Raw genomic sequence first — 144,179 nt, 5'->3', positions numbered from 1 at the left:
TTAGAAGGAGACAAAACCCCCTTCGAGAATTTTACAAGGGACAAAAACCCCCTTCACATTTTTAACAAAGGACAAAAACCCCCTTGCTTTTTATAAGGATTAAAAGGGAAAACATCAAATACACTTTAAGATTTTCATTTTTTTTATAGAAAAAGATGCTTGAAGAAAATTTTATAATAGATAAGGATGTACAAAAATCTATTATATAAATTTAATACAGTTTTTTCCCATAAGATTTTTGAGATTAATCAACTATACATAAATATAAAATTAAAAAATTTTAAAAAAAGTGTGAAATATCTTTTAAATTATTACATTTTTAAATTTGTTAATTGTATTTTTTTTCTCACTGAACTGTTTTTAAAGTAAATTTGTTTAATAACCTCAAAATTTTGATTAATTAAATATTTTTAAAATTAATTGCCCTTTACATTCGGGTTAAGGGGGTTTTTGCCTCCCGTAAAAACCGCAAAGGGGGGTTTGTCCCCCTTTAAAAAAGGGCCCGGGGGGGTTTTTGTCCTCCTTGAAAAAACATAAGGGTTTTTGTCCGCCTATCAAAAATGGCAAAGGGGTTTTGTCCGCAAGGGGGGATTTTTCCTACACCATCGGAAACATAAAACCAGAAAAAATATAAATATAAAAACAAAAAATATAAAAGTCTGCATGATTTGAGAAAACAAGATTAAAGAACAAGAAACCTGTTTGGATATTTAAACACACCGTGGCTTTTGAATAGTTATGTTATAAATCTTCATTAGCTTCTTCCAAGATTTCCAGATTTATATTACATTACAGCATCATAAGGGGGAAGATTTCCCTAATGACAGAGCACAGCAGCATTGTAAAATTATGATTAATTGCTATATATTCTCATTAAGGATTTTTTTGGTATCATTAATTAATCATTTATCTCTCTTAAATAATAATTTACCCAGAAAAACTGCACAGAAAGCCAGATTAGATATATGACATGATATGGGTAAAACAGTTATTAAAATATTTGTCTCCCTCTTACAACCAATAAAGTAAGGTAATCTTCCGTAGCAAATTATTTTTCCAGATTATTGTTTATTTGTTGTAGAATGAGCAAAACCAGCAGTTATTGTCATGTCAGATTTCTGTAAAATGGTGCATAATTAATGGTATATCAGCTGTATGCTGTGGACTTCTTTTTGGGAGGGCATTTGGATTGCCCTTGTCCACTGGTCCAAATTTGTTTTGTACATAATTATCTAAAAAGGTATTTATAAAAATTGGCATGCATTAATTGTAATGCAACATTTGTTTTTCCATATACTGCTCAAAACAAGACAAATAATTTTATAAATTTTTCTTTGTAAAGTTTGAACTTGTTTCTGATAAAGAAAATTGGATATAAACAGAATTCATATTGGTCCTTTTTGAAGTAGGGAAGAAAGTCATTTGCCTCCTGAAAGGCAAGAATGATAATTATGAAGGCATTCCTATTTTGTTAGAATGTTCTTGCCCATGAAACAGTAAATGGTGCTAGTAAAACCTCTAGAATAAATGGTTGCTTCTTGAACTGACAATTTGGCATAGTAAATGGCCACTGATTTTAGTTTATAAGCAAATTAAATTACTGCTAGATAACTAGCTATTCCCTCTGTAGTGTGATAAATTTATATTAACCAGTACACCCTCATGTAATCATTAATACCTAGGATTATTTTTTTTAGAAATTTGTCCAAGTCCAAATATGTTTTTCTCTATAATTGAATTAGTGTTAATTCTTCAAGTTTATTGTTAGTTCCTTGGACTACCAGTATTTTTTTCTGACAGCCTAATCATTTTGGCTTCATTGACAATATTTGTTTAGTACACTCGAAACCCGTTATAACGCTACTCGATATACCGCGGTCCTCGGTATAACGCTGTATGGCCTTGGCGCCCAAATTTTACAGGGTAAAAGAAAAAAAAAAAAAATCCGCGGATGTTACTTAATTTGATCATAACTAGCATTAAAACTACAAGTACCTGTATACTTTAACACCTTCCCATGACAACTGTCACAAAAATCAATAATCGTCTGCTAGCTACTTGTTTGCATATTGCCTTTGTTAAAGTTTCAATACATGTAGACATGTGACAATTAGGCAATCAGTACCTTGTCAAAATTAGATTGTTTGCATAACAAGCGTGAAACATTGGTCAGTCAACTATCAAACCGTTTAAGTTTGCACCAATTTAGCAGATGACATGATCACTTGAGTGAATAAAAAATCGAATTTTGTAATAAACTGCAGCCGTTTTTCGTAATCATCACACTCAATTCATTGGAAATAACGAAGATTCGACGCACTGAAAGCCTTACTGAGAATGTGCTCCCTTTTAATATCGTATATTAACGACGGTGATTTAAAAAATTTCTATCTTATTTATCGATTTCCTTCGAAATTAATTTTTTTAAGACTGTCCGCGTTTTTTCTCTTTTAGTTACATAAACCCCAGTGCAATGCATTGCATATTGTAATTCTCACGACCGCGCACTCCTCACACAGCGTTATATATGTTTACTTCCGGGATACACAAATCCAATTTTCTTTTATAATCACGACAAAATGAGAAGATGACACAGCGTTATAATTCTTTTAATGTATTTTTCAGTAGCATTTAAGGTAAATAAATGTCCCGTTTATACGATTCTTATTTTTTATTAACATAAAACAGCGTCTAAAATGCGTTACCGGTGGGTGGGGTATTGCGTATACCGCTGATACGATCAACCCGCGTTATAAATTTAACCCCGCTAGATCCGCAGGTCTCGAACTTTGGACCCCGACGACAGCGTTATAGCGGGGTCCCAGTGTACATATATCCCCTGCAAAATGAAACGTTACTGTTCATGAAAAGTTCATGAACAGTGCATGCATATTTCATGAACGGAGTTCATGAACACTTCATGAATTGTTCATGAAGATAAAATGGCACAAATTCATGAAACATTCTTAAATACCATGTTCATGAACAGTGCATGAAAAGTGAAAGATGACTTCAAGAACTAATGTACATGAATAGTTCATGAACTATTCACTTCATGAATAGTTCTTGATATTTTGTTGAACATGAATAGTTCATGAACTTCTTGCTATATGTTTTTAATGTGCCATTTTATCTTCACGAACTAGCAGTGAACCGTTCATGAACATGATTCTTCATTAGTTCATGAACTACCTGTCATGAGTAGTACACGAAAGATTCAAGAAAATAACATCATGATTGTTCCTTTAACCTTTTATCATGGACAATTCAAGAACTCTGTGTGATTCTTTAGTAGTACATGAACTGTTCATGAACACTTTTTAAGGACAGTTCATGTCCAAAAATTCATGAACACAAATCAAGAACTGTTAAAGGTTAGTTCATGAACAGTTCTTTAATGGTTTGAAGTGTTCATGATTTCAAGAACTGCATTTCGCAGGGGATATTACAGTTGGATGGAGGTGTAAATTAATATAAAAGGTTTCTTTATTTTAGCAAGCTAGATTTCCTCATTTTCTCTCCTGGGATTTTTTTACTGTAGGTTAAAAGATAAAACTAGTAAAGTTAAGGATTTTTATACGCCCGTTTGAAAAACGGGACGTATTATGGGAACGCCCCTGGCGGGCGGTTGGGCGGTTGGGCGGGCGGGCGGCGTCCACAGACCTTGTCCGGAGCATATCTTCTACATGCATGGAGGGATTTTGAAGAAACTTGGCACAGTTGTTCACCATCATGAGACGGAGTGTCATGCGCAAGAACCAGGTCCCTAGGTCTAATGTCAAGGTCACACTTAGAGGTCAAAGGTCAAATTCAAGAATGACTTTGTCCGGAGCATATCTTCTTCATGCATGGAGGGATTTTGATGAAAGTTGGCACAATTGTTCATCATCATGAGACGGAGTGTCATGCGCAAAAACCAGGTCCCTAGGTCTAAGGTCAAGGTCACACTTAGAGGTCAAAGGATACAAGAATGAAAAATTCAAGAATGACTTTGTCCGGAGCATATCTTCTTCATGCATGGAATGATTTTGATGTAGCTTGGCACAGTTGTTCACCATAATGAGAGGGAGTGTCATGTGCAAGAACCAGGTCCCTAGGTCTAAGGTCAAGGTCACACTTAGAGGTCAAAGGATACAATAATGAAAACTTTGTCCGGAGCATATCTTCTTCATGCATGAATGGACTTTGATGTAGCTTAGCACAATTGTTCACCATCATGAGACGGAGTGTCATGTGCAAGAACCAGGTCCCTAGGGGTAAGGTCAAGGTCACACTTAGAGGTCAAAGATACAAGAATGAAAACTTTGTCCGGAGCATTTCTTCTTCATGCATTGAGGGATTTTGATACAACTTGGCACAGTTGTTCACCATCATGAAATGGAGTGTCATGCGCAGGAACCAGGTCCCTAGGTCTAAGGTCAAGGTCACACTTACAGGCCAAAGGTCAGATACAAGAATGACTTGTCCGGTGCATTTCTACTTCATGCATGGAGGGATTTTGATGTAACTTGGCACAATTGTACACCATCTTGAGACGGAGTGTCATGCACTGGTCCCTTCTTTTGAATTACTTCCCTTTGCTGTTACTATAAATAGCTTATATTCTAACTTTTTCATTACAAGTCGTAGGGAAAAATCAAGACCACTTTTCTGTAGTACAACATGCATGTTACATCCAATTCTGAGGTGTATTTTGAGCTATCTCTACCTGGTAAGGGTTTTTGTGTGGACTTAGAATTTTTTTTGGGGGGGGGGGATTTTTTTTTTTTTTTTTTTTCTCTTTAAAGATTAACTTCCCTTAGTTGTTACTATAAATAACTTACATTGTAATTTTTTTATAATTGACCGTAGGGAAAAACCAAGACCACTTTTCTGTGGTACAACATTGATGTTACTTTCAAATTTTGGGTGTATTTTAAGGTATCTTGACCTGGTAATGATTTTTTTTTTGTGGACTTAGAAAAATAAAAGAATTACAATAATTTCTAAAAAAAAACAACGTTGTAAACAACTAGAAAATTAAAATTCCATTTGCAAATACAGGTGCTAATGTAAAGAAATTTGCTGTGACGGGCGTATATTGTGACATTCTGGCACTCTTGTTTCTCCTTTAGTTATTGAAGTGTAACATTATCTCAAAGAAAACATGTGAGCCAAGTTTTATATACAAATTCCTAAAACTAAGTTTCCAAGTCTTCACAAGAAATATCCTGCTATCATAACCGCCAATAGCGGATCACATAATAACTGTAAGGCATATCATTTTAGCGAAAATTAAGAAGCAGTCGAAAAATGAAGCTTACTGTCATGCAGGGCAACATTTTATTTATTCACAGTTAAACTAGTATGATGTTATTTTCCCCCCTGCAGCATGTTCTCTTAATCATTGAAAGACTTTTTCAAGCATTTCTGATGATCTCAATTTCAGACCTCATTAGAAAATGAAAGTAAATATTTGTCAAAAATCTCCAGCTTTCACAGAGGTTTAAGAATATAAATTTGGTATCATTTTGTAGAGTTATATAATTATCTGCTTTTATATTTCCATAACATTGTGAAAATTTGAATAGGGATAACAAGACAATGCAAAGACCATGTGAGGTGGTCGTTCAACTATAAACGGGTCACATGGTGCAGACATAAGGACAATGTCAAGCTTAACATTAAGAAACATCAAGGAGCCTCTACTTTGTTTGTCTGTGTTTAGACCCCATGTTTTGTTCACAGATAACTCCTTAGGCTATTCAAATTTTGTGTAATTATGTCCCTTTTCTTCTCAAAACATTAGGTCTGTGAAAAAGTGGTTTCAGCATCTCCTGAATCCTGGAGATCGACCTTTCATCTTGTAGAACTATTACAACTGATAATGATCTTGTTTTGTTGAAGATAATTATATATCCAAGCAAGATCTATCAGAATACATAACAGCCAGTAATGATTGAAAAAAAGAAAGATAAAAAGATTATCTAGTAGGTGAACTACTACCTTGTATTAGCTTCTGGTCTGAAGGCATCATCAAAGGTAATGAAAATGGAAAGGGTTCAATAATTGCAACAAACTTTCATAACCCTTACCCTGCTATATTTCTATAATGGACTGGTCCATCTTTCAATTTGGACAGTACCACTTATTATTCAAAGGGGTTTTCACTGAAAATTTACTGACTGAATAGCGAACAGTACAGACCATGATCAGACTGCACGGATGTGCAGGCTGATCTTGGTCTGCACTGGTCGCAAAAGCAGAATCACTCGCCGCCAGCAGGCTAAGGGATAATGATACCATTTACAATGTCTACTTCTCCTAGCTGAAACATTCACCTCATGGTAAGGGTGAATTACATACATCATTAGTTGTAAGAAAAATAAAAATATTTTAATAACTGTTTCACACATGTTATTTATCTGTTGTGGTGTTTGGCTTAGCTTTCTGGGTAAATTAGTATTTAAGAGAGATAAATGATTAATTAATGATACAAAAACATGCTTAATGAGAATAGTAGCAATTAATCATAATTTTACAAGGCTACAAGAAGGCACACTCTGTCATTAGGGAAAAGGAAATATGGTCTAAGTCATTAAGACATAATGAAGAATTCAGATTTATATCAGTTTAGCTATGTAAGATACACACTGTCATTATGACTGGGGTACATTCAAGATGTAGGAAACATGCTTTGGATCAAAGGTTTTAAAGATTGAAATAAATTTAGTTTTATTATTAAAAACCTGTCCAACCTCTAAAAACATTCCATGTGATCAAGAAATTTCTGAGAATCCTATATCAAGTAACTTTAATGTTATTTAATTGCAAAATGTTATTTCTTGGTGAAGAAATTTATCGAAAAAGGGATGGTTAATCCTGGTAAAGAAGAATAATGAATAAATGGTTCTTAAGATGGCTGTCAATAAAAAGTTTTATTGTCTAAAAATTATGATGATGCAATAGTGCCAAAATCAGCTTATAATCTTCATTCATACTGCAATGTGCATGTCAAATGACAAATTGTTTTCAATGAGGAGGGATTCAGGCCTTAGTTCTGACAGCCAAAATAAGTCCAATGCATGATCATTTAGAAATTGTAAAACTAATATGACTTTGAAGTTTTACACCATCAAAACAAACAATAATTGATGATGATATAGATGTGTTTTTCCAATGAATATGTATTAACTTTAATCAGACCAAAACGGGTTCAATACAGATCAAAATTCATGTATTAAATTTGTTAAAATATAATGAAATCTACCATTGTCAAAACAGTGCCATTTCAAGAAATGTGATTTGCCCATGGTATGGATGTATTATTTTACTTTGAAAATGTTTTGACATTGATCAGACCATGTCAGTGCCATAGTCACCAACATGGACATGGTTTAAGCATGGTCATAGTATGGATATATCATGGTCACAAATTTTTTAGGTGGCCATTTTGTTTACATTTTATTGCCGGCAATTTTCAAAACATGGTCATCATTGATAATGGCTGTGGTTGTAAACGCAGGGAATAGCGCTTTTGAATTTGATTAAAAATAATTATTTTTTACTTTGACAACTAAGAGTGCAATTGCCACTGTTTTACTAGCATGACTTATATGAATGCCAGGTTTGGAAAACACATGAACATTGCTATAAAATGTTATTTTTCACTTTTCTTTTTAAATGAAATCTATATTTGCTGTGGATGGATAATTGGTCACATGTTTTTGTGACCCCCCAAATGATGATATCTAGGTCAAGTTCGAAACTGGGTCACGTGCCTTCAAAAACTAGGTCAGTAGGTCTAAAAATAGAAAAACCTTGTGACCTCTCTAGAGGCCATATATTTCACAAGATCTTCATGAAAATTAGTCAGAACGTTCGCCTTGATGATATCTAGGTCAAGTTCGAAACTGGGTCACGTGCCTTCAAAAACTAGGTCAGTAGGTCAAATAATAAAAAAAACATTGTGACCTCTCTAAAGGCCATATTTTTCATGGGATCTGTATGATATTTGGTCTGAATGTTAATCTTGATGATATCTAGGTCAAGTTCTAAACTGGGTCTCGTGCAGTCAAAAACTAGGTCATTAGGTCAAAAAAAAGAAAAACCTTGTGACCTCTCTAGAGGCCATATATTTCATGAGATCTTCATGAAAATTGGTTAGAGTGTTCACCTTTATGATATCTAGGTCAAGTTCAGAAGTGGGTCATGTGCCATCAAAAACTAGGTCAATAGGTCAAATAATAGAAAAACCTTGTGACCTCTCTAGAGGCCATATTTTTCATGGGATCTGTATGAAAATTGGTCTGAATGTTCATCTTGATGATATCTAGGTCAAGTTCGAAAGTGGGTCACGTCCCGTCAAAAACTAGGTCAGTAGGTCAAATAATAGAAAAACCTTATGACCTCTCTAAAGGCCATATTTTTCATGGGATATGTATGAAAGTTGGTCTGAATGTTCATCTTGATGATATCTAGGTCAAGTTCGAAACAGGGTCATGTGTGATCAAAAACTAGGTCAATACTTCTAAAAATAGAAAAACCTTGTGACCTCTCTAGAGGCCATACTTGTGAATGGATCTCCATAAAAATTGGTCAGAATGTTCATCTTGATGATATCTAGGTCAGGTTTGAAAGTGGGTCACGTGCCTTCAAAAAGTAGGTCAGTAGGTCAAATAATGAAAAAACATTGTGACCTCTCTAGAGGTCATATTTTTCATGTGATCAGTATGAAAGTCGGTCTGAATGTTGATCTTGATGATATATAGGTCAGGTTTGAAACTGGGTCAACTGCGATTAAAAACTAGGTCAGTAGGTCTTGAAATAGAAAAACCTTGTATCCTCTCTAGAGGCCATCTTCAAGAAAATTGGTCAGAATGTTCACCGTGATGATATCTAGGTCAAGTTTGAAATGGGTCACGTGCCTTAAAAAACTAGGTCAGTAGGTCAAATAATAAAAAAACCTTGTGACCTCTCTAGAGGCCATACTTTTCATGGGATCTGTATGAAAGTTGGTCTGAATGTTCATCTTGATGATATCTAGGTCAAGTTTGAAATTGGGTCAACTGCGGTCAAAAACTAGGTCAGTAGGTCTAAAATTAGAAAAATCTTTTGACCTGTCTTAGAGGCCATATTTTTCAATGGATCTTCATAAAAATTGATCTGAGTGTTCACCTTGATGATATCTAGGTCACTTTAGAAACTGGGTCACATGCAGTCAAAAACTAGGCCAGTAGGTATAAAAATAGAAAAACCATGTGACCTCTCTAGAGGCCATATTTTTCATGAGATCTTCATGAAAATTAGTGAGAATGTTCACCTTGATGATATCTAGGCAAAATTCAAAACAGGGTCACGTACCTTTGAAAACTAGGTCAATAGGTCAAATAATAGAAAAACCTTGTGACCTCTCTAGAGACCATATTTTTCAATCGATCTTCATGAAAATTGGTCAGCATTTTTATCTTGATAATATCTAGGTCATGTTCAGAACTGGGTCACATGATCTCAAAAACTAGGTCACTGTGTCAAATAATAGAAAAAACGACGTCATACTCAAAACTGGGTCATGTGGGAAGAGGTGAGCGATTCAGGACCATCATGGTCCTCTTGTCTGTGGTACAACATGGATGCTACATCCAATTTTTAGATGTATTTTGACATAACTTTACCTGGTAAGAATTTTTTTATGGACTTAGAATTTTTTTTTTTTGAAATTTCTTCTTTTTTGTTGTTCCTGTCCTTTGGGCTTCAACAGTCAAGTTCTTTAAATTTTACTCCCATCCTCTGATGTAACTCTTCGGGCATATATTGCCCCGCTTGGCGGCGCTCTTGTTTTTATAATAGAATAGACAAGGAAATCTGTCTATTGTAAAAATGTAAATAATCAGTGAGATTTCACAAGATTATAAAACCTTGGCAATAATGGTCCCCTCCAGTGCATGCTAAAAGCGGTGGCATTTACAAAATCTTAATAAATGAATTCTTTGTAACGGAGATGAGTTTTTTTTATGATTTTGAACTAGTTAATTCCATTTCATTTTTCACGTTTTTCATCGAAGCACTTTGAATTTAATGTACTGATGTTTTAGCTCACCAGAGCCAAAGGCTCAAAGTGAGCTATTCTGATCATTCACCGTCCGGGCGTCCGGCATCTGTCCGTAAACTTTTACTTTAAACGATATCTCCTCATAAACCGCTAGGCCAATTTAATCCAAACTTCACAGGAATGTTCCTTGGGTGAAGCTCTACAAAAAATATTCAAAGAATTGAATTCCATGCAGAACTCTGGTTGCCATGGCAACCGAAAGGAAAAACTTTAAAAATCTTCTCAAAACCAGAAGCCCTAGAGCTTAGATATTTGGTGTGAAGCATTGCCTAGTGGACCTCTACCAAATTTGTTAAAATCATGACCCCGGGGTTAAAATTGACCCCCGCCCCAGGGGTCACTTGATTTTACATAGGAAAATCTTAAAAAATCTTCTTCTCAAAAACCAGAAGCCCTAGAGCTAAGATATTTGACATGTAGCATTGCCTAGTGGACCTCAACAAAAGTTATTCAAATCATTACCCCGGGGTCAAAATTGACCCCTCCCCAGGGGTCACTTGATTTTACATAGATTTCTATAGGAAAATCTTCAAAAAAATTTAAAAAACAAACCAGAAGGCCTAGAGCTTACATTTTTGACATGTAGTATTGCCTAGTGAACCTCTACCAAATGTGTTCAAATCATGACCCCCGGGGCAAAATTGACCCCGCCCCAGGGGTCACTTGATTTTATATAGGAAAATGTTCAAAATTTTTCTAAAAATAAACCAGAAGGCCTAGAGCTTAGATATTTCACATGTAGCATTGCCTAGTGGACGTCTACAAAATTTGTTCAAATCATGACCCCCGGGGTCAAAATTGACCCCGCCCCTGGAGTCACTTCATTTTACATAGGAAAATCTTCAAAAATTTTCAAAGAATAAACCAGAAGGCCTAGATCTTAGATATTTGACTTGTAGCATTGCCTAGTAGACTTCTACAAAATTTATTCAAATTTTGACCCCCGGGGTCAAATTGACCCCGCCCCATGGGGTTACTTTATCGAGATAGAAAAATCTTCAAAATTTTCTAAAAATAAACCAGAAGGCCTAGAGCTTAGATATTTGACACGTAGCATTGCCTAGAAGACCTCTACAAACTTTGTTCAAATCTTGACCCCCCAGGGTCAAATTGACCCAGCCCCAGGGGTTACTTGGTTGTACACAGGGAAATCTTCATAAATTTGCTAAAAATAAACCGGAAGGCCTAGATCTTAGATATTTGATATGTAACATTGCTTAGTAGACTTCTACAAAATTTATTCAAATTTTGACCCCCGGGGTCAAATTGACCCCGCCCCGTGGGGTTACTTTATCGACATAGAAAAATCTTCAAAATTTTCTAAAAATAAACCAGAAGGCCTAGAGCTTAGATATTTGACACGTAGCATTGCCTAGAGGACCTCTACAAACTTTGTTCAAATCTTGACCCCCCCAGGGTCAAATTGACCCAGCCCCAGGGGTTACTTGGTTGTACACAGGGAAATCTTCATAAATTTGCTAAAAATAAACCGGAAGGCCTAGATCTTAGATATTTGATATGTAACATTGCTTAGTAGACTTCTACAAAATTTGTTCAAATCGTGACCCCTGGGTTAAAATTGGCCCCGCCCCAGGGGTTAGTTGATTGTACATCGGAAAATCTTCCAAAAAATTTCTAAAAATCATCAGTTTGACATTTGAAACATGTAGCTCATATTACTCAGGTGAGCGATCCAGGGTCATCATGACCCTCTTGTTGTAAATGGCTTTCATGTGTCCAGAATTTGGGCTTTAAAAATTTTTGTTTTCAGTTATGTCTAGTACATTGTATATATTTGTTTGATTATATCTAGAAAACTGGGCATGCATACAGCTTTTTTGGTAGTATTGTCTAGTAAATTGGATATAATGTCTGGTAAATTGGATATATTATAAGCATTTTCTTTTCAATAATATCTAGTTAATTGGATTTAAAGATTTTTCTATTCGGTAATATCAAGTAGTTTGGATTTTTGTTCCTTTCTGAAAATTACATTATATACAAAGGGATAGAGTATAGATATTATTTGAAGTCATGGTAATCAAAAGTTCAAGGTTAGGCTTATTTCATTGACTGATACCATGGACAATCCTGTGCCGCCTTTATGGTAATATATCACTAACCAGCATAAAATAATTTATCTTCCAACTGACAGTTATTATCCACCTAGAAAAGGAGTGTAACTTTTTAATGATGTTTTTTACAGAACTGGCAACAATACCCCATTTCATTAATATATCTATTGACCAAAGTATTTCTTTTATACCCTTTGATTTTATTGTTTTCCAGAAAAGTATAAACATGATAACAACTGACAAAGGGAAATGAGTGTTTTTTATGGGAACAGTTTTGTCACATAGTACTAAATAAAGCATGATTTCCCAAATGGACTCCTAACTTAAATTGCATTCTTTTATCCTGATTCTATCTGAAAAAATATCATGGTTTCTCCAATAAATGAGCTGATACCCTGATTTTTTCTGATACCAAAGATATCCTGGTAATACTTTGTTGTGTATCCTTCAGGGTGGCAAAGTTTTTCGCAATTTTATGATGGAACTAAAGATTTGATGAAATGTACTGTCTGTATACCTGTAAAATGAAATTGGCCTTTAACTCACTTTCTGCTTTCTGCATAGTAACATAATATAAAATACTGGCACTTTATGAGCATCAGGGGCCTCCATGGCCGTGTGGTTAAGGTCGCTGACTTAAAATCTCTTGCCCCTCTTCGATGTGGGTTTGAGTCTCACTTGGGGCGCTGAATTCTTCATGTGAGGAAGCCATTCAGCTGGCTTACGGAAGGTCGGTGGTTCTACCCAGGTCCCCGCTTGTGATGAAATAATGCACGGCGGTGCACCTTGGGTCTTCCTCCACCATCAAAGCTGGAAAGTCGCCATATGACCTAAATTGTGTTGGTGCAACGTTAAACCCAACAAAATAAATAATTATGTGCATCATGATATTGTAACCAGATGATATATTGATCAAGTGAAATGATCGTAACTGAAATCACTCTGAAATGAATAATTTAGGCCAGTAGTCAATTTTTCAAAGCTGGCAGTTCTCTAGTTATTTTAACTGTATTGTTTCAACATGATTTACCAGCATATCCTCTTATAATTATACCCTCAGTTACATAAAGTTTCAAACTGTCTTGGAATATTTTTCAGAATGCTTTTAAAGCCCAAATGACAGCCACTCTTACTTTTAAAGAGGATAATAATTGTTGAGACATGAGTTTGAAGATGAGAAGGAAAATTGAGAGGACTTTTTAATTACTCGCTTTCCATTGTCAGTGATAGAAATGTTCTGATTGTTTCCTACCTTTACTAGTTGAAACCTGAAGTTTCTGGCACACTGGGAAGGCTATAAGCCAATGCTCTGTGTTCTGAATTCTGTTATTAGAACTTTTACCAAGAAGATTTTATGGGGAAATTAAAAACCCAATAAATCATGATTTATGTCATTATTTTCATTAGCCTGTATGTTCCATTAGATAAACATGATAAATTCTCCAGTAAATGACAATGAACTGTAATTTCTTTCAATGTTTCCCTCTGACTATTAATTTTCTGACACTCTATTACTATACTAGTGTTGAAAAACGTAAGTTCGGGTGAGGGGGTTTACACTTCATTGATAAAATACGCTTTAATTCCAATTTTCAATGTTAGTTTATTATGAGATTTTGTCTAGTGATGGAAATAAGTCATCAAAATTATAATTTCTCTCATTCCTCTGGTCTAAAGTCACTTATAATTATAACTGTAAATATTTCATTTCTTGTTTCTATGATCTGTCATTTTCAAAGTCCGAGCCAAAAGTAAAGTATATCCCTCCCAAGTTCTGACCTAGGCTTATATACAAAAGCAGGTACCCTCCCATATTTGGAGTGTATCATAGTGATGAAAGACAAAGATTACCCCTAATATTTATGAGGATAACCGTTGACTGATGGTACCATCCCAAATATGGAGCCACCTCTAACTCTAACAAACCAGACATGTTTACGATGGTACATGATGACAACATACCCAGATAAAATGATACAAAATGATACACAGTCCAGACCCAAGCAATTTATGAGGGTAACTGGTGAATGACATCTCTAGTAGCAGAGGCCAAAGTTTCTCATCAGTAGAATCAATTAATAAATCAGATTTAATAAGACTGCTAAATTTACAACACTAGTTGAAAACATAAATTATAAGAAAATTGTAAAAATTAGATTCAAGAGCTAAAGACATTCGAGAGTTACATGAACCTTTACAATAAAGCTTGCTGCTGGTCATATTTCCAGAAAAGATTATTTTTTAACACCTTATTATTGATTAACTGTTAGAAGGAGACTGTCAGATGTACCTTTAATCACAGAAAGCAAGTATGCTACTGCAGAGATTCTAACCTATGTTTGCAACTAAAGAGCTATTACCGAAAAGGTTGGTTGTAGTGGAGTTCTGTATAGATAATGTTGTTCTGGTAGGGATAGTGTTATCTAAGCATAATAAGGGTAGCATATCTAAAAATATAGGGGTGGTATATCTAAAAGATCTAAGTGTTTAGGGCTGGCAGTTGTCGAATTGTTTAGGGATGGCATGTCAAAGTGTAGGCATGGTGTATCTAAGTCTTTGGGGATGGCATGTCTAACTGTATGTGTGGCATATCTAAGTAAATAGGTATGGCATATCCAAGTGTATAGGGATGACATATCTAAGTGTAGGCACAGTTTATCTAAGTGTATAGGAATGGCATATCAGAGTGTATATGGATGGCATATCAAAGTGTACATGGATGATATATTTAAGTGTAGCTTGGCATATCTAAGTGCATAGGGACAGCATATCTTGAGAGTATTTAGGTAGCATATCTAATGTCTAGGGGTGCCACTTTGGATATCTAAGTGTTTTCATGACATATCTAAGGGTATAGTGATGGCATATCTAAGTGTAAGCATGGCATATATAAGTGTAGACATGGCATATCTAAGTGTATAGGTGTGGAAAATATAAGTGTAGACTGTATAGGGACGGCATAATGTAAATATTGATATGGCATATGTAAGTGTATGGGGGTGGCATATGTAAGTGTGACATGGCACATTTAAGTGTAGGTATGGCACATCTAAGTGTATATAGGTGATATAATTATGTAAGTGTTCATGGTGTCAGATCTGAATGTAGACATAGCATATATATCTCAGTGTCAAACATATATCTCGGTGTCAAGATGTTGACTGTGCCTACTTGAGAAATGTGACACAACATCATTTACCTCTGACTTAACAGGCTCTAAGTTTATCAAGTAAAGGAATTTAATACTTCAATGTAACTTTAAACCATTCCATGACTTTTTCTTTGAATTCCAGTGCCTATATACATACATTAGAATGCATCAAAAGGAATTCAGTGGAGTGGAACTTTGAAGTTGGCATATTGTCAACACTTTTTGACTATGAAAGGTTAAGAAACATTGTTGATAAATTCTGACAATTGTTTCTTTTCCCTAGTATGTTAACTTTTCTCTGATTCAGTGCAGTGTATTATGGGAGTAAGTTTTTCAGTCTTTATTAAATTTTCAGTATGTTAACAATTACTCAACTTTCCTCCAAGGAGATATCTCAAATAAGGTTCCAGAAGAAAGGCTGATTTTGCGATTTTGTGGTAATCATGTTTTGCTGGAAAAGTTGGTCAGTTGAGATCAATATGTTGGTGATTTATTAATGGAAAGACAGATAAGCATAAACAAGAAATAGAAAAAAAGCTGATGCTTTATCTCTTTCTTACTGACACTTCATTTTGTTCCGGTCATTCCTTCATATGGAGCATTTGGCAGATTACCAAAGAATTAGTTTTTGTAAACCCAACTCAAAAGGAACAAACAAAACACAAAAAGTACAAGAAGCACCTGATATTTTTTTTACAACAACAACATTGCTTTTATTCACCCAAGTATTCAAAATACAATATGGGGATATAAGAACAATGTAAACATATAATACAATCATTCGTCGGTGAATATTTACATTCGCCCTATTCTTTTCCATTGCAAATTATGACCTTCACTTTGTATGAACAACAAAAGGAAAGGTACCAACGAGGCGTCAGTGATGCCTAGTGATAACAGGCCGCTGTTTTGACGATGTCCGCGTATAGTCAGGGAGAACGTTCCTTAGATGATGTAACAGTTGGCCCGTCTTGTGAACAGAATGGCCGGGAAGCTGAATTTGATATTAAATCAAACAAAATGTGTACAATTTATATTATAATCTTGTTTACAGATGGAAAGGAAACATAATGTAAACATAAGAAATTAAAAAAAAAATTCGGAGTTCATGTGAAATGAATGCTAGAATAGGATCGGCAAATTAAACATGAATCGCTAGCGCTAATCATGGATTTGCCGATCCTGTTCTGTCATTCATTTTGTATGAACACCGAAAAAAAAATTTCATTTCTTAATCATATGTAGACAATTAATGGGTGTTCTAACAATGTAACTGCAGCAGCTTATTCCCCAGTTTCAATACAGACTGATATTGACCTATAATGAATGTGTCTATAACAGTTGGAAAGGTTACTGCAAATCCTGCTGTACACTTTCCAATGAAGTCAACATTCTTCATGTATTTCTACCAATTCTTCATACTATGAAATCTTTTTGGGCCTCTGTGGCCATGTGGTTACGGTCACTGACTTCGAATCACTTGCCCCTCATCAATATGGCTTCGAGCCACATTCGGGGCGTTGAATTCTACATGTGAGGAAGCCATCCAGCTGGCTTGCGGAAGGTCGGTGGTTCTACCCAGGTGCCCGCTCGTGATGAAATAATGCAAGGAGGGGCACCTGGGGTCTTCCTCTACCATCAAAGCTGGAAAGTCGACAATGACATATAACCGTGTTGGTGTGACATTAAACCCAGCAAAAAAAAAAGAAATCTTTTATGATTCAAGTCAAAAAGGGTTACTTTGTAGGGATATGAATCCTTGAATTGCAACTTTTGAACATAAAATAAATAGAAATTTTACTTAAGAAATAATAAATATGTGCCTATATTTTATCAGTTAATAAAATATGGGCAGGAGTTTGGATGCGTAATAATTAAATCACGAGTGCGTAGCACGAGTGATTTAATATTCGCATCCGAACGACTGCCCATATTTTATTAACTGATAAAATTATTGGAACATATTTATTATTTCGATTCTAACCACGTAAATTCTTCGCATTTTACAGCACTACATTTTAGCGTGATTGTCATTCGGCTGGCCATATGCTATTATAAAAACCTCCCCACGAATGGAAAGCGTTGCATCAAACGGAATTTTCCGATATTCAGTAAATTTTAATTAAAGTATTAAGTAGTTATTGCCGCGAAAATGTTATTTTCAATAACATCAAAGGTCGGATATAGAAATCAGAGGTAAATACTTAATTCAAGGTTTATATATGCAGTTTCTAAAAATAGTACACGTCACCTACATGATGGCACTGAAACATACACGCCAGAACACTGCGGCAGCATATAAACACGTAAAAACTTGAGTCTGGAAGATTGGAAAATTAATTATAATTTATTTACTGTCAAAGTAGAATCTAGTTGACATTTGTGGTGCCTACAACGCAGAAATTGTAAACTACACACACGACCAGACATAGATGCGCTGGTGTTGAAGTTGAAACTTACCAGGCTGAAACATATTCTTACGGTAAATTATAAACAAATAAATTCATCAGTTAGATATTGTTTGTTTCAGAAAATTTGATGTACTTTTTATTACTACTACATAACACTGAAAAAGTCGAGTATTTAGTCGGTATATAACGGAAGCAGAGTAGAATCTCAGTCGTGTTACAATCGTAGGGCGGAATGGAAGAGCTATATTTTATCGTAGATTCATGTATAGGCGATTTCGCTATATGTTTATATAGCAACTGCTGCGGATCGTGTTAGAATTGTCGATACATGGGATTTAATTTCATAGATAATTACACAGCAATGAAATCCATATAAAGTCCCTCAGAACAGTACTGATTAATGTCTGACCTGAATGGGGGCCAGTGATACATGGCTTCATGAGTATCAGTGCTATATATCAGGCACTTTAAAGAACAAGACTGTCTATTCAAAAAAGACAGCTAGGATAAGTTAAATGGACAGGCCTGTGTCTTATGGATATCTCTCACTTTCTAAAGCTTTGTCCCTCTGGTCAAATCGCTCTTTGTCTGTAAAATTAGAGTATGAATTTGGTGCCCTGAATGGCTGCCTTTGTATGAAAAGTGCATTGAATGTGTTTGTCATGACAAGGATGCTATATGAATATTTTAAATTGTAATTTCACAGTATCATACTATTTCTCAGTTAAAAGTGTTTTTTTTCTTCTCTTAGCCTTGCTAAATTTCTAAAATAGACTAGTCTGTCATTCAATTTGGGCAGTACTATTTATTATTGGAAGGGGTTTTCACAGAAAATTTGTCGGCTGAATAGTAAACAGTGCAGACCATACGCAGGCTGATCTTGGTCTGCACTTGTCGCAAAACACTTGCTGCCAGCAGGCTAAAGGTTAAATAAAGCTATACGTAGATTTTATTTGAATTTATTCAGAATTTTCACCAAAATTGTCTGTTGTGAAGATTATGAAATGTTGCTTTACACAGAATGCTTGGTTCAAGTTTCTAGAAATTGTGTGTTAGCATTGATTTTGCAGTAGACAATTGCCACCTTAAGCGGTTTTACAGACAATAAATTGTACTGATATATTCAACAGAAAGTGTTGTCTAAAGGCAATATAAAACTGCATGCAAACAACAGCTTTATTGCTTCTTCAGATTTTTTTTACCTAGGTTGTTTTGAATATAAGTATTTGAGACATTTTAAAACATATTACAGTTGTTGGTACTGAGGCATACATAAAGGTGAATTGTAAACAGCATACAATTGGAAAGAAGATCTCCATAAAAGACTGTCATATTAGGCTTGTTGTTAGTAAGAAGCATCCTTATATTGTTCAAGCATTCATTGAAAGGAAGCCATATAAAAGCACAATGTTTTTAAGGAAGTTTCCTGTAGATAACTGTTGGTTATTGAACCTGTCTGTAGAACAGACTCATATAAAGATCATAGTTCTAGGAAAGTCACTGACATACAGTTCGTTGCTGGTAAGAAACTTTCCAGGAAAGACACAAATATACAGCTCATTGTTTATAAGAAACTCTCCATGAAAGGCATTGATACTTAGCACATTGTTTATAAGAAACTCTCCATGAAAGGCATTGATAACTTAGCTCATTGTTTATAAGAAACTCTCCATGAAAGGCATTGATAACTTAGCTCATTGTTTATAAGAAACTCTCCATGAAAGGCATTGATACAAAGCACATTGTTTGTAAGAAACTCTCCATGAAAGGCATTGATAACTTAGCTCATTGTTTATAAGAAACTCTCCATGAAAGGCATTGATACAAAGCTCATTGTTTATAAGAAACTCTCCATGAAAGGCATTGATACAAAGCTCATTGTTTGTAAGAAACTCTCCATGAAAGGCATTGATACAAAGCTCATTGTTTGTAAGAAACTCTCCATGAAAGGCATTGATACAAAGCTCATTGTTTGTAAGAAACTCTCCATGAAAGACATTGATACTTAGCACATTGTTTATAAGAAACTCTCCATGAAAGGCATTGATACTTAGCTCATTGTTTATAAGAAACTCTCCATGAAAGGCATTGATACAAAGCTCATTGTTTATAAGAAACTCTCCATGAAAGGCATTGATACTTAGCTCATTGTTTATAAGAAACTCTCCATGAAAGGCATTGATAACTTAGCACATTGTTTATAAGAAACTCTCCATGAAAGGCATTGATAACTTAGCTCATTGTTTATAAGAAACTCTCCATGAAAGGCATTGATAACTTAGCTCATTGTTTATAAGAAACTCTCCATGAAAGGCATTGATAACTTAGCTCATTGTTTGTAAGAAACTCTCCATGAAAGGCATTGATAACTTAGCTCATTGTTTGTAAGAAACTCTCCATGAAAGGCATTGATAACTTAGCTCATTGTTTATAAGAAACTCTCCTTGAAAGGCATTGATACTTAGCTCATTGTTTGTAAGAAACTCTCCTTGAAAGGCATTGATACAAAGCTCATTGTTTGTAAGAAACTCTCCATGAAAGGCATTGATACTTAGCTCATTGTTTATAAGAAACTCTCCATGAAAGGCATTGATACTTAGCTCATTGTTTATAAGAAACTCTCCATGAAAGGCATTGATACTTAGATCATTGTTTATAAGAAACTCTCCATGAAAGGCATTGATAACTTAGCACATTGTTTATAAGAAACTCTCCATGAAAGGCATTGATAACTTAGCTCATTGTGTATAAGAAACTCTCCATGAAAGGCATTGATAACTTAGCTCATTGTGTATAAGAAACTCTCCCTGGAAGGCATTGATAACTTAGCTCATTGTTTATAAGAAACTCTCAATGAAAGGCATTGATAACTTAGCTCATTGTTTATAAGAAACTCTCAATGAAAGGCATTGATACTTAGCTCATTGTTTATAAGAAACTCTCCATGAAAGGCATTGATACAAAGCTCATTGTTTATAGGAAACTCTCCATGAAAGGCATTGATACAAAGCTCATTGTTTATAGGAAACTCTCCTTGAAAGGCATTGATACAAAGCTCATTGTTTGTAAGAAACTCTCCATGAAAGGCATTGATACTTAGCACATTGTTTATAAGAAACTCTCCATGAAAGGCATTGATACTTAGCTCATTGTTTATAAGAAACTCTCCATGAAAGGCATTGATACTTAGCACATTGTTTATAAGATACTCTCCATGAAAGGCATTGATACAAAGCTCATTGTTTATAAGAAACTCTCCATGAAAGGCATTGATACAAAGCTCATTGTTTATAAGAAACTCTCCATGAAAGGCATTGATACTTAGCTCATTGTTTATAAGAAACTCTCCATGAAAGGCATTGATACTTAGCTCATTGTTTATAAGAAACTCTCCATGAAAGGCATTGATACTTAGCTCATTGTTCATAAGAAACTCTCCATGAAAGGCATTGATACAAAGCTCATTGTTTATAAGAAACTCTCCATGAAAGGCATTGATACAAAGCTCATTGTTTGTAAGAAACTCTCCATGAAAGGCATTGATACTTAGCTCATTGTTTGTGAGAAACTCTCCATGAATGGCATTGATACAAAGCTCATTGTTTGTAAGAAACTCTCCATGAAAGGCATTGATAACTTAGCTAATTGTTTATAAGAAACTCTCCATCAAAGGCATTGATACAAAGCTCATTGTTTATAAGAAACTCTCCATGAAAGGCATTGATACTTAGCTCATTGTTTATAAGAAACTCTCCATGAAAGGCATTGATACAAAGCTCATTGTTTATAAGAAACTCTCCATGAAAGGCATTGATACAAAGCTCATTGTTTATAAGAAACTCTCCGTAAAAGGCATTGATACTTAGCTCATTGTTTGTAAGAAACTCTTTGTGAAGGCACATAATAATAATAATAATCATATAATTATACAGATCATTTTGATAAGAAATTTTCGGCAAAAGTTAAATATATATAGTCAATGGTTGATTGTTGATCTATAAAAGGGAGTCATACAAAGCTCATTATAGGTAATATCTATATATTGTTAATGAGGCGGTCACACTTACTGTTGACTGGCAAATTAAGATGACCTAAAGTGACTGCACATCTAGACTTACAAAGTCTGCTGAGATCAAGTATTCTGTAATAATGTTGTTGTTTTTTTCTACCAACTGATATTGATATTTTGTCAGAAAACCTTCTTCTCTCTGTGCTCATCTCAACAGAGATAAGAGATCTATTGTAAACATTTTCAGAAAGTGCTATTAAAGACAGTTTTTATGGCAGACATATTTAAAGGACCCTGACCACTGGAATCTGGTGGAAGCATAATGTCAACAGTTCATGGACACTAGCTGAGATTAAAAATCGACAATAAACTTTACTGAGGAAATGTCACTTGTTATTCTGAAAATAATCTGTATACATTTCATAGATTTTTGTTGTATGATTTATGTATTAGATCAGGTGCTACTTAAAATTCTGTTTTATTATTGACATATTATTCCAGACTCAGATTAATGCACTTAAGAAAATAGGTCACAGTGAAAAAAAAATGCAATAAGATAAAAAATTAATGGTTTAAACAGCAGTTTATCATTGAAAGTTGGATTGCATGGTCCTACTTTGTTTAAAAAAAACACACAACTGCTTTACATTCATTAAAGTGCTACTTTAAAAAATCGAAAACAAATTTTTATATATCGTTTGGACACCTGTAGCCTATTAAAGTACAGTATTCATTTTGGCACTTCCATGCACCTGAAAACTCATTTAAATAAAATTGTTTCTAGTTTATGTAATGTCAGGATTTTCAAAACATTAAATTGTTCCATTATTCAAATTGAAATTCAGCTTTTATATCATGCAGTGTGTTAATCATTCCCTTACCACTGAAATTTAAAAAGATAAGACAAACTGGAGATAAAATGTTCTAAAAAAGTGTTTTTGTCTTACCTGAACTAGGGGTTCAGGGTCTATCAGGTAATATGAATTATGTAGTTTTGGTTCTGTGTCCTCCATTGTTAAATGACAATAATTGTTAAGGACATTGCCCTGATTGTAAGCCTGCCTGCTTAACTTAATAGTGAGAGCACAGATCTACAGATCACAGGGCTGTGAATTCAGTCCCAGGGCAGGGTGTATGTTCTCCATGATTACTTGATAAAAGACATTGTGTCTGAAATCATTTGTCTTCCACTGCTGATTCAAATGGGGAAGTTGGCAGTTACTTGCAGAGAACAGGTTTGTACTGGTATAGAATCCAGGAACACAGGTTAGGTTAACTGCCCGCTATTACATAACTAAGTACTGTTGAAAAACAACATTAAGTACAAAATAAACAAACAATATTACTAAAACATGTCCTCTGAAACAAAGCATTTTGGTGCTAGCACAGAGATTTGTCAGAGACCTGTGCCATCCACTGACTGTGTATGGCTTTTTTGACTTTTTGTATTAAAAAGAAATCAGGGGAGGTAATTACATGATAAGTATTGTCCTAATTCATCTCATATTTGTTGCAAATTCAGTTTCTTTTGTAAGTCCTTGTCCAAGAAATATGGCTAAATTTACTTCCAAATCCTGTCTTCACATGCCTAGATATAACTCTAAATTTAGAACTGCAAAGGGTGGGGTTTGTAGTAGGTTTAAAGAGTCAGAATGCTTTTATTAATAATGTGCTGGCCATATTTTTATTAACAAAATTTATATTAAGTACCAATTAAATTCTAATTATTACAAATGTAATAACTTGCTCATAAGACTGTGCTGCCTGTGCAGGAACAATTTTTAATGAATACAATTTTTACTGTGTAGAAAGGATAAATGTTTAGAAAAAGAAACAAAATTGACAGTTTAATGTTGTTCTGTTGTATATTTTATGCTTTTATATCATGTTTTTATCCTCTTTTATTACAGAGAGATAAGTCTGTGGCAAATTGTAATCCTGTGGAATTTTTCTTCTATATTTTGAAAAGTTGATGAAAGCTTAAGTAACACATTATATTCCATTGGTAACATTTTTTCGGCCATCGGTATGGTGGCCATCTTGACTTTCAAAATGGCTGCTTTATTTCAATAAGTATCCCTGATATATTTGATCTAGCTATCAAATAATAGTGTGACATAGAAATTGACATCTCTAAATGGTAAAGGCTTGTATTTAAAATGTTAAGAATTGCGTTTTTATGCATGAAAAACATAATTTTCAAATGCAGATGTAGAAAATAGTCTTTTTAGCTCGACTATTCATAGAATAGTGAGCTATTGCACTCGCCCATGCGTCGGCGTCGGCGTCGGCGTCTGCGTCCGCGTCCGCGTCCCGATTTTGGTTAAGGTTTTGTATGTAAGCTGGTATCTCAGTAACCACTTGTGGGAATGGATTGAAACTTCACACACTTATTGACTGTGACAAACTGACTTACATTGCACAGGTTCCATAACTCTATTTTGCTTTTTTACAAAATTATGCCCCTTTTTCGACTTAGAAATTTTTGGTTAAGGTTTTGTATGTAAGCTGGTAACTCAGTAACCACTTGTGGGAATGGATTGAAACTTCACACACTTATTCACTGTGATGAACTGATCTACATTGCACAGGTTCCATAACTCTATTTTGCTTTTTTACAAAATTATGCCCCTTTTTCGACTTAGAAATTTTTGGTTAAGGTTTTGTATGTAAGCTGGTATCTCAGTAGTTACAAATGGGAATGGATTGAAACTTCACATACTTGTTCACTATCATGATTTGACATGCACTAAGCAAGTCCCATAACTCTACTCTCTTTTTTTTCAAAATTATGCCCCTTTTTCGACTTAGCAGTTTTTGGTTAAATTTTTGTATGTAATCTGATATCTCAGTATCCACTAATTGGAATGGATTGAAACTTCACACACTTGTTCACTGTCATGATCTAACATGCACTGTGAAGGTCCCATAACTCTACTTGGCATTTTTACAAAATTATGCCCCTTTGACTTAGCACTTTTTTGTTAAGTTTTTGTATGTAAGCTGGTATCTCAGTATCCACAAATTGGAAAGGATTGAAACTTCACACACTTGTTCACTGTCATGATATGACATGCAGTACAGAGGTTCAATACCTCTACTTTGCATTTTACAAAATTATGCCCCTTTTTCAACTTGTATTCATTCAATTGACAAGGCTGTTGAATAGTCGAGCGTTGCTGTCCTCCGACAGCTCTTGTTTATACATCTAATTCTTAAATGGTAAAATGTGGTCATTCTTTTAAAGAAGGAATGTATTCATTTATCTTAAACATAGTATCAGTTATTTAAAGACATTATGTATTTATAAATTATGAGTGACAGGGTGTAGCAAAAGTCCCTGCTGCAGTGAATACATATTATGATGAGACAACACAAATGACATTAATAGCAGTTTTGAATTTTTTTAAGTATAATAGTAAGATATGACTTTTATAAACTGTCTGCAGCCTTACACAAACAAGCATTGTTAAAAGCCAAACTAGTTGGAGTAACATTTGTGCATCTAAATTTGAATATTATTCAATAAGTCTGTGCCTGTATGAAATATGAAGATTTCAACCAACACCCACTTAAAGTTCCTTACACACTCACTGTACCTTTGATAACTTTTTAACTCGACTATTCAAAGAATAGGTAGAGCCTTTGGGCTCAACCATGCATTGGTGTCGGTGTCCCAATTTGGTTAAGTTCTTGTAAGTTAGCTGGTATCACAGTAAGCACTAGTGGGAATGGATTGAAGCTTCACACACTTATTCACTGTGATAAACTGACTTACACTGCAAAGGTTCCATAACTCTATTTTGGTTCCATAACTCTATTTTGCTTTTTTACAAAATTATACCCATTGATGAGAATGAATTGAAACTTCACACACTTATTCACTGTGATGATCTGACATGCAGTGCACAGGCTCTATATCTCTACTTTGCATTTTTACAAATTTGTGCCCCTTTTCCTTGGTTAAGTTTTTGTATGTAAGCTGGTATCTCAGTACCCACTAATGAGAATGTATTGAAACTTCACACAGTTATCCACTGTCATGAGCTGATAATTATGACTGTACAGCTTCAATAACCCATCTTCGCACTTTTACAAAATTATGGCCCTTTTTCCATTTTCATATTCATTCAGTTGACAAGGCTGTTGAATAGACAAGCGTTGCTGTTCACCGACAGCTCTTGATTGAGTTATTATCTCTGACAAAGATATTACTCAAATGAATAAATCATATATACAATTTACAAGCTAAAAACAACTTTTTGCAAAAGCCTTGTCTCATTCTTGAGTAAAAACTTGTAAGAAATATAATGTAAAATAAACATAATTACCAACAGCAGTTACTAGTTATATGATTAATTTATTGCGTTGACACACCCAAACTTCCCACAGAAAATGTGGTATCTATTAATTTTTTACACATTCTGGAACTATCAGCCAAACAACTGTTTTACTGCATTCTATTTTTCTGTCTTTTCTTAATGGCAACTCCACCTGCTTCTTATTCTCAAACTCTGGGTCAAGGACATCCTCCTCTTAAAAGGTACAATTTGATTGGTTTCTTGATAGATACTGCATGTAACTGGCATTCTGATTGGTTATAGCAAGTTGACACAGCACTACAATTTTCCAGAAAGAAGAGTTCATTAACACTTTACTCGGAAAGAGCAAAGGATAAGAACAATCTTTCATTTAATCAGTTTCTCTCATTTATAGGCCAATTAATCTATGAAGTCAGGTCCCTTTAGGCAGGGTTTAATTTATCACTTTGTGTGCTCAGATTCATCTGGAAAAGCAGGCATAATTTGCTCATAAAATTTCAAACACAAAGGGAAACTGCTTTCATAGTCCAGTATAATTTTCACAAATACAGTTTATCTGTGTGCAATTTCCAGAAAATAATTGAGTTTATTGCATGATTTTCAATGAATTGTTAGACAATTAGAGTGGAAAATGTCAGACATTTTCACTGTATCAAATATAGTTATTTTTCTTTGGTAAGGAAATATAAATTTTTGTTTATATTACTTATGAGATCAAATATTGTATGTTCAGTGTTCATTACAGTTTTACACTGATCCTCTATAACTTCAATTATTGTCCGTAAGTATTGACCGGGCACTCAGGAATATTCTGTATGTTTCCATAAATTAGTTTTCTGTGTTCGGACCTTAACAATGATATAAATATGGAATTACCTGCAGTATCAGATATACATGCCTTTATTTCATATAGCCACGAGGACAAAACATTCAGCTACCAGTCTTGGAGTTGTGGGTTTGAGACCTCTGTCTGACCATATAATTTTTTATTTCATCTGTAAACTTAAAAGGCAGGAAAATTGTCACACTTACCATGATTTATTGTTCATTTATTGAAAGAAATACACAATTATTAATAAAAATTCAACATTCTTATACGTACATGTCTGTAAATCGTGCTTCAAAATGTTGACTTAAATCTTCAAGACTTGACAAATATTCGTTCAATCAACAGTCATTTCAAGCAACTGGCATTGATCAATACACGATAAAAATCAAATCATAAAATAAATACTACAAAAAAATGTGAAATAATGTTTCATATAATAATATGAGCCATGCCATGAGAAAATCAACATAGTGGGTTTGCGACCAGCATGGATCCAGACCAGCCTGCACATACGCGCAGTCTGGTCAGGCTCCATCCTGTTCGCTTTTAAAGCCTATTGGAATTGAAGAAACTGTTAGCGAACAGCATGGATCCTGACCAGACTGCGCGGATGCGCAGGCTGGTCTGGATCCATGCTGGTCGCACACCCACTATGTTGGTTTTCTCATGGCACGGCTCAATAAGAGTAAAAGCAATATCGATAAAATTGCATTACATTGGTTTAATAAAAATTGAACTGAATTCGAAACCATGGTAACATTAATGCAAATCCGAGAGCTTACCTGACTATGCCACCGTGCCATTGTTAAACCATAATGGTTATATCAGTAACTTTAAAAAATCTTCTTGTCAGATAAACACTTGTCCCATTCACATATAATTTCTATGCATTTACTCCCTACCAAAATTGTCCAAGGAGTCTGTGAAACTCCAGTGAGCAATGTAGGGCCATTATGGCTCTCTTGTTTGGTATAAACTTTGATGAGTTTAGGTCACATCTCAGCATAGTGGAATGGGGATGGACATGGGCCCCAGGATCCCCCCCACCCCTCCCTCCCCCTGTATCTGGGCTTACTTTATACCTGTAGTGTGATTATGCAAATAAAACTTACCAGCAAAAACAGTTTTGTGTTAATATTTGTAATTTATCTTTGGACAATTTTTGAAATAATCATTTCAAAATTAAACAACTCTGTGTGGGACAATGGTAATGGATTTGCAAGGATCTATTAAAAATGACCAAAAAATGTGTGAAGTGACTGATGAATTTTGTTCAGTTAATTTCAGTTGAATGTTTATGCATTTCTTGGAATTGTATCAGACTGTTTTTGTGCCGAGATAATTTCACATTTCCTCTGCAAATTAAAAAAAAAAGTTTCCGGAAATTCTTTGCGAGACCAGTAAAACTAAAATGGCAAGATTGATGCAAGATTTTTTTAACAATTTATGCTGCAGTGATTATCACATTCTCCTTGATTGAAATGTTTCTTTAATGAGAGAATTGCATTGGAAATGCAGTTTTATTTCCATTGTTCCCATTATCTGCAAGTAACATCGTTTTTATTGCAGAATTCTGTCATACAAAAAAATTCTATTTTCCCCAGGGAACATTATTACATTGCTTTGCTAATGGGCTCTGCTGCAGTCAGAAACATTCAACCGTTTTTAGGAAATGCAGAGGACCCTCCTAATTGTCCTACATCTTTCACAGTACATAAAGGCAATACCTGTTTCAGCATCATTAATTATAAAATGTGACATATGATTTTATATCAGGAGTCATTAATAACCAAGAATGTATCTTTTCAGGTAACAATTATTCGTGATTATCTTAGATGTTTTTTTAATTCTTATTGTGTGACAATGTTTTCTTATTTCGTTTAATGACATTGACTATATTCTAGTTATAAAGGTTTCATTAGTATACCATATATCATGTCAATGTCGTCTTTTTTTGCCACCAAGATTTCTAAAGGGACTATTACCATAGATTTCCATAATTCTGTAGGTGTTGTATTGAAATCTGCCTGCCATAGCTATACTACAATTTGTCAAGAGGTTGTGCCTGTGGACTTTCATGTGCCCCAACTTTACTACAATTCATGTACCATAGCTATACTAAGATTTATCAAGTTGTTGTGCCCATGGAACTTGAATGTGTCATACCTGTAGTACAGTTTGTCATGAGAATGTTTCCTTGGTACTTCATGTGTCATAGCTATATATGTATTATAATTTGTCAAGAGGTTTTGTTGATGAAGCTTCCTATGCCTTAACTTTACTACAAGGTGTAAAGGTGTTGTGTTCATGAACCTTCATGTTTGATACCTATACTGCAATTTACAAAGAGGTTGTGTTCATGAACCTTAATGTTTGATACCTATACTGCAATTTACAAAGAGGTTGTGTTCATGAACCTTAATGTTTGATACCTATACTGCAATTTACAAAGAGGTTGTGTTCATGAACCTTAATGTTTGATACCTATACTGCAATTTACAAAGAGGTTGTGTTCATGAACCTTAATGTTTGATACCTATACTGCAATTTACAAAGAGGTTGTGTTCATGAACCTTAATGTTTGATACCTATACTGCAGTTTACAAAGAGGTTGTGGTCGTGGACCTTTGCACTTCTTAACTACACTACAATACATCAAGAGGTTATGTACATGGACCTCCTTGTGCCATAGCTATATTAATTACAACTTGTCAAGAGGTTGTGGTCGTGGACCTTCATATGTCCTACCTAAATTTCAATTTATCAAAAAGTTGTGTCCATGGACCTCCATGAGCCTTAACTATACTACAATTGTTCAAGAGATTGTGTCCATAGAAGTTCATGTGTCATAGCTATAGTACAATTTATCAAGATTTTGTGTCCATGGACATTCACATGTCATAGCTTTACTGCAGTTTGTCAAGATTTGGTTGTGTCCATAGACCTTTATTTGCTTTAGTTAAACTACAGTTTGCAAAGTGGTTGTGTCCATGGATTTTAATGTGTCATGTATTTCTAAAGGATGGAATTTCTTAAGGTTTAAGAATCCTTCAGAGCAGGATCATGCTGAGGTGTCTTCTCTAACATCAGGGCAGTGGAAAGGTAGAGAATATTGTATGCAGCAGCATTCAAAGAAATCATTTAATTCATTTGCTACCTCTGATTCATGATTCATGTAAAGAAGTTGGCAGGTTACACTCTCAGAGAACAGGTAAGTACTGGTTCAGACTCCAGGAACACTTGTTAGGTTCAGTGCCCACCATTACATAACTAAATCAGTGCTGAAAAAAGAACAAGAAAAACTAAAGAAAAAGAAATAAACATTTATACACTCCACTGTTTAAATAACAACAAAATGATAAAATTATGTTAACTGATTTGTTACAAAGTTTCTCAGTTAACTTTGGATGATGAAAAGAATGATATTTTCAGCACTGATGAATGTTCCCCATCAACTTCTCAATTTGATGCATTCTCTTGTGTTTCCCACCTTTGTATTTTACTTTCTGTAGATAGTCACAGGAAATGTGTTCTGTCACTTAAAGCAATGGAGGAATGTGAAGAAACATTCTTCCCTAATGTTTATACATGGTACTAACGGTTGCCTGTACTTTGCCAGTAATACTTGCTGATCTGGAATTCTAACTTGCCTACAATAATTATTGCAAACAGAACTATTTTTATAAATTGTCTAAGTACAGAAAGGGGCACAATTTCATCAAAATGATACAATGGCAGGTATTAAAAGTGCAAGTGTTGGTAAACTTTTTTATGGATGCATTAAATTCATTATGCTAAACTTAGTTTTCCTGCAATTCCAATGTCTGTCTTGCAGAAATTTCACTTTCATAACAGTATGGATCAAAATGAACTTCATCTCCAGTGTTGCAACAGAAGTTACAGTTTTATCAGCTGTTTATGCCTTTGTCTCTAATATCAGCTCTGACACAGGTAGATGCCATAAAACAGGTTTTATAGAAAATCTGGGATTAGATAGCATGGCATGTTGTGGTAATGAAACAAACATGTGATGTAATCGTACAAGCGTGTGAAACTCACCTTTGCCTTCTCTATCCATGTCTGTAGGTAAAAAGGACATAATGTCGGGTAATGTTTTTGGCTTACTTCCTAGTTGACTGGAACAAGTAGTTTGATAGTGAAATTTAGAGCTTTTTGAAGGGTATTTAGTTCATATAATATTATTAATCTTGTATTTTATAGTCTAGACAATATTTATATACATATATAGTATAACTTCACTAACGTACCCCTCAAATGCAAAGACCTCTCTATAAAGGTAGACAGAATTTTTAGTAAGTTAACCCAGAGTGACAACCTCTGTACAACAGTATAATCTTCCCAATGGTGTTCACTCTGAAAAGGTTCCACTGTACAGATGGGATTAAGAATGCCATTGTAAGTGATCTGTGGCCAACTTGTCTTGAAAAAAATTATTCCTAGAAATAATTAATTGTCTTTAAAATCAATTTTCTACAGAATGATAGACTGTGTTTCATTATGAAAGAGTGCCAGCCTGGAAAGCTGGTAATTTCTGAAGAAATTGCTCATTAAAAGCTGTGACATACCAGCTGCTCGTTCTTTCTGTGTAATGAATGAAGACAATAGAGTCTGACTCTATTATTGTCCCCTTGTATTTACTTCCACTGAATGCATTTAATAACAGTAGCAAAAGTTTAATACATTCTGGCCACATTGAATGCATTTAATAACAGATGCAAAAGTTTAATACATTCTGGCCACATTGAATGCATTTAATAACAGAAGTAAAAAGTTTAATACATTCTGGCCACATTGAATACATTTAATAACAGAAGCAAAAGTTTAATACATTCTGGCCACATTGAATGCATTTAATAACAGAAGCAAAAGTTTAATACATTCTGGCCACATTGAATGCATTTAATAACAGAAGCAAAAGTTTAATACATTCTGGCCACATTGAATGCATTTAATAACAGATGCAAAAGTTTAATACAATCTGGAAACATTTAATAACAGAAGCAAAAGTTTAATACATTCTGGCCACATTTAATAACAGAAGCAAAAGTTTAATACATTCTGGCCACATTGAATGCATTTAATAACAGAAGCAAAAGTTTAATACATCCTGGCCACATTGAATGCCTTTCATAACAGTAGCTAAAGTTTAATACATTCAGGGGCTGCATTGAATGCCATTGATAACAGTAGCTGAAGTTTAATTCTGGCTGGAACCTTAAATCAAGATGTCCTCAAATATTCTTGATCTTGGCCTTGTCAGGGTGCAACAAATACTGGAAAAATTGCTTCTAATGCTCACGCATCTTAGTAATACTTCAATTTGTACTTGTCCTGCAATGCAATTTTTTCAGCATGCCATATTAAGCACGATTTTATGACCTTATGCCGCCTGAATAATGTACCAATCAGATTGTTTGGTAAGGTATTCTCGTTATTTTCAGCCATAATGAGAGATTTTGTAAGAGTGGCGCTGATTGGAGGAAATGCTGAAAATGCTTCACTCTGAGTCATGTGTGACACTGAGTGAAATGACAACGCGTTCGTCATCTATAACCTCTATAAGTACAGCACCATCGGGCTGTATGCGTACCACTTGAACAGGTGTGCGTAACCAAATATTCATCTGCTTATCCGGACATATTTCTGTTTTGTAAAGTTTTCTTGTTAAGTTATTTCTGTTTTGTTAAGTTTCCTTTCCTTAAGTTTTGTTTTTACAAAAAGGTTATTTGTTTTATACAGTCATTAACTCTTACCCTGCATTACAGCAACAATTTCTAACCAGTACAAATCATTACTAACCTGCAACAACATGTCCGATACTGTTGAATTTTAGACTCTAAATTTTAAATTAATCTTTCCGGTGAAAACAGTACTGTACATATTCTGAATAATAGACACATTTGATAATAAGCTGAAGTAGCGTAAGGGTTCCAACAATTCCAGAAATAAAGTATAGAATGTATTTCAATATTGTTTGCTTACTGTTACCATTTTAGCACCAAAGGCTCAAAGTGAGCTTTTGTGATTGTTTGGTGTCTGTCGTGTGTCCCTCCACAATTTCTAAACACAGTCTTCTTCAGAACTACTGTCCTCATTTATACAAAACTTCACACAGGCCCCTTTCAACATTGCCAAAAGATTTAAAATACAGGTTTCTGCCCATATATAACTTGTGCTTCAGTTACATCACGCCGACCATCTTTTTAGCTCATCTGATTTTTTGAAAAAAAATGATGAGTTATTGTCATCACTTGAGCGGTTGTCGGCGTCGGCGTCGGCGTCGGCGTCTGCGTCGGCGTTGCCTGGTTAAGTTTTATGTTTAGGTCAGCTTTTCTCCTAAACTATCAAAGCTATTGCTTTGAAACTTGGAATACTTGTTCACCATCATAAGCTGACCCTGTTATAGCAAGAAACATAACTCCATCTTGCTTTTTGCAAGATTTATGGCCCCTTTTGTACTTAGAAAATATCAGATTTCTTGGTTAAGTTTTATGTTTAGGTCAACTTTTCTCCTAAACTATCAAAGCTATTGCTTTGAAACTTGGAATACTTGTTCACCATCATAAGCAGACCCTGTACATCAAGAAACATAACTCCATCTTGCTTTTTGCAAGATTTATTGCCCCTTTTGGACTTAGAAAATCAGTTTTCTTGGTTAAGTTTTATGTTTAGGTCAGCTTTTATCCTAAACTATCAAAGCTATTGCTTTAAAACTTGCAACACTTGTTCACCATCATAAGTTGACCCTGTATAGCAAGAAACATAACTCCGTCCTGCTTTTTGCAAGATTTATGGCCCCTTTTGGACTTAGAAAATATCAGATTTCTTGGTTAAGTTTTATGTTTAGGTCAACTTTTTCTCTTAAACTATCAAAGCTATTGCTTTGAAACTTGCAACACTTGTTCACCATCATAAGCTGACCCTGTACAGCAAGTAACATAACTCCATCCTGCTTTTTGCAATACTTATTGCCCCTTTTGGACTTAGAAAATCATTTTCTTGGTTGAGTATTATGTTTAAGTCAACTTTTCTCATAAACTATTAAAGCTATTGCTTTAAAACTTGCAACAGTTTTTCACCATCATAAGTGGACACTGTACATCAAGAAACATAACTCTATCCTGCTTTTTGCAAGAATGATGGCCCTTTTTAGACTTAGAAAATCATGGGTAGGACAATATTTCTATTACACAAAAAAAATCAGATGAGCGTCAGCACCCGCAAGGCGGTGCTCTTGTTTTAAAGATATTTCTTGCTTTACAGACAGTGTGTATTTTAAAGTCTGTTAAAATTGGTACATACAAGATCTTGTTCTTGACTATCGAGCTTCATAATGCAGTACCATAATGTTGAAGAAATGATTTTAAAGTTGCAAACAACAAAATCAACTTCTGTTTTAGATCTTTTAGCTATCCAGTTTTTGCATGGCTCAATGTTAATTAATTTATTTTGGTCAAAATTCGGCCCATCCTGCAGGACAGTTAGTTACTGCAAAAAGTTCCACTCATCCAGAGCTGACTTCTGATTACAAACGGACAAGTGGATTTGTTGGGCCTTGCTTGTATGATCATTTATTATACTGCTTTGTTCTAAAAATGTTAAGTTTGGTTTAATTAATTATAAGGTACATGTATGTGCGAAGTTGCTTGTGTTCAAAATTTGAGAAATTAATTAAAGTTGCAGAACATAATGACCAATGACTGTTAGAAGGAAATACATCTGTACCATTATTCATTATGATTTTCCCGATATAAAATTTTTGAATCAAATTAAACTTCTTTTTGATCATTGTACAATAGGTTCAGTTGGTGACTTTGTTATATATTGTATTGTAGAAACTGACTGAAAAAAAAACATACTAAGTGTTTTAAAACATTCAAGGGATTTTTTGTAGGTATTTCAAAGCTTAAATCATTTTTAGAGTGAAAACGAACAACATGCCAATCTATTATTTCAACTACATTCTTGTCCTAATTTGAATAACATTTCCTATGTCACAGACATTTTCTAGATAGTTTTCTAAAGTAAATAATCATGTTATATTAACAGTAATATTTTCAAAAGAAACAGAGCATCCCACTATGACGGATGCACTGACAGGCGCCTTTATAGTTTGGCAAATCATACCATAATTATTGTGTAATATGGACCCTTGCCACGACATGCTTCCAATAAAAACATACTGATATAGCTCAAGTCTTAATCGCCCAGCAATTTACTGATCATCAGAATCCACAAAAATCTTTTAAAGATAGCTATAAGTGCCAAAATCCGAAAATCTCATTTCTTGTGAAGATCCTTGGGAACTGAGCAAAAGTCAAACATTCTTTTAGGTAATTGCCATTTAATTGAAGTATTTATAATAATTTCTCACAGAGTTATTTCAATTTTCATCAGGAAATATGTTTTTACATGGATTTTTATGGTGTAAAAATCCTGTTATTTCAGTCTTTGATGTGTCTTTTGATGAACTATATAAGTCTAAACAAGATAGATGTTAATTAGCGGATCATTCCAGCATGAAAATTAATATTGCCACTACAGCAAATGCTATATTCTTTATGCGAGATCTGAGAGAACTTGTTAATCTATCAGAGCTTATAATTGCTGTTTAATACGGATATTACCATATAATTAGTAATTAGTGAGGGAGTTAATTAGATAATATTACAGTCTTATATATTATAGTTCAGAGTCCTTTGATACCTTTCCAGGCTTTGGTGCTAAATGTAGCTGTACATAAAAAACTGATTTTAGACACCTGTAGGTTTAAGGCAGTGCGTCACATTTTTTTTTGGTTTAAATGATTCAGTAAATATTTTTTACATAATTATTACAGTTTGTATTTTGTGAAAGTGGTCTTATAAGACATCCTTCTTTGTTAATTATCCCTGTACTTCAAAAGGGGCCTCTGAGGCCAACTTGCCCCTCACTGCTGTGGGTCTGAAACCTTGCTGAGGCCAACTTGCCCCTCTCTGCTGTGGGTCTGAAACCTTCCTGAGGCAAACTTGCCCCTCACTGCTGTGGGTCTGAAACCTTGCTGAGGCCAACTTGCCCCTCTCTGCTGTGGGTCTGAAACCTTGCTGAGGCCAACTTGCCCCTCTCTGCTGTGGGTCTGAAACCTTGTTGAGGCCAACTTGCCCTCACTGCTGTGGGTCTGAAACCTTGCTGAGGCCAACTTGCCCCTCACTGCTGTGGGTCTGAAACCTTGCTGAGGCCAACTTGCCCCTCTCTGCTGTGGGTCTGAAACCTTGCTGAGGCCAACTTGCCCCTCTCTGCTGTGGGTCTGGCCAACTTGCCCCTCACTGCTGTGGGTCTGAAACCTTGCTGAGGCCAACTTAACCCTCTCTGCTGTGGGTCTGGCCAACTTGCCCCTCACTGCTGTGGGTCTGAAACCTTGCTGAGGCAAACTTAACCCTCTCTGCTGTGGGTCTGAAACCATGCTGAGGCCAACTTGCCCTCACTGCTGTGGGTCTGAAACCTTGCTGAGGCCAACTTGCCCCTCTCTGCTGTGGGTCTGAAACCATGCTGAGGCCAACTTGCCCTCACTGCTGTGGGTCTGAAACCTTGCTGAGGCCAACTTGCCCCTCTCTGCTGTGGGTCTGAAACCATGCTGAGGCCAACTTGCTCCTCACTGCTGTGGGTCTGAAACCTTGCTGAGGCCAACTTGCCCCTCTCTGCTGTGGGTCTGGCCAACTTGCCCCTCACTGCTGTGGGTCTGAAACCTTGCTGAGGCCAACTTAACCCTCTCTGCTGTGGGTCTGAAACCATGCTGAGGCTAACTTGCCCTCACTGCTATGGGTCTGAAACCATGCTGAGGCCAACTTGCCCCTCTGCTGTGGGTCTGAAACCATGCTGAGGCCAACTTGCCAACTTGGTCTGAAACCTTGCTTGGAGTGTAGAATTCTTTCATTTGAAAAAGCCATCCAGCAGGCTGTATCTGAAGGTCTGTTGTTCTACCCAGGTACCAGCAGGCTGTAACTGAAGGTCAGTTGTTCTACCCAGGTACCAGCAGGCTGTAACTGAAGGTCAGTTGTTCTACCCAGGTACCAGCAGGCTGTCACTGAAGGTCAGTTGTTCTGCCCAGGTACCAGCAGGCTGTAACTGAAGGTCAGTTGCTCTGCCCAGGTACCAGCAGGCTGTAACTGAAGGTCAGTTGCTCTACCCAGGTACCAGCAGAAGGCCAGTTATTCTGCCCAGGTACCAGCAGGCTGTAACTGAAGGTCAGTTGTTCTACCCAGGTACCCGCAGGCTGCAACTGAAGGTCAGTTGCTCTACCCAGGTACCAGCAGAAGGCCAGTTATTCTGCCCAGGTACCAGCAAGCTGTAACTGAAGGTCAGTTGCTCTACCCAGGTACCAGCAGAAGGCCAGTTATTCTGCCCAGGTACCAGCAGGCTGTAACTGAAGGTCAGTTGTTCTACCCAGGTACCAGCAGGCTGTAACTGAAGGTCAGTTGCTCTACCCAGGTACCAGCAGAAGGCCAGTTATTCTGCCCAGGTACCAGCAGGCTGTAACTGAAGGTCAGTTGTTCTACCCAGGTACCAGCAGGCTGTAACTGAAGGTCAGTTGTTCTACCTAGGTACCAGCAGGCTGTAACTGAAGGTCAGTTGTTCTACCCAGGTACCAGCAGGCTGTAACTGAAGGTCAGTTGTTTTGCCCAGGTACCAGCAGGCTGTAACTGAAGGTCAGTTGTTCTACTAGTACCACAGGGTGAACTGAAGTCGTTGCTCTGCCCAGCCAGAGCTGTAACTGAAGGTCAGTTGCTTATCAGGTACCCAAAGGCGTTATTGCCCAGTACCCGCAGGCTGTAACTGAAGGTCAGTTGTTCTACCCAGGTACCAGCAGCTGTAACTGAAGGTTAGTTGTTCTACCTAGGTACCAGTAGGCTGTAACTGAAGGTCAGTTGTTCTACCTAGGTACCAGCAGGCTGTAACTGAAGTCAGTTGTTCTACCCAGGTACCAGCAGGCTGTAACTGAAGGTCAGTTGTTTTGCCCAGGTACCAGCAGGCTGTAACTGAAGGTCAGTTGTTCTACCAAGGTACCTATCCATGCCTGATATAATTATGAAAGGGCACTTTGGATATTCATCCACCATTAAAAGCTGATCAGTTTTATATAGATATTTTCAGGTAATATGGTGTAGAAAGATGATCCAAACCAAGGTGTCCAGCTCAAGGCATTGTTCAGGCACAGTCTGGCACCTGGGTAGAACCATCAAATATCCATAGGCCAGCTGGATGGTTCCTCACATCCTCAAGCAAGGTTTCAAACCAACATCTGTGAGGAGCAAGTGATATGTCAGCAGTTTTAACCAGTCAGCTCTTGATTTAAAAGGCATTACGGTACATTATTCAGGTTGCCTTTTATCAATTTCTGAGGTGATTTTAGTGCATCAGGACTTGTGTCTGTCTCATGCTGCTTGACGTAATTCTCATTTCATCTTCAAAATCTTCTGCTAATTTATTTTACTGTGATAAAGAAATTGATAAAATACCAGTATATTTTTTTAAACTTCGGTATGCCTTATATTTTTGCTTCAGCTTTTTTCATGTTTTTTTTTTTTTTAGTTGCACCCTGTTTTTAGATTTGAATGTGTTTGACATACATGCAACAAAAGAAACAAAATGTATTGAATATCTCCAATATTTCTCCAAAATTGAGAGATGATCTGAAATTTTTCTTCATTTCAAAATTTATTTTTACGAAAGAACTTGAGAACAAAAATTTATTTTGATTGGAGAGACTTCTGTATTTCATCTGCAATTGTCTGTTTATGCAATGTTTTTTTTATGAGATGTTTACAACAGCCTTTCCAATGATAAGACAGCAGCAGGTTCCAGCACTCCACTTAACTCGTGGCTTGTGTCGGCAGCATGCGATTAAACCAGACGCTTATAACCTATTAATTTCTTGGCACGTGCTCGCTTTCCCACGCTCGCAGAATGAAAGTTACTAATTATAGCGGCATGGAAGTTTTACTTGTTTTTATATATAAGATAGCAAGCATCAATGTCTGGAAATCAGCTTCAGGATGCTATGCTAATATTATTTTAATAAATAAGATGGCACAAAATGCCAAATGAGGTTTACCCTGAAGTCTGTTTACCTGGCGGCACTTTGTCAGTTATTTGGCCTTTGCATACTAAGATATATATCAGTTTTGCATTTCAAGCAACCTATTTCTTCTTTACTAGAAAAGTAAAAAGTTTAAAAAGATCTGCAATTTTGATGAAATGAGTGTAATTGAAAAGATTATTTTTTTATAAGGATATTTTGCAAAAATGTCTTGATGGGTAAATTTTATGAGGTTGATTATACATTTAAAAGATCTTTTTTTTATGTTTTCTCTGTTATCTTTTATAAATGATATAGTAATAATAGATTTTATAGTTGGTTGTCATAGTTTCATCAATTTATGTAATGATAGTGTTTATCAAAAACCCAGTAACTGATTAAAATGTATGTACTGACTGTCATAGCCAGGGTGAATCCTTTGGAACAAAGGTCTGTAAAATTATTGAATTATTTGAGCATCACATCACATTAACTTTGCTGATGGCTTAAATCTATATGAGAACTAAACTGTGTCTGACATCAGTTTGGTAAATCCTTTGGTGGCGCTAATTTTGTAGCAACTGATGGTTTACCAGCAGAATATTACTGTATATTGTAACAGAATTGCTGGAACAAAAACTTGTACAAAGAGACCACACAAAAGAGTGGCAAAATACAGTCTACACAACTTTTTTATCGTTTACATAGAAACGTTTATTTTTTTTTAGTAATTGGCTATAATTGTATTTGACATTAACAAAAAATCATAAAAAATATAATCTAGTTTTGGTCAAATAGGAAAGTAAATGTGTTAAAATATATACATGCAATGTTGGAAGTTAACAAAAATTGTGAATAAAAAATGTTACATTAGTATTGGAGCAGACAGAAAAATAATGGGATATCATATTTGAAGATTTGAGTATCATCTAAGAATATTGCATTATATCCTAATATGATCATTATATGAGAGTATTGACTCATAGAATTGAGCAATAAATTGATAATGTATATTGTATTAACAAAGTCAATTACTTTAAAGACCGCCAATGAAAGAATATTGAGACAATTATTGGAGGTGAGATAACGACAAATGGAATGAGAACACTAACAAGTAAATAGAAAGGAAGTTATATTTCATTCAAATGTTAAAATAACTTTGTTCACACTAAACTTGTGTGTTATTTTTAGAGAAAAAATAGCCTACAATGCTGCGAGTGTGGGCTTCTGATTCCTTCAGCAGTAATAATTGCTTTCAGTATGGACTTCAGCAGTCCCTAGTGACAGCAGTAGAACTGTGTAACCAAAAGGGTATCTGATTCAGCAGTATTTATTCCAACTTAATCAGCTGTAGGTTTCATACCATCGTTGGTTCTGGCAGACTTCTGTTATATTTATTTAACATTATGATTATGGCAAGTATGGCCTTCCAAAAAATAAAATCAAATCACATTTTTTCAAGAACTTACAATATTAGTTCTACCAAAATAACAGATGAAAAAAAAAATATGAATAGTGATACTTTATATGTGTATTTTTCATGTCCCTGATAATATAATTACCAATATTATTATCATTGGCATGTATACATTAGTGGTATGATGGAGAAAACTATTTCATGGAACTTTTTGTCAGTACACAATCAAATGTAGGAAGTATTGCAAATTATTTGATAAGATACTGTAAAAGCAGTTAAAAGGTACAATTTTGACCTGAAAAATCACTTCTTAGGTTTGTTTACATTACTGCATATGACCGATCAGATGAGAATAAACATTACCTTATTCCCAGGTATATGATTACCTTATTCCCAGTAAGTCTCTGATCAGTACCTTGTGGGACAAGAGTTTTCTAACCATTTGGCAACAAGTTGACACTGTCACCCAAGGATGGTGACTTCGCAGAATATGGAATTTGAAGCAGTTGCCGTTGATGTAAATTGTGCTGGAAAAACTGTTTTAAGTGGGGGAAAGAGAAATTTAATTGTTTTAAGTAAAAAATTGCAAGATGTCTAAGAATGACACTTATTATGGTTAAGAAGATGTTAGGTGATGGGATGCAAGTTGTTGCTTAGATTACATAAGTCATGGCCCTACATAGAGTGCTAGTGTTGTAGAGTGAGAAACAAGAATATTAGTTGCCCTTTCTGGGACTCAGATCTCTGATTTTAATTCAGACAGTACATAATATTTGCCTTGCACATTAACTGTAGAACATTTGATGTTTATTATTCGAACTGCAGATGACGACTCATAAATTACATTGAATGTAAAACAAAGTAACATTTTGTGATTGCTAGCACTTAATTAATCTTTAAATGAATAGGTGCAAGAATAAAAGAGCAAATCTTACAGTTTTGTAACAGTTTCTGTCTGTCCAAGACGGAGAAGTGTATTCCGAGCTGGTCGGATAGAAATGCAGAAAAGAGTTCAGAAATTTATATGCTGAATTTACACGCATGGCAAAATAAAGGTTGATTACACTAAAGCAATGCCTAAATAAGTTGATGAGATAATTATTCAAAGGCAGCTTTTAAGATTAAAATTTTTGTTCAAAATTCATGAACAAAATGGGGTTTAAATACTTCTAAAGCAGAAGTGGAAAAAACGAAAACTCTGTATGGAAGACTGGTATTCAGGGAGTTGTTGAACTAACTGCGGCTATGTGCCAAGGAAAAAATAAAACTGTTTTTCTGTATTGGTTTTAAGCCTTATACATGTAACCTAAAGTAGTATATTTTAGAAGTCGCAGCTGTTTTTGTCTTTCTAATTGGATCTTAATTACAGCTTGGAACATCTTTACTGACAAATGATGCATTTTAAGTACCTGAGACAGGTCTTAAATTATTTTAATTGAATCTGAAGTGAAATTATTCCTCCCTAATTGATAGAAAAAGTTTGGTAAATGAGTTTAAAAAGTAATATAATTCTGTTTAGTGAAGCACTGGGGTTTTATGTAAAACATACTTTAGTGTGTTTAGAGTCACCAGTTCTTGAAAATATATATTTTAGTTAATAATTGTGAATGTATTCAAAATCACTGTGTTCTATCAATCTTTAGTACTTCTCAGTACAACATGCATTAAGAGACCACCCAAGGGGAGGACAAAAAATGGTCTCTTAACACAACTGGTCTCTTAATACAACAGAATTTGTTCTTTAACAACACAAATAGTAACTGAAAATGTGATCTCTTAATGCAAATGGTCTCCTAATAGATGATCTCTCGGGCTGTACATGTATAACAATACAAAAACCAAGACAGTTTCAAACAAGCTTGGTTTTAAAGCTTGCTTTTTAATGTGCAACAACAGTTTTGAGAATGATTGGTACAATATGGCATCAAAGAAAAAAAAACTTTCAGAGATTACAGTTTATCTACTATTAGATAGTAGGTACATTATGGATTTAGGAAATATTTGTTTGTGTTTATTAGCATTATGCATTATCAGGCAGTGGCTTATCAGTGATAAATTTCACCTGCTTCCCCAGTTTGTTTGTACAGGCTGATTGTACACAGCTGCTTAGACTGTTTCAGCAGTGGTTTAGAGGCAATATGGTGTAAGAGAGATTACTGCATTTGGGCTATTTACATGTCTGCAGATTTCATGCGAATTACCCAACTTGATATAAAAAAAACTTGAGAAAATTACGGTGTGTTAACTTGACATTTTATTACTCTTGTTCATAATTTCTTTTATCACACAAGTGCAGGTGGGATAATTTGATGTATTTTATGCATAAAACTGTTTCTTCAGTGGTAATGTCAGCATATACCTGATTGTACCTATATACCTGATTGGAACTTTTCACCTACATAAGGTATTCTATAATATAACTAAACGTTCCTTATTTTTCGCTCCTTTAATGTACTTCTGTTTATACCGGTACATATATGTATCTAATCAAGGTTGGTCTATCACGGAGCACCATAAAACTCAATTGTTCTGTCATTACCAGTGATATGTCAAGGCATTCATATTTTTAGAATAATGAACACTTCTCTCGTTTATATATAATTGGACATTTTGAGGGCAATCTGGTATAAGAGAGATAACTGTGTTTCCACTATTGTTCAACTGCATCTTATATGTGAGTTACCTATCTTTACTAGCTTGAATTTTATCTTCAGAAAACATTACACTGAACTGATAAATGATTGAACATTCAGTTTTTTATGTGTTAAGCTGACATTATATTTCTCTGGTTAGCTCACCTGTCACAAAGTGACAAGGTGAGCTTTTGTGATCGCGCGGTGTCCGTCGTCCGTGCGTCCGTGCGTGCGTCCGTCAGTCCGTAAACTTTTGCTTGTGACCACTCTAGAGGTCACATTTTTCATTGGATCTTTATGAAAGTTGGTCAGAATGTTTTATCTTGATGAAATCTAGGGCAAGTTCGAAACTGGTCACGTGCCATCAAAAACTAGGTCATAGGTCTAAAAATAGAAAAACCTTGTGACCTCTCTAGAGGCCATATATTTCACAAGATCTTCATGAAAATTGGTCAGAATGTTCACCTTGATGATATCTAGGTCAAGTTTGAAACTGGGTCACGTGCCTTCAAAAACTAGGTCAGTAGGTCTAAAAATAGAAAAACCTTGTGACCTCTCTAGAGGCCATATATTTCACAAGATCTTCATGAAAATTGGTCAGAACGTTCACCTTGATAATATCTAGGTCAAGTTCGAAACTGGGTCACGTTCCATCAAAAACTAGGTCAGTAGGTCAAATAATAGAAAAACCTTGTGACCTCTCTAGAGGCCATATTTTTCATGGGATCTGTATGAAAGTTGGTCTGAATGTTCATCTTGATGATATCTAGGCCAAGTTCAAAACTGGGTCACGTGCGGTCAAAAACTAGGTCAGTAGGTCTAAAAATAGAAAAACCTTGTGACCTCTCTAGAGGCCATATTTTTCATGAGATCTTCATGAAAATTGGACAGAATGTTCATCTTGATGATATCTAGGTCAAGTTCGAAAGTGGGTCACGTGCCTTCAAAACCTAGGTCAGTAGGTCAAAATATAGAAAAACCTTGTGACCTCTCTAGAGGCCATATTTTTCATAGGATCTGTATGAAAGTTGGTCTGAATGTTCATCTTGATGATATCTAGGTCAAGTTTGAAAGTGGGTCACGTGCCATCAAAAACTAGGTCAGTAGGTCAAATAATAGAAAAACCTTGTGACCTCTCTAAAGGCCATACTTTTCATGGGATCTGTATGAAAATTGGTCTGAATGTTCAGCTTGATGATATCTAGGTCAAGTTCGAAACAGGGTCATGTGCAGTCAAAAACTAGGTCAGTAGTTCTAAAAATAGAAAAACCTTGTGACCTCTCTAGAGGCCATACTTGTGAATGAATCTCCATAAAAATTGGTGAGAATGTTCACCTTGATGATATCTAGGTGAGTTTGAAACTGGGTCACGTGCCCTAAAAAACTAGGTCAGTAGGTCAAATAATAAAAAAACCTTGTGACCTCTCTAGAGGCCATACTTTTTATGGGATCTGTATGAAAGTTGGTCTGAATGTTCATCTTGATGATATCTAGGTGATGTTTGAAACTGGGTCAACTGTGGTCAAAAACTAGGTCAGTAGGTCTAAAATTATTAAAATCTTTTGACCTCTCTAGAGGCCATATTTTTCAATGGATCTTCATGAAAATTGATCTGAATGTTCACCTTGATGATATCTAGGTCAGTTTCGAAACTGGGTCACGTGCGGTCAAAAACTAGGCCAGTAGGTATAAAAATAGAAAAACCTTGTGACCTCTCTAGAGGCCATATTTTTCAAGAGATCTTCATGAAAATTAGTGAGAATGTTCATCTTCATGATATCTAGGTAAAGTTCAAAACAGGGTCACGTATCTTTGAAAACTAGGTCAATAGGTCAAATAATAGAAAAACCTTGTGACCTCTCTAGAGACCATATTTTTCAATGGATCTTCATGAAAATTGGTCAGAATTTTTATCTTGATAATATCTAGGTCAAGTTCAAAACTGGGTCACATGAGCTCAAAAACTAGGTCACTATGTCAAATAATAGAAAAAACGACGTCATACTCAAAACTGGGTCATGTGGGAAGAGGTGAGCGATTCAGGACCATCATGGTCCTCTTGTTTATAATATCCTTTAACACCCGCAAATGTAATTAACCTTTTGTGAACAGTGCAGATTTAGACCAGCCTCAGTCGACACTGTTCACTTTTCAACCAGAAAATTTTCAGTGAACACCCCTTTGAATAATAAATGGTACTGCCCAAATTGAATGATGGACCAGTCCATTTTACAAATTTAGCATGGTAAAAGTTAATATTTGTTTTTCTTGGAGGTAGTGGGTTAATGCCAAGTGGCTTCATTAAAGAGTGCTCAGCTAGAATTACATGATTTATTATGTATTAGCAGAAGTGAAAAAAGGTGGGGCACACTGTACCTCTACTTAAGTTATGGGTTACCATATATGGGAGAACAGTGACAATAAAGTATGCTACTGTTCCATGATGGTCTATCACAGAGTTCCATAAAACTTCATTATTGTCTCACAATATGTCAGGACCGAGATATTTTTAGAATGATGAATGTTCCACTGATCTGATTTATAGTAAACCTTTTGTATAACATTGTTACAAGTGAGCCGCGCCATGAGAAAACCAACATAGTGGCTTTGCGACCAGCATGGATCCAGACCAGCCTGTGCATCCGTGCAGTCTGGTCAGGATCCATGCTGTTCGCCAATGGTTTCTCTACTTGCAATAGGCTTTGAAAGTGAACAGCATGGATCTTGACCAGACTGCGCGAATGTGCAGGCTGGTCTGGATCCATGCTGGTCGCAAAGCCACTATGTTGGTTTTCTCATGGCATGGCTCAAATATATACAGTATCAATTTGCAATTTTAGCAGCATTGTGGACAACGGACTGAAGGATGGTTGGCAAATGGACAGATGGACATCTATCAACCCTAAAAGTGCACCACTGCTCGTCTGAGAAAAATCATCAATGCTAGAAATGTGTAAAATATTTTGAAACAGGACCATCTGTGAAACAACCTTGTTGGGTTTCGTCAGTTTCACGACATGGTTTGAGAGCAGATACCACTGAAGAAAATATGAACAAACAACAAAGAGTTAGTGATCATAGTAGCTCAATTTTGAGCAATTCGTACAATGATGAACAGTGAAAACAACACTTTTTAATTAAGTTCAAAAATAAGTAAACTTGTTACAAAACAATGAACTCTCTTCAAGAGTTCCCTTTAAATACATACACCTTGCATGCATTTATATTTCATAGAAACAAAACATGGACACCTTTTCATTAATGAAATATTTATTTATCAAAATTCAACAACAAAAGGATCATGATGATCCTGAATCGCTCACCTGTCCCCACATGACCCAGTTTTGAACTGGATATGACATCGTTTTTTCTATTATTTGACATAGTGACCTAGTTTTTGAGCTCATGTGACCCAGTTTTGAACTTGACCTAGATATCATCAAGATAAATATTCTGACCAATTTTCATGAAGATCCATTGAAAAATATGACCCCTAGAGAGGTCACAAGGTTTTTCTATTATTTGACCTAATGACCTAGTTTTTGAAGGCACGTGACCCAGTTTTGAACTTGACCTAGATATCATCAAGGTGAACATTCTCACCAATTTTCATGAAGATCTCCTGAAAATTATGGCCTCTAGAGAGGTCACAAGGTTTCTCTATTTTTAGATTTACTGACCTAGTTTTTTACCACATGTGACCCAGTTTGGTATTTGATCTAGATATCATCAAGATAAATATTCTCGCCAATTTTCATGAAGATCATTGAAAAATATGGCCTCTAGGGAGGTCACAAGGTTTTTCTATTTTTAGACCTGCTGACCTAGTTTTGAACCGCAGATGACCCAGTTTCGAACTTGACCTAGATATCATCAAGATGAACATTCTGACCAACTTTCATAAAGATCCCATGAAAAATGTGACCTCAAGAGTGGTCACAAGCAAAAGTTTATAGACAGACGGACGGACGACGGGCGATCACAAAAGCTCACCTTGTCACTTTGTGACTGGTGAGCTAAAAAACAACAGTAGCGAGTTTAATAAATATTACTGATCTGAAAGTCTAGCTTAGAGTCAGTGTACCCGGTTTCGCACACATTTCCTAAGAATACCTTCCTGTCTAGCTAAAAATGATTAAATTTGAATTTACCTCTATATGTTTTAATAAACACACTTATTTCGGTTTGAAACACGCTACTTTCACTTCCCACTACAATGACATCATACCTCTAAGTGTACTTGATTCGGATAACATATTTTGACCAGTTGTTGCATTTAAGTGTACCCGGTTTCGCACACCCTGCTATTTATAGAACTCGGTGATAACAATGCAGTTACTCAACAGAAAAATATTAATTAACTTTTTAACCATTTATATAATTCAGTTTAAACATGTATTTTCCAATAAAACATCTGAAAGTGAAATTTAAAAGCAGTTATGAAAGTGAAAGCTAGGTACCAAACACTGTTTTTACTTCTAAAAGCAGAAAAGGCTAAAACAACTGAATACATGAAACAAACATAAAACAATAGAAGCTGCTGAATCACAAAAGACCCCCACAAGTCTAATTATTCGATTAAGTTCTCTGTTTTAATAAAAACGTAAAGCAAACAATCAAGTTGAAGGCATTTTGCAGGTTGGGAGAACTTCAATAACTGTTGAAATATTTTTCATTTAGGTAAAGTAGTAGGTAAATACTTACCTGTATGATAGAATAGTGATTTTTCAATTTATTTTGCACCTTGTTGTTGTTTGCATAGTCATTTTTTTCATGAAACTTAATATTTTTCAGCTGACCTACTGGTCTCCATTGATATTGTTATTGTTTTCGTCTGCACTTACCAGAACGAGGCTTCAGTGGGGAAAGACCCCTTGTGTCAAATAATGTAGGGAATAACTCAGTTTCGTGAAACAATAACACAGAATTGTTAAATTTTCTGTTTTATTCTCACAAAGTACATGAATTTACTGGGTGTGCGAAACCGCGTACAGTGCGAAACCGGGTACACTGACTCTATATGAATGTAAAGATATAAAATCAACATTAATTTGAATGGTTGATACAGCTTTTGGAATCAGTGAAATATTAAACACTACAAAGACCTAAAAAAGTGATAAGAAAACAAGATTATATATATAAGTAATTTTATATATAAATGTAAAATATGAAAACGAGCCTGCAGATTTTGCAAATGTACGTTTAAAAAAAAAAAAAAAAAGACATGAAAAAGAGGCATTATTAACTATTAAAGCTAAGTGAGACATTACTACCCATGTCTTAAACTTCATATCTTCACAATTTTTACTTTGAACTGAAAATATTTTGGTTTAATAATAAAACCAAATAATAACAGAAATATTATGCAACATCATCAAGTACTCAAGTCAAGTTGGTCCAAGGTTCAAATCTCTGACTTTTTTTATTTTGTGATCTGTTTTGATTTTTTTGAGATAGCTTACAATAAATCAATGCTCTTGAGTGGGATAATCCCATGGAACATAATTATGTATTAAAGATATTGCTGCAGACCAAATTCAAGAGCCTGTTATCATCTGCTGGACAATGAAAATGAATCCGAGACAGATGCAGCAAGCAAAAGTAAACTGTAGACTCTAGAATTTTTCATTTTGATATGAAATGGAATATTTAGTGAAAAGATAAATAATAATAATAAATGTAAAACCTCATAAATTTCAATAAATTGAAAACAAAAATGAACACTATAAAAACTGAAATCATAAGAAAGAAAAAGTTAAATGTCATTCTTTAAGGAAGGGATTCAGATCTACTTTATAAGTTCATACACTTTCTTATTTACAGTTATTTTCCAAGTATTAATTGCTCATATAACAAATACTGCATTTCGGTACAAAATATTTAACAAGAGGGCCATGATGGCCCTATATATCGCTCACCAGAGTTGATCTGGCCTACTGACCTAGTTTATTACCACACAAGCCAGTTTCGAATTTAACCTAGAGATCATCAAGACAAACATTCTGACCAAGTTTCATAAAGACTGAGTCACAACTGTAGCCTTTAGTGTTCACAAACTTTTCCTTTGATCTGGCCTACTGACCTACTTTTTGACCCTAAATGACCAAGATTAAAACTTGACCTAGAGATCATCAAGACAAACATTCTGACCAAGTTTCATAAAGTTTGAGTCACAACTGTGGCCTAAAGAGTGTTCACAAGCTTTTCCTTTGATCTGGCCTACTGACCTATTTTTGACCCCCGCATGACCCAGTTTCAAAACTGACCTAGAGATCATCAAGGCAAACATTCTGACAAAGTTTCATAAATATTGGGTCACAACTGTGACCTCTAGACTGCACAAGCTTTTCCTTTGATCTGGCCTACTGACCTAGTTTTTGATCCCATATGACCCAGTTTCAAACTTGGCCTAGAGATCATCAAGACAAACATTCTGACCAAAGATTGGGTCACAAATGAGGCCTCTAGAGTGTTCACAAGGCAAACGTTGACGGAAGACGCACGACGGACAATGACCGGTCACAATAGCTCACCTTGAGCACTTTGTGCTCTGGTGAGCTAAAAATCAGTTCAATATTTGACAACTTTGCCTTAAGGTCAGGCTTAGCAGACAGTGATAAACTAGATCTATGCCAGCCTATAAATTTAACATAATATGAAATAATATAACAAATGTATAAAATAAAAATATAAATTACCTGTAAATAGTTTTCCTGTACAAAAAACAGTGTTTCAACAGAAAATATATCAATCTTGAAATGAAGTAGAGAATATTAATTTGTTTATTTTAGTCTAAGATCAAAATACTCTTTACTCAAACTAAAGTGATTTTACATCGAAAGGAAAACCTTTTTTATTTCATGGCCTTCCAATGGTTCAAATTGATTTTTTCCCTTTAGTCCCATCAGATATACTTTACTTTTATCTTTCAATAAAAACATGTAATAAAAAGTTCCAAAGAATTATGTAAATTGAAATGAATATTATACTTTACTCCAAAAAGACATAATACAGAGAAGGTGACATAGTAATGACAAATACTGAATAAATAAAAACAAAGAGATGAAAATGGAAAATAAATATATGCTTCCATGTCAGTTATTACTGATTCTAATTTAATAAATCACCTTTATTGAAACATGGCATTACTGACCTCTTGTCTAGGTATCATTTGGCACCAAAAAGGTGCAGAAGGAAAGTGCTACCATATTTGATCTAAAATTTTACTTAAAATTCATTCTCATTCCAGAATAAAAATAATATAACTGATCAGTGGGGTGCTCTGTGCTTCTGGGAAATCTACCCTTAAGTTACCTTTTATTTTACATGGCTCATGATAGTTCATTCCAGCTATGCCCTTCTGAAACTTTTCAGCAGGTGTGTAACCTCTTCATTAAGTTGAATGAATTAACAAGAGCTGTCCGTAAGACAGCGCGCTCCACTATTCGGGGATTTGACAGTAAAATGAATATATGTCTGAATAAGAGACCTCTACTATAAAAGGAAGATACACCAAAGGGCATAATTCCATCAAATACACAAGTAAATAAGAGTTATCAGGATTGTTACAACAAATGCAGATGATGATGGTAAAGATATATTTTGAGTTTCAAGTCATTATCTTATATAGTACCAAAGTTAAGTCCAGAAAACGAAGTTTGTTTAAAAAAATTAAGTATAAAAGGGGCATAATTTGGTCAAAAATACAAATCAGAGTTATGGGGATTGTTACCACACATGCAGATGATGGTGATAAAGTTACATTTTAAGCTTCAAGTCTTTATCTTATATTACATAATATCCAGAACCCAAAGATTGCAATAAAAGTTTAAGTACAAAAGGGGCATAATTCTGTCAAATATACAATTAGAGTTATAGGGTATGTAACTACACATGCAGTTGATGATAATAAACAAATATTTTTAACTTCAAGTCATTATCTTTTAAAGTACCAAAGATATGTCTATTATTAAAGCTTTCGAAAAAATTTAACATGAAAATAATTCCAAGTATAACTCCATGGTGACCTTGACCTTGGGTATAATGGGTCCAACCCCTGCATATACTATGTATGCTGGACAATGTTTAGGAGAACTTACAGTAAGATATAAGAAGAAATGCTCCGGACAAACTTCAATTTGACCTTTGACCTCTAAATGTGACCTTGACCTTAGACCTAGGGACCTGGTTCTTGCGCAGGACACTCCGTTTCATAATGGTGAACATTCATGCCAAGTTACATCAAAATCCCATCATGCATGGAGAAGAAATGCTCCTCCAACTGTGACCTTGATCTTTGAGATAGGAACATGGGGTTTGCGCACGACACTCCTTCTCATTGAGGTAAACATTCACGCCAATTATAAACAAGCTTGTTCCATGCATGTCAAAGTTATGGTCCGGACAAAATTGGAAGGGTGCACACACACACGGATGCAAGGACAGACGCATGCACATACACCGACCCGCCAAAACTACATAGAGCTCACCGCAAGCAGGCTCGACAATAAAACCATGTTCTTTTGCCCCAGAGTATACAAATTTTTATAGATGACAACCTTTTGAGTTCAATTTACATCTGACTTTTTTACCAAAATTCCAAGGTATTTGGACTGTCGACATCGAAAGGCTTTGGAACAAACTGTTTTCATAGTGCTTAGTTGACTGGGTGACAGACTGACATGTGCAATGCTGAATACATTTTTATATATTTTAAAAGGCCACTTAATTACTTACAAAAGGTTTGATATGTCTACAACAGTTAGTGAGATCAATCAGAAATAACATAAATACATCAGTCAGTAATAACATACAATATATCAATCTAATATGACTAACAATGCTTTAAAGCGGCATGCCTCCAGATCGTTTGACAACAACAAAAAATAAATTTTTTTTAGATACCTTGAAATAAATGCTATATTTCTTCAGAAGGCTTTAAAACTTAATTACTGACAAACTTTATGTTACGGAAACACATGAGAATTTGCTGTTTTTACTACTTTTTACAATGAAAATCGAAAAGCGTTTGTCACGCTTTTACTCCAGGTAAACTGTCTCGATTATAAATATCTATGTTTTGAAGTCATTATTCACTATTCAGCTATAGCACTATTGGTTACGATGACGGGAAAATGTCTTTATTGCCGTGGCGGTCTGGGCTTCGATTTCCAACGCGGTCACTTTTTTTTCTTGATTTGGATTTTTTAAAATATTTTAGAAACAAAAATTCATATTCTAATGTTCATAACATGACCAAACTTTAATTTGAAAGACAGATTATTTTTTAACCAAATCTGGAGGCATGCTGCTTTAATCATCGCAACGATATCATGTTCATGTCACATCAACATGATATTTAGCGCCATGTACGATGCACATCGAGAAACAACGCTTTCAAATTTGATCAAATATTTCATTTAAAAACGTGTTTAAAACAAAATTTCACATTGCATAACTATCTTAATTAATCTACACACTGAGTCGGTTATTAGTGGTGCAGAATAAATTGCCACCATTTGCGCTCTAATGGAACTATTTCTCAAGACGTATTACCATTTCCGGTCCTGACATGAATAAACAAAGGAGCATGAGGACCTACCAAGTGGCACCATACATGCGCAAATAAACAGTTCTATCATATTGAAATTTTACAATAAGAGATATATTAGAATCAAAATATTTTATAACAAAACATGTTTGAACACTATACACAGAAGCAGTTATACATGGTAAGAAATAATTTCACTTGGGCTGCACACTTGTGTAATTATTACGCTGAATGTATAATCGCCCATCATGTATAAATCGTGTTAAAACACAGTTTTGATATAAATTATTTCTTAATTCAATCAGAACAAAACTGTTATCAATTGGCAATAACACAATATATCAATCAGCAATCAATAATCAGTAATAAAATAAACTTCACAAGTCTGACATCCTGACAGTGAAATAAAGCCATTACATAATTTGGGTATTTATATAATGCAAGTGTAATAAAGTTTTGATATTGACATTGTTTTAGGTATAGATGTTGTTCGAATTTACTTGGGTCTATAATATGTAAAGAAACAAGAAATTTTGATGTTTCAGCAGGAAAAGCTATACTTATATAAAAAGAATACTGTATTTGTGCCTTTTCACACTGAATTTATTATCCTTGTTAAATAAAATTGATAAAATGCATACACTATTAATCATAATATGAGCCGTGCCATGGGAAAACCAACATAGTGGGTATGCGACCAGCATGGATCCAGACCAGCCTGCGCATCCGCGCAGTCTGGTCAGGATCCATGCTGTTCGCTAATAGTTTCTCCAATTCCAATAGGCTTTAAAAGCGAACAGCATGGAGCCTGACCAGACTGCGCGGATGCGCAGGCTGGTCTGGATCCATGCTGGTCGCATACCCACTATGTTGGTTTTCTCATGGCACGGCTCATATATTGTAAAGATTTAACTGGATTTTACGTTAAAAAACAGGTAAGGAAGCCAAATAGACTATGCAAATTACATGGTCAAAAAATCACTTCTTTTAGTGTTGTACATGAACTTTTACTAACCAAGCCATACAGGGTGGTAATAAAATAAGGGAATGGATCAACAATCTTTCTACTTTGTAAATTTTCAAATCTACAAAAAATATAACAATTACTAAATATAGGAAATAACAAGAAATAAATAATTTTATCTTCATAACAAAATATTTAATAAGAGGACAATGGTGGCCTTAAGTCTGACTTGGACTGTTTAACCATGAATATAGGTATGACACACTTAATCATGAAGAAACAACTCGGGGTTTAGTATAAACCAGTGGCCCCTAAAAGAAGCTAAGTGCCACCATTTGAATGAAATTGGGAGACCTTGCAATCACTTTTGCAATTCTCTCACTCTGATAACATAATAGTTTTTAAGATATAGCAAGAAAATACCGGAAATTCCCAGCAATATAGAATGTCTTAAGACACTGGAATACGGAAATGGTAGCATGGAGGAGACACAGTTCCAATCTTCCCTCTGGTCTTCCATTGTATACATGGTTTTGAAAGGTATGTTAGACATTAGTGTCAAATGTAAAAAATAAAGTCTTTGGCATCTGTCTGACTTTTTCTCATCATTGCACATAAATTAAATTTGTTTCCATGGTGTCATCTGTAAAATAATAACAAAGTGATAATTGAGATTAGGAACTGAAATCCTCGGGAATATCTGCTTTATGTTGCTGATATGTACAACCTTTCATTTCATTTGGATGAAAACTGTAGGAGGAGTTCTGATGTAGCTGTTACATTTCAAAGTCTAAAAACGGCTGTTACAATTTATTTATTTATTCATTTATTTGGGTTTTTTGGCGCACCAACACAGTATAGGTTATATGGCGCCAAACAGGACTACAAATTTTGATTTCACGTCTCATTTACATCGAAATAAAAACATGAGGTATGGAATCAAAATTTGTATACCTGCTGGAATCATCGAGTTACAGCAAACCCCCCCAAAAAAATTGGATAAGAAAGTGCATGTCTTCATGTTGATGATGTAAGCCCCAGTTCAGTTTCATTTCAGATTTCAGTTGAACTAAAACTGTACGAGGAGTCGAGTACACAATATTCTGATGTATCTGCAACATTTTAAGGTATACTAAATGTATGTCTAAAGGACACTGGTGCCCCAACATGCTGTCACGGTACAGTTATATGTAACTTGTTTACAATATAAGAATAAATAAACTTTAATATTACCTTGGGTTGGGGGTGGATCTTGAGGAGAGGGGGTATTGACGCTATTAAACCTTATTAAGAAACACAAGAAACTGAAAGTGTAACTTGTGGGAGGAGGGTATCACAAATCCCAAATCTCAGGGGCAAAACTTCACATTCTGAACAAAAATCCTATAAAGTTTCATGATGCCAGGTCCCATACTTTTCAAGACACATGCAATACATTTTTTTAGGCCTTTAATACATAGAAATTAAGTTCCCAGGTGCACAACTTCACATGCTGACTAATATTCCAATAAAATTTCATGTGCCCAGATCAAATACTTTTTAGATACATGCGACGCTTTTAGGCCTTTCATGTTTACTTCTGACTAAATCATGTGCCATCACTGGTCTTGCTGTGTGAAATCTCAAACAAAACCCCAGGTGTACAACTCCACATGATGAACAACAATCCTTAGTAACCGTTTCATGACTTCTGGTAAAACACTGTTTGAGATACATGCAACACAAACGAGGAATTAAATACAATGTTCTGTATGGTGGCATATTTCTGCCACGAGACAGCTAGGTAGCTATCGTGATATTTAACAAGAGCTGTCCGTAAGACGGCGTGCTCGCATCTTCTCGAATCGACACAAAATGGTCATATATTGCCAACAAAAAATTCTATTATATATAGTAAGTTAAGTTAAAAAGGGGCATAACTCTGTCAAATTCAAATCAGAGTTATGGGGATTGTTTCTCCTCCTGTAGACTTTGATAGTAAACTATTTTAAGTTTCAAGTCAATAGCTTTGATAGTAACTGAAATATTTGGCTTTATCAAAAACTTGAACCAGCTGACGCCAAAACCAGGGCGAGTGTTATAGCTCTACTTTTTCTTCGAAAAGTCTAGCTCAAAATGTTATCTTGATAAAGTGAAGTTTTCTGAAAAGACTATCTAAATAGTCGAAAGTTTCCAGGAAATATTATTGTGTTAATTTACATTAGTATCTCGATATTTTTTGTATAAGTGCCCACAGTTGTCATTTATTAGCAAGAGAGCTATCTAGATAATTTCAGCAATGATCTTGATATTTCGAACTTTTCTGAAAGCCTAAAGTTTCCTGGAAATAAAAAGTATATCTTGAAAACAATAATTTATTGCGATAATGTTTTCAGAAAAAATACACAACTTTTCTGGAAAATTTACAATATTATCGTGATAGCTACCAATTATCTAGTGGCAGTTTCAAGCACTAACACGAAATTTTGCGCTAATATATTTTCATGAAACAAACAAATAGCTAGAAAATATTATGTTTTGCTGAAATGTTTCCTGAAAAATGCACACATTTCTTGGAAAGTTTACAATATTATTGTGATAGCTACCTAAACATCTCGAGGCAAAAATATGCCATCTAGTTCTGATATTTCAAAGTAAAACTAGAATGTGTCTGTAGGACACTGGGTGTGCCCCCACTGGTACATTTGTCACAAATAAGGGGCAATAATTCAAATGTTTGCAGTCTTAAGGGGAATAGCCTCAACAAACATTTTACATAAAGGATTCATTATTCTAAGCCATACTTGGGCCTTAACTGTAATAAGCACTAAAATCTCAAAAAGAATGCCAAGTGTGCAAAGTCACATCATGATAAAGACTCATGCAAGGTTTCTTGAATTTACATCAAATACTTTTTGAGCTAGGCATGTCATTAGGTGAAAATGTGCATTTTTGACTATTTCAGGGGCCATAACTTTGGAAATAGGAGTGGAGCCAGATGAAAAATAGGAGGTGCGCACATGTATATCATGATAAAGACTCATGCAAGTTTTCATCAATTTATATAAAATACTTTTTTAGTTAGGCACCTCATAAGGTGAAAATGTGCATTTTTGACTATTTCAGGGGCCATAACTCTGGAAATATGGGATTAAGCCAGACGAAGAATAAGAGGTGCACAAGTTCATATCATGGTAAAGACTCGGCAAGGTTTCATCAATTTATTCAAATACTTTTTGAGCTAAGCGCATCACAAGCTGAAAATATGCACTTTTGACTATTTCAGGGACCATAACTCTGGAAATAGGGGGCGGAGCCAGACTAAAAATAAAGGGTGCGCAAGTTCATATCATGATAAAGGTTTCATCAATTTATATCAAATACTTTTTGAAGTAGGCGTGTCACAAACTTTTTTCAGACAGATGGATGCATGTTCAGATGGACACACGCACGGACAAGACCAAATCTACCTGTACATGCCCCCTCCACTGAGTGGTGTGGGCATAAAAAGGCCATTTCTCCAGTAAAATTAATTAGTTTATACAGAATTTATTTTAGGTCGATTGTGAATGAAGTTCTACAACTTATATTAGCCACTCTCGACACCTCATTTCGGATGGAGTCCATCGCCACGAGGGTATGAGAGAAGAGGCCAGTTTCCCTCTTAATGCTGAGCGCCAAGCAAGGGAGCTACTGGTACCATTTTTAACGTCTTTGGTATGACGCAGCCGGGGATTGAACCCATGACCTCCGGAACTCGAAGTGGATCACTAGGCTATCGAGGCGGTTAAAATTAGTTGGACATGAGACCAACAATTTGCACATACATGTATTGTCTTCATGCTGATGATGTATATAGAGAATAATAGGTTAGTGCCGTAGATGAGAAAGTTTATCTGGCGAGGTGGAGGAGGTTATCGGGTGAGCAGAAGGCGAACCTGATAATGTCCGGAGCCGAGCCAGATAAACTTTCTCTATCTTAGGCATGAACCTATTATTCTATTTATCTTGTCATTACTTCATTTTCCGTTATTTGGCAATTTATTTTACAAAAATAAGTGTGCGACAACCGTTTTAATGACGTCATATTCGTAATGACGTCACTTATGACATGACTTATCACCGACAAAATCGCAATAACTTCTTCGTTTTTGAATAAAAACTCATTATTTGACCACTCATTTTCTTAGTTCGGACAATTCCAACACAATGGTGATGGTTTCAATGCAAAATTTCTTATGACAACAATATGGATCATAAGGTCACATGATCAACTGACCGTATATCACCGGTCACGTGTCAACTGACGGTATATCAAGAAAGATATACGGCACCCTGATTTCGGGTTGAAAATACTGCAAGTGACAGGATAAACCAAGTTTCATTTCATTTGAATGGGAACTGTTGGAAGCATTGTGTACCCAAAAAAATGTGAATGACAAACGGATGGACAAACAACAAACACTTTATATTATGTCTTCCGGGTTTTTGACACCAGTGGGGATGGGGGTTTATGAAAATAAATTCTATAAAAGAGGAAAGAATCACCTACCAGCTTGGTTTTGTAACACATGCACTGCTATCAGGACACATCATTGTTTACCTGCAAAAGAGAGTAAGGTGACATTAACCAACATTCAGAATGAAACCAAGTGACCACAATTCTAAGTGTTTAGCTCAAGCCATTATCAGATTAATGCAAACCCCATGAAAATACTTGACAGAATAAGGTAAGAAGCTAACTCATATTAGCTACCAAATTGCTTCCCATGTACAGACTCGATCATACTAAGTCTACTACTATATTTGCTTTGTTGTGCTGTACACTTCCGAAGGATCTTACAGAATTCATTAACTATCATAACAGCAGTCCTCAAGTGTTGTGTGGCGACTGTAAAAATTCTCCCCATACTTGGACTCGGTGTTATTTTATTTTCTGGTCCTTCGGGGTCACGGAGTCCATTCAATTTGATCTTTTTCTTTGTAACAGAATCTGCTTCAGCCCATTCTAGTGGGTGTAATGGGTGTTGTACATTTCACAAACAGACTCAATCAAACCCAGTCTGCTATTATTTTGCTTGGCTGCATTCTATTATTACAAAGAATTTATTAATATAAAAGTTCGCATACTATAAAACCTCTCTCACGTGGCATCAAGTTATTTTTTGTAAACCAATGCTCCCGCAGGATGGAGGTCGTCTCTCAATTATACACCATCAATTACATTACATTAATTAGATCAAAAACCTAACCTAGAAAAATACAAGAACTTTTTCTGAGAAAACCAATCCAGTAATTTCATACTGTCTGCGGATTTAATTGATAGCATCATACTTAATAAAATCATATGTCGGAAGAAAATGAAAATTAATCTTGTTTGTTAAGGTAAAGACAATTCCCATGATAAATCAGTACTGAATGGAATAGAGGGTATTCTGAAAGCACATCTAGAATTAATCTCGGTTAAACGATACAACTATATTTAAATCGTGTTGGCATTATGAAATATATATCTGCCTTGGTGTTTTTTGAGCATCTTTGTTTTTTAAAAGTATCTAACTGATTACTGCAAGGTCCATCAAAAGTTCTCATGCCATGTTGCTTAGTATTTTTGGAAAATTTGATAAATAAACTTAAATAAACAAATTACAGTCGGCAAACGATAATAAAAATGGCGCGAAAATGTCAGGCAAGTCTAAGAAAGATAATTTAGGCTGGTCAGTTATCACGGTAAATTAGATAGGCATTCTTATGATACTTGTCAAATAAAAATTAACATTTACTTGAAAGGCGAAATAGCTCAGGTGGCTAAGCAGTCGGTTTTCAAATGCAGTGCAAAAAATAGCACGAGTTCAAAACTCGCAAGAGGTTTATTTTCTAAGGAAATGTTTTATGTAGCCCTGCTTTATTTTTGTTTTATTTCAGTTTGATTCTCAGTTTGTCTTCTCTTTTTTTTCTTATTACGTGTATTAATACTTTTTTAATTTTTTTTCTATTTTTTTTTCTTTTCTTTTTTATATCAATGGAATTTTAATCAATACAATTCAATTCATTTCGTTTCCGGCTTTATTAAAAACAAGAGCTGTCTCCATAGGATGACACATGCCCCCGATGGCACTTTAAATGAATAGTTATGGCCGATGTTCGAGTTTTAACCTTTGACCTACAGAGCTGGGTCTTGCGCGTGACACGTCGTCTTACTGTGTCACACATTTATGCGTAGTTATTTTAAAATGCATGCATGAATGACAAAGATATGGACCGGACACGCCCATCAATGCACTATCATGAAAAAAGACCTTTAACATCTAAGTGTGACCTTGACCTTTGAGCTACGGATCTGGGTCTTGCGCATGACACGTCGTCTTACTGTGGTACACATTCATGCCAAGTTATTTGAAAATCCATCCATCGATGACAAAGATATGGACCGGACACGCCCATCAATGCACTATCCCTTAATGTCTAAGTGTGACCTTGACCTTTGAGATACGGACCTGGGTCTTGCGCGACACATCGTCTTACTGTGGTACACATTCATGCCAAGTTATTTGAAAATCCATCCATCGATGACAAAGATATGGACCGGACACGCCCATCAATGCACTATCCTTAATTCTAAGTGTGACCTTGACCTTTGAGCTACGGACCTGGGTCTTGCGCGCGACACTCGTCTTACTGTGGTACACATTCATGCCAAGTTATTTGAAAATCCATCCATCGATGACAAAGATATGGACCGGACACGCCCATCAATGCACTATCCTTTAATATCTAAGTGTGACCTTGACCTTTGAGCTACGGACCTGGGTCTTGCGCGCGACACGTCGTCTTACTGTGGTACACATTCATGCCAAGTTATTTGAAAATCCATCCATCGATGACAAAGATATGGACCGGACACGAACAATGCCTACAAGTCTAATGTGACCGACAGAGACAGCTGACTGGACAGACCGACAGGGGTTCAACAACTTAGTCCTTACTGGGGCATAATATTTGAAAATCCATCCATCGATGACAAAGATATGGACCGGACACGAAAAATGCGGACAGACTGACAGACCGACAGACTGACAGACCGACAGACGGTTCAAAAACTATATGCCTCCCTTCGGGGGCATAAAAATTATCATCATTTCAAAATTACAATAAACCTTTAGAACTTGTCGAATGATCTTCCTAGAATCCTCAGAATAATGAAATCGCTCACAGAAGCTTTTTCAATGTTCGCCATTTCGAGCTATAGGATGGTATGTAAGTGTATAATGTGGGGGTACTGTACTTACATTCCATCGGTATATTAAATGGATGTTCACGAAAAACCCGTGTATGCTGTATTACCGTATTACTTTCAAAGCTAGTGGAAAAACTGGCATTGTATCTATGCTGAAAAAAGTAAAAACAAAAGTTTACTTTAACCCAGTATCGAACTCCGGACCTCGGGTGTCATACCTAGTGGCCTAACACGTTGCGCTAATACAGTACTTCGTTCATCGAGTCTCAGTTTGAGATACTAATCCATATCATCTATGCGTGATTTACCTAAACTGGTAAATAACATGATCGACTGCATCTGTTTACAAATATCAAATTATCGTTCGATAACTGTATATGGTCCTTTTTAAATCAATTGGTACTTGTTTTTCCAGTTTTTGAAACATACTGTTGCCTCATATCTAATGAAATGGAAGTATCCAAAAAGTGTAACATTTTAACACAATCCATAGCAGTTGCTATATAAAAATATAGCGAAATCGCCTATACATGAATCTACGATAAAATATAGCTGTTCCATTCCACCCTACGATTATAACATGACTGTGAGATTCTACTCTGCCGTTATATGCTGACTAAATACACTACTTTTTCAGTGCTAAGTAATATATGTAGTAATAAAAAGTACATCGAATTTTCTGAAACAAACAATTTCTAAATGATGAATTTATTTGTTTATATTTTTACAGTAAGAAAATGTTTCAGCCAGTCTTGACAGTACTGTACCAGTAAGTGTCAATGCATCTATATCTAGCAGTCTGCCTAGTTTACAATTTTTTCGTTGTAGGCACCACTCTACTTTGATAGTAAATGAATTATAATTCATGTTTCAATCTTCCAGACTCAAGTGTTTATATGCTGCAATGTTCTGGCGTGTATGTTTCAGTGCCATCATGTAGGTGATGTGTACTATTTTTAGAAACTGCATAGATAAACTTTGAATGAAGTATTTACTTCTGATTTTTATATCCAACCATAGATATTATTGAAAATAACATTTTCACAGCAGTAACTTACTTAATACTTTAATTAAAATTAACTAAATATCGGAATATTCCGTTTTATGTAACGCTTTCCATTCGTGGTGAGGATTTTATAATAGCATATAGCCAGCCGAATGATATATCGAGCTAAAAGTAGTGCTTAAAATGAAAAGAATTTGCGAGGTTAGCATCAAAATAATAAATATGTTCCAATAATTTTATCAGTTAATAAAATATGGGCAGTCATTCGGATGCGAATATTAAATCACTCGTGCTATGCACTCGTGATTTAATTATTACACATCCAAACTCCTGCCCATATTTTATTAACTGATAAAATATAGGTACATATTTATTATTTCTTAAGTCAATTTGATCCTATTTAAAAAAAAAAATCTGTTGGTTTTGGAGTGTATCGCATAGTCTGGGGTGTTTTGCAGTGATTCAATGGACCCTCAAAATACACAAGGCAATTAAAACCTGCACCAAGCAACAGATGGTGGGGAAACAAATAATGCAACATCATCTCAAACCAACACAGATGAGTTGTCAGCAAGAAAATTAACATCTTTTCAAGTAAGAAGGGACTTCCAACATTTTTTATTAAGCCTGTTAAAACAAGTGACTGAGTATTGCAGTGGCAATACAGAAGTCCCCTAGCAGTATTACAAAATTTTACTTGCCCTTCAATAGTGACCTTGACCTTTGACCAACAACCTTTTGTCATTTGTGCCACACATAGCCCAATCATAGGGAATATTTCTGTATAAGATTAAAAAAATCCTTCTATGCAATTAAAAGTTATGGGGCAGAAACAAATTTTCACTTGACCTTAAACAGTGACCTGACAAGCCTAGATCATGTGCTGACACATTGTCTCATCTTATGGAATGTTTGTGTATACCATTAAGATTAATCCATCAATGCATATAAAAGTTATAGAGCAGGAACAATTTTTACTTGGCCTTGATCTTTGACCCACAAGCGTAAATCATGTACGTGCATAATCTACATATTGCCCTCTCTTCACATACCAATTTTTTTAACCTAACTTGAATATCTTTTGAGTAATTGCAGGGTTCAGATCTGTGGATGGACGGATGGATGGAGGGCATTCCTATAGTCCCCTCTGGTGGAAAACCGGTAGGGGGCTAAAAAGACATCCAAAATGTAAGCGACTGTTTATGTACTGCTCATACACTTTGTCAACTGTCTGTGTTAAGCCCAGATCTCACATTCCCGGTGACGGCCCCGGTCCCTTCCTGTAAACATTAGCTGTAAACATTAGCTGGTATACCTGGACAAACCGTGACATTTTTTTTCAAAAATGTAAGTTGGATCTCTTATTCCAGACCGTGTCCCGGTAAATCCCCAATAATGAAGCAGAATCTACACTCTGACACCAGATATCCACGGTGACTGTCCGACGTAAACCCGACTGACCCCAGTGTAATAGCAGGTCAAAGCCGGTAGTGCCCGGATGACCGCAGGTAGCATTCAGTCATAGCCCTGCTGTGATCTGGTGACACACCATCACTAACTTGGTAGCATATAAAACAGGGTGCACGTCGATCCCTAAAAGTTATCTTGTAGTCACTTGAAGCCAAACATCATGCCAGAAAATTGCCACCATTGGGTAGCTAAGTTGAAGACAACTCTACTGAGAAGCAAACAAAGTGCCCAACGGACGAAGGCTCTGCTGGAAGGCAAAAACCTCCCTCCCCAAATAGGATTTTCACAGTGTTTTTATATACTATATCATCATATTACCTTGTCACTGCAACTTCACTGTCTATTACTGTCGTAGATCCGTGACCTCACCTTTTGTCACCATCGTGAGGCCAGAATTAGCTGGCAGCACACACCTGGTTAAACCTGGACAGTCCGTTGTGAAAAGGGGTTTAACCAGACTCAACCGGTGGTTTGCCGGCATTTTCCGGCTATAACCGGGGGTTAATCGGGGAATAAACCTGGGTTTACCGTAACTTTCCCTAACCCCACTGGTACAAGACTGAGCCATACTGTGTTTTGCCTGCACCATGCCGTCCCAGGGCCGGAGTTCCCCGCAGCTCTACCATGTATAAAGTAATTGCCATGACCCCAGATTACTACAGAATATCAAGGTAGACACACGGTTGATATCCGGTGTTACCCCGGAAATTGTCGGCCTTGTGCTGATGTTGCACGGAATATGCTGGTTTTGGCCATCATTCCCGGTGATTCCTGGTTGTATTAAACATTTTTACCATGAAATACTAGCTTACTTGAAAACAAACTTAGAGAGAAACAGACTATGTTTCCAATATATATAAAAGAGTAAAAATGTAAATCTTTCTTCCGAAGGTAATTCTTACTAGAACCAATTATCATCAATCATCAAACATCTCTCCTGGGGGCAGGGTATGTAATAAAGCAATCTAGAACATCTAAGGTCTGAAAACTAGGTCTCAGACAATTCTCTCTGACTTTTGCTGTCATAATTAGGTTAGAGCTGAGCGACTTTCTCCATCATATTCAAGCTGGAGATTGCAGACTGAAATCACTACTAAACACATCAGTACTGCTCCCCCAAAGCATAGTCGTATAGGCAAGAAATCGATAGGGGACAGAAGCGAAAGTCAAAGAGACACTGATGGTTGACTGCAATAGGGATCATCTACTTCGAATGTCCAATCATTCCACTAAGTTTCAACATTCTGGGCCTAGTGGTTCTCAAGTTATGAATTTTAAACAGTTTTCCATGTTCAGGTCCCTGTGTCCTTGAACTTTGATTGAGTGACCCCAAAATCAGTAGGGGTCATCTACTCTGTCTAATCATCCTATAAAGTTTCATGCAACATTCTGGGTCAAGTGGTTTTCAAGTTACTGACTGGAAAGAGTTTTCTATGTTCAGCCCCGTGACCTTGACCTTTGATGGCGAGACCCCAAAATCAATAGGGGTCATCTACTCTGCAGGGTTTCAGAAATCTGCAAATTTATTGGTAGCCCATTGGGCTACCAAAATTTTAATCTGGTAGCCCGGACATTTAAGTTTATTTGGCAATGTCCATTTCGGTTTATTTACTATGTGCTTCTATACTACAGTGGATGGACTGATTAAATTATTAGAGGTTTCATAATTTTAGCCATATGCACATTGTTATAAATTTTGTTCTCTTAAATAGCAATTATCATTACTCCTTTTTCTCCTTTTAAAAGATAAAACTGGTACATGTATTTAAACTGAGAAATATTATCAGGAGTACTCCTGATAGTTATTGCAACATGGCAATATAAAGGGAACGCAAATCAATTTTTATAAACTTGCAAATTACTTAGCGCTGTATGAATTGTAATTTATCTCAAAATTTTTTTAAGTTGAAATAATAATTCTGTCTGATTCTAAACATCTGTCTGGTTTAATAAACGGACTAGAACCGCGTATATAACGTCACTCAGATTCTTGGCACTGCGTATTCACTTATCCGAATTTATGTTTGTCCAAAATTCTGTATACTTTCTGATATTTTGCTAAATCATGGTTGATTTTTTTGCATGGTAAGCAAGTATTTAAATCGAAAGGCATAAACAATCAGTGTAAGCACTAAACTGCCTCAAAATCAAACATCTGTTCTTTCTGATCGCTCGATAAATATTGAGGTCAGCGAAACCGAAAGTAAACTTTGGCAGGTAGCGCTAAAATGATGTAATTTTAAGACTGGTTTGCATATTGTTTTAAACAATACTGATCAGTGACTTTGGTGTTATTGGATCAGTCTAAAATCACTCGTGCACATTTTTGTAAACATTTGCCTGCGGGTACGATTTAACAGTTAATTGTTTGCCGATTATGACAGTAGGTGATAATAATTAAAGCCTTGGGCGTGTATCTCTTGATAAACAAGGGGATTATAGACAACTATCAAAATTATATTTGAAGACTAAATTATTGATTTCCGGGCTACACGATACAAAGTTTCAAGGTAGCCCAGCGGGCACGCTCTGAGAAAATTTAGTAGCCCGGCAGAATTTTCTGGTAGCCCCCGGGCTCCGGACATGGGATTTCTGAAACCCTGACTCTGTAAGTCCTATCATCCTATGAAGTTGAAGGTTCTAGGTCAAATGGTTCTCAAGTCACTGACCGGAAATGGTTTTCCATGTTCTGTTTGCAGCAACCTTGACCTTTAATCGAGTGACCCCAAAATCAATAGGGGTCATCTACTCAACATTCTGGCCCTATTGGTTCTAAAGTTACGAATTTAAAATGGTTTACCATGTTCAGGCCACTGTGACCTTGACCTTTGATTGAGTGACCACAAAATCAGTTGGGGTCATCTACTCTGCATGTCTAATCTTCCTATGAAGTTTCAACATTTTGGGTCAAGTAGTTCTCAAGTTATTGACTGGAAATGGTTTCCATGTTCAGGCTCCTGTGACCTTGACCTTTAACAGAGTGACCCCAAAATCAATAGGGGTCATCTACTTTGCATGATCAATCATCCTATAAAGTTTCAACATTCTGGGTCAAGTGGTTCTCAAGTTATTGATCTGATATGCTTTTCCATGTTCAGGCCCCTGTGACCTTGATTGAGTGACCCCAAAAACAATAGGGTTTGTCTGCTCCATAAGCCCTGCCATCCTCTATAGTTTGAAGGTTCTAGGTCAAATGGTTCTCCAGTTATTGATCGGAAATGAAGTATGATGGACGGACAGGGCAAAACCAATATGTCTCCCCCAGAGACATTTAAACATCATTTCAACTGTCAAATCCAACTATATTTCAATGTTGTTTCAATGTAGATCAAAGTCTGATGTTGTTACAATGTTGCCTAAACATTGTTGTGCCTGTTCATGTATAAATATTATTTACATACCTTTGTAGCTTCTTGTCTGAGCTGATCCACCTCAATTTTTAGAGATTTCACTACATCTTCATAATGTTCTCTAATCTGAAAAAAAAATATTTTTTTTATGTTAAATGTTTCTATCGCCTTCCCAGGCTCATAAACATCAGGAATTATCTGAATGTTCAGTAATTTGAATATTTTTTAACAAGCAATGTATATCCTACTTTTAAAGATGTTTTTCTTCTGTACAGACAACTTGGGCAAACTTTAATTATCATATATCTGTCCCAAAAACACACAGAAGTAAAAAAGGTAGCAAGATTGTCTCATTTCGTAGGTCATGAATTAAGGAAGTTCTGCACATTTCATTAAACATAAGGGTTTGCGTAACATCATTTATTCTGATAGCATTATTAACCCTTAGCCTACTGGTGGCAAGTGGTTCTGCCTTTGCAGCCAGTGCAGACCAAGATCAGCCTGCACGTCCGTGCACTCAAATCATGGTCTACACTGTTCGCTATTCAGTTAGTAAATTTTCAGTGAAAACCCCTTCAAACAAGAGCACCGCCTTGCGGGTGCTGACGCTCATCTGATTTTTTTTGTATAATAGAAATATTGTCCTATCCATGATTTTCTAAGTCTAAAAAGGGCCATCACTCTTGCAAAAAGCAGGATAGAGTTATGTTTCTTGATGTACAGTGTCCACTTATGATGGTGAAAAACTGTTGCAAGTTTTAAAGCAATAGCTTTGATAGTTTATGAGAAAAGTTGACTTAAACATAATATTCAACCAAGAAAATGATTTTTCTAAGTCCAAAAAGGGCAATAATTATTGCAAAAAGCAGGATGGAGTTATGTTGCTTGCTGTACAGGGTCAGCTTATGATGGTGAACAAGAGTTGCAAGTTTTAAAGCAATAGCTTCGATAGTTTAAGAGAAAAAGTTGACCTAAACATAAAACTTAACCAAGAAATCTGATATTTTCTAAGTCCAAAAGGGGCCATAAATCTTGCAAAAAGCAGGATGGAGTTATGTTTCTTGCTGTACAGGGTCAGCTTATGATGGTGAACAAGTGTTGCAAGTTTTAAAGGAATAGCTTTGATAGTTTAGGATACAAGCTGACCTAAACATAAAACTTAACCAAGAAAACTGATTTTCTAAGTCCAAAAGGGGCAATAATTCTTGCAAAAAGTAAGATGGAGTTATGTTTCTTGATGTACAGGGTCTGCTTATGATGGTGAACAAGTATTCCAAGTTTCAAAGCAATAGCTTTGATAGTTTAGGAGAAAAGTTGACCTAAACATAAAAACTTAACCAAGAAATCTGATATTTTCTAAGTACAAAAGGGGCCATAAATCTTGCAAAAAGCAAGATGGAGTTATGTTTCTTGCTATACAGGGTCAGCTTATGATGGTGAACAAGTATTCCAAGTTTCAAAGCAATAGCTTTGATAGTTTAGGAGAAAAGCTGACCTAAACATAAAACTTAACCAGGCAACGCCGACGCAGACGCCGACGCCGACACCGACGCCGACGCCGACGCCGACAACCGCTCAAGTGATGACAATAACTCATCATTTTTTTTCAAAAAATCAGATGAGCTAATAAAAATGGTATTGCTCAAATTTAATGATGTATCAGTCCATTTTAGAAATTTAGCAAGGTAAGGGTTAAAGCCTGGAATCAGCATACAGAAACTAAATCATTTTAATAAATGACAACCTTTTGAGTAAAATGAATAATCTCTTTTTCTAGAGATAAAACACGATATTAAAATGTTTGACAAATGAAAAAATTTCAAATAATATCAACCTGAAATGTGCGGATCACTTTAATCAAGGGCATATAACTTAAAAACAAGCACACGGATCTATACCGGTACATTTTATTTGGGAAATAGATTTTAGTTTTGCATGCTTTGTTGGCAAATGAAACACGGTTTTGAGTTCATATGCATAGCAATCTAATCACGAAGGCCAAAGGTCTGAGCATTTAATTAAGACGCATCTGAATGAAAAAACATGTTTTATTTGCCAACAAAGCATAAAATCTATTTCCTTTCTAACATGTTCGAATTACACCAGGAAGAGATACTAATCTTGAATCCTTTTCTAGGCAAAAATGGACACTGAAAGTATGTCATTTTGCGAAAAGTGTTTTAACCGAAAAGACAATACACGGTAAAATCCTTCTTTGTTAATATAAAAGAAAATCTTAAAAATGTTAGAATGCTCCTTATTAAAGACCATATGTCAGTTTATGACTGTGAGAAGTTTCATTAAAATCTACAATGTAGAAAAAATCTATGTTTCTCATCTCATGGTGGAATAAAAGATATCTATACATCTATCTTTTTATTTGCCTAATTTCTAAGTATATTCTGAAGTTCTGAAAAATAAGCTTTAAAGAAAAAGTTTTGCTCTGAATCTGCAGAAGTACCTGAATAATTTCCTTAATTAGAAAAATAAGAGCAGGGATTATTGTTAGGACTTTACAAAGCTAATAATTTGTAACAGAAGATAATGCTAGACCCTGGCGCACCTGTGATGATTAATTTCCTAAATTGCTTTTTTTTTCTCGATTGTTATTCCTTGTAATTAGGCCTCAGATACCATCAACTTCATATTTCAAGGAAACTAATTAGGTGCCTATAATTATAATCTTATCTCATTCTGGAGACAAAGTACATGTACAGATTATTAACAAGAGCACTACTGCGCAGATGATAATAACATCTGAAGCAATGTATTGTTACTGTGACCTTGACCTATAAGCCAAGTTACCTGCAAAGTTTAAGGCTCACAGGTCAAATTTCTCGCAAAATATTGCGAGGAAATAGATAGGGTAACCTTGACCTTTGACCATATACCTTAAAATCAACTATTGTCATCCACTGCCCTTGGGCAAGTAGGATGATACAGGTCAACAGATTCCCACAATACTGAGCAGAAATGTTTCTAAAGTGGCATTCACTTTGACCCATTGATCCGATCACCACTTGAGGTCATCCACTACCACAGAGCAATGAACCTACAAAGTTTGAGGATCATAAGTAAAGGAATAATAAGGCATCATAAGGTCAAGGTATTCTTAAGTGGAAATGATTTTTGTACTAGCACTACTATGATCTCAACCTTTGACCCACTGACCTCCAAAAAAAGGGGGCCATGAAATGCACAATGTCATGAGAAATGTGCAATTCAGCTTTGAAGATAATAGGTCGACCCATTCTTAAGTTATTGAGCAGAAAGGAAATTGCTAACAGACAGACAGAGGGACAGACAGAAAACATCCAAGGATACAAATAACCTGCCCTATGATACATCCCTTCATGCATATAAAAATAGTGTCTAAACCAACAAATAAACTTTCTTCACCCAAGAGGCATTTCCAAAATGGTAATAATTTTTATCCTCTGTACACTAGATTAAGACTGAGAAAAAAAACTGAAGCCAGATATTCTAGAAATAATGCAGACTTATTTGAGTACTACTAATAAATTTATTAATCTGGCTGATGTGAAATCTTGGAAAAATATTAATAAAGTAATTTCATCACATTAGTGTATCTTCTTATTTAATCTTGAATCATTTCTATCAAAATGTAACTTGTGAATATGATATCTAATATTATGCCAGCATCTGGTATTGTACTGAAACAAAACAAGAGCTCTAGAACACGAAATGACCCCCCCCCCCCCCCCTTTGATGCATTCAGTAATTGCACAAAGAACAGAAATTATTTGGTCTCTGTGCACTGGACGTTTGACATACTGACCTCAAATGAATAATTATGGGTCATTTACCAGTCATAAGTAAACTCTGTATCAAATGTAACCTTAGACCAAAGCATTCTCTAGTTATTTTGCTAAAAAGTTCTGTTCTGGGTAAATGTGACCTTGACCTTTCACCTACTGACCTCAAAATCAATAGGGGTCATCTGCTGGTCATGATCAACATCCCTATTAAGTTTTGTGATCTTAGGCCCAAGCATTCTCAAGTAATCATCCAGAAACGGTTTAACTTTTCCGGGTCACTGTTACCTTGACCTCTGATCTCAAAATCAATAGGGTTCATCTGCTTGTCATGATCAACATCCCTATAAAGTTTCATGATCCTAGGCCCAAGTGTTCTCAAATTATCGTTAACTGTTCCAGGTCACTGTGACCTTTGACCTACTAACCTCAAACTCAATAGGGTCATCTGCTGGTCACAACCACCTCCCTATCAACTTTCATGATCCTAGTCCAAAGTGTTCTCAAGTAATGGTCCGGAAACAGTTCACCTGTTCTGGGTCACTGTGACCTTGACCTTTGACCTACTAACCTCAAAATCAATAGGGGTCATCTGCTGGTCATGACTTACTAACCTCAAAATCAATAGGGGTCATCTGCTGGTCATGAACAACCTCCCTTTCAACTTTCATGATCCTAGGCCTAAGCGTTCTCAAGTTATCTTCCTGAAACGTTTTAATTGTTCAGCGTCACTGTGACCTTGACCTTTGACCTACTGAACTCAAAATCAATAGGGGTCATCTGCTGGTCATAACCAACCTCCCTATCATCTTTCATGATCCTAGGCCCAAGTGTTCTTGAGTTATCTTCCGGAAACGGATTGGTCTAAAGACGGACCAACCGAAATCTGCAAAACAATATATTCTTCGAAGGGGGGCATAAATATATCCTTTATTTTATTTTGTTCTGCATGACTTTAACCTTTAGCTTGCTGGCGGCAAGTGATTCTGCCTTTGCTACCAGTGCAGACAAAGATCAGCCTGCACATCCATGCAGGCTGATCATGGTTTGCACTGTTCCCCATTCAGTCAGTAAATTTTCATTGAACACCACTTTGAAGAATAAGTGGTACTGCCCAAATCGAATGATGGAGCAGTCCATTTTAGAAAATTATCAGGCAAAAGGTTACTGATGTCTCCAGTAACTCAGAAGTCTATGGCAATGTATTTAAATAGTGTTCTGAGATAGATAGAAACTACATTGAATTCATTATTCTAAGATTAAATTCCTGGGTTGACGTACCATCATATAACCTATGTTTTTATGCTTAAAAGAAAATAAAAACACTTTTGATTATAAATATAAGTTTATTTTTCATTTAAGGTAAGTGTGGATTGAAAGACGGTCATAGTGGCTTAAGACTTCAAACGTTAAATGGCGACTGAAGTTGAAAATCCTCACAAAGGGAGCGACCCGGGCATGCCTTACATAATTCGAACCTCGTTGCGCTAAAAATATGGCACAAACACTATGCCATACCATTCCCCGTACCCCTCAGTACGGTTAGCCAGGTAGAACCAGGCACCACATTTGGTACCATATAAGAACCAGGTACTTCCATGTACCATATACAAATCAGGTACCCCTTTGGTACCATACAATAACCAGGTACTTCCATTTACCATATACGAACCAGGTACCCCTTTGGTACCATATACGAACCAGGTACTTCCATGTACCATATACAAACCAGGTACCCCTTTGGTACCATACTGTAACCAGGTACTTCCATGTACCATATACTTACCAGGTACCCCTTTGGTACCATACAATAACCAGGTACTTCCATGTACCATATACGAACCAGGTACCCCTTTGGTACCACAAGCCTGGTACACTGTTGGTACCAAGGTAACACCATTGGCGCAACATAAACCTTATAACAACAAATGCAAAAATGTTACCTATGTAAATGTTTGAGCAACTATAAGAACGCCTAGCCCTTTTCGTTCTCTGGCCAATTCTTATATGCTCCAAAAAAAAGAACAAGAAAAAATTTAATTTTGAACCCACGAGTGTCACCAACCCCGTTGAATGGCGGCGGCTGGTCAGGGACCCATGAGTATGCAAAAAGATTTAGTAATTGACAGTTAATAACTCAGTATGGCATGCCCAAGTCGCACCCAGATGTAAGAATTTACCGCCACAAAATAACAAAGAAATAACTAAAATTTCTTTTTATTTCCCCCAAAATTCTTACAATACTAGTTTTAGAACACGTTCATTCAATGAATCAAAGTAATATTCCGGAACAGATTGATCCGTTATTATCCGAGAGCAAGCAACTGCATGGCGTGCTTTAGGTCCTAAAGACACACCCCATTTTGCACCACCAAGCGACGGACAAATTGTTAGGTAACTTTGGGTTAACCTTGCCTCTGTTACAGCCTAGTATGGGATGAGGTCCCCGATTATCCGTCGTTAAAAGGATGTCATTAATACCGAATGTGTGACATACAAATACTGAGTGTATGACATATGACAATGAGCGCCACCTGCTTAATTCCATAAAGACAGATCCTGAGATTCCCCTACTAGCTAAATCAGTAGCCTAGCCAATACGAAAACTATGCGTTTGAAAGTTTTAGTCTAAACCTAGGAAAGGATTGCACTTGCGCAATATAGTCGAAAATTGATATAGAGTAGCGTGATTACCATTTTTGTGAACAAATAGTGGGCCTTCCAGACTCGAACTTGCCTTCAAATGAGTTGGGGCAGAGTCGGTTGTTAAATTCAAACCGTATACTGATCGTATCCGAAGTATGACGATGATTTGTTTTAAATGAATGCATCATGATCTGAACCAAATTGATATGTTTAAAAACAATGTCTTTAAATTGTATGGTTTCATTGTGCTTCGCCGACGTGAAATAGTCAAGAAAATACAATAAAAACAAAAGGAAACCAAACAACTAATCAGAACATGGTCCGGAAAAGCTTGGACCAATTACCATTATATTAAACAAATCGCAAGTATTACGCTACGTATTTCCTCTAACTTATCAAAGGTAAAAGGTTAAAAGATGTCCTGTTGTCGAAAAAAAAGGACGTGATCTGTGACAGCCTTCTAAAAGTTTTTTGGTTTTTTTTGTTATTTTTTATTTACATATCTAATACAATAAATCATTGTATAATATCTTCTAAATTGTTCATTTCAAGGGAATGTGTTCAAGACATGAATTATTATAATGTATATATAAAAAGGGGATTTAATTTAAAGCCCGAATCTTTTATATTTGAATTATTTTCCGTTAAATCTGCCTAATTCACGGATATCTAGATATTCCGGTGTAACGGTCAGTTTTTTCCCCAGTCAGTTCTTTCCCCGGGGAAAAAACTGACTAGTTAGTTTCTTCCCCGGGGGAAAGAATTGACTAGTCAGTTTTTTCCCCGGGGAAGAAACTGACTGGTCAGTTCTTTCCCCCCCTAGTCAATTTTTTCCCCCCAATCACAACTGGTTACTCTTGATCATTCTTATGGGGGGAAAAAACTAACTAGTCAATTCTTTCCCCCCTCATCAATTTTCCTGGCTAGACAATTATTTCCCCTGTTAGTGAATTGGAACTGGTTATTCTTGGTTATTCTTAACTAGCCTGTTTTTCATTTCCGATAGTTGGTTTTCATTTAAATTTCATATAAAATAAGAAATATGTTTCATATTTTGTGTAAATTAAAGAAATATTTTTAAATGAACTTATTTTAATTTCTGTTGTATTTTTTTATTTGCCTTTTTCCTGTTTCAATTTCTTCTAAGGTAAGGAATTTACTGCTGGTCAGTTCTTTTCCCACGTAGCCATTACTTGACCAGTAAGGTGGGGGAAGTAAATTGACCAGTCAGTTCTTTTCCCCCTAGCCTGTACTTGCTCTGTTAGGTGGGGGAAGAAATTGACTGGTCAGTTCTTTCCCCCCTAGCCAGTACTTGACCTGTCAGGTGGGGAAATGAAATTGACCAGTCAGTTCTTTCCCCACTAGCCAGTACTTGCTTTGTCAGGTGGGGGAAGAAATTGACCGGTCAGTTCTTTCCCCCCCCCCCCTAGCCAGTACTTGCTCTGTTAAGTGGGAAGAAATTGACCGGTCAGTTCTTTCCCCCCTATCATATACTTGACCTGTCAGGTGGGGGAAGAAATTGACTAGTCAGTTCTTTCCCCCCTAGCCAGTACTTGACCTGTCAGGTGGGGGAAGAAATTGACCTGTTAGTTCTTTCCCCCTAGCCAGAACTTGACCTTTCAGGTGGGAAGAAAAAATTGACCAGTCAGTTCTTTCCCCCCTATCATATACTGGGGGGAAAGAACCGACCAGACATTTTCTTCGCCCACCTAACGGAGCAAGAACTGGCTAGAGGGGGAAGAAATTGACCGGTCAGTTCTTTCCCCCCAGCAAGTACTTGACCTGTCAGGGGGGGGGGGGGAGAAATTAACCAGTCAGTTCTTTCCCCCCTAGCCCAGGTCAAGTACTGTCTAGGGGGGAAGAACTGACCGGTCAGTTTCTTCTCCCCACACCACAGGTCAAGTACTAACTATATATAGGGGGGAAAGAACTGACTAGTCAATTTCTTCCCCCACCTGACAGGTCAAGTATATGCTAGGGGGGGAAGAACTGACCGGTCAATTTCTTCCCCCACTGATATGTCAAGTATATGTTAGGGGGAAAGAACTGACTGGTCAATTTCTTCCCCCACCTGACAGGTCAAGTACTGGCTTGGGGGGAAAGAACTGACTAGTCAATTTCTTCCCCACCTGACAAAGCAAGTACTGGCTAGCGGAGAAAGAACTGACCGGTCAATTCCTTCTCCCCAACCGACAGGTCAAGTACTGGCTGGGGGGAAAGAACCGACCAGACATTTTCTTCGCCCACCTAACAGAGCAAGTACTGGCTAGAGGGGGAAGAAATTGACCGGTCAGTTCTTTCCCCCCAGCAAGTACTTGACCTGTCAGTGGAGGGGGGGGGGGGAAGAAATTAACCAGTCAGTTCTTTCCCCCCTAGCCCAGGTCAAGTACTGTCTAGGGGGGAAAGAACTGACCGGTCAGTTTCTTCTCCCCACACCACAGGTCAAGTACTAACTATATATAGGGGGGAAAGAACTGACTAGTCAATTTCTTCCCCCACCTGACAGGTCAAGTATATGCTAGGGGGGGAAGAACTGACTGGTCAATTTCTTCCCCCACTGATATGTCAAATATATGTTAGGGGGAAAGAACTGACTGGTCAATTTCTTCCCCCACCTGACAGGTCAAGTACTGGCTTGGGGGGAAAGAACTGACCGGTCAATTTCTTCTCCCCACCCGACAGGTCAAGTATATGCAAGGGGGGAAAGAACTGACCGGTCAATTTCTTCTCCGCACCCGACAGGTCAAGTACTGGCTAGGGGGGAAAAGAACTGACTAGTCAATTTCTTCCCCCACCTGACAGGTCAAGTATATGTTAGGGAGGAAAGAACTGACCGGTCAATTTCTTCCCCCACCTGATATGTCAAGTATATCTTAGGGGGAAAGAACTGACTGGTCAATTTCTTCCCCCACCTGACAGGTCAAATACTGGCTTGGGGGGAAAGAACTGACTAGTCAATTTCTTCCCCCACCTAACAGTTCAAGTATAATGCTAGGGGAGAAAGAACTGACCGGTCAATTTTTTCCCCAACCTGATAGATCAAGTATATGTTACATATGTAGGGGGGAAAGAACTGACTGGTCAATTTCTTCCCCCTCCTGACAGTTCAAGTATAATCCCAACCTGATAGATCAAGTATATGCTACAAATGTAGGGGGGGGGGGGGGGAACACAGGTCAAGTACTGGCTAGGTGGGGGGGGGAAAGAACTGACCGGTCAATTTCTTCCCCCACCTGATAGGTGAAGTATATGCAAGGGGGGAAAGAACTGACTAGTCAATTTCTTCCCCCACCTGATAGGTGAAATATATGCTAGGGGGGAAAGAACTGACCGGTGAATTTCTTCCTGATAAGTCAAGTTTATGCAAGGGGGGAAAGAACTGACCGGTCAATTTCTTCTCCGCACCCGACAGGTCAAGTACTGGCTAGGGGGGAAAAGAACTGACTAGTCAATTTCTTCCCCCACCTGACAGGTCAAGTATATGTTAGGGAGGAAAGAACTGACCGGTCAATTTCTTCCCCCACCTGATATGTCAAGTATATCTTAGGGGGAAAGAACTGACTGGTCAATTTCTTCCCCCACCTGACAGGTCAAGTACTGGCTTGGGGGGAAAGAACCGACTAGTCAATTTCTTCCCCCACCTAACAGTTCAAGTATAATGCTAGGGGAGAAAGAACTGACCGGTCAATTTTTTCCCCAACCTGATAGATCAAGTATATGCTACATATGTAGGGGGGAAAGAACTGACTAGTCAATTTCTTCCCCCACCTGATAGGTCAAGTATATGCAAGGGGGGAAAGAACTGACTAGTCAATTTCTTCTCTCCACCCGACAGGTCAAGTACTGGCTAGGTGGGAGGGAAAGAACTGACCGGTCAATTTCTTCCCCCACCTGATAGGTGAAGTATATGCAAGGGGGGAAAGAACTGACTAGTCAATTTCTTCCCCCACCTGATAGGTGAAATATATGCTAGGGGGGAAAGAACTGACTGGTGAATTTCTTCCTGATAAGTCAAGTATATGCAAGGGGGGAAAGAACTGACCGGTCAATTTCTTCTCCGCACCCCACAGGTCAAGTATATGCAAGGGGGGAAAAAACTGACTAGTCAATTTCTTCCCCCACCTGACAGGTCAAGTACTGGCTAGGGGGGAAAAGAACTGAGTAGTCAATTTCTTCCCCCACCTGACAGGTCAAGTATATGTTAGGGAGGAAAGAACTGACTGGTCAATTTCTTCCCCCACCTGATATGTCAAGTATATGTTAGGGGGAAAGAACTGACTGGTCAATTTCTTCCCCCTCCTGACAGTTCAAGTATAATCCCAACCTGATAGATCAAGTATATGCTACAAATGTAGGGGGGGGTGGGAAAGAACTGACTAGTCAATTTCTTCCCCCACCTGATAGGTCAAGTATATGCAAGGGGGGAAAGAACTGACCGGTTAATTTCTTCTCCTCACCCGACAGGTCAAATACTGGCTAGGGGGGGGGGGGGGGGTGGAAAGAACCGAACGGCCAATTTCTTCCCCCACCTGATAGGTCAAGTATATGCAAGGGGGGAAAGAATTGACTAGTCAATATTTTCCCCAACCTATATGCTTGGAGGGAAAGAACTGACTGGTATTATTGGTAAAAGATGACTGCCACTGCCAAAAATAGTCCAACTAATGTGAAGCGAACCTAAGAAATACTGAGATTTTTTTATTTTTTTTATTTTATTATTTTTTCTATAAATATATCAGTATAAATATATATGTGGTCAATATCCCCACTCGTGTCAAACTCTCGAAAGACCAAAATGGTTGAAGCAATTTCCGATAAAATTTCCATCGCTGCCGGTGCGCTTTACATGCTGATAGTTCAAACGCCACATTTCACAAATTGGCCATAAATTCAAATAAAACTTAAATGTATCGAAAGGGAAATTCAATTCCTCGTTGAATCCAAAATTACGAATGTTCTGGTGATTTTAACCTATGTATGTACTGTGTTTACACGCAAGCGATAAAACCAATAACTTTTACATGACTGTGAACTGTGATTTATCCTCCATTATTTTGGTCCTTATTAAAAGTTTTGACGTTTAGATTGCCAGTCAAAAACACAAAACAATCCGACCGTCGAATTATTTTGCCTACTGCCAGGAACTGCTTATACCCTATATTTTCTTAAAAACAATAATAATAAAATCATTTAAAACTTACCAAAACGTTACGACATCCTGTTAATACACTATATGCTAATAAATACTACCTGCCGCAACAGTTCTATTTATAGACTCGTCAGCCAAATAGGGCAATCAACATGATTTACCTTGCCTTATTTAGATCAGAATTGCTAATTTTACTGAATAACACTACCTAAATAACGGACCATTCCATTATTAAAGCTACAGAAACATCGACGACTCACAGTACACACATGTACTTTAACGTGTAAAACTTTAACGTGTAAACATTTTGCCAAACAGTTAATGCCATGTTTTTAAATTGCTGCCGTACGTTCATTATTTAATAATTTCCTATTCTGACTTTTGCATTTTGCAATCCAACGTCTGAGCTTTAAAGAACGCGCTGTATGAATTTTTAAACAGGCAATTTCATTAAAAACGACCGTTTTTGTAGAATTTTGTCTATATTTCTTTCGTTATCTTATTATAGCTGTTATAGAATTCAAGTTTTATCATTTCACAAGCGGTTATGAAAATATTAACTTTAATAGTAAAAAATGCTGGTACCGTGCGCGTCTTTTTTTTATATGTGTATGTATATATATATACGTAGCGCCTACTGATCACGATTTTCTGTTTATGATTATTACCTGTGCAAAGTTGATACCTGCCACTGTGTTCGTCTGGTTGAATACAGACTTTCTACTCTACGGGTATTACCATTGACGCAACATAGGGCTCTTTCACATACCTACTGCTTGCTACGGCCACCTGCCGGTCAATGCGTGCCATCATAGCTCCCTATTCTAATTTATAAACAAACGTGCTGGCCTAACTTTTGTGGCTAATAGATCTATTCATTAAAATATTTATATGAAATTTCATGGAATTCCGATTTATAGGATAATTAAATAATTTTAAATGGATTCAGCAGTTCATGAATTTTGTCAGGATGGGCTGAGGTGTGTATATAAATGTATCCGTCCGACGTTCGATTGAACCAGTATTGTATTTACAGTTGAACGACATTCTATCGTACCGGTGTTTGAAAACCTAGAGTGAAATCCGCTAACTCCACCGCACCCTTCTATTCGCCCCTACTTATTCTATTATATATATACATTGTGTGTGTTAAGCTTGAATGAACATGCAAGGTAATTACATTCTGGAGTAAACATGTAATATCAATATTTTGCATCCTAGAATTTGTGACGAATGAGACTTGGTCAAAAATAAAGAAGTCTCATTTCCTTGGTTTACGCGGTCCTGTGTACCGCAATTTGAAACCGAATTGTCGTCTGTCATAATAGCTCGAGTACTACATAAGGACAGAATTTTCTGTCTTCCTGTTATGAAATAACTGCTGACACATGAGACTCACGAATAATTTGCTGAAAGTCGATAAATTACCTCTATCGTCCTCTGTCCCATCTGCGGCTTTTCTCTCATACCCAGCCACTACCCAACACTTGTTTTTGCCACGTGGCATTACTATTGCTTAGCTTATTTGGTATTTATGTCTTGTTCTTTAAACGGCCTCATGCTGAATGGCAAAAGCGGAAGCACGGCAAACACGTGACTATTCTTTTTAAATTATCGTCTGCTACGAAATCTCGGATACATACCATAGCAACGACTTAGCGTTATGGCAACCGGTGCAAACTTACGTAGAAATGATTAAATTGGAATTTAGGCCAGAATAAACAATATTAATTGGAAGGATTAATCTAAATTAATATTAGTGGTGGATTTTATGGTCGATGGTTTATGCTCAAATTTTGTAATCAACTAATTCATAACTCCACAAAATAGATGTTTTGACTAAAACCAGGAAAGTCTGTGCATATGAAATCAAATGATTTAAAATATCAATCAAATATAAGTCATTATTATAAGAAAAACACAAGTTCGCTAAAAGAAATGGAAGAAGAAAATTAACATATCAGCTATATTTTGGTGTGTGCCCTGAAACAAAGACAGACAGACATTGAGACTGTATTGCTTCTTGGTTTGTTTTAGTAATTCTGTCATGTCTTTAGAACGAGTTGGTTGACAGGCTATCAGAATGCACATGTTTTTCATGGTAAACTTTGTTTTAAAAATATTGGGCAAAATCACATACATCTAAGCTGATTTTCTTAATAAATCTCTTTGTATATTTATATACATAGCAGAAGCCCTTAATTCCAAAAATTTTACATTGATATGGAACAATGAAGCTAGGTCCTTGGAAATGTTTTTATTTGAAAAAATTTTTGTTTATAGAAACAACACTACAAAAATATTCAGTGAGAGGTACCTTTTTATTTTCCAGTTCAAGTTCCGTAACTCTCTGCTGTAACTCTGCAATGATTTTGTCTTTATTGTCGTTTACCTACAAATAATGTATAACATACATTTGAAAAAACAAATAAAACAAGGATTGTTGACAAAAAGGCCATTATAATGTAAATTATGTGAGTTAATTATTAGCACTTTATGGAGTTTCTCTGGTGGTAAGAGTTAACAAAAATGTCTTGTTTTTGACCATCATGCACATGAAAGATGAGTGAAATGAACCTTTAGAAAAAATTGTATGAACATTCAGCAAAATATAAAACAAAAACTTCATTTTATCTTAAAATACAAGGCTAGAAAACCATTATCAGTAGACTAACCTGAAGAGGTAAGCCAGCACCCTGTTCTGTTGACAGTTGGTAACAGTTGCTAGGGACAAAGTTCCCGGAGCTTGAGCCACTTTGAGCAACTTGTGGTAGTATATCTGTTGCTGGGCTACATGGTGGAATGTCAATTTGTGGTAGAGGAGTTGGTTGCCATTGGAAACCATTCGGAGTCACATTAGGTGCTGGATTGGGGCCAACACCAGGAGATTGTATCACAAAACCGGCCGGGACAGGTATAACATCATCTTCAAGTTCCTGTAATAACAATTTATCTGTATGACAGAACAAGAATATTAAAATCATCAAGTTTTAACTTTAAACATTTGTACTTTATGAAAGCATATAAGTCCTCATCACTGAGACCAAACAATAAAATATCGGCAAAACCAATGGCTCCCTGAAATATGATTCTTGCATATCAAAAAAACAAAAGTAGAATTCACAGACTAGGCACATAATATGTTGAATAATCAAAGGGCAATATCTCATTGAAAAATCTTTCCACCGGAACATGAAGAAAATATGCACAGTAAATGCTGAGAAATACTCCGGACAAGGAATTGTACTACATACGAATGTTGAATAATCAAAGGGCAATAACTCAAAGACAAATCATCCAGCCAGAACACAAAGATAATATGCGCATCTCCTCTGGATAGTAAAGCTTCCCATGAAGTTTTGCTAACTTCCAACAAATGGTTCCTGAAGAAAACTACCGACAAGCATTGTACTAGAATAATCAAAGGGCAATAACTTAAAGACAAATGATCCAACCAGAACACAAAGACAATATGTGTATCTCCTCTTGACAGTAAAGCTTCCTTTTGAAGTTTGGCTAAATTCCAACAAGTGCTTGCTGAAAAGTACTCCGAACAAGAATTGTATTATAGGTTACTACTGTTGAATAATCAAAGGGCAATAACTTGGTCAAAAATCATCTGACCAGAACACAAAGATGGTATGCACATCTCTCTTAATAGTAAAGCTTCCAATGAAGTTTCCCTAAATTCTAACCAGTGGTTGCTGAGAAATACTCGGACAAGAATTGTACTCTAGTATACAACTGTTGAAAAATCAAAGGGCAAAAATCATCCTACCTGAACACAAAAACAATATGCGAATTTCCTCTTGATAGTTAAGCTTCAAATGAAGTTTCACCAGATTCAAAGCAGTGGTTGCTGAGAAATACTTCGTACAAGAATTGCGAGACGGATGGATGAAGTGGTGACTATAATGTTTCCCCTTCAGGGAGCATAAAAATGTAATTTGTGAAGAGAAAAAGAAATCGGCAAGTTACTCTGATTGTATGGAATCTAGCATGCCTATCTCTCTAACAAATTATTTTAAAAATAATTACAGAAAAAGTAATTAACCTGTCTAACTGATGGAATTAAATCTTAAAGTGCAGTATAATCAATACTTATAATAAATGAGAAAGTAAACCTACAGCCTCTAGCCATGGTGGAAGACTTTCCTCTGTCATTTCATCTATCACTCCAGGTGAAGCGGTTTTAGGAACCAATGAGAAAGGCCTGGAGCTGTCTGGGGAGACTGGTTTCCCAGAATCCCCACTCAGTACAGAGGAAGTGACATCATCATCAGTCTGGTTCTCAGTTTGTTCATCATTTGAAAATCCACTGTCATGTGGTGTTGTGGAATCATTCTGACTGCCCTCAATGTTAGACAGACAGACTGAAAAGGAACCATTTTGTTGTATATGCCATTTTGTTAACATGTTATGTTAAAATAATTATATAAACTGTAAAAAGTAGACTTAGATAAATATAGCGAAGTTTCCATAAAAGTTTGAAGAATAGAAAGCTTAATGGAAGTTGAAATTTTACCAAGAAAGTACTATGTTTTAACCCTTTGCCTGCTGGCAGCAGTAATTCTGCCTTTGCGACCAGTGCAGACCAAGATCAGCCTGCACATCCGTGCAGTCTGATCATGGTCTGCACTGTTCGCTATTCAGTCAGTAAATTTTCAGTAAACACCCCTTCGAATAATAAATGGTATTGCCCAAATTGAATGATGGACCAGTCCATTATAGAAATTTAGCAGGCTAAGGGTTAAATATATTATAAGTAATATATTTAAATAGTAAAACACAAGAATTCTATAAACTCCACATAGTCACTTTTTGATTATGAATTTTCTAAAAACCATAAATACATATAAGTACATGCAAGGACGAGTAGCCATGTACTATTCTACTGTCAGCAGAATCCAAGCAATACAAACAAAACAATTCTAATGTGACATCCTAAACTTTGTTAAATCAACTAAGTCAAATTTTTACCTTGCTTGAAATTTTTAGCCTAAAAATCATCCAAAATAAAGGATACAAAGTGAAGACTACCAAACTAAACTGAGAGTAAATGGACTTTGGTCCAGGTAGAATATGGTGTGACATAATCATATAAAATGCATCTTAAGATGTATTAGTGTCTGCTTTACATTCCAAATACATTCTTTTAGAATACTTTTACTTTTGACAACAACACCAGGTGCTTACAGAAGCTAAAACTGTGATAAAAACAACAGAACAGAACAGAACAAAATGGGTAAAAAGCAAGAGGTAATATTGCTGCTTCTTGGGGAAAGCAATGTTTAATACAAATGTAGTGAACCCTGACAGAACTGTATCAAAGGCACACCCTCCTTATATATCCTGTTTAGGTAAAATAACTCAATACCAGAATTTTTCAGGGTTTTTTCATGATTTAGATAATTTTTTGAAAACCTCAGACCTATTGGCACATTCAGCTGAATCTTGACATGTTCTGAAATCTCAGTGACACAGACTGACAGGGCTCAGTAATTCTTAATATGAACACTTTAATAACAATAAACATTTACAAAGATAGCAGGCCAATATTGGGTCAATGCTGAGATTTTGAAATACAAGCCATTATGCGAGAGCCACTGTGAAATACACTTTTACTAACAATATCAGAAAAGAAAGAACTATACTTTAGCACACAAAAAGCGATGTAGGAAAGTAGTTGTAATTAGGTCAATACCAGACATTCAATTACCAACAGCTTATTTGCAAACATAAAGCATTCATGGTATAGTATGTTGGTCCTATGCAGTCTCATCACTGGCCCAACTAAGCATTATATCTGGGACATTCATGCACCAATACTGTCAAGTTACCTTTCTTTTTTCCAGGTTCTTTAATTCCTACCTTCTTGTCTAGAAATTTGTTAAATTATAAAAACAATATATTATAGGTGCAGCAAACTATCACTGTGTGCATTAAGCCATGTAAGTGCTGTGTTACATTTACAAAATATTGAGACAGATACTGAAATTTAGTTCTAAACAGCAAGATATATCATAAGAAAATATTGAAAATATTTCATAATTAAAACTACGTACATGAAGAAAACAGTAATAAAATGAACAAGGCAGTCTGAAAGACAGCTAAATCCCCCGCCACTGCTATGGATAGTGAAAGGGTAAAACCTTTGATTTTAGCTGTGACCTTGACCTTGAACTGACACGGCTGACTCATGAATTCTGCACAACGTCTTGATGAGGTGATCATTTGACCAAAGTTTCATGAAAATCCTTCAAGGGGTTTAGGAGATACAGAGCTGAAACCTTTGACCTTCAGTTGTGACCTTGACCTTGAGTTGACTTGGCTGACTCATGAGTTCTTGATGAGGTGATCATTTGACAAAGGTATGATGAAAATCCTTCAAGGGGTTCAGGAGATACAGAGTGGACACCAAATGGAAGGCTCAAATTTCGACCCTTAGTTGTGACCTTGACCTTGAGCTGGCATGGTTGACTCATAATTTCTGCACATCATCTTGATGAGGTAATCATTTGACCCAGGTTTTATAAAATTCCTTCAAGGGGTTTAGGAGATATAGAGTGGACACGAAATGGAAGGTTCAAACCTTTGACCTTCAGTTGTGACCTTGACCTTGAGCTGACATGGCTGACTCATAAGTTCTGCACATCACCTTGATGAGGTGATCGTTTGACCCAAGTTTGATGAAAATCCTTCAAGGGGTTTAGGAGATATAGAGCGGACACAAAATGGAAGGTTAAAACCTTTGACCCTAAATTGTGACCTTGACCTTGAGCCGGCATGACTGACTCATGGGTTCTGCACATCATCTTGATGAGGTGATCATTTGACCCAAGTTTTATAAAATTCCTTCAAGGGGTTTAAGAGATATAGAGCAGACACAAAATGGAAGGCTCAAACCTTTGACCTTGAGTTGTGACCTTGACCTTGAGCCGGCATGGCTGACTCATGGGTTCTGCACATTGTCTTGATGAGGTGATCATTTGACCCAAGTTTTATAAAATTCCTTGAAGGGGTTTAGGAGATATAGAGCGGACACAAAATGGCAGGCTCAAACCTTTGACCTTGAGTTGTGACCTTGACCTGACAAGGCTGACTCATGGGTTCTGCACATCGTCTTGATGAGGTGATCATTTGACCCAAGTTTCATGAAAATCCTTCAAGGGGTTTAGGAGATATGGACCGGACACGAATTTGTTACGGACGGAAGGACAGACGGAAGGACGGACGCAGACCATTCCTATAATCCCTCCGCCACGGCGGGGAATTAAAAAAACAAGGCAGTCTGAAAGACAGTGATATCCCCCGCCGCTGTTATGGATAGTGAAAGGGTTGATGGTATTGGGTGGAAGCACTGACGTTGTTAAGTATATTTTATAGTCCATGTATGACGACATCAATGAATTTGAAAATCCTTCAAGGGGTTTAGAAGATACAGAGTAGACACAAAATGGAAGGCTCAGACCTTTGACATTGAGTTGTGACCTTGACCTTGAGCCAACATGGCTGACTCATTAGCTCTGCACATCGTCTTGACAACGTGATCATTTGACCCTAGTTTCATGAAAATCCTTTAAGGGGTTTAGGAGATACAGAGCTCAAACCTTTGACCTTGAATTGTGACCTTGACCTTGAGCTGACATGCTGACTCATGAGTTCTGCACATCGTTTTGATGAGGTGGTCATTTGACCCAAGTTTCATGAAAATCCTTCAAGGGGTTTAGGAGATATAGAATGGACACAAAATGGAAGGCTCAAACCTTTGACCTTGAGTTGTGACCTTAACCTTGAGCAGACATGACTGACTCATGAGTTCTGCATATCGTCTTGATGAGGTGATCATATGACCTAAGTTTCATGAAAATCCTTCAAAGGGTTTAGGAGATACAGAGCAGACACAAAATTGAAGGCTCAAACCTTTGACCTTGAGTTGTGACCTTGTTCTTGGGTCGACATGGCTGATTCATGAGTTCTGCACATCATCTTGATGAGTGATCATTTGACCCAAGTTTCATGAAAACCCTTCAAGGGGTTTAGGAGATACAAAGCAGACACAAAATGTTAATGACGGACGGACAGAAGGACGTCTTTACAAATGGATACTTACCTGGCTACCCTTTTGTTCTCTCTATTGTTCTTCTAGCCACGTAAGAGAAAAAATAGTCACATAAGAGCTTACGGAATGAATGACATCAAAGAACAAGAGGGCCATGATGGCCCTATATCGCTCACCTGGTTAAATGGTTGCTATGAAGATTTGCATTTAAGCTTGACCCGGGGTCATGATTTGAACAAAGTTGGCAATGCTACACACCAAATATCTAAGCTCTAGGCCTTCTAGTTTATTTCTAGACATTTTTTGGAAGATTTTCCTATGTACAATCAAGTAACCCCTGGGGCGGGGCCAATTTGATGCAGGGAGTCATGATTTGAACAAATTTTGTAGAGGTCCTCTAGATAATGCTACATGTCAAATATCTAAGCTCTAGGCCTTCTGGTTTATTTTAAGCAAATTTATGAAGATTTCCCTATGTACAATCAAGTAACCCCTGGGGCTGGGTCAATTTGACCCTGGGGTTCAAGTTTGAACAAATTTTGTAGAAGTCTACTATGCAATGCTACATGTCAAATATCTAAGATCTAGGCCTTCTGCTTTATTTTTAGAAAATTTTTGAAGATTTTCCTATGTAAAATCAAGTGATCCCTGGGGCAGGGTCAATTTTGACCCCAGGGGTCATGATTTGAACAAATTTTTTAGAGGTCCACTAGGCAATGCTACAAGTTAAGTATCTAAGCTCTAGGCCTTCTGGTTTATTTTTAGAAATTTTTTGAAGATTTTCCTATGTAAAATCATGTGACCCCTGGGGCGGGGTCAATTTTGACCCTAGGGGTCATGTTTGAAAAAATTTTGTAGAGGTCCACTAGGCAATGCTACATGTCAAATATCTAAGCTCTAGACCTTCTGGTTTATTTATTTTTTTTTAATTTTAAAGATTTTCCTATAGAAATCTATGTAAAATCAAGTGACCCCTGGGGTGGGGTCAATTTTGATCCCGGGGTCATGATTTGAACAACTTAAGTAGAGGTCCACTAGGCAATGCTACATGTCAAATATCTAAGCTCTAGGCCTTCTGGTTTTTTTTTTTTAAAAATTGAAGATTTTCCTATAGAAATCTATGTAAAATCAAGTGACCCCTGGGGCGGGGTCAATTTTGACCCCGGGGTCATGATTTGAATAACTTTAGTAGAGGTCTACTAGGCAATGCTACATGTCAAATATCTAAGCTCTAGGGCTTCTGGTTTTTGAGAAGAAGATTTTTTAAGATTTTCCTATAATGTAAAATCATATGACCCCTCGGGCAGGGTCAATTTTGAACAAAATTGGTAGAGGTCCACTAGGGAATGCTTCACACCAAATATCTAAGCTCTAGGGCTTCTGGTTTTTGAGGAGAAGATTTTTAAAGTTTTTCCTTTCGGTTCTGCATGGAATTCAATTCTTTGAATAATTTTTGTAGAGCTTCACCCAAGGAACATTCCTGTGAAGTTTGGATGAAATTGGCCTAGCGGTTTATGAGGAGATGTCGTTTAAAGTAAAAGTTTACGGATGGACAACGGATGGCGGACAATGGACAACGGACGCCGGACAGTGAGTGATCACAACAGCTCAACCTGAGCCTTTGGCTCAGGTGAACTAAAAATTACAGTTACCTATTGTTCCTATAGCCACCTAAGTATCCAAATGTAAGCTTGGAAGGAAGGACGGACGGAGACCATTCCTATAACCCCCCACCACTTGTGGCGGGGGATTTAAAAGACTTTTTTTCCTGCAACATAAGTCCACTACCATATGGTGTCTTTATCATATCTGCTGCCATAAGTGTCCTTTTTTATACTGACACTTATTTGAGGAACCTGCATATTCTCTAACTGCTAAACCTACCACCTACCAAGTTTCGTGAAAAAAAATCTTGTACTTATAAAGTTAACGAAGGATCTATCTTTTGTCTCTGATGGATGGACAGACAGAAAGATGGATGAACAGAATGATGGATAAAGGAAGAAAATAAAATGTTCTGTATATTCTACATATCTCTTTCTAAGTCCCGGGTTTCATGGAAAAATCTTATGTACTTTCAAAGTTTCAACAGAATTTACCATTTGTGACTAACAGATGAACAAACAAAGACATATGGAGAAGTATTATTTTCTTATTCTCTGAATTGCCATCTATCTATGTATCAAGTTTCATGAAAAATATCTTGTACTTCTTAAGTTATCACAGGAATGAAAATCCAAGCCACTTTTCAGTCACAGCTACCATATTTTTGCCATGGCAACAAAATAAAAGGACATGAGTATTTTCCAATTTATATCTATGTGCTAAGTTTCATGAATAACTGAAAAAAAAAAGATTTTGTACTTTTTAAATCTATCAAAGGATCCCATTTTATGTGACTGATGGACTGTCAGAAGTCAGCGACTGGATTTTTCCCTACATCCCGAAAAGGAAACTTGTTACTAAATATCGCAACTTTCTTCCCATTTGAGAAGTAAAGTTATCATTTTTTGAGAATTCTATTTACTTGGATAATACTTTATATCAAAATTTCCCGAACTGGAAACTTCCCAATTTGGGATCTCATATATATAACTTACAGTGAAATGCAAGTCTTTCAATTTTTAGCTCTAGCAGTCCCTAAAAGGAGCCGAGTGCCCCCAATTAAACAAAGTTGGTAGAGGACCTCATGATGATGCTACAAAGCATCTCCATTTGAACAAATTTGGGAGAGGACCTAATAATGATGCTACAGACCAAGTTTGATGAAGATCCAACAATCAGTTAAAGAAAAGAAGTCTTAAAGGTATTTCTATTTCTAGTTCTAATGGCCCCTAAAAGGGGCCAATCACCTCAATTTTTAAAAAAAAATATCAGAGTACCATATAACAATGCTTCAAACCAGGTTTGATGAAGATCCATCAGAAAGTTAATGAGAAAAAGTCAATCAAAGTATTTTTATTTTTAGCCCTAGCAGCCCCTAAAAGGGATTGACTGCTCCAATTTGAACAAATTTGGGAGAGGACCGTATAATGATGCAACAGACCAAGTTTGATGAAGATCCATAATGCAGTTCATGAGAAGAAGTCATTTAACAGTATTTCTATTTTTACCTCTAGTGGCCTCTAAAAGGGGCTAAGTGCCCTCACTTGAAAATGCTTTGGAGAGGACCTTATACTGATGCTACATACCAACTTTTATGAAGATCCATTGAGTGGTTCATGAGAAGAAGTCGTTCAAAGGTTTTTCTATTTTTAGCTCTGGCGGCCCTTAAAAGGGGCCAAGGTGAATCATTTGAATAACAAGAGCTGTCCGTAAGACAGCCAAGCTTGACTATTCGAAATATTGTCAGAGAAGCAGGAAATTATTACCCAAAATTTCAAATATCAAAAGAGTTTTAAGTTCGAAAGGGGACATAATTTGACCAAAATACATGTTAAGAGTTATGGAACTTGACCCAGTGAGGTTGGTAATTGACCTAGAAAAAGAATAAATAAGTTTCAAAGCTATATGCCTTTTGGTAATAGCTGTATGTACTTGCACGCAAAACTTTAACAAGGACTTTCTAAGTCCAAAAGGGGGCATAATTTGCCCAAAATACATGTCAGAGTTATGGGACTTGATTCTATCAATTAGTTTTATAACCCCGAAGACACATGTGAAGTTTCAATTTAATATCTGTAGTAGTCTTGGAGATAATAACTTGCATGTAAAACTTCAACCAGGATTTTCTAAGTCCAAAAGGGGGCATAATTTGCCCAAAATACATGTCAGAGTTATGGGACTTGACCCAGTGAGGTAGGTAATTGATCTAGAAAAAGAAAAAGTAAGTTTCAAATCTATATGCCTTTTAGTAGTAGCTGTATTTACTTGCACGCAAAACTTTAACCAGAATTTTCTTAGTCCAAAAGGGGGCATAATTTGGCCAAAATGAAGGTCAGAGTTATGGGACTTGGTGCTATCAACTACTTTTATAATCCTGAAGACATGTGTGAAGTTTCAATTCAATATCTGCATTAGTTTTGGAGATAGTAACTAGCATGTAAAACTTTAGCCAGAATTTTTTAAGTCCAAAAGGGGGCATAATTTGCTCAAAATACACATTAGAGTTATGGAACTTGACCCAGTGAGGTTGGTAATTGACCTAGAAAAAGAATAAATAAGTTTCAAAGCTATATGCCTTTAAATGATAGCTGTATGTACTTGCATGCAAAAACTTAACCAAGGTGTGACGCCGACGCCAACACCAACACCGACGCCGACGCCAGGGTGAGTAGAATAGCTAGACTATTCTTTGAATAGTCGAGCTAAAAATGACAGAAGTCCATACAAGAATGCTACTGACCAAGTTTGGCGTAATTCTGACCAGTAATTTCAGAGGAGAAGATGTTTAAGTAAAAACTGCATGCTGACGCAGGGCAATGGACGACACCCATCTATACTGATAGCCCACCCTGAACAAAGTTCTGGTGAGTTGAAAATGAACATATATACTTTTGCTGTAAAAAATAACCACATCAGTGACCACACAAATGGCTCCAAGGTGAAGTTTCAAAAAAGTTTAAATTACAGATAGAGAACAGGAAAAATAATGGGTTAACAGTTAAATTTGGGTATAGGTTAAGTATACCTTGATGGTAGATGAACTGACTATGATCTATAAATAGCAGAGAAAACTACAGTACTGGTCAATACTAATTCTAAATGATTATATCTTTAGGATTTTCCTGATAAAGAATGGTTTTGCTGACAAATGAGCCGTGCCATGAGAAAACCAACATAGTGGGTATGCGACCAGCAAGGATCCAGACCAGCCTGCGCATCCGCGCAGTCTGGTCAGGATCCATGCTGTTCGCTTTCAAAGCCTATTACAATTAGAGAAACCGTTAGCGAACAGCATGGATCCTGACCAGACTGCACGGATGCGCAGGCTGGTCTGGATCCTTGCTGGTCGCATACCCACTATGTTGGTTTTCTCATGGCACGGCTCAAATAAATCTTATACTTAGGGGTTTATGTTAATTTCCAAAATTATAGTAAAAATTACAATAGCTGAAATAAGGATGTTTTGACTGAACTCGTCTTCTTTTTTAACAACATCTACTTGTGATTCTTAAAAAATTGGAGTTAGGTCTGAATTTTTTTTTTTTTTCGCAGTTACCTGTATACTATTATCACGTTTGTGTGTCATTGGTCAGCTAATTATTCTAACAATTCTGATTAGTTGACCATTTCATTCCTGTTTATAACCATTCTCACTAATCTAAAAAAAATTCTGTATGTAAGAAAGAAAATAAAACATTACTAAACATGATAAAAAATTCTTGTGACAAAATAACATACATTTTACAAAAAGAAAACACAAACAAAAAGCCAAACAAATGTGAAATGAAAGTACCTGAGTGAAGTTTCACTGAAAATCAAAGTAAAATGAAAGAAGTAAAAACTAGAAACTCAAAGAAATATAATATACTTTTGATCACTAACATCTCTTTAACCTTTAGCCTGCTGGCAGCACGCAATTCTGCCTTTGCGACCACTGCAGACCAAGATCAGCCTGCACTTCCACGCAGGCGGATCATGGTCTGCACTGTTCGCTATTCAGTCAGTGAATTTTCAGTGAACACCCCTTCGAGTAATAAATGGTACAGTCCAAATTGAATGATAGACCAGTCCATTTTAGAAGTATAGCAGGCTAAAGGTTAACCATGCAAGGAAGTTACAACAACAGTTACTGTTATATTTGTACACTATGTAAACTCAGTAAGAACTGTGAAGGTGACCATAAAAATTGCCGACAACATACATAAGTTATCAAAATGAAGAAAAATTGGTTATGCTTTCTAACAGTTGCTGACTATAATATACTGTGACAAATAGGCTGCATCTGTTATTGAAGTGGCACTTCTAAGATTACTGCTTTGAAAAGTATTTGTAGAGACTGAGCACAAAAAAATGAGAGCAAACTCTCCAAAATATTCTCTGCAACAACTCAGTGGAGCATAAGCCAGTCCAAACATTCCTACAAAGAGTGAATCTATTGCTTAAACAAGGTCTGTGCTTGCACACCATTCCCAACCCAAAAATAAGCTGAAAGTACTGTTTTAATTTTACCTTTATGTGATGACAGTTCTTTAATAAACACAAGTCTTATTAACATACTTTATAACCGTTCATGACCTTGAAAGCAAATTAATGAAGGCAATGTATCCAAATGGCCAAGATAACAAAATGTATCTAATGACCTTCAGGATATATGTATCTAATAATGTTGAAAGTAAATCTACTCATGACCATAAAGACAAAAGTATCCAGATACTGTTTCTCCCTATCTGTTGGTGTGGGTAATCACCATATTACTATATGCGTAACATGCAAGACCCACACCCATACTTCAAAATTCAAGGTCACTATTAGCCATTTTTCCTGCTCTGGCTATAACTCCTGTATATATGAATGGAAACTCGAAAAATGCCCACAAAAAATTAACCATAACAAGGCATTGTGTCATATACAAGACCCTGACGGCACAGATTTTATGACATTTTCCTTGTCTGGTCTATTGCCATAAGACAAGGTGTCACATGCAAGATTCAGACCTCTAGCTCAAAGGTCATGGTCACACTTAGAGGTTAAATACTTTAGATCTTGTCTATAACTTCTGTACATATGCACAGATATTCAAATAACTTGACATAAACATTTGCTATAACAAGGCAACATGTCTCTTGCAGAAATTATAACTCCTGGATCAAACATCAATGTCACTCAAATATTAATGTCATATTTGGGTTCAAACATTTTATGTCATGTTTTCCCTACATAATATATAGTACAAACAGCTGTTGTTCAACCAAGAACTTTGTGCAAAGTGGGTTTTTTAAATAAACACATTTCCGTGTCCTGACATCACCTAGCGAGGCCACTGATGTCCAATATCTTAAAAATGGGAACTAAATGAATGAAATTGCAGAGAGCATCTTTAGGATATTTTCAAAACTGAAAAAACTGATAACAGATTTTCAAGCCAAACGGAAAGTACAGATTACAGTTTAACATATATGTGTAACAGGTTAAACGAAAAATACAAAAAGACAGAATTTCATACATACAGTCTTCTGCAATTTTTCAATATACAAGAATGTTACACTCTATGTTCACAGTTATCAGAAAGCTACACTCTACGTTCACAGTTAAAAGAAATTCTGATTCTACATATATAAATATCAAATGTCTACAGAATTTATTTAATAACCCTATCAACCCAATGAAGTATTTGGTGTTTGTTTGGGTGGCATGTCATTGACAATCTACATACACCAGACTGAAACTTTACACTGACTTTATGTCACCTTTCAATTCATTTCCTGTTAACATGACCATCTACAATGTGTGTTATAGGGGTGCCAGGGTTATTAACATATACAGTTATGTACTGGCTATCTTATTGCTTCAGCCATACAACTACCTCATGTTTTTGTATATTTTAGAATCTTCTACAGCTTAAAATAGTGATGAAGGTGTCAATAAAGTACACTGGTGCACTATAATAATCTAAGATCATGAAATAACTGCGATTGGTGAGAAAGGTACCAGCATGGTCAGTTTTATTTTGTTTCATGTTATTCTATATATTCTACTAATAACTTACTCTTTGGCATAGATCCACGTGATCTGAGTGTTTTCTGGTTTAAAACTTTCTCTGAAAAAACAACAACAATCTTCTTTTTTAACTATTCAAATGATTCTAAAAAGCACCAAACAACAACTATATTTGTGTTGTGAATAACCAATAACATTAGCTGTTCCAGCAACCATCCAACCCTTTTAGTTGTTTACAATTTGAAAAATATTGCAACACTAAAAAAACTAAAACTTCGTAAATGAAACAAGAGGGTCATGATGACCCTGGATCGCTCACCTGAGTAATATGAGCTACATGTTTCAAATGTCAAACTGATGATTTTTAGAAATTTTTTGGAAGATTTTCCAATGTAAAATCAAGTAACACCTGGGGCGGGGCCAATTTTACCCCTGGGGTCATGATTTGAATACAGTCTGTACAAGTCTACTAGGCAATATTACATATTGAATATCTAAGATCTAGGCCTTCTGGTTTATTTTTAGCAAATTTATGAAGATTTTCCTATGAACAATCAAGTAACCCCTGGGGCTGGGTCAATTTGACCCTGTGGGGGTCAAGATTTTGAACAAATTTTACAGAGGTCCACTAGGCAATACTAATGTCAAATATCTAAGCTCTAGGCCTTCTGGTTTATTTTTAGAAAATTTTGAAGATTTTTCTATGTACAATCAAGTAACCCCATGGGGGGGCCAATTTGACCCCAGGGGTCATGATTTGAATAATTTTTTTACAAGTCTACTAGGCAATGCTACATGTCAAATATCTAAGATCTAGGCCTTCTGGTTTATTTTTAGAAAATTTATGAAGATTTTCCTATGTAAAATCAAGTGACCCCTTGGGCGGGGTCAATTTTGACCCCGGGGGTCATGATTTGAACAAATGTTGTAGAGGTCCACTAGGCAATGCTACATGTGAAATATCTAAGCTCTAGGCCTTTTGGTTTATTTTTAGAAATTTTTTGAAGATTTTCATATGTACCGGTAAAAATCAAGTGACCCCTACGGCGGGTTCAATTTTGACCCCGGGGTCATGATTTGAACAACTTTAGTAGAGGTCCACTAGGCAATGCTACATGTCAAATATCTAAGCTCTAGGGCTTCTGGTTTTTGAGAAGAAGATTTTTTAAGATTTTCCTATGTAAAATCAAGTGACCCCTGGAGCGGGGTCAATTTTGACCCGGGGGTCATAATTTGAACAAATTTTGTAGAGGTCCACTAGGCAATGCTACATGTGAAATATCTAAGCTCTAAGCCTTCTGGTTTATTTTTAGAAATTTTTTGAAGATTTTCATATGTAAAATAAAGTGACCCCTGGGGCGGGCTCAATTTTGACCCCGGGTCATGATTTGAATAACTTTAGTAGAGGTCCACTTGGAAATGCTACATGTCAAATATCTAAGCTCTAGGGCTTCTAGTTTTTGCGAAGAAGATTTTTTAAGATTTTCCTATGTAAAATCAAGTGACCCCTGGGGCGGGGTCAATTTTGACCCCGGGGTCATGATTTGAACAAATTTGGTAGAGGTCCATTAAGCAATGTTTCACACCAAATATCTAAGCTCTAGGGCTTTTGATTTTTTAGAAGAAGATTTTTAAAGTTTTTCCTCTCGGTTGCCATGGCAACCAGAGTTCTCCATGGAATTCAATTCTTTGAAAAATTTTGGAAGGGGGCCACCCAAGGATCATTCCTGTGAAGTTTGATGTTATTCTGCCCAGTGGTTTTCAAGAAGAAGATTTTTTTACAAATTGTTGACGCATGACGCACGATGGACATCAAGCAGTCATAAAAGCTCACCTTGTCACTTTGTGACAGGTGAGATAAACAAGAGCTGTCCATAAGACAGCCAAGCTCGACTATTCGAAATATTGTCCCAGAGGCAGGAAAATATTACCTAAAAAGGTTAAAGATCAAAAGAGTTTTAAGTTCAAAAGGGGGAATAATTTGACCAAAATGCATATCAGTTATGGGACTTGCTGCTATCAACTAGTTTTATAACCCCGAAGACACATGTGAAGTTTCAATTCAATATCTGCATTAGTTTTGGAGATAGAAACTCGCATGTAAAACTTTAACCAGAATTTTCAAAGTCCAAAAGGGGGCATAATTTGCCCAAAATACATGCCAGAGTTATGGAACTTGATCCAGTGAGGTTAGTAATTGATCTAGAAAAAGAAAAAATAAGTTTCAAATCTATATGCCTTTTAGTAATAGCTGTATGTACTTGCACGCAAAACTTTAACCAAAATTTGCTAAGTCCAAAAGGGGGCATAATTTGGCCAAAATGAAGGTCAGAGTTATGGGACTTGCTGCTATCAACTAGTTTTATAACCCCGAAGACACATGTGAAGTTTCAAATCAATATCTGCATTAGTTTTGGAGATAATAACTTGCATGTAAAACTTTAACCAAAATTTTCTAAGTCCAAAAGGGGGCATAATTTGCTCAAAAAACATGTCAGAATTATGGAACTTGATCCAGTGAGGTTAGTAATTGATCTAGAAAAAGAAAAATAAGTTTCAAATCTATATGCTTGTATGCTGTATGTATTGACGCAAACTTACCAATTCAAGTCAAAGGGCTATGGCAATATCTTGACTTGCCTATCAACTAGTTATACCCGAAGACACATTGATTCATCAATATCTACTTAGTTTGAGATAATACTGATGTAAACTTAACAATTTAGTCCAAAAGGGGGCATAATTTGCTCAAAAAACATGTCAGAGTTATGGAACTTGACCCAGTGAGGTTGGTAATTGATCTAGAAAAAGAAAAAATAAGTTTCAAATCTATGTGCCTTTTAGAAATAGCTATATGTACTTGCACGCAAAACTTTAACCAGAATTTTCTAAGTCCAAAAGGGGGCATAATTTGGCCAAAATGAAGGTCAGAGTTATGGGACTTGCTGCTATCAACTAGTTTTATAACCCCGAAGACACATGTGAAGTTTCAAATCAATATCTGCATTAGTTTTGGAGATAATAACTTGCATGTAAAACTTTAACCAAAATTTTCTAAGTCTAAAAGGGGGCATAATTTGCTCAAAATACATGTCAGAGTTATGGGTCTTGACCCAGTGAGGTTGGTAATTGATCTAGGAAAAGAAAAAATAAGTTTCAAATCTATATGCCTTTTAGAAATAGCTGTATGTACTTGCATGCAAAACTTTAACCAGAATTTTCTAAGTCCAAAAGGGGGCATAATTTGGCCAAAATGAAAGTCAGAGTTATGGGACTTGCTGCTATCAACTAGTTTTAAAACCCCGAAGACACATGTGAAGTTTCAAATCAATATCTGCATTAGTTTTGGAGATAGTAACTTGCATGTAAAACTTTAACCAAAATTTTCTAAGTCCAAAAGGGGGCATAATTTGCTCAAAATACATGTCAGAGTTATGGGACCTGACCCAGAGAGGTTGGTAATTGACCTAGAAAAAGAAAAAATAAGTTTCAAAGCTATATGCCTTTAATTGATGGCTGTATGTACTTGCATGCAAAAACTTAACCAAGGTGTGACGCCGACGCCGACGCCAGGGTGAGTAGAATAGCTAGACTATTCTTCGAATAGTCGAGCTAAAAAACAATTGGGGCAATGTGTGATATGACTGGCAGTTTGAGCAGTTGTGGAATGAAATAAAATAGTCAGGTCAAAAGTATGCCTGATGGCTTCAATAATAATAAGTACTTGAAACAAACCCTATGATTTCATATCCAGATGAAAACTACAAAATGCCTTAATACAGGTAAACAGATAACTCAGCCCATACAGCAATAGAGGGAATTGTAAATTTCCTTGCTATAAATATAGTATCCCAATGTCTGGCTGAGAGGTGAGGGGGTGTAAACATATCTGCTACAGGTATAATATCCGAATATCTGGCTGAGAGGTGAAGGAGTGTAAACACATTGGCTACAGGTATAGTATACCAATGTCTGGCTGAGAGATGAGGGGGAGTAAACATATCTGCTACAGGTATAATATCCCAAAATCTGGCTGAGAGGTGAGGGAGTGTAAACCTATTGGCTACAGGTATAGTATACCAATGTCTGGCTGAGAGGTGAGGGGGTGTAAACATATCTGTAACAGGTATAGTATCCCAATATCTGGAGTGTAAACACATTGGCCACAGGTATAGTATACCAATGTCTGGCTGAGAGGTGAGGGAGTGTAAACACACTGGCTACAGGTATAGTATACCAATGTCTGGCTGAGAGGTGAGGGGTGTAAACATATCTGCTACAGGTCTTATATCCCAATATCTGGCTGAGGGGTGAGGGGGTGTAAACACATTTGCTACAGGTATAGTATACCAATGTCTGGCTGAGAAGTGAGGGAGTGTAAACACATTGGCTACAGGTATAGTATACCAATGTCTGGCTGAGAGGTGAGTCGGTGTAAACACATTGGCTACAGGTATAGTATACCAATATCTGGCTGAGAGGTGAGGGAGTGTAAACACATTGGCTACAGGTATAGTATACCAATGTCTGGCTGAGAGATGAGGGGGTGTAAACATATCTGCTACAGATATAGATACCAATATCTGGCTGAGAGGTGAGAGTTAGTAAACATACTTGCTATAAGAATAATATCCCAATATCTGGCAGAGAGGTGAGGGGTTGTAAACATATCTGCAATTAAGCATGGTATCCCAATGTCTGGCAGACAAGTGATGGTGTGTAAACATACTTGCTATAAGTATGGTATCCCAATATCTGGCTGAGAGGTGAGGGGTTGTCAACATACCTGCAATTAAGCATGGTATCCCAATGTCTGGCTGAGAGGTGAGGGGGTGTAAACATACCTATTGTAAATATAGAATTTCAATTATCTACATGAGAACTTAGCGGGTATAAACATACCTGCTTTAAGTATATCATCCTAATGTCTGGCTGAGAGGTGACTGGGTGTTAAAATACCTGTTGTCAATATAGTATGCCAATGTCTGGTTGAGAAGTGAGGGAGTATATAAATACCTTTTTAAATATAGTATGCCAATGTCTGGCTAAGAGCTGTGTAAATTCCCTGCTATAAGTATAGTATGCCAATTTCTGGCTAGGGGTGTAAACATACCTGCTGTAAGTATAGTGTGCCAATGTCTGACTGAGGGAGTAAACATAATTGCTATACCAGTGTCTGGCTTGGGGAGTAAACATACCTGCTACAAGTACAGTATGCAAATGTCTGACTGGGGGGTGGGGGTTGGGGGGGGGGAGAGTAAACATACCTGCTATAAGTACTGGCTGAGAGATGAGGGGGTGTAAACCTACCTGCTATAAGTACAGTATGCCAATGTCTGGCTGAGAGATGAGGGGGTGTAAACATACCTGCTATAAGTATAGTATGCCAATGTCTGGCTGAGAGATGAGGTACTATATGTAGGGCTCCAAAGATAGGTCTGGGTATAGATACAGACTTGTTGTTTGGTCCTTTACCAAGGTCCATCTGTCCTGTTCCTAGTCTCCCATTCTCTCCATTACCCCATGCATATACATAGTTGTCTGAAACAAAAATTGTTCTACAAAAGAATCTGTACATGTAAAATTCAATGCATTACAATAGGAAGATCAACACAAGTCCCCTAAGATTTTTTTCAATCCTAATGCTGTCAAAGCATTACATGTTCAGGTAATTATCAAATTAAATTAATCTATTGCATATCACATTGTCTTTAAAAGTCAAAAGAAGTCTTTGCCAGCTTTCAAGCATAAAATTTGAATATCTCTTATACTTATTTTGACAGTTTCATCAATGCAAAGTAACTGATTTACTTGTAAACATACTGGTAATACATATATCTTCACTTAATAAATTTACAGCTTATTTCTAGAGCTTCAACCCACATTACAAATTTCTTGTAAGTATTCTTATATGACAAACTCAATAATACAAGCTAATTGTGATATTGTATCAACCAACTTATGGCAAACAAAACCATATTCAATCTACTATTTCACACAAAAGATGTATTTGTACCCAAGTAATATTATAGCAGAGGCATGCATTAATCAATTTAAACACTCCCAATTGCTTTTTACCTCAAACTGAATAATTTACTAGGGCTATGTCCAACTAAAATGATTTCATAAGAGGTGTAATTTCTTTGTAATGTTTAAATTAACTGAAACACTTCTGCTACATATAATTTCAAAAATATTGCATACCATCTCTCACTTATCTTAATGACTGGCAGTAAAATCATTACTGAATAATTTGTCAGAAATAACTTTCAAAGCAACAAATATGGACAAGCAAGCTTGAAGAAAGCATCGAGACAAATTGTTTTTAATTTTTTAAAATATACCAATTAAATGACATTACTTACCACTAGTCGAAGCTACAGTAAAGCCATCACCACATGTAACTTTCTCGACCCTGTGATTCACAAGCACTCCCGGCACACGACATATCCCAGAATGATTCTTGAAGTCACCAACACCAAGTTGACCAAACTTGTTACAACCAAATGTGTATAAGTGACAACATACTGAAAATTACATAATTAATTAATTACATAATTTACAAGCATTAATTCTGGTTGTCTTAACAACTAGTTAGATTTAAATAACTGTGGTATGTAACAAGAGCTGTTGGATGTCAACAGTGCTCTACTACTCAACAGCCTTGTCAACTGAATGAAAATGACAGAGTTGGAAAAGGGGCACAGTTTTGTACAAATGCAAAACAGAGTTATGGAACCTTTGCAAATCATGTCAGCTCATCACAGAGGACCATTGTGTGAATTTTCTATCAATTCCCATAAGTTATCAGCTTGCATACAATAACTTAACAAAATATTGCCAAGTTGAACAAGGTGCATAATTTTGAAGAAGTACAAAGTAGAGTTATGGAAACTGTGTTATACATGTTAGATCATCACAGTGAACAAGTGTGTGAAGTTATTAGTGGGTACTCAGACAATCAGCTTACATATAAAGACTTAACTAAAAACTGCTTAGTCGAAAAAGGGGCATAATGTTGTAAAATAAACAAAACAGAGTTATGGAACTTGTGCAGTGTAAGTCAGTTTATCACAGTGAATATGTGTGTGAAGTTTTAATCCATAATCCCACTAGTGGTTACTGATAAACCAGCTTACATACAACAAGAGCTGTCCGTAAGACAGCCAAGCTCGACTATTCGAAATATTGTCACAGAAGCAGCAGGAAATTATTACCCAAAATGTTAAATATCAAAAGAGTTTTAAGTTCCGAAATGGGACATAATTTGACCAAAATGCATATTAGAGTTATGGGACTTAATGCTATCAACTAGTTTTATAACCCCGAAGAAACATGTGAAGTTTCAATTCCATATCTGCATTAGTTTTGGAGAAGTCCAAAAGGGGGCATAATTTGCTCAAAATACATGTTAAAAATTATGGAACTTGACCCAGTGAGGTTTGTAACTGACCTAGAAAAAGAATAAATAAGTTTCAAATCTATATGTCTTTTAGTAATAGCTGTTTGTACTTGCACGCAAAACTTTAACCAGAATTTTCTAAGTCCAAAAGGGGGAATAATTTGGCTAAAATACATGTCAGAGTTATGGGACTTGATTCTATCAACTAGTTTTATAACCCCGAAGACACATGTGAAGTTTTAATTTAATATCTGCATTAGTTTTGGAGATAGTAACTTGCATGTAAAACTTTAACCAGGATTTTCTAAGTCCAAAAGGGGGCATAATTTGGCTAAAATACATGTCAGAGTTATAGGACTTGACCCAGTGAGGTAGGTAATTGATCTAGAAAAAGAAAAAATAAGTTTCAAATCTATATGCCTTTTAGTAAAATGTAGCTGTATGTACTTGCACCCAAAACTTTAACCAAAATTTTCTAAGTCCAAAAGGGGGCATAATTTGGCTAAAATGAAGGTCAGAGTTATGGGACTTGATTCTATCAACTAGTTTTATAACCCCGAAGACACACGTGAAGTTTCAATTTAATATCTGCATTAGTTTTGGAGTTAGTAACTTGCATGTAAAACTTTAACCAGGATTTTCTAAGTCCAAAAGGGGGCATAATTTGCCCAAAATACATGTCAGAGTTATCAGATTTGACCAGTGAGGTAGGTAATTGATCTAGAAAAAGAAAACATAAGTTTCAAATCTATATGCCTTTTAGTAATAGCTGTATGTACTTGCACGCCAAACTTTAACCAAAATTTTCTAAGTCCAAAAGGGGGCATAATTTGGCTAAAATGAAGGTCAGAGTTATGGGACTTGGTGCTATCAACTAGTTTTATAACCCCGAAGACACATGTGAAGTTTCAATTCAATATCTGCATTAGTTTTGGAGATAGTAACTTGCATGTAAAACTTTAACCAGAATTTTCTAAGTCCAAAAGGGGGCATAATTTGCTCAAAATACATGTTAGAGTTATGGAACTTGACCCAGTGAGGTTGGTAATTGACCTAGAAAAAGAATAAATAAGTTTCAAAACTATATGCCTTTAAATGATAGCTGTATGTACTTGCATGCAAAAACTTAACCAAGGTGTGACGCCGACGCCGACGCCAACGCCGACGCCAGGGTGAGTAGAATAGCTAGACTATTCTTCGAATAGCCGAGCTAAAAACTTAACCAAAGCGGGATGCCAATGCCGATGCACGGGTGAGTACAGACAATCGGCATTTAGTATTTAAGGTAAAATAGATTCAATAAGTTGTCTTGCAATTCTTCTGTCAATGACACATCAGCCAAATAAATGATCATGTATCTTTTTTTCATCTTAAGACACTGTGAATTCATTCAATTTCAAGCGCATGTAATTCATGGTTTTGAACAAAAACAGCTGTGTCCTGGGAATATGAATTTGAGGATTTCAACTTTTTACCATGAAATGAATCGAAATTGTTCTATTTTACTTGTCTCTTGGGATTTACTTCTGTGTACTGACCAACAACACAATCCACAAAAATTAGTCCAGTGACAATAAAGATTGTAGTTGTTCTGCATGTCTGACTAGCCGGAAGTGACGGCTTAACATCATTTATCTCGAAAACCTAGAATAATGTCTGGTAACCATTATAAATGTTGTTGTTTGTTTGTTTCGGGCTTAACGCCATTTTTCAACAGTATTTCAGTCATGTAACGGCGGGCAGTTAACCTAATCAGTTTTCCTGGATTCTGTACCAGTACAAACCTGTTCTCCGCAAGTAACTGCCAACTTCCCCAGGTGAATCAGAGGTGGAGGACTAATGATTTCAGACATAATGTCGCTTATCAAATAGTCACGGAGAACATACGCCCTGCCCAAGGATCGAACTCATGACCCCGAGATCCATGGCATAAATGTTGTTGGGAATCTATTATACTATAATATAATTGATATCTGATGAACTGAGAAAAATGAAGCGCACAGACCAATACATTTTACCTGGCCGTATGAATGAAAATAAGTAAATCTATAACTATGAAAAGTTTCATTAAAATCTACGTAGTGGAACCTTTTCTATATGCAAAAATTTCATCAAAAGTGTAATTTTCCTGCAGAAGCCCACAGCAAAAATTGACCGAAGGACCAGTATTTTAAATCTGCCTTACAAAAAAAAAAAAAAAAAACAATCTACTGGTATATTTTTATTTGGCTGTATTTCCTTTGGGTACAATGATTCTTTGGAAAAAATATTTTTTCACAAAACTCTGCATTGTGGCAAAACATTTGTTTCAAATGTGCTGAACAACCTCAAGAGAAATCACTATTTCGCACAATTTTCAATCATAACTTGTATATAATCTGTGGTTCTGATTTGATTGTCTGAGAAAAAGAAAAGTTTTATGAGGTATTCTTAGATTACATCCTGAATTCACTTCTTACATATGATAGCACCCTGCATCCAGTTTGATGGAGCACTTTTTTCAACTTCTGAAATTTTACATTTTTGTCAATTTTTATAAGGTTCACAAACTTTACCATCAATAACTGCAGAGTGACTTGCCCCTGTTGCTATGGAAACAACATTCAGTCTCATCAAAGGTCGTACAAGTGTGAAGTTAACTTTACATGGGATGTCATAAACCTGGAAATTAAAAAAAAAAAGTTGTCAGTTTGCTCACATTGATTACACTGGTAAGAAGTAAAGTCTGGGGTTCCTTTGGGAAATCTTCCTAATATACTTCTGCTTTCAATTACATCAAAACTCAATTTTAACAAATATAATGAAACATTTTCAAATGCTTCTTAAATTCTGAAATATTCATTTAGCCAGTATTATACTTTACAACATATTTAATAATACCTTTGGTTTATGTTTTTTCAGCCCAGAAGTTTCTGAGTTGAAGCCAAGTTTATTATGCTCATTACTACCAGATGCAAGGACTCTACCAGTTGTTGTTAGCAACATCGTGCCATCTGCTCCAGCAAACACATGCTTGATAAGGTGCCGCTTTTTAAAATCCACCTGGAAAGTTATGTGAAAGAATAAATAACAAACAGGCTAAAATTTTTCTCTGACTTAAGTCACAGAACTTTCCCTTTCATGATCCTAAATGAAATATCTTCTTGTTTACAAAACACAAGAAAACATTTAATACCTGCTGAAGGCTACACATGAAAACAAGAGGGCCAAGATGGCCCTAGGTCGCTCACCTAAGAAACACTCCATAACAGTGTAAAACATGTTTGACCTAGTGATTTCATGGAAACAAATATTCTGACCAATTTTCATTAAGACTGGACCAAAAAATTGGTCTCTTGCAATAAAACAAGTATTTTCTTAGATATGACCTAGTTTTTGACTCTAGATGACCCATGTTCAAACTCGACCTAGATTTTATCAAGGCAATCATTGTGACCAAAATTAATGAAGATCAACTGAAAAATACAGCCTCTATCACATACAGAAGTTTTTTCTTTGATTTGACCAAGTGACCTAGTTTTTGACCTCAGATGACCCATATTCAAATTCGACCTAGATTACATTAAGGCAATCAACCTGACCAAATTTCATAAATATCAACTGAAAAAAACAGTCTCTATCGCATACACAAGATTTTTCTTTAATTTGACCTAGTGACCTAGTTTTTGACCTCAGATAACCCATATTCAAAACCGACCTAGTTTTCATCAAGGCAATCACTCTGACCAAATTTCATGAAGATCAATTGAAAAATACATCCTCTATTGCATACACAATGTTTTCCTTCGATTTGACCTAGTGACCTAGTTTTGGACCCCAGATGACCCATTTTCGAAATCAGCCTAGATTTTATCAAGGTAATCATTCTGGCTAAATTTCATGAAGATCAGTTAAAAAATACAGCCTCTATTGCATACACAAGGTTTTTCTTGGATTTGACCTAGTGACCTAGTTTTTGACCTCAGATGACCCATTTTCAAACTTGGTCTAAATTTCATCAAGGCAATCATTCTGACCAAAATTCATGAAGATCAATTGAAAAATACAGCCTCTATCGCATACACAAGGTTTTTACGTGATATGACCTAGTGACCTAGTTTTTGACCCCAGATGACCCATTTTCGAACTTGGCCTAGATTTCATCAAAGTAATCATTCTGACCAAAATTCATGAAGATCAACTGAAAAATACCGCCTCTATCGCATACACAAGGTTTTTCTTTGATTTGACCTAGTGACCTAGTTTTTGACCCGAGATGACCCATTTTCGAACTCGGCCTAGATTTCATCAAGGCAATCATTCTGACCAAAATTCATGAAGATCAATTGAAAAATACAGCCTCTATCGCATACACAAGGTTTTTCTTTGATTTGACCTAGTGACCTAGTTTTTGACCCGAGATGACCCATTTTCGAACTTGGCCTAGATTTCATCAAGGTTATCATTCTGACCAATATTCATGAAGAAGAATTGAAAAATACAGCCTCTATCGCATACACAAGGTTTTTCTTTGATTTGACCTAGTGACCTAGTTTTTGACCCGAGATGACCCAATTTCGAACTCGGCCTAGATTTCATCAAGGCTATCATTCTGACCAATATTCATGAAGAAGAATTGAAAAATACAGCCTCTATCGCATACACAAGGTTTTTCTTTGATTTGACCTAGTGACCTAGTTTTTGACCCGAGATGACCCATTTTCGAACTCGGCTTAGATTTCATCAAGGTTATCATTCTGACCAATATTCATGAAGATTAATTGAAAAATACCACCTCTATCGCATACACAAGGTTTTTCTTTGATTTGACCTAGTGACCTAGTTTTTGACCCGAGATGACCCATTTTCGAACTCGGCCTAGATTTCATCAAAGTTATCATTCTGACCAATATTCATGAAGATTAAATGAAAAATACAGCCTCTATCGCATACACAAGGTTTTTCTTTGATTTGACCTAGTGACCTAGTTTTTGACCCGAGATGACCCATTTTCGAACTCGGCCTAGATTTCATCAAGGTTATCATTCTGACCAATATTCATGAAGAAGAATTGAAAAATACAGCCTCTATCGCATACACAAGGTTTTTCTTTGATTTGACCTAGTGACCTAGTTTTTGACCCGAGATGACCCATTTTCGAACTCGGCTTAGATTTCATCAAGGTTATCATTCTGACCAATATTCATGAAGATCAACTGAAAAATACCACCTCTATCGCATACACAAGGTTTTTCTTTGATTTGACCTAGTGACCTAGTTTTTGACCCGAGATGACCCATTTTCGAACTCGGCCTAGATTTCATCAAAGTTATCATTCTGACCAATATTCATGAAGATTAAATGAAAAATACAGCCTCTATCGCATACACAAGGTTTTTCTTTGATTTGACCTAGTGACCTAGTTTTTGACCCGAGATGACCCATTTTCGAACTCGGCCTAGATTTCATCAAGGTTATCATTGTGACCATTATTCATGAAGATTAATTGAAAAATACAGCCTCTATCGCATACACAAGCTAAATGTTGACAGACGACGGACGACAGACGACAGACGACAGACGCCAGACGACAGACGACGGACGACGGACGCCGGACATCGAGCGATCAGAAAAACTCACCTGAGCATTGCTCAGGTGAGCTAAAAATACATCTTCTGAGGGTTACACAAGAAATTATTTAATACCAGATGAGGGCTTTACAAGAATACAAACATCTGAGGGTTACACAACAAATCATTTAATACCAGATGAGGACTTTACAAGAACACAAACATCTGCGGGCTACACAAGAAATTATTTAATACCAGATGAGGGCTTTACAAGAATACAAACATCTGCGGGCTACACAAGAAATCATTTAATACATGATGAGGGGTACACAAGAATACAAACATCTGCGGGCTACACAAGAAATCATTTAATACCAGATGAGGGCTTTACACGAATACAAACATCTGCGGGCTACACAAGAAATCTTTTAATACCAGATGAGGGCTTTGCAAGAATACAAACATCTGCGGGTTACACAAGAAATCATTTAATACATGATGAGGGCTTTACAAGAATACAAACATCTGCGGGCTACACAAGAAAACATTTAATACATGATGAGGAGTACACAAGAAATCATTTAATACATGATGAGGACTTCACAAGAATACAAACACCTGCAGGCTACACAAGAAATTATTTAATACCAGATGAGGGCTTTACAAGAATACAAACATATGCAGGCTACACAAGAAATTATTTAATACCAGATGAGGGCTTTACAAGAATACAAACATCTGCAGGCTACACAATAAATTATTTAATACCAGATGAGGGCTTTACAAGAATACAAACATCTGCTGGCTAAACAAGAAATCATTTAATACCAGATGAGGGCTTTACAAGAATACAAACATCTGCGGGCTACACAAGAAATCATTTAATACCAGATGAGGGCTTTGCAATAATACAAACATCTGAGGGTTACACAAGAAATCATTTAATACCAGATGAGGACTTTACAAGAATACAAACATCTGCGGGCTACACAAGAAAACATTTAATACATGATGAGAGGTACACAAGAAATCATTTAATACCAGATGAGGCCTTTACAAGGATACAAACATCTGCGGGCTACACAAGAAAACATTTAATACATGATGAGAGGTACACAAGAAATCATTTAATACCAGATGAGGACTTTACAAGAATACAAACATCTGCAGGCTACACAAGAAAACATTTTAATACATGCTGAGGGCTACACAAGAAAATATTCTACATCTGCTGAGGGCTACACAAGAAATCATTTTATACCAGATGAGGACTTTACAAGAATAAAAACATCTGCGGGCTACACAAGAAATCATTTATTACCAGATGAGGGCTTTACAAGAATACAAACATCTGCGGGCTACACAAGAAATCATTTAATACCAGATGAGGGCTTTGCAAGAATACAAACATCTGAGGGTTACACAAGAAATCATTTAATACCAGATGAGGGCTTTGCAAGAATACAAACATCTGAGGCTTACACAAGAAATCATTTAATACCAGATGATGACTTTACAAGAATACAAACATCTGCGCCTACACAAGAAAACATTTAATACATGATGAGGGGTACACAAGAAATCATTTAATACCAGATGAGGACTTTACAAGAATACAAACATCTGCAGGCTACACAAGAAAACATTTTAATACATGCTGAGGGCTACACAAGAAAATATTCTACATCTGCTGAGGGCTACACAAGAAATCATTTTATACCAGATGAGGACTTTACAAGAATAAAAACATCTGTGGGATACACAAGAAAACATTTAATACATGATGAGGGGTACACAAGAAATCATTTAATACCAGATGAGGACTTTACAAGAATACAAACATCTGCAGGCTACACAAGAAAACATTTAATACATGCTGAGGGCTACACAAGAAAATATTCTACATCTGCTGAGGGCTACACAAAAAATCATACCAGATGAGGACTTCACAAGAATACAAACATCTGCGGGCTACACAAGAAAACATTTAATACATGATGAGGGGTACACAAGAAATCATTTAATACCAGATATCCTTTCCACTGCCTTAACGTACTAAAACGTATTAGTGTCTGATGGCCCTTTCACGCTTCTGTAGAAACAACATTTATTACACGAACCTTATTTTGAAAATATTTCTGAAATGTCTAGGTCTGCAGCTCTCAAATACGGTTATATCTTACATCTGAGGCATATAATGACACTCTCAGACAACATCAAAAATGACATTTTGAGCGATTTGATGAAGTTCCAAAATTATCAATGGATGCTTGGTCCGTTACGGACCCCTGTGGGATTTCTGTTTATCCAGAGCTCAAATATTTTTTCATAGATTAAAAGCTGGCATGGTGTACTAAAGCCCAGATAATTTCAATTCGTAATAAAGTGCTGAAAATTGGCTCCCCAATAGCAAACAAAAAACAAGAGGACCATGATGGTCCTGAATCATTCACCTCTTCCCAAATGATCCAGTTTTGAGTATGACGTCGTTTTTTTCTATTATTTGACATAGTGACCTAGTTTTTGAGCTCATGTGACCCAGTTTTGAACTTGACCTAGATATTATAAAGATAAAAATTCTGATCAATTTTCATGAAGATCCATTGAAAAATATGGTCTCTAGAGAGGTCACAATGTTTTTCTATTATTTGACCTATTGACCTAGTTTTTAAGGCACGTGACCCAGTTTCAAACTTGACCTAGATATCATCAAGGTGAACATTCTGACCAATTTTCATGAAGATCCATTCAAGGGTATGGCCTCTAGAGAGGTCACAAGGTTTTTCTATTTCAAGACCTACTGACCTAGTTTTTGATCGCAGTTGACCCAGTTTCAAACTTGACCTAGATATCATCAAGATAAACATTCAGACCAACTTTCATACAGATCCCATGAAAAATATGGCCTTTAGAGAGGTCACAACGTTTTTTCATTATTTGACCTACTGACCTACTTTTTGAAGGCACGTGACCAACTTTCGAACTTGACTTAGATATCATCAAGGTGAACATTCTGACCAATTTTTATGAATATCCATTCACAAGTATGGCCTCTAGAGAGGTCACAAGGTTTTTCTATTTTTAGACCTACTGACCTAGTTTTTGACCGCACATGACCCTGTTTCGAATTTGACCTAGATATCATCAAGATGAACATTCAGACCAACTTTCATGAAGATCCATTGAAAAATATGGCCTTTAGAGAGGTCACAAGGTTTTTCTATTATTTGACCTACTGACCTAGTTTTTGACGGCACATGACCCACTTTCAAATTTGACCTAGATATCATCAAGATGAACATTCAGACCAACTTTCATACAGATCCCATGGAAAATATGGCCTCTAGAGAGGTCACAAGGTTTCTCTATTATTTGACCTACTGACCTAGTTTTTGATGGCACGTGACCCACTTTCGAACTTGACTTAGATATCATCAAGGTGAACATTCTGACAAATTTTCATGAAGATTTCATGAAATATATGGCCTCTAGAGAGGTCACAAGGTTTTTCTATTTTTAGACCTACTGACCTAGTTTTTGACCGCACATGACCCAGTTTCGAACTTGACCTAGATATCATCAAGATGACCATTCAGACCAACTTTCACACAGATCCCATGGAAAATATGGCCTTTAGAGAGGTCACAAGGTTTCTCTATTATTTGACCTACTGACCTAGTTTTTGATGACATGTGACCCAGTTTCGAACTTGACCTAGATATCATCAAGGTGAACGTTCTGACCAATTTTCATGAAGATCTTGTGAAATATATGGCCTCTAGAAAGGTCACAAGGTTTTTCTATTTTTAGACCTACTGACCTAGTTTTTGATGGCACGTGACCCAGTTTCGAACTTGACCTAGAAATCATCAAGATGAACATTCAGACCAACTTTCATACAGATCCCATGAAAAATATGGCCTTTAGAGAGGTCACAAGGTTTATCTATTATTTGACCTACTGACCTAGTTTTTGAAGGCACGTGACCCAGTTTCGAACTTGACCTAGATATCATCAAGGTGAACGTTCTGACCAACTTTCATGAAGATCTTGTGAAATATATGGCCTCTAGAGAGGTCACAAGGTTTTTCTATTTTTAGACCTACTGACCTAGTTTTTGACCGCACGTGACCCAGTTTCGAACTTGACCTAGATATCATCAAGATGAACATTCTGACCAATTTTCATGAAGATCCATTGAAAATTATGGCCTCTAGAGAGGTCACAAGGTTTTTCTATTTTTAGACCTACTGACCTAGTTTTTGACGGCACGTGACCCAGTTTCGAACTTGACCTAGATATCATCAAGATGAACATTCTGACCAACTTTCATAAAGATCCCATGAAAAATGTGACCTCTAGAGTGGTCACAAGCAAAAGTTTACGGACGGACGCACGCACGGACGGACGGACGGACGGACGACGGACGACGGACACCGCGCGATCACAAAAGCTCACCTTGTCACTTTGTGACAGGTGAGCTAAAAAATAAATAAAAGAAGTCCACGCGCATACATTTAGACTGGGTGACCCCTGCGCGTGTTCAATGACTATCTACGAATCAAAATGCGGCTTTCATTTTCTAGTTTAGCATTTCTACTTTCATTTCATTTTATTTACTTCAGGAAATAGCTGAAGGTTGAGTGATGTCATTTTCTGTGTTGTCAAAAACATACATATGCCTGGCGAGATTGCATAAATAAGTGCTGGCCATCCTAAGGTTATGGACTTTACAAGAATACAAACATCTGCAGGCTACACAAGAAAATATTCAATACCTGCTGAGGGCTACCGTATTTTCCGGACAATAGGCCGCTGCACCGTATTGGCCACAGCCATATATTTTAACTATATCAGAAATAAAATTTAACGTATAGGCCGCTCCGGGATATTGGCTGCGGCCTATACACCACTAAGCGGCGAACATTACCATGTCGTATAAAAACTGTCCTCGATAAATAGTCATTGAAATCGGTTGTATTTTTAGGTAATTACACTTTGTTATCTGTCAGATGTAGTGAACTGCTAAGTCTGAATGTAAGTTTCTTGAGCTGTTTATAAAGGCCATATCGGCAAAACTGTCCATTCTGTACATTTAACATGATTCGACTGGCTTTCAAAGTGCAAGTGAAAAATTAAAACTGTTGCATAGGCCGCATGAAAGGTCCATTTAGAAAAAATAAATTGATGTATAGGCCGCTTCGACCGCACCCCTGAAAATTTCACTTTTTTAAACGTATAGGCCGCGGCCTATTGTCCGGAAAATACGGTACACAAGAAAAAAATATCTTCTGACGGATACACAAGAAAACATTACCATCTGACAGCCACACAAGAAAACGTTATCATGCAAGAGCTACACAAGAAAATATAACATTCTGAGAGCTACAGAAGAAAACATTACCGTCTCAGTGGTTAGCAAGATGAGGGCTACACAAAGAAACATAACCTCTTCTTAGCGCAATAAAAGAAAATATCACCTTCCGATGGGTACAAAAAGACATTACATTCTGAGGGCTGCAAAAGGAAATATTACCTTCTGAGGGCTGGCAAAGTCATCTTCAGACCCTAGTCCTAGTCTGCCTGAAAAATTTAAGATAGCCAATTTTCTAACAAAACCATACCCATGTTTTTCAATATTGAAAAAATGTAATTAATATACATTGTAACAACTGCACTATGTTAAATATTGCATAAATTCTTAAGTTTTCCAGCTAAAATTTACTGCTGAAGATTGGCTTTTCCCTGGAAAAAAATGTATAAGACAGAAATCTGAGTATTCAAAGTTATTTCACATTTACTGTATTCCATATATTTCATCAACTATAGTATGCTTCAAAATGTGATTGATTTTCCACATTAAAATATTTATATTGGAGAATAACATATTCTTACCAAATTCCCCACATCCCCATGTATAAACATCTCCATCTTTAGTGAGTGCCACAACATGATTATCTCCACATGACACTTCCTGTACCGGACAGCTCCCGAATAAGTTAATGCAGACAGGGGAAGTAACTTCATCTCCTTCTTCATTTTCACAACCAAGGCAACCATAGAAATCTGAGCCAAAGCTGTACACTTGTCCTTCATCTGCAAAAAGTAAACAGGAACTTTTAAAAAAGAAGACCAAAAAAATCCTGCCACAAAAATTTTAAGATACTTAATGTGAAGCAAATTTATGTAAAAAAATAAAAGATATCAATTTTCACGATTTTGTTTTTTAGTTTTGGTTATAGAATTTACTGCTGCATGATGTCGACAGTCACTTTTTTAACAAGGCAGTCTGAAAGACAGCTAAATCCCCCGCCACTGCTATAGATAGTGAAAGGATATCCCTTTGATTTCAGCTGTGACCTTGACTTTGAACTGACATGGCTGACTCATGAATTCTGCACAACATCTTGATGAGGTGATCATTTGGCCAAAGTTTCATGAAAATCCTTCAAGGGGTTTAGGAGAAACAGAGCTGAAACCTTTGACCTTCAGTTGTGACCTTGACCTTGAGTTGACATGGCTGACTCATGAGTTCTTGATGAAGTGATCATTTGACACAAGTTTGATGAAAATCCTTCAAGGGGTTAAGGAGATACAGAGTGGACACCAAATGGAAGGCTCAAACCTTCGACCCTTAGTTGTGACCTTGACCTTGAGCTGGCATGGTTGACTCATAATTTCTGCACATCGTTCTGATGAGGTAATCATCTGACCCAAGTTTTATAAAATTCCTTCAAGGGGTTTAGGAGATATAGAGCGGACACGAAATGGAAGGCTCAAACCTTTGACCTTCAGTTGTGACCTTGACCTTGAGCTGACATGGCTGACTCATAAGTTCTGGACATCGCCTTGATGAGGTGATCATTTGACCCAAGTTTGATGAAAATCCTTCAAGGGGTTTAGGAGATATAGAGCAGACACAAAATGGAAGGCTCAAACCTTTGACCCTAAGCTGTGACCTTGACCTTGAGCCGGCATGACTGACTCATGGGTTCTGCATATCGTCTTGATGAGGTGATCATTTGACCCAAGTTTTATAAAATTCCTTCAAGGGGTTTAAGAGATATAGAGCGGACACAAAATGGAAGGCTCAAACCTTTGACCTTGAGTTGTGACCTTGACCTTGAGCCGGCATGGCTGACTCATGGGTTCTGCACATCGTCTTGATGAGGTGATCATTTGACCCAAGTTTTATAAAATTCCTTCAAGGGGTTTAGGAGATATAGAGCGGACACAAAATGGCAGGCTCAAACCTTTGACCTTGAGTTGTGACCTTGACCTTGAACCTACAAGGCTGACTCATGGGTTCTGCACATCGTCTTGATGAGGTGATTATTTGACCCAAGTTTCATGAAAATCCTTCAAGGGGTTTAGGAGATATGGACCAGAAACGATTTTGTTACGGACGGAAGGACGGACAGACGGAAGGAAGGACAGACGGACGGAAGGACGGACGGACGCAGACCATTCCTATAATCCCTCCGCCACGGCGGGGGATTAAAAATGAATCCTCCAATGTTTTTATGCCCTTTATCATAGCTATTTTTCATAGAAAAACACATTTCTGTAAGCACAGCTAAAACATGCAATAAACCTGAATAACTCTGAAACAAAGAATGCAATACAGAACTCAAAGACTGTTGCTGCTGATGCTGCTTTAGCTACCATACAAGGAGCTTTTTAAAATGCAAAATCATGCCCCCAGGTGCATGACCAAAGATGTTGTTTAAGAGGTTTTAAGTTTAAGGTGATCATATGAAGGTCAAGGATATCTCTATATATAGGTCAGTTTGTATGTCTTGCCACAAGGATTGTAAAGTGTGAGTATGAACTAAATTAGGTCATTTATGTGGGCTGTAGGATCAAAACTGTTGTTTATTAAGGTTTAAAGTTTGAAGATGAAGGTCATATGAGGGTCAAGGTCATCTATATATAGGTCAGTTTATAAATCTTGCCACAAGGGTTGTTGAGTGTGATATGAACTAAATCAGGTCATTAATGTGGGCTACAGGCAATCTGGTCTGTACAGACAGACAGATGGACAAACAGATGGACAGTTCAATTGCTATATGCCTTAGGGCATAATAAACACTTTCAATTAACTTTCAAACATAATCAACACTATTTCTCAACCTTCTCACAACTCACAAGACAAGTACCCATTTTACATCAAAAATATACCTAAGACAAAGATAGTAAAGTCCTCCCTGCACTTGGCATATATAAACCCAGTTTATATCACAGGTGAGTGTTTACCTGAGACACAGATGGTAAAATCCTCCCCACAATCAGCTTGTATAATCCCCACACCCTCAAATGCTTCTACCTTCTTTGGTGTTTTATAAGCTGCTGTGTTACCATGCCCCAACTGTCCTACAATCTTATCACCACCTTGTAAATTCTAAAAATATATGTAAAACTGTGAAATCATTGGTATTTGTAGGGGAGACTAAGCATAAGATATCAAAATTTTAAGGTATGCCATTTTATTTCTTTTTGACAATCACATCTGTTGTTGATATACAGTTGAACTTCAATGGCTCGAACTCGGATCTTTCGAATACCCGGGATCGCTCGAATTCTTCACCCGGTCCCGAATTTATTCCTTCTTTATTCTATATAGTTCTACCTCGGATCGCTCGAACTTCAAAAATTCGAACTCTCGAACATATCTGGTGGTCCCCTTGGCTTATTTACAGTGATAATTACACCTATTCTGTCGAACAGACAATTTGTCGCCGGAATGGCTTGTGTTTACAAAGTTTTTCATACCTCTGCCCGACATTCGCCAAGCTTCCCCTTTAACCGGCGCGTGCGTAATTTTCAAACGCTTATGTAATTAGCGTCGGTATACGACAAACAAATTAAACAAAGTGACTTTCGTTCATTGCAATGCTTTAATGGGCTTTGATTTATACGAATGAAATTATCTAAAATAATTGAGCAATGTCTGTCTTTATTTTTTTCTGCATAAAATCGGGAGATCTGATGTCAACTTTCATACTGCTTTTGCATGACTGAACAACTTAGTAAAGGACCCGGAAACGGGGGGATAGCTAAGTCGGCTACTGGAAAGCAATATATTTGACAATATTTGTACTGAACTATGATTCATAAATGTTTGCTATTCATGTCTTTCTATTTGATGCTGTCTTCACCACAATTCTGATAATTATATAAGTGTTTTATCTGTGTTTTGTTTTCGTATCTATGCCATATTTGAAAATAAATAACAAAGCATATTGCAGCGGGTTTTTTTTATTTATCATCATATCATACACACATTTAGGTACAATATGACAATATATTACGATGTAAGGTTTGTAACACATCATGCCCTCGAATTCCTGAATTCAAAATGGCCGCCATTTGGATGGCTCGAACAACGGAAAACTCGAACTAATTTCCACTGGACCCTCGAGTTCGAGCCATCGAAGTTCGACTGTACATAACAATAAAAGATAATGACATGAAATGATTTAACCTGAATTAAAAATGTCACCTGCATTAAGAATAGCTTACATGGGAAGTAATAATTAAGTTCGAATATATGTACAGTATTAGTGATGTCAAAGTAAATAGACACCTGTCAATAGAGAAACAGTTAAACATTTGAAGATTTAGCAGTTAACCGTTTATCAAAACAACAGAAGATTGACATCTCTAGTTAATAATCAACACGATATGTGAAAAAGACATATGATTAAAATCACTCAAGTAAGCATTGTTCCTGTAAATGTGTCTACTGATTTTTAGTCCAGCATCATATATAATTGGCCCTCACTTTACGCTGTAAACTTACCGCCCATGTGTACACTTCCTTCTCCATGGTGACCACAGCAAAATGACTGTGTCCCGCAGATACCTGAGCTGGGCTCCGCCCCTTCACAAATATATCCTGCTTCTGTGGAACAATCTTTCCTCCACCCCACTGAAATACCTGCATTGGAAAACTTGTATGTTTTATATTTTCAATGCAAACACCTATGCTCTGAAACTGTTAATTCATATTTCCACCAACTGAGGAGTTAAATTTTGTTCCAAATAATTTATCTTTAACAGCAAGTTTCTGTCAGGGTTGAAATTCATATTTTTAACTGTTTGGAATGAAATCCTGATGAAAACCTTCCATTATATTACAAAAATGTCGCAGCAGGTGAATCAGCAACTTTAAACTTTTCATTTCAATAAAAGCAAGAGGGTCAAGACGGCCCTAGGTTGCTCACAGTTCAAAAAGAAATCTCTTCCGACAAATAGGAGTTTCCTTTCCATCAATACATATAGGGAAAAAGGGACACAGATTATGGCAAACATGTTTGACATACTGCAACAGCTTTAAAATTCTACAAACCTACTTTGAAAATGCACTTGCAGATTTAGAGGAGAACTTTTTAAAGCTTTCCTTATAGCTCCATCAAAAGCAGCCATAATTATGGACAAATCAGAATGGCATGAACAGTTTTGATAGAGGTCACACAAAAAACATTACTTTGACAGTATTTTGGAATTAGACCAGCACTTATTATGTTACATGCACAAGAGGACCATGATGGCCCCGAGTTGCTAACTTGACCTTGATTATTTGACCTTGAGTATGTGAATGACACAGTGATTCATAAATGGTAACACCTGTGTTTAGTATAAAAGTTATAAAGTATGTTAAGTGCCCCCTATTAGAATAAATTTGAGAGAAGACCATACAAGGATGCTACGGACCAAGTCTAATCACGATCCACCAAGCGGTTAAAAGGAAAAAGTAATTTAAAGTATTTTTCATTTTAAGCTGTACCCCCATTTGAAGAAACTTAACAGAGGACTTTAAAAAAATACTACTGACCAAGTGAGAAGTTTTTTAAAGGCATTTCTACTGTAATCTCTAGTGGCCCCTACATGAAGGTATATGCCCTCATTTGTAAAAATGAAGAGAGGGCCTTATAATGATGCTATAGACCAACTTAAATTGAGTTCCATCAGGCAGTTCATGAGAAGTTCTTGAACAGTTTTTTACAATTTATAGCTCTAGCAGCCCTAGAAGGGGCCAAGTGTCCCTATTTGAACAAAATTGCAAGAGAAGCTTATAATGATGCTAAGTTTGATGAAGATCTATCAGGTAGTCAATGAGAAGAAGCTGTTTAAAGGCTTTTCTATTTTAACTCTAGTGACCCCTAAATGGGGCCAAGTGCACCCATTTGAACACATCTTGGAGAAGACCTTACAATGATGCTATAAACTAATATTGATGAAGATCCACCAAGTGTTTCATGTGAAGGTCTTTAAAAGATTTTTCTGTTTTAGGCTCTAGCAAGGATGCAACAGACCAAGATTGATGAAGATCCATACAGTGGTACATGAGCAGAAGTTGTTTAAAGGTTTTTTCTGTATTTGGCTCTAATGGTCCCTAAAAGTGGGAAAGCATCCCCATTTGAATTAAATTTGTAGAAAACATTAAAAATTATGCTAAAAATCAAGTTTGATGAAGATCCATTGTTGTTCTGGAGAGAAGCTGCTTAAAGCTTTTTTTGCTATTTTTTGCTCTAGGGGCCCATAAAAAAAGAGACCAAGTGCCCTCATTTTAATAAAGTTGAGGGAAGGCCTTGCCAGGATGTTACAGACCAAGCATGGTTTAATTCTGACCAACAGTTTAAGAGAAGAAGATGTTCATGTAAGTTGTGGACGACTGACGATGGACACCAGATTATCTGTCAATTCTTTGATTCAGGTAAGCTAAAATCTGTTATCTCTCACTAACCTCTGTGACCTTTGATTTAACAACTGGTACCACTGTTTGTTCTGTGACAGAAACTGATGTCTGGATCCTAGCTCGTCTTGCTCCCGTATTTAGTTCATACACACGCTTTTCTATAATACTGAAATAGTTATATATTATTGTTTTCAAATAAAAAATCATGAAAATTAAATAGCAAATTGACACTAAATATGTTCTCACTGTAATAAACTTGTGACACATAAACTTTCTAAAAATACAGAAAACAAATGATAAGCTTTTGAAAGTGTACTATTTATAATTCCTCTTCTTTTTTCTCAAAATAAAGGGAAAATCATGAACTAGATTTCTTTTTTTTTGTTGGGTTTAACAGCATACTGACATGATTATAGGTCATAAGGCGGCCTTCCAGCTTCTGGTGGTGGAGGTAGACCCCAACTGCCCCTCCATGCATCATTTCATTGCAGGCAGCACATGGGTAAAACGTAAGCCAGCTGGATGGCTCCCTCACATGACAAATTCAATGCCCAGAGGAAGGCTTTACCCACATTGGTGAAAGGCAAGTGATCAGAAGACAGCAACCTTAAAACACTCAGCCACAGAAGCCCCCATATTTCTTTGTAACAAAGAATATCAGGTATTCAAAACATAATTCTATGGCTTTGTAACACATTTCTGAACTATAAATACCTTCTGTTATTTAAAACATCACTATCTATAACTGCTTGAGCTGTTGGTCTGTCAGCTGGGTCCTGAAAATGTAAATATTAATTTTAATCAAACAGAATAACTTTATGGCATTTGGTAGAAGGTCACCCAAGGACCATTTCTGTAGCAATGTTTAGAAATTGGCCCAGAGGCTTCTGAAAAGAAAAGAAGATTTTTGAATTTTTTCTTTTTTTTTTTTGGTAGCCATGCCAACAAGAAATCTGCATGAATGGCCTAAATATGAAGGACACTAAAAGGGATCCACATAAGGAACAATTCTGTAAAGTTTGGTTGAAATTGGCATAGTGGTTTTTGAGGGGGTTTTCTTTTCTTTAAAGAAATTGTATATGACAACAGACAGACATATAGATGACAGATATCCAATGACCCTAAAAGCTCAACATGAGCACTTCATGCTCAGATAAATTAAAATTTATCATAGACATTTCCTAGAATTTCTTTTTCCAGATTTCTACATTTACTCTATCAATTTCAGCAATCATTAAGGTGTGCCACCATGCCTGTTTTCAAGATCTGGACAGCATAAGTGCATGACCAATGTAAGACTGACATTGAAATGTAAAAACCCGAGCCCTAAAGCAAAATATGAATTTTTTCATGTGAATTTTGCAATTTATGTAAGTATTTGTATCAGTATTCATTCTTTGTACTGAAGTGAAAATATAAGAAAAGTAAATCAGTTTGTCATGAAATGATATTTCTATATACTACAAACCTTTTGAAGTAATGAATCGACCAAGTCTCGTATACCCTTTGAGTACCTACTGTCCACACTTCCATGCTGACCACACACAATCTCATACGCCAGTCTAAGATGATTCTACAGAGATAAAACATTTTGACAGGCCATACTACATATATCATATAAAACATTGTGACAGGCTATACTACATATAACATATAAAATATTGTGACAGGCCATACTACATATAACATATAAAAACAAACATTCTGACAGGCCATACTACATATATCATATAAAAACAAACATTCTGAAAGGCCATACTACATATATCATATAAAACATTGTGACAGGCCTTACTACATATAACATATAAAACAAACATTCTGACAGGCCATACTACATATATCATATAAAAACAAACATTCTGAAAGGCCATACTACATATATCATATAAAACATTGTGACAGGCCATACTACATATAATATATAAAAACAAACATTCTGACAGGCCATACTACATATATCATATAAAACACTTAAGGACAAGTCTTCAAGGTCAAAAGATCATAATAGAAATCAATCAAAAGAATTATGAGAAAATATAGTTGAAATTTTCTTTAAGTAACTTTAAAAACAAGATTTGAAAACTTTTTGTAGAGGTCCACTAGGCAATGCTACATGTCAAATATCTAAGCTCTTCTGGTTTATTTTTAGAAAATTTTGAAGATTTTTCTATGTACAATCAAGTAACCCCATGGGGCAGGGTCAATTTGACCCCAGGGTCATGATTTGAATAAACTTTGTAAAAGTCTAATAGGCAATGCTACATGTCACATATCTAAGATCTAGGCCTTCTGGTTTATTTTTAGAATTTTTTTTAAAGATTTTCCTATGTAAAATCAAGTGACCCCTAGGGCGGAGTCAATTTTGACCCCGGGGGACAAGGTTTGAACAAATTTTGTAGAGGTCCACTAGGCAATGCTACATGTCAAATATCTTGTCTCTAGGCCTTCTAGTTTATTTTTAGAAAATTTTTGAAGATTTTCCTATGTAAAATCAAGTGACCCCTGGGGCAGGGTCAATTTTGACCCAGGGGGTCATGATAGAACAAATTTTGTAGAGGTCCACTAGGTAATGCTACATGTGAAATATCTAAGCTCTAGGCCTTCTGGTTTATTTTAAGAAAACTTTTGAAGATTTTCCTATGTAAAGTCAAGTGACCCCTAGGGCGGGGTCAATTTTGACCCCCGGGTCATAATTTGAACAACTTTAGTAGAGGTCCACTAGGCAATGCTACATGTCAAATATCTAAGCTCTAGGGCTTCTGGTTTTTGAGAAGAAGATTTTTTAAATATTTTCCTATGTAAAATCAAGTGACCCCTGGGGCGGAGTCAATTTTGACCCCGGGGGCCATGATTTGAACAAATTTTGTAGAGGTCTACTAGGCAATGCTACATGTGAAATATCTAAGCTCTAGGCCTTCTGGTTTATTTTTAGAAATTTTTTGAAGATTTTCCTATGTAAAATCAAGTGACCCCTGGGGCGGGGTCAATTTTGACCCCAAGGTCATGATTTGAACAATTTTAGTAGAGGTCCACTAGGCAATGCTACATGTCAAATATCTAAGCTCTAAGGCTTCTGGTTTTTGAGAAGAAGATATTTTAAGATTTTGTTATGTAAAATCAAGTGACCCCTGGGGCGGGGTCAATTTTGACCCCGGGGTCATGATTTGAATAAATTTGGTAGAGGTCCACTAGGCAATGCTTCACCCCAAATATCTAAGCTCTAGGGCTTCTTGTTTTTGAGAAGAAGCTTTTTAAAGTTTTTCCTTTCGGTTGCCATGGCAACCAGTGTTTTTTTGAAAGGGGGCCATCCAAGGAACATCCCTGTGAAGTTTCATCAAAATTGGCCTGTTGGTTTAGGAGGAGATGTTGTTTAAAGGAAAGTGTGGACGTAGTACAACGGACGGACGGACGGACGGACGCCGGGCAGTGAGCGATCACAATACCTCACCCTGAGCACTTTGTGCTCAGGTGAGCTAATATCATATAAAACATTCTGATGGGCCATACTACATATATCATATAAAACATTCTGACAGGCCATACTACATATATAAAACATTCTGACAGGCCTTACTACATATATCATATAAAACATTCTGATGGGCCATACTACATATATCATATAAAAACAAACATTCTGACAGGCCATACTACATATATCATATAAAACATTCTGACAGGCCATACTACATATATCATATAAAAACAAACATTCTGACAGGCCATACTACATATATCATATAAAACATTCTGACTGGCCATACTACATATATCATATGAAACATTCTGATAAGCCATACTGCATATATCATATAAAACATTCTGACAGGCCATACTACATATATCATATAAAAACAAACATTCTGACAGGCAATACTACATATATCATATAAAACATTTTGACAGGCCATACTACATATATCATATAAAACATTCTGACAAGCCATACTACATATATCATATAAAACATTCTGACAGGCCATACTACATATATCATATAAAACATTGTGACAGGCAATACTACATATATCATATAAAACAAACATTCTGACAGGCCATACTTCATATATCATATAAAAACAAACATTCTGACAGGCCATACTACATATATCATATAAAACATTGTGACAGGCAATATATCATATAAAACATTGTGACAGGCAATACTACATATATCATATAAAACAAACATTCTGACAGGCCATACTATATATATCATATAAAACATTCTGACAGGCCATACTACATATATCATATACAGGGTTCTAGCCAGGATTTTCTGAAGGCATGTTGCAGAAGGATATTTTTTGACAAGCAAAGGGGTGGGTGCGGGAGGGGTGTCGCCTCCTGCATGTGGGGTATGGGGGTCACCCCAGAAAATTTTGTGTTACTACAACTCATTTTGGTGCATTCTGGTGCATTTCAGAGTGAAAAACATAGTGGTATTTTCAGTGATTAATAAGCATCATTTACATGTACAACAAGAAAAGATATCAGGTCATAAAAATCCTATGGAGTTATTTGCTGAATGACAATTAAAAGTTCATCAATTTTAAGTTGCTAAAAATGTTCATTTACTATTTATTGTACATAAAACAACATAATTTTAGCACTGCACACAGATCTATTTGTATTTTAAAGTTTATGTCTTCTATTTCTGCGGAGTTTATTTGCTGAAAACTTATCCATTTTAAGTTTTTGAAAATGTCAACTGTTTGTTGTACATACATGTAAAACAACACAATCTGAGACTGTCATCCAGGGAAACGCTGGTTTCCATTTTGGATGGCCATTTGGCATGGCTGGGAGGGATTCTGAAATTGTGACCGGGGCCTCCGTGGCCGAGTGGTTAAGGTCGCTGGCTTCAAATCACTTGCCCCTCATCGATGTGGGTTCGAGCCTCACTCGGGGCGTTGAATTCTTCATGTGAGGTTCTTCATGTGAGGAAGCCATCCATCTGGCTTACGGAAGGTCGGTGGTTCTACCAAAGTGTCCGTTCGTGTTGAAATAATGCATGGAGGGTATTTCAAACTTTTCTCTACAAGTTCTATTTTGAAAGTGACGACAGAAAACATTAATTCTTGCATTGTCTTTTCGATATTCTGCCCGAGAAAACACATTTCATACATGTGAAAAACATCAATATTACGGCGATAATTGTTCAAAAGCATTTTACCGTGTTGCACAATTTTTGACTTAATTCCTTACATTGTCTTACCTTGATTGCGAAAAACATTCGGACGATAATTGTTGAATCATCTGTCATTATATCTAATAACATGTATAATCTTAAAACTTGCGAAAACAGTCACTTTCATGTACACACAAGATGCCGCCTGTCAAAGGATTTAAAAGCGGAGCTACGATGAAATTTACGTCACACGTTCCACATATAGGAAGCTGTCATTGGTTTATCGGTTATCTTAACTGGCACCGCTTTACCTAAACTATGGGGTAGCACGTGGAAGCTTTTCGAATACACTATCGAATTAATCGGGGTGTTTATTGGGATGATTTTATGACATGTCGCTTCGGCAATTAAGGGATGACGGGGGAAATAAGGGATGTCGAATATACAACTCAAAGTCTAAAGGCATGTCGCAAGCGACAGGCGATAATAGCCTGGCGAGAACCCTGATATAAAACATTGTGACAGGCAATACTACATATATCATATAAAAACAAACATTCTGAAAGGCCATACTACATATATCATATAAAACAAGAGGGCCATGATAGCCCTATACATCGCTCACCAGAGTTGGTCTGGCCTACTGACCTAGTTTTTGACCCTGCATGACCAAGAGTTGAACTTAACCTAAAGATCATCAAGACAAACATTCTGCCTAAATTTCATAAAGATTTGGTTACAGCTGTGGCCTCTAGAGTGTTATCAAGCTTTTCCTTTGATTTGACCGGTGACCTAGTTTTTGACCCCACATGACCCAGATTCGAACTTGACCTATAGATTATCAAAACAAACATTCTGACTAATGCTTACGAGTTTCAAACTTAAATTGTGGTCTCTAGAGTGTTGAAAATATTTTCCTTTGACCTGGCCTAGTGACCTAGTTTTTGACCCAACATGACCCAGATTCAAACTTGACCTAGAAATGAATAAGACAAACATTCTGACCCAGTTTCATAAAAATTGAGTCACAAATGTGGCCTCTAAAGTGTTCACAAGCTTTTCCTTTGATCTGACTAGGTGACCTAGTTTTTGATCCCACATGCCCCAGATTCAAACTTGACCTAGAAATCTTCTAGCCAAACTTTCTGACTAAGTTTCATAAAATACTGAGTCACAACTGTGGCCTCTAGAGTGTTCACAAGCTTTTCCTTTGATTTGACCAGGTGTCCTAGTTTTTAAGCCAACATGACCCAGTTTTGAACTTGACCTAGAGATCATCAAGACTAACATTCTGACCAAGTTTCATAAAGATTGGTTCACAAATGTGGTCTCTAGAGTGTTCACAATCTTTTCCATTGATCTGACCTACTGACCTAGTTTTTGACCCAACATGACCCAGTTTCGAACTTGATCTAGAGATCATCAAGACAAACATTCTGACCAAGTTTCATAAAGATTGGGTCATAAAAGTGGTCTCTAGAGTGTTCACAAGCTTTTCCTTTGATCTGACCTAGTTTTTGAACCCACATGACCCAGTTTCGAACTTGACCTAGAGATCATAAAAACTAACATTCTGACCATGTTTCATCAAATTAGGTCAAAAATGTTGTCTCTAGAGTGTTCAAAAGCTTTTCCTTTGATCTGACCTACTGACCTAGTATTTGACCCCACATGACCCAGTTTCAAATCTGACCTAGAGATCATCAAGACAAACATTCTGACTAAGTTTCATAAAGATTGGGTCAAAAATGTAGCCTCTAGAGTGTTCACAAGCTTTTCCTTTGATCTGATCTACTGACCTAGTTTTTGAACCCACATGACCCAGTTTCGAACTTGACCTAGAGATCATAAAAACTAACATTCTGACCATGTTTCATCAAATTAGGTCAAAAATGTTGTCTCTAGAGTGTTCAAAAGCTTTTCCTTTGATCTGACCTACTGACCTAGTATTTGACCCCACATGACCCAGTTTCAAATCTGACCTAGAGATCATCAAGACTAACATTCTGACCAAGTTTCATAAAGATTGGGTCAAAAATGTGGCCTCTAGAGTGTTCACAAGGCAAATGTTGACGCATGAAGCACAATGGACGCCGGACACCAACGGACGCCGGACAATGACCGTTCACAATAGCTCACCTTGAGCACTTTGTGCTCTGGTGAACTAACAAACATTCTGACAGGCAATACTACATATATCATATAAAAACAAACATTCTGACAGGCCATACTACATATATCATATAAAACAAACATTCTGATTGGCCACATTTTTATGAATGGGCAACATTTTCTAAAGGTAAAAAAGAGCATAATTATTAACTATTAATGACAAAATGTAACACTTAGGCCATCCTTAAAAAATTGTTTGTTTGCAGTAATGCGACCCAGAATTTTTAGTGTGAGTAGGTAGGTAGGGTTTTTTTTTTTTTTTTTTCGTTTTTTTTTTGTATGCTAATTGTACAACACCTGCATTTTGTTTAAAAAATCTGGTTTATACACCTTTTGGGTACTAACACTTCTCTGTAGAATGCTAACTTGATTGTAACATATCTGCAAGGGTTGTAGTTTTCACATAGTATGAATACTAATATTAATATCACCTTTTTAATAACAGTAAAAACAACAGATAGCCTGACACCAGTCAGAAACAGAGCTTATTATCTCCATATGAAACTTAAAAATTTAAGATTATCAATATATTAAACAAAAATAATTGGCCAGACCTTTTGAATGTCCTTGCACTGGCTGGGTAATAAAAAAAACATTACATTCCTTAGGATTCCTACTCCAATGGACAGCATTGAAGTACATAGCAAATCTTTGATATTTTACCCTGTAGACCTGAGTCTGATTACTAGCACAGCACTCCTTCAAAGCCTATGTATCATGTAATTTTTAGACAATACTTAATTGTTTTACATTGTTACTAGGGCTAAAGCATGCTAATATTAGGAGAGTCATTTCTTCCTCAGCTAAGATTATGGAGAAGTGGAGAGATTTTAGGGAGAGGTGGAGTGATTTTAGGGAAACGTGATAATTTTTAATAGCGTCATGACATGCAATGTTTTGAAAATTGTTAGAACTTCATAAATTTATCTTTTTTTTTTTATAATTTTTATCATTTTTCCTGTTTGTGTGTTTAAGCATTGTAAAGTAAAACTATTGATAATATATTAGAAATTATTCACTAATAATTCTTCATGCTATAATAATTGTATAAATGCAAATTAAAGTGTGTTTTTTATTTGCAATGATTCTTAACCAAGAAAAGCCTAATGAATATGAATACATTAAAAAAGCTAGTTTAATTCCATATCAGCAAAAAATAAATCAAGCTCCAGTGCTAATGCACTCAAAGTCAAAACACAAAAACCATAAAAGCATTTCACAGTCACTTCTTATAATTAATGTCAAGCAGACATCATATAATACACAAATACACGTCTTCTTGAATACATGCTACTGATCTATCTTTGATCTGTACTGTCGGCATAGACGATTCAAACAGGTTAAACCAGTTTCTGATGGCAGTGTCAAAAATTTGCATGAATTTCAGTTACATTATTTAAGTCACAGAAAGTTTCAGTAATAATAACTATGTTTCTAAAGTCTGGGTTTTGAAAAATAGGAAAAAGTGGACCCATGGAAATTTAATTTCACTTAAATAGGAAAATCTAGAAATGTAAACATTATGGATTTCTTTCGCTGGTTTTAGTCATTGCATTGAAAGGATGTTTAACTTTTATAAATAAATTTTCAGGTAAGAAAATTTTGTTTGTCTAATATTTTTGACGTTTATTGTGCTCTTTCCAAGTGACTTGTGCAGTGTCACTGCAGTTTTATCCTCGGGGCAGATTAAAAAGATTACGCAAGACAAAAGATCGAAACTAAAATTATTATTTGTTTGCAAAATTGTTTGAGAAATTATGACAGAATGATATCCAAGAATTTATCTATCCCAGATGTTTTACGTACGAGAAAAATCATTATTTTACAAATCTAAAACTCGGTTAAATACGTCTGCAGTATTGCACAGATAACACTATGTACCACGATTTGTCCATGTGGAATTTTCTAAACAACTTTTTGCATGAATTTTTTGTAGTATATCAGGAAATCGGCAGGGTTCGGTAGACACGAGGTTCTGGGTTTTCACTCGAACTTATCGAGAAAAACTCGTATTTGACCCGCACAAAAAATGTACCGTGCGTCGGCTTGACCCGAGGAAATTTTCTTTTATGCGTCTTGAGTTCGAAAGTACTGCCCCTTGTCAATCAAAATCCCGGTGAATTCCAATATTGTTCGCCGCCATAAGCGGAAGTATGGCAGTAGGCGGAGCTTGGTATATTAATCAGCTTCTGGCTGATGTCAATCATGCCACGCGCCGACTGACACGTGGGCTTCTCGCGGTTTGTATTTGGTACAATAATGTCCGTCATTGCCAAAGGTATTTATTGATCAATGTGTAAAAGTTAATTGATAAACAATGCATAGAAGAGCAGCCTATTATCGTATTTGTGTCACTTGTTAATTAGCGGTATACAGAAAGCGTAACATTCACATATTTTGTTTCTTATCGGTCATATCGATCATTCATGTAGTTGAACCTCAACGAACACTGTCTAGGAAAACTTAGCGATACAAATAGTTACCCAAAAGAAATAACGAAACAGGAAAGAATAAAAACACGGCACCGATAAAAAAAAAAATCCGAGTTTTTGGTTAAAAAATTGTTTGAGTCGCGGCGATTTTCGTGAGTCGGTCGCGTTACTGCAAACAAACAATTTTTTAAGGATGGCCTTACCGTGCCTTGAAAAGTTCTTGTCAACGTCAAAAGTTCATACAAAACACATCCAAGGGCCCACATGTCTGTTTTGTAATCATACCTATAGAAGAAAATTTGTAAGAAACACCAAGCAAAATATTAATTGTCATAAATACAGAAAGATGTCTACATCAACTTCATTCCACATACATGGAGGAAATCCTGCAACAATACTAGTTTATATGTGGAGGGGAGTGATGGTCTTGTGGATGAGAAGACAAGTAAAGCTTGGAGTCAAGGGTCAAAACCTTGAACTTTACATTGTTACCTAAGGCAATACTTTTACAGGAAATAATCTATTTACAGATACAATAATTTCATACATACAGTCAAACTTTGTAAACTCAAACTCGAATAATTCGTACACCACCCTTCTCTCAAACTCGTTGTCAGGTACCAGAAAAGTCCCTGCATAATGAATTTTGTTCGATAACTTGAAAAACTGATCTCTCACACAAATTTTGCTGGCACTGTAGAGTTCGAATTAATGAAGTTCCACTGTACTTAACTGTAACTCTGGTATTACTTACTTTGCTCCCTGCATAATTTCAGGTGACATGTATAAAGGTGTACCAGCTACCTGTAAACAGATTTTCAGTAAATACATTGGAAAAACTGTTGTATCTAATAGTAATACATCAGGGACTGTTAAATCATTTAATTCTGCTGGCATAAAACTGTATGATTTAGGCTTAAATGATTTTTTCCTGGTGGTAGGAATTGGTGCATTTCAAATTATAAAAGCTGTAAGTAAATTTGTTCACAGGGATTAAATACTGCTGATACGACTACAAAAAGTTACAAAATCCAAAATTCCGACACGATATACTTATCAAGAACATTTGAGTTGCGCCATGAGAAAACCAACATAGTGGCTTTCAACCAGCATGGATCCAGACCAGCCTGCACATCTGTGCAGTCTGGTTAGGACCCATGCCGTTCGCTAACGGTTTCTCTAATTGCAATAGGCTTTGAAAGCGACAAGACTGCGTGGATATGCAGGTTGGTCTGGATCCATGCCCATCGCAAACGCACTATGTTGGTTTTCACATGGTGCGGCTCAATTACGATATCAATGTTATAGTAAAGTGAGACTTTATATCCATCCTAATGTGATCTAAACCAGTTTACTCTTTCGTTTTCAAGGTATTTTAGGTCGTTTCAGTCTTAGACAGAAAAATGCATTTTTAAAACCATCCTTTGTACATGGGTAATTATCATTATTTGTTGCAGTGTAGTGCCGGAACCATGATCAAGGACCTTTTGCTGAATTTAAAGCATTTAATATGATCAAACAAATGCTTACAGTTTCTGCCATTTCCGAGGTTGATTCAAGAACTTTTGAAATGCCAAAGTCTCCTAACTTCAGAAGGTCCGTCTTTGTCATGAATATATTTAAACACTTTACATCTCTGAAAAATAAATAAACATAGTAACCTAGGTGTATGTTAAAACTTTTTATGTCAGAAATGCTAAATGCTAAATTAAATCTGGAAACTAAACTATGACAAAGTGAAAGGTTCATATCTCAAGACTTGTTTAACGATTTTATCTTACACCAGAAATCCAATGAAGACTTTAACACAATGAACCAAATCACCCAAACTTTACAAATTGTTCACAAACACAGTTCAGAAATTTTATAATAACATCTGTTTTTGAATACTAGTCAATAGTTTGTGTAACTGTATTAAAAATACTTTATAACAGCTTCAAACAATATTTCATAAACATGAAAAAGCCAAACACTTTGGTGAACTGGTAAAAGTAAAGGGTGTGTCTTTTACTGGTAATTAAAAGAGAGCTTTCTTTTCTACCTGTGAAGTGTTTGTTACTGTATTATATCATGTTTATGACAGAGAGGAATTACCTATAATGTCATGTTCATGACAGTAAGCTAATGCTTTGCTTCCTATGCATAATCCCATGTTCATGACAGTGAGTTAATGCTTTGTTTCCTATGCATAATGTCATTTTCATGACAGTGAGTTAATGCTTTGTTTCCTATGCATAATGTCATGTTCATGACAGTGAGTTAATGCTTTGTTTCCTATGCATAATGTCATGTTCATGACAGTGAGTTAATGCGTTGTTTCTTATGCATAATGTCATGTTCATGACAGTGAGTTAATGCGTTGTTTCCTATGCATAATGTCATGTTCATGACAGTGAGTTAATGCGTTGTTTCCTATGCATAATGTCATGTTCATGACAGTGAGTTAATGCTTTGCTTCCTATGCATAATGTCATGTTCATGACAGTGAGTTAATGCTTTGTTGCCAGTGTATAATGGCATGTTTGTGACAGCGAGCTAATACAGTCATGCACTTTGTTACTAGTATATTATATCATGTTCATGACAATGAGCTAATGACTTGTTGCCAGTATATAATGGCCTGTTCATGACAGCGAGCTAATACAGTCAAACACCTTGTTACTTGTGTATGATTCCATGTTCATGACAGTGAGATGATGCTTTTGTTACCTGTGTATGATACCATGTTCATGACAGTGAGCTAATGCTGAGGCCAACTGAAACAGGTACCACTTCACTACCTGAAAGACATATGGCACTTCTAAAACTGATGTATCTAAAACAGAAATCATTTTTTATATTACATATAAGATAAACTGACTGCTGATTTCTCCGACAATATTTCATTCAGAGGCACATAGGGCAGTTCCATCTTATGAATTTTAAGTATTTAAATGCATAAGTAATTTGTTTATAATGAAAAGGGCAAAACAATTGTAATGTTATAACGTAACCTGTCTTCAACCACTTTTCAGAAATACACTATATTTCTATGTAGAAGAAGTGATATAGTAAATGCCACACACAAACTTCTGAAAATCAACTGATTCTGATTAAACAAAAAAAACTGCATACTGTTACAATCAAATATAGTTAATGGTATTTATCTCTTTTATAGCACGTTTTAGTTAATTAGTTTATACTAATTTACTTAGGTTGATTGTGAAGCAAGTTCTACAACTAATATTAATCACTCTTGACACCTCATTCCTGATGGAATCCATCGTCACAAGGGTATGAGAGAAAAAAAGTCAAGGACCTCTGACATTTTCCTATTCAGATTGCCTATCCGATTAAGGAAATAGTGACATAGGGATAGACTTCTGAAATTGCATAGTTACGATAGTTGAAGACCATTTCTTGATAAATGCGACTTCATTTTACAAGTTTATGAACAAAAAAGAAGACTTTGTAGACATTTCTCATTCTCTCTTCTATTAGAATATGAACATAAATCATTTTTACGTTTTAAACATCTTTCCCCCCCAGTGACGCAACAAAATAGTTCACATGCTTTTGTAAATAATTATTATATACGTATGCTGCAAAAATGGCACTTGGTCACAGGTGGGAAAGTGCTTAAAATTGAAAAAAACTACATACAGGGTGTCAGCAAATAAATTTTTACATAAATATTTGACACTTATTGCATGTGTTTCCTAAACCTTACATATCTACAGCTTTATTCATTTTTGTAAATATTTCAAGCACAGAAAACACCAAACTAAATAAACAGGGGACATAGAAAGTGAAGCTAGAAAGCAGACAGATCCTTATAAGTATATCTTATGAATTTTTCAGTCAGATCTGTTACCTCTTGACAGTCTAAGTCCGTCGATTGAGTGTCATAAGGATTGAGAAAACTGTATCTGTCGTAAGTCAAGAACCAAGCAAGCGGCTTTGACATATTACATATGTGTCTTCAACGTAAACATGACAAAGAAATACAGATGAACTGCTATGGAAATAGTGCCACTTAGGTGCAAATTTTTTTCCTTTTGTAGGACACAGTTGAAGCGAACCTAGAATGCATTTTAAGAGCAACATTTGCATTTTTTCGATCAAGCATCCTATACCCTAACAGAACTACACCAGACACCATCTCATTAACTAACCCAGTTGCTTCCAGAACTCACACTGACACCCATAGAACTAATACTGACTCACCCATAACTAACACTAACACCCCCAGAATTAACATCAATTCGCTCACACGTCTGAAACTTATTTTGAAGCCAACCTAAATACTAGTAAGGACCTCAAAGAACTAACACAGACACCCCAAGAATATCTAATATAAATGTTGATACTTAAAGCTAGTGAAGTTCTGTTCCACTGATATAAAATGCTAAAAGTAAGGCATCCCTGAACCCTCAGTGGAACAGGCAGTCTCCTGCACCCCTCAATTTCAACTGAAAAAGGCCAACTACGCCAATGTATGGCCAGCTACACCTCTGCATGTATTCAATAATAATCCTCCACATAATGCCCGGTCAGTATTGTACATGTGTATACATACTATGCCCCAACGATAACTTGATATTTACAAACATGACTATAAATAGATTAAAATGGAACATAGGGAATTCAACATTTTCCTAACATGTTACAATCTAAATATTTCTAGATTTTATACCAGTTACGAATTAGCTCAGTGGTAAAGCATACAGTCCATGTTCAACAGATCCTTTGCCGTGTGGGTTCGAAACTCAGCATCGACATTTATTTATTTTTTAAATTTTTATTTAACTTTTGCATAAAAATTAAGATTCCTTCATGAGCTCTGTGACAACACGACAGAGAGGTATCTAAAGGCGACATGGCAGATCAGAATACTTTATTATATAACAAAGATGATATTGATTAATGCAAATAATGAACATACTATTGTGTTATATAAAGACATATATACAAATACAAGTATGCCCACGGGCAGAATGTCGAGCCCACCAGCACCTTTGACCTCTAAGTGTGACCTTGACCTTGGACCTATGGACCTGCTTCTTACGCATGACACTCCGTCTTATACAGTGAACATTCATGCCAAGTTACATCAAAATCCTATGTATGAAGGAGAAATGCTCCGGACAGACTTCAATTTGACCTTTGAGATAGGAACATGGGTTTTCACATGACACGCCTTCTCACTGAGTTAAACATTAATGCGAAATATAAACAAGATTGGTCCATGCATGTCAAAGTTATGATCCGGACAAAATCGGACGGACGCACGCACGCACATATACCGAAAGTGGCGACCGTATCAGCTCACCGCAAGCGTGCTCGACAACAAACCATCAAAGAAAGAAACAAAAATACGGAAGCAAAAATGAAAACGAATACGAAAACGAATAGGAAAAACAACAAAAAATTCTGGGAAAAAAACCCCTCAGGATTCGAACCCACAAAACGATCTGCTTACACCCAATTATTGTCTGCATTTTACCCAACTGAGCTATGTTGCCATATACTTAGTGGATAATTAAAATGAAAGAAATACTAATATTTGCTTGTCAAGTAATGTGCACGCATTATGAATGGTTATTTCATCAGTTATCATGACTTAGACTCGTCCTCGCGTTTCGGCGGGAATCACGTTATTATTGGGGATTAGTACAGTATAGCAATAGATGTATAGAAAACAAACAATAGGATATGATCAATGCATCAGTGTTATCATGGGCACTCGGGTGGAAATAACTAAAGTACAGTTACTGACCAAAAGTTTTGTTCCACTTTTATTTTTTCTGTTTCGTTTATTTTCAAAAATGTCAATAAAACTGATAACCTGCATGTTATCAGTTTATTTATTGTGTTAAAATATTTCATAGTAGACATACCTTAAATACCAATGCTTATTATAACTAAAATACACATTTTAATTTTTTCAAAAATATGACCCTTAGATACAAACTGTTCGAATTTCAAGAAAACGAATATGAAATAAAACTAGTTTTTTTGTGACAGTTTGATCGGAATATAACTAATTTATCATTATTTGAAGCTGTTATATAAAACTATCAGCTACTGAAGTTAAGAAATAGCATTGAACTTAGGGCAAAATCCCAAGCATAATGTCCGACGTCCTTTCCCTTTTAATGCCGAGCACCAAGGTGGCTACTGGTACCATTTTTTAAGTCTTTTGTATGAAATGGCCGAGAGTCAAACCTATAATCTCCTGCACTTGTAGGGAAAGCCCTACCACTAGGCTAATAAAACGGTTAATTATCTTCATTAATTTAGATTAGAAAATTTACCTCTTCTTCAAATAGTTCATTCTGTTTATCAATTTTCTGAGCCAAGGATCCACCTAAAATAAACAATATTGACATCACATGATTCTGAAAACATTTAAAATAATTTAGTATACCTTATTACCTGGATCTAATTGCTTTGTTACCAATATCAATATAATAAAAGAATGATTACTTAGGAGTAAAAATTCCCTTGACTCATATGTAATGACTGCTACAGCAAATTAAAAAAAACACATCTACACCTCAAAATCTCAACAGCATTCAAACCACAGCACTTCTTGGATCCTCATTAAATACAAATTACAAAATCAGGCTTGGAGGTGACTTTATGATTGAATTATGTATATGTTCAACAAACTGATTTTCCTAACCAAAACAAAAATTGTCATATGTTAAATCACAGAAAACTATAATTATGACAAGAATATATGTTACCATTTGCATACTCTAGTTCAATGAGAAGTGTTTCCCCATCAAGGAAATGGTTATAGTATGTTATAATGTTAGCATGGTTGAGTAAGGATAGAATGTCAATCTCGTTCACAGCATCTCTCTTCTCCTTGTCCCCCAGTCTCGCCATGTTGATCTCCTTCCATACCACCAGACTATTGTCCTACAACATAAGCAGCAATTGTTATTATAAAAATTGACATTTTAAATTAACCTAGCTGAATTGTACTTTGCCAAAAATAATCTATTTTCTATAAATATGTGTTTATTTTCTTGGTCTAACACCATTTTCAGTCACTGTTGTAGTTCATTACAAATATTAAACTGTTCTCTACAACTAACTGACACTATCCCAATCTGAAGCACATGGTCATGATTGGAAATCTTCAGCTACACCTACTAAGCTAAGTGAGCCTTCACAAAATTTGTGAGAATGAGTTACTGACCTGTATTACTGTCACTGATCAAGTAACAGTACTAACACTAAATTATTTTAATCAACAGGCATGTCAGAAAGGCCTATTTGTTAAGGCCAGAGAAAACATCTATTTGATTCCAGACTTCTTCAAGAATTTATGCCAGTGAAACAATAAATAAACTACTCTACATTTATCTGGCCTCTGTTCCTTCACACCATATTTGCCAGCTTGATATAGAATACTGTACACATTCTCAATTTTTCAAAACACTCTCAGTTTTTCGTGATTTAGATTGCAGAAAATTACTATTCATATTCTATTTGGCCATAAGCTTTAATAAGATCACATTTGGATACAACAACTTCGAGAAGATCAATATCTTTCAATGGTCATGGGTATTACAGGATTAATGTTGTGATATATAAAACTGTTTCCTATAGGGAAAGGACAACCATAAGCTAGTTAGCTTTCTGTCCAATTCCCTTATCACTGTTATTGTAAATTATTTGTGTAATGTCTTGAACAAATAAAATATATATTAACCCAAAATGTTTTCCTAAATATTTTACCTATTCAACAATATTCTTAAATAAATGTGCAATTAATTGACAAGAACCTGCAGAAAATGGGTCAATAGAAAGCAAGATATGTTGAAAGACAGCGCTCTCAACAGTTACTTTTTAAAAAAGTCTACCAAATCTAAAATATTATTGTTATCTTATTTTTAAGGTATAAGCAAGTGTGAAAGATTTATATAAAAAGATTTTTTATGGGTGGGGGTGAAAGGTAAAGGTAAATTATATTTACTGTTGTTTCGTGAAACAATGAACATAAGCTCTATCGAGCTTTTCAGCGGCCCTATTTCAAGAACAGTCAAAACATATTATACCTTACCCCTAGCAGTTTGCTGGTACCCATTTATAGCTGGGTTGACTGAGGCAACCCTGATCAAGCGCCTTGCCAAAGGACACACCACAATGGGAGTAGCCTAGTCTAAATAATTTGACAGTCAGATTGTTTTATATTTGTGATGGCCCTTACAGAAGAAAAAGGCCTGCCGCATACTCTTGCTGTGTACATACAGCGTATTTGACGCGTACATGATGTGTACTGAAATCAAGGGCTGTAAATAGTACACAGGATATACACCACACATACACCGATAGTACGTTTGTAGTACACTTGACATGCAAATGAGCTCTGCCGCGTACTACTTGCTGCGTACATGTACATGCTGTGGACTACATAGTACACAGGATGTACGCTAGAGGAATCTAGTACGCGGGAAGTACGGAGAAATAGTACACAGCATGTACGCAGCACATACACTTTTCACATGCAAATGAGCCTGCGGTGTACTACCCCTGCGGCATACATGCTGTGTACTCCTGCGGCGTACATGCTGTGTTAAAATTATGAGCAATTAAAGCCTTTATAAAACATGATAGAATTGTGTTTTGCTTAAGAGTATTCAAATAACAGTGAGAGCTATTAATTCTTCTCATAGGGCGCTGTTGAGGCATTTTCTTGGTAATTATTTCATGTATTACAAAATGTAATGCAACGAAGTTCAAATAAGGCTTTTTAATTATTCAAGTTAGAAAGCTCCAGGATTAATTCAAAATGAAAAAGAATATATTTTTACACTGCATGCAAGGTGCAGCTCAGAAATCACTTAGATGTAAGCTTCACAAATGAACATTGCAAATAGTTTGGCAAATTTTCATTGTTCAGAATAATCTGAACTATTCTATGCTATTAAGATAAAAGTTACTCGGAAATCAAGTTCTTGCTTCCAAAAAAAAAATGTACAAATCCTTCCTGCATGAAGTGTACTTCAGACTTTTACCTAAAAAAATTCAAAGTATAAACACCAAAAGAAAATGAACAAGTCCCTCCTGCGTATATGAAGTGTACTTCAGACTTTAACTTATAAAAAAACTAAGTATAAATGCCAAAAGAAATTGTACAAGTCCTTCCCACGTAAATGAAGTGTACTGCACAAATTTCAAAGTATCTGCTGTGTACATGCAGTGTACTATTTTCTTGTACAAGTCCCTCCTGCGTACATGCAGTGTACCCCTTAAATTTTCAGAGTCTGTGCTGCATACTTGAAGTGTACTAGTGACCTCCTGCGTACATGCTGTGTACTCTTCGAAATAGCATGCGGCATGTATGCGGCATGCAGTGTATGTAAAATGTACTCCTCTGGCGTACTACTGTGTTCACGGCATATACACAGCAAATATGCAGCATGTACGCCACAGAGGCTTGCTTCTGTAAGGGGGGTAATTTTACCATCAAAACTTCAAAGGACCAAAATTAAGGATAAATCAAAGACCGTCACCGTCATGCAAAGAATTGGTTTTATCGCTTGCGCATATTGCCGTGTAGAAGCGGTAAATGTTTATCGTAGTCAGTACATACATAGGTTTAAATCGCTAGAAAATTTGTAATTTTGGAAAGTATTCAATATTTCCTAGGATCGCGTCAAATTTGTTTGACTAGCCTGGGTAGGAGAGAGGGGAAATGGTTGGTGTGTGTGTGTATGTGTGTGTCATGTGGGGGGGATATTTGTATCTATGAAACAATGATGTGTTAGGGTGAGAAATGTCAAAAAATCAGAAAGGTGGAATAGGGCTGGATGTGACTTTTCTAGGACCTGACAAGTCCTGTTTGAACGATAAATATTAATAAGGTATAATGCCTACTTCAATTTTCCTATACAGATTCGCTTCTGCAAAAGCCCCTGAGCCTAAACTGCGCACAAATATGTATGATGTTTCGTGTCCACCTTCAAAATCAAGCGGAGTAAAATCAGAAAGAGCCAGATCTTCTTCTTTGGTCGCCATTTGTAAACAAGAAAGCTTGTACTCTGCATGAATCATAACGAGTAGAGACAACCGAATATGAAGCTGGGCACCAGGCATCAACCAATGCATGTTAGAATAATTTATTTGTGTGTCTGACCAATTTATATGACAGCTTACATCAGGCTGAACACCACTAAATCCAGCTGTTCTTTATTTTACATTCAGTTTCATGTATAACGGTAAACAGCTAGAAAATGTTGATGATTTTTCGTATTTGGGCATTCTTTTTAATTTCAATGGTAAATTTGATAAAAATAAGAAAAAACTAGTCGATCAGGCACGTAATGAGCCATGTTTTCAGTTATCCAGAAAAGCCGCACTCAGCTTGCCTATTTCAATTCAGATATGTTTGTTTAATACTGTTGTTGTTCCAATACTGTTATAGTAGTCGCAACTTGACCGCGATGGTTGACCTTCGGCTGATTATTCATGTCGATTATTTCATTATAGAAATAAAGGGTGATTAGGGGGCCATGTATATTTATATGGGATTAGTTTGTTTACAGAGCATTATCAAAGTATGTATATAGTGGACGCAGTGGTATTTAATACCTGCACACTTTTAGTTACCGCACCCTGCGCTCACTGTATACGATTTACCTGCACCAAATTTGTTAAGAAAAAACACCGAACTATGATACAAATACTTTGATACTGCACTATATACAAACTAATTCCATATAAATATACACGGCTACACTAAGCACCCTTGATTTCTACAAGGAAATAATCGATATGAATAATCGGCCTAAGGTCAACCATCGCGGTCAAGTTGCGACTACTATACTTACATGTGATCAGTTAAAACTTTCCAATACACTAATTTATAATTTCACAAATTTAAAATTCCACTTTCTCATGCAGCTCGTGTTTTACGTACACTCCTTTTCAATAATAGGTTGTGCCTCATTAAGTATTATAATAGAAAGGTCAACCATCGGGGTCAAGTTGCGTCTACTATATACGGTAGTGAGGTTTGGGGTACGGAGTGGATAAGTATAGTAGAGCAATTTCAACTTCAGTTTTGTAAATTGATTCTAAATTTGAAATCTACAATTCCTAACTGTATAATTTATGGAGAGCTGGGTTTACAACCTTAATATCCCCACCCTACAAGACCCCTGATACAACCCTGAAAAAAAAAAATTCAACTATCAAAACAGTACTTATTAGAAGGTCTAATAAGTACTGTTTTGATAGTTGAAAAAAAAGTTTTATCAGGGTTGTATCAGGGGTCTTAGGGTGGGGAGAGGGTGACCAATCAATGATACTGCCACCTGTGATAGGAACATGCTGATTTCGATAGAATGCTAAGTGAAACATACTGAAATGCAGTAGAGTAAAAGAAAACACAATGCTATTTAGAAAGGGCACGAGGAAATAGAAAAAGATTAGTACTGTTTATATTTGGACTACTTGCGAGACCAGCGGAGGCTTACATTTTTGATTTGGTAGTGATCTGCCATAATAAGTAATTACATAGTCACATGACCAAATATTTATGAAAAATTGGTCAGAATGTTTGTCTTGATGACCTCTAGGTGAAGTTCGGATGTGGGTCATGTTGGGTCAAAAACTAGGTCACCCAGTAAAATCGAATGAAAAGCTTCACAACACGTACTCTAGAGGCCACATCTATGCACATCTTCATGAAACTTGGTCAGAATGTTTATCTTGATGATCTTTAGGCCAAGTTTAAAACTGGGTCATGTGGAGGCAAAAAACTAGGTAATAGGCCAGATTAAAGGAAAATCTTGTTAACACTCTAGAGGCCACAACTGAAGTTTGAAACACATGAGAATTTGTCAGAATGTTCATCTTGATGACTTCTAAGTTAAGTTTTAAGTTGGGTCATGTGAGGTCAAAAACTAGATCACCCTGTCAAATCAAAGGAAAAGCTTGTTAACACTCTAGTAACATTTATGACCCTATCTTCACGAGACTAGGTCAGAATGACTTGATGACTTTTAGGCCAAGTTTGAATCTGGGTCATGTGGGGTCAAAAACTAGGTTACTAGTCCAGATCAAAGGAAATCTTGTTAACATTCTAGAGACCACATTTTAAGTTTGAAATTCATCAAAATTGGTCAGAATGTTTACCTTGATGAAATCAAGGTCAAGTCTGAATACAGGGCATCTGGGGTAAAAAAGTAGGTCACCCAGTCAAATCAAAGAAAAATTCTGTGTGCGCAAATATGGGCTGCATTTTTGACTGAATATTGTGAAATTTCATCAGAATGGTCTTCTTGATGAAATCTAGGTCAAGTTTAAATATTGGTCATCTGGGATAAAAAAAACTAGGTCACGTGGTCAAATTAAAGGAAAACATTGTGTATGCAACTTGGTCAGAATGTTTGTCTCCATAAAATCTCAGATGAGTTCAATTTTTATCTGGGTCATGTTTGTCAAAACCTAGGTCAACAGGTAAAATGAAAGAAAAAGCTTGTTCACATTCTCGGGGATACATTTTTGATTCAATCTTCATAAAACTTTTTAAGAATGTTTGTTATCATGAAGTCTTAAATAATATTGAATCTGAGTCACGTGGGGTCAAAAACTAGGTCACTAGGTCAAATCAAAGGAAAAACTTGTTTACACTAGGACCATATTTTTGTTTCAATCTTCACAATCTTTGTCAGAATGTTTTATTTTATAAAATATCGGACGAGTTCTAATCTGGGTCATGTGGGGTCAAAAACTAGGTCACTAGGTAAAATAAAAAAAAAAAATGCTTGTTTACACTCAAGAGAGGTCACATTTTTGGTCCAATCTTAATGAAAATTGGTCAGAATATTTGTCTCCATGAAATCTTAGATGGATAAAAAATGGGTCAGGTTGGTTCAAAAACTAGTTCATTAGGCCAAATTAAAGAAAAATCTTGTTTACACTCAAGAGGCCACATTTTTGCTCTAATATTCATGAAACATGGTCAGAATGGTTATCTCTTTGAAAACTCGGACAAGGTTGAAACTGGGTCATGTGGTATCAAAAACTGGGTCACTAGGTCAAACATGTTTACACTGTTATGGTGTGTTACTCAGGTGAGCTAACTATGGCCATCTTGTTCTCTGTAATTAATTGATGGATTTGCTTCAAACTTATTCCCCATTATCACCCACATCATATGGCCCAAGGGCCATAACTCTTGCTACAATATTTCATGAATTATCCCTCCCCTCTTTTTACTAAGAATTTCAGGTTAAAGTTTGGTGCACTCTCTATCTCAGTTATTAATATATGGATTTGATTCAAACTTAAAATAATTGTTCCACATCATCACCCACATGGATTCACACAAGGTCCATAACTTTTCATGGATTATGCCCCCTTTTTACTTAGAATTTAGGTTAATTTTGATGCATTTTCATTATACCTCTCTTATTACTGAAGGGATTTGATTTAAACTTAAAACACTTGTTCCACATCATCAGCCACATCAGTTCAAAAAAGGGCACCACAATTTCATAATTATGCCCCCCTTTTACATAAAATTTCATGTTAAAGTTTTGAGGCACTTTCATTCTCTAGAATTTCAGTTTAATTTTGATGCTTTTTTCACCATATCTCTGTTGTTACACAATGGATTTGATTCAAACTTATAACAGTTGTTACACATCATCACCCGCATCATATTACACAAGGTTAATAATGCTGGCACCAAAATACTATGAGTTTTGCCCCCTTTTTACTAGAATTTCAGGTTCAAGTTTTTTTGCACTTTTGCTCTATCTCAATTATTAATAAACAGATTTGTTTCAAACTGAAGTTGTTCCACATTATTAGCCACATGATATGACCCATGGTGCATTATTTTTGCAGAATTTGTCCATGAATTATGTCCTATTTATACTTAATTTAATGTTTTGATACACTTTATCTCCATTTCTGTTAATACATTTGACACAGACTTATGTTATTTCCAATACCTGCATCCACATTAGAGTATTGAACACTCCAGTAACAGCCCCCATTTTCTCTGATATGCCCAGTTTCACCATCCAGCATCGAAAAAGTTGAGTGCACTGTCTCCGGTGACAGCTCTTGTTTATATCTAGATCATAAAATACACAAGAGCTGTCTGATGACAGCGCGTTCGACTATTTAAAGCATTGATTGAAGAACGGGGTCAAAATATTTCCACGGATATTCAGACAAAAGAAATAAATAGATTAGACAAACAATGTTCCTGTATTTCTTTGATTTCGATAAGTCTTGCACTAAATGGCAATGTATGAGCCAATTTCAAAGTCCAAAAAGGGCCATAATTCAGTCAAAATAGTTATGTACTCTTGCCTACAGGTGGAAATCATAATGATAAACAAGTGTACAAAGTTTAAAAGCCATATGTCAAATAGTTTTGACAAAACATGGACTAGTATGAAAACAGAACCAATTTCAAAGTCCAAAAGGGGCCATAATTCAGCCAGAATAGAGGACAGAGTTATGTACTCTTTCCTACAGATAGAGACTATTATACTAAACAAGTGATAAAAGTTTCAAAGCCATATGTCAAATACTTTACATAAAATATGAACTGGTACGAAAAACTTAACCAAGATTTCTAAGTCAAAAGGGGCCATAATTCAGCCAAAATTCTTGCTGGAGTTATGTACTCTTGCCTATAACTGGACATGGTGATGGTAAACATGTGTTGAAAGTTTCAAAGCTTTATCTCAAAAGACTTCGTCAAAATATGAACTGGTACGGAATATTAACCCAGATTTCTAAGTCAAAAAGGGCCATAATTCAGCCAAAATCCTTGATGGAGTTATGTGCTCTTGCCTATAACTGGACATGGTGATGGTAAACAAGTGTTGAAAGTTTCAAAGCTTTATCTCAAAAGACTTTGTCTAAATATGAACTGGTACGAAAAACTTAACCAAGATTTCTAAGTCGAAAGGGGCCATAATTCAGCCAAAATCCCTAATGGAGTTATGTACTCTTGCCTATAACTGGCCATGGTGATGGTAAACAAGTGTTGAAAGTTTCAAAGCTTTGTCTTAAAAGACTTTCTCAAAATATGAACTGGTACGAAAAACTTAACCATGATTTCTGAGTCAAAAGGGGCCATAATTCAGCCAAAATCCTTGATGGAGTTATGTGCTCTTGCCTATAACTGGCCATGATGATGTTAAACAAGTGTTGAAAGTTTCAAAGCTTTATCTCAAAAGACTTTGTCAAAATGTGGACTGGTACGAAAAACTTAACCAAGGTGTGACGCCGACGCCGACGCTGTGGCAAGTAGGATAGCTCTACTTATTCTTCGAATAGTCGAGCTAAAAATTAATTACTAGTATATGCATTCTTGTATATCTGTTGACTTACCTGGAATACAACAGTGTAACTGTTTAATCGTATACTGGTAGCCTTCTTTCAAATATTCAGCAGTGATTTCCTTTTGCACGTGAATTGCGTGCCCTTTACCCGGCATGGCAAAAACAACCTACTTTCACTGTGGGCCTATTTTTATATTGTATTTATAATTATCACTTATAAGGTACATTGTCAGACTGATAAATAAATGACATTCTCCTAGAATCTACACTGGCACCATATGCAGGTGACGGTCTGTTTCATATTAAGACCAATTTTGGTATGAGCCATTTTGATCTTGGTCAGTTTCTGAAATACACCCAATGAAAACACCTAAAAATGATTCCCCATGTTGGCATACTTCTGATGCAAAAAAAGAAAAAACAAGAGCTGTCACTAATGGTGACAAATGCCCCCGCAGCACCTTGACCTTTGACCTGGTGACCCCAAAGTCAGTAGGGGTGGTGTACTCAATAAGTACTATCAGCATGTGAAGTTTGAAGGTCCTGGGTGAAGTGGTTCGCGAGTAAAGTGCTTTCATGCAAAAAGTTAACGTTAGCCCCTGTGACCTTGACCTTTGACCTGGTGACCCCAAACTCAGTATGAGTGGTGTACTCAATAAGTACTATCAGCA

The 144,179-nt window shown here is 36.2% G+C and overlaps 1 protein-coding gene across 2 annotated transcripts; it reads right to left on the bottom strand.

The window, feature by feature from the left end:
* Positions 1 to 46,126: 46,126 nt before the first annotated feature.
* On the bottom strand, positions 46,127 to 138,384 carry LOC123544908 (serine/threonine-protein kinase Nek9-like). 2 transcript variants are annotated; one of them, XM_045331062.2, is made up of 27 exons: positions 138,071 to 138,383; positions 134,926 to 135,103; positions 134,491 to 134,543; positions 130,904 to 130,974; positions 129,725 to 129,830; positions 128,949 to 128,998; positions 128,398 to 128,479; positions 119,925 to 120,029; positions 119,171 to 119,232; positions 118,505 to 118,622; positions 116,558 to 116,695; positions 115,012 to 115,156; positions 112,651 to 112,851; positions 112,292 to 112,338; positions 104,087 to 104,248; positions 103,762 to 103,867; positions 100,170 to 100,331; positions 99,172 to 99,345; positions 93,854 to 93,904; positions 83,981 to 84,019; positions 82,269 to 82,513; positions 80,816 to 81,076; positions 80,458 to 80,532; positions 66,621 to 66,695; positions 58,059 to 58,109; positions 48,029 to 54,170; positions 46,127 to 47,081 (listed from the first exon to the last, which is right to left on the bottom strand). In XM_045331062.2, exons 1-25 carry the CDS (start codon positions 138,299 to 138,301, stop codon positions 58,089 to 58,091), a joined length of 2,958 nt encoding a protein of 985 aa, XP_045186997.2. In that variant the 5' UTR covers positions 138,302 to 138,383; the 3' UTR covers positions 46,127 to 47,081; positions 48,029 to 54,170; positions 58,059 to 58,088. The 2 variants fall into 2 exon arrangements, with proteins under 2 accessions (XP_045186997.2, XP_045186998.2); XM_045331063.2 differs by lacking the exons at positions 46,127 to 47,081; positions 48,029 to 54,170; positions 58,059 to 58,109; ... (3 more) ...; positions 82,269 to 82,513; positions 83,981 to 84,019 and adding an exon at positions 91,065 to 91,615 and having other exon boundaries at positions 138,071 to 138,384.
* Positions 138,385 to 144,179: the final 5,795 nt, after the last annotated feature.

This window comes from Mercenaria mercenaria, chromosome 1 (genome assembly GCF_021730395.1).
Source record: "Mercenaria mercenaria strain notata chromosome 1, MADL_Memer_1, whole genome shotgun sequence".
Lineage (NCBI taxonomy): Eukaryota > Metazoa > Mollusca > Bivalvia > Venerida > Veneridae > Mercenaria > Mercenaria mercenaria.
Note: the sequence above shows the minus strand (reverse complement) of the source record. Positions and strands in the feature narration are given on the sequence as shown.

What these genes read in the sequence shown, in the direction of transcription:
- LOC123544908 (XM_045331062.2), bottom strand. Translation starts at nt 138,301, where the DNA reads ATGCATTGGTTGATGCCTGGTGCCCAGCTTCATATTCGGTTGTCTCTA. An exon ending in GCATACTATACTTATAGCAG is followed by an intron (nt 93,905 to 99,171) that starts GTATGTTTACAC and finishes TTGTTTTTTCAG; the next exon opens with AGAAAGTTTTAAACCAGAAA. An exon ending in GTGCTGGCTTACCTCTTCAG is followed by an intron (nt 80,533 to 80,815) that starts GTTAGTCTACTG and finishes CATTATTTGTAG; the next exon opens with GTAAACGACAATAAAGACAA.